The 138,987-nt window shown below is 49.2% G+C and overlaps 9 protein-coding genes and 1 non-coding gene across 13 annotated transcripts; 6 read left to right on the forward strand and 4 right to left on the reverse strand.

Moving 5' to 3' along the window:
- Positions 1–5,968: 5,968 nt before the first annotated feature.
- On the forward strand, positions 5,969–13,895 carry atg9a (ATG9 autophagy related 9 homolog A (S. cerevisiae)). Its single transcript, XM_067243589.1, has 20 exons — positions 5,969–6,092; positions 6,376–6,449; positions 7,126–7,277; positions 7,448–7,491; positions 7,724–7,788; positions 7,936–8,085; positions 8,274–8,415; positions 8,544–8,684; positions 8,779–8,899; positions 9,030–9,205; positions 9,427–9,549; positions 9,787–9,974; positions 10,257–10,410; positions 10,544–10,723; positions 10,930–11,142; positions 11,304–11,518; positions 11,667–11,784; positions 11,935–12,202; positions 12,312–12,457; positions 12,632–13,895. Exons 3-20 carry the CDS (start codon positions 7,175–7,177, stop codon positions 12,638–12,640), a joined length of 2,556 nt encoding a protein of 851 aa, XP_067099690.1. The 5' UTR covers positions 5,969–6,092; positions 6,376–6,449; positions 7,126–7,174; the 3' UTR covers positions 12,641–13,895.
- Positions 13,896–14,341: 446 nt separating this feature from the next.
- trnak-uuu (transfer RNA lysine (anticodon UUU)) lies at positions 14,342–14,414 on the forward strand. Its single transcript has one exon. It is a non-coding gene; the product is annotated as a tRNA-Lys (tRNA).
- A 628-nt stretch (positions 14,415–15,042) lies between these two features.
- zgc:112416 (uncharacterized protein LOC550509 homolog) lies at positions 15,043–16,865 on the reverse strand. The gene is made up of 8 exons (XM_067243868.1): positions 16,831–16,865; positions 16,670–16,727; positions 16,528–16,585; positions 16,377–16,450; positions 15,935–16,135; positions 15,636–15,750; positions 15,357–15,502; positions 15,043–15,282 (listed from the first exon to the last, which is right to left on the reverse strand). Exons 2-8 carry the CDS (start codon positions 16,724–16,726, stop codon positions 15,043–15,045), a joined length of 891 nt encoding a protein of 296 aa, XP_067099969.1. The 5' UTR covers position 16,727; positions 16,831–16,865.
- A 969-nt stretch (positions 16,866–17,834) lies between these two features.
- Positions 17,835–47,495, forward strand: pcnt (pericentrin). Its single transcript, XM_067243317.1, has 60 exons — positions 17,835–17,967; positions 18,957–18,986; positions 21,073–21,249; positions 21,692–21,874; positions 22,587–22,736; positions 22,840–23,621; positions 23,814–24,146; positions 24,383–24,794; positions 24,881–25,276; positions 25,410–25,724; positions 25,857–26,000; positions 26,099–26,354; positions 26,736–26,812; positions 26,922–27,153; positions 27,324–27,424; positions 27,543–27,654; positions 27,860–27,986; positions 28,101–28,220; positions 28,306–28,384; positions 28,586–28,690; positions 28,873–28,984; positions 29,086–29,126; positions 29,268–29,402; positions 29,543–29,765; positions 29,883–30,033; positions 30,209–30,662; positions 30,826–31,023; positions 31,129–31,200; positions 31,329–31,433; positions 31,560–31,712; positions 32,729–32,875; positions 33,563–33,723; positions 34,100–34,299; positions 34,457–34,641; positions 34,911–35,073; positions 35,276–35,569; positions 36,223–36,455; positions 36,602–36,721; positions 37,121–37,141; positions 37,543–37,779; positions 38,058–38,231; positions 38,443–38,595; positions 38,719–38,904; positions 39,274–40,257; positions 40,887–41,057; positions 41,180–41,357; positions 41,478–41,815; positions 41,909–42,011; positions 42,106–42,278; positions 42,375–42,635; positions 42,794–42,933; positions 43,071–43,200; positions 43,320–44,123; positions 44,361–44,600; positions 44,776–44,994; positions 45,125–45,351; positions 45,429–45,511; positions 45,613–45,757; positions 45,982–46,109; positions 47,050–47,495. The coding sequence occupies exons 1-60, from the start codon at positions 17,920–17,922 to the stop codon at positions 47,091–47,093; spliced, it is 12,465 nt and encodes a 4,154-aa protein (XP_067099418.1). The 5' UTR covers positions 17,835–17,919; the 3' UTR covers positions 47,094–47,495.
- A 1,135-nt stretch (positions 47,496–48,630) lies between these two features.
- On the forward strand, positions 48,631–54,314 carry senp2 (SUMO specific peptidase 2). The gene is made up of 16 exons (XM_067243705.1): positions 48,631–49,108; positions 49,749–49,810; positions 49,943–50,055; positions 50,151–50,223; positions 50,377–50,642; positions 50,756–50,862; positions 51,051–51,136; positions 51,281–51,338; positions 51,424–51,493; positions 51,632–51,778; positions 51,878–52,009; positions 52,140–52,376; positions 52,548–52,627; positions 52,755–52,839; positions 52,980–53,075; positions 53,366–54,314. Exons 1-16 carry the CDS (start codon positions 48,936–48,938, stop codon positions 53,426–53,428), a joined length of 1,848 nt encoding a protein of 615 aa, XP_067099806.1. The 5' UTR covers positions 48,631–48,935; the 3' UTR covers positions 53,429–54,314.
- An 867-nt stretch (positions 54,315–55,181) lies between these two features.
- On the reverse strand, positions 55,182–58,703 carry tra2b (transformer 2 beta homolog). Of its 3 annotated transcripts, none has more exons than XM_067243709.1 (8): positions 58,544–58,703; positions 57,277–57,410; positions 56,903–57,062; positions 56,587–56,775; positions 56,369–56,484; positions 56,074–56,280; positions 55,877–55,938; positions 55,182–55,711 (listed from the first exon to the last, which is right to left on the reverse strand). In XM_067243709.1, exons 1-8 carry the CDS (start codon positions 58,574–58,576, stop codon positions 55,701–55,703), a joined length of 912 nt encoding a protein of 303 aa, XP_067099810.1. In that variant the 5' UTR covers positions 58,577–58,703; the 3' UTR covers positions 55,182–55,700. The 3 variants fall into 3 exon arrangements, with proteins under 3 accessions (XP_067099810.1, XP_067099809.1, XP_067099808.1); XM_067243708.1 differs by having other exon boundaries at positions 55,877–55,944; XM_067243707.1 differs by having other exon boundaries at positions 55,877–55,944; positions 56,065–56,280.
- A 272-nt stretch (positions 58,704–58,975) lies between these two features.
- LOC136949422 (obg-like ATPase 1) lies at positions 58,976–62,858 on the forward strand. Its single transcript, XM_067243706.1, has 11 exons — positions 58,976–59,071; positions 59,616–59,713; positions 59,825–59,968; positions 60,057–60,184; positions 60,275–60,450; positions 60,546–60,626; positions 60,793–60,890; positions 61,037–61,177; positions 61,299–61,395; positions 61,754–61,876; positions 61,993–62,858. The coding sequence occupies exons 2-11, from the start codon at positions 59,616–59,618 to the stop codon at positions 62,092–62,094; spliced, it is 1,188 nt and encodes a 395-aa protein (XP_067099807.1). The 5' UTR covers positions 58,976–59,071; the 3' UTR covers positions 62,095–62,858.
- A 577-nt stretch (positions 62,859–63,435) lies between these two features.
- Positions 63,436–69,086, forward strand: LOC136949420 (transcription factor Sp3-like). Of its 2 annotated transcripts, XM_067243704.1 has the most exons (10): positions 63,436–63,564; positions 63,881–63,978; positions 64,811–65,041; positions 65,121–65,690; positions 65,886–66,041; positions 66,131–66,329; positions 66,426–66,615; positions 66,739–66,935; positions 67,310–67,549; positions 68,548–69,086. In XM_067243704.1, the coding sequence occupies exons 2-10, from the start codon at positions 63,910–63,912 to the stop codon at positions 68,553–68,555; spliced, it is 1,860 nt and encodes a 619-aa protein (XP_067099805.1). In that variant the 5' UTR covers positions 63,436–63,564; positions 63,881–63,909; the 3' UTR covers positions 68,556–69,086. The 2 variants fall into 2 exon arrangements, with proteins under 2 accessions (XP_067099805.1, XP_067099804.1); XM_067243703.1 differs by having other exon boundaries at positions 67,310–69,086.
- An 826-nt stretch (positions 69,087–69,912) lies between these two features.
- Positions 69,913–86,624, reverse strand: uggt1 (UDP-glucose glycoprotein glucosyltransferase 1). The gene is made up of 40 exons (XM_067243107.1): positions 86,577–86,624; positions 85,694–85,826; positions 85,285–85,364; positions 84,942–85,072; positions 84,749–84,861; positions 84,423–84,597; positions 84,218–84,314; positions 84,031–84,109; positions 83,762–83,862; positions 83,095–83,194; positions 82,791–82,851; positions 81,561–81,652; positions 81,249–81,399; positions 80,936–81,055; positions 80,512–80,597; positions 80,272–80,407; positions 79,543–79,674; positions 79,237–79,401; positions 78,955–79,075; positions 78,692–78,790; positions 77,741–77,835; positions 77,310–77,516; positions 77,015–77,146; positions 76,716–76,846; positions 76,408–76,503; positions 76,124–76,226; positions 75,885–75,964; positions 75,422–75,611; positions 75,164–75,322; positions 74,950–75,035; positions 74,561–74,645; positions 74,113–74,201; positions 73,241–73,345; positions 73,070–73,154; positions 72,759–72,941; positions 72,430–72,590; positions 72,041–72,155; positions 71,837–71,953; positions 71,417–71,567; positions 69,913–71,197 (listed from the first exon to the last, which is right to left on the reverse strand). Exons 1-40 carry the CDS (start codon positions 86,608–86,610, stop codon positions 71,178–71,180), a joined length of 4,596 nt encoding a protein of 1,531 aa, XP_067099208.1. The 5' UTR covers positions 86,611–86,624; the 3' UTR covers positions 69,913–71,177.
- Positions 86,625–91,831: 5,207 nt separating this feature from the next.
- Positions 91,832–118,112, reverse strand: hs6st1a (heparan sulfate 6-O-sulfotransferase 1a). Its single transcript, XM_067243284.1, has 4 exons — positions 117,362–118,112; positions 92,928–93,150; positions 92,429–92,677; positions 91,832–92,189 (listed from the first exon to the last, which is right to left on the reverse strand). The coding sequence occupies exons 1-4, from the start codon at positions 117,880–117,882 to the stop codon at positions 91,872–91,874; spliced, it is 1,311 nt and encodes a 436-aa protein (XP_067099385.1). The 5' UTR covers positions 117,883–118,112; the 3' UTR covers positions 91,832–91,871.
- Between the last annotated feature and the right edge of the window lie 20,875 nt (positions 118,113–138,987).

The raw sequence follows: 138,987 nt of genomic DNA on the forward strand, positions 1-138,987 counted from the left end.
ATAAAACTGATTTTAATGGATCCGAACACACCAGCTGTTAGCAGTGTGACTTGGTGTGTGTGGTTCTTCTCTCCAGATGCCCAGAACGAGGGGCCAGGTGCTGCAGTCTGTAGCCCAGCAGGGTGAGGCCTCTCTGGGGCAAGGCATTGTGTTGCTCAGCCAGTCCCTTTGGAGCCCTGGAGGAAAATAGGGGCCTCTCTCCTGTGCGTGTGTGTCTCTGTTCTCCATCTTCATCACGCAGACAGCTCGACAACTCCACCCTACACCAGGGCCCCCTTTTGTGCTGGCAGCAATATACCAGCACAGACACGTGCACACACACAGGCACACACACAGACAAACACACACACAGGCACATGCACACAAACATAAACAAACTGTTGTTGGATGCTCGTAACTCTAGAGGTTGAGCAGATATATGACTGTAGGCAGCCATCAGAACAGAGTTTATCAAGGAAATAGAAAGATAGTTGGATGGTGTCCTGATTTCCTTGGCCTATTTTAGAAGATTAAACGATTCAGTGTGAATAAAACAAGACATATTGTCTACCTTAGAGACTACCTTAATAATAACTTGACAAGTACAATCTGTCCTTTTGGAAGAACATACGTGATCTCTTGTGAGACTAACACATATACACACATGCTGAAACAAAGATTCACACTGTACCACACCTTTAAGCAAAAAGGGTATCTGTGATCGCATAAAACTTATTGACCAAATAAAGGATTCGGCTACAGGACACATTCTCAACACTACAAACACCATTAACACACACTAGGATAATTGCCATGCCAACACCAGTAGAGCATTGAGTGACCCACAGTGATGCATTCTGGGAAATACCATACCCTGAGGGTTATTACTCTGCTTACTCATCCCACTCAATATTCCTTAGTATAAGTGTGTGTGTGTGTGTGTGTGTGTGTGTGCGTGTGTGTGTGTGTGTGTGTATGTATGTGTGAGGGCATGGGCACATGCATGTGTGTGTTTGAAAATGCAACTGTGAGCAAATGTGTGCATGTATTAAATCAGGGAGAGTGTGTGCATGTATTAAATCAGGGAGTGTGTTGTGGATAGATCATCAATAAATCTCTGGTTGTCTGGTAGAGAATGTCGACAGATTACCAATGAGCTGAAGGCTGAGTCCTCCATCCACGTCACTAGCCATCAACACACACACACACACACACACACACACACACACACACACACACACACATACAAACACACTTGTGTGTCTGCATGTCCTTTGGAGATCACAGGTTGTCTAGTGAGTCTTGTTCTCATCACTCCCAATTTCACAGCCAATCAGTTTTATGGACCAGAGGCAATACATTTCTCTTTATCACCCCCACCCTCTCTATCTCTTCCGTTTCCTCGGTTTCCATTGTTCTTTTCTCCCTTTCCAGACAGGGAATCGTTTATGACTGTTGAACATTTTTAAACAAGAAACAATGACATAGAAAGCCTCAGAAGGCCTTACTGACAGACATGGACCTCCTTCCAGCCCACATGTTTACTACAGACATGCTGGCACATCCCACACAGAGCACAGACGGCAGCAAATTCAATATGAACCAGATGAGGTTCCTAAACATCCCCAAATGTCATTTGTATTCGATTAGTGACAGATATTAAACTCTATCCACCACTGCTGTCTGAACCAGACGATTCAAACATTAGTCACGCAACACACACACACACCGAAACACAACCACATTCATACAGTCGTTTCATCACTAACACACCACACACAAACAATTTCAATGTAGTATACACATGCGATCACACTTCCACAATCCAGTCCAATGCTTCCCTGTCTTTCTCTTCATCAACAATCAATCAGCCAGTATTGATCAGTAATCTGCCTGTCCAAAGGCCAGATATAGGTAGGATCCCCCGAATCTGGGAGACCAGACTGGTGTTAGTGTGGATTAGGAGTCAGAGGATTTCCGGAAAGAGGAAAGGTCAGGGAAGAAAGCATTATGAAATGGTAGACAGAACAGGGCAAATGATGAAGAGAATATATGTACTGGCCGTGTAGAAAAGGATTGTGTCCCACATCCTGTGACACTATATGTGATATCACTGATCTCTCCTCTGGAAGACACTTAATGATGTGAGAGCACCAAGTCTGCATCCAGCGGGTGTCTGAGATCTTCTGTCCTCCGTTTCCTTCAGGAATGAGGCCGGGAGTTGACGTGTGTATTTGTGTGTGGTCATTGCTCCAGAGAGAAAAGAAAGAAGAGACATTCTGGATGACTTTTACTGACATGATAGTCCCTCGGGGGAACAGTGCATGATGCATGATGATTCATGTGTGTATATGATACTCTGTTCTCTGGTAACACACACATGCAAACAAACGTACACACTCACACACATACACCCAGATAACCATACAACAAACACATGTTGGAGCTGGATGATGTCCTGTGACTTGGGTCAGACGGTGCACGTACTGTAGGGCATTTCCTGTTGAGCGGCTGAGGTGGATCATGGGATATCTCCATGTTTGTTGTATTAATGAGTTCTGTTATTTGAGATGAACAGAAAAGGTTCTCACAGACAGATAGGCGACACACACCACAAGCTCGTCTCACACACACACACACACACACACACTAATTTCCCATTCCATAACTGTAGGCAAAGTCCTGTTTATGCTTTTGTTGATCAAGGTGATATTAACTGACCCACATATGTGCAAATGTTACACATAGTCTCTCTCTCTCACACACACACACACACACACACACAATCACACGCACACACATACCGGTATATAACACAGACCCACACCTTTATCCCCCCTGATCCTCAATAAGGGAAAATGAAAATAGAGCCCTAATCTAGAACTCGACCATCTCTTTTTCTCTCACGCTCTCTTTCTCACGCATGCATGCAGAGTGTGCATAGACACACACCTTCTAATGCAGTAATAGGTTAATATGGCTGCATATGCTAACATGGGCATATTTGTATGTGATGATTGTGGTGGTGGAGAGAGTAAGAAAGAGAGACTAAGAAAGAGTGTCTCACTTTCTCTGCTTTCTTGAGATAGCAATGTGTGTTGTGGTCTGCCAGGGAAAAGGGGGCTGAAGGAGGGCAAAGGGGTAATTGGGGATGCAGAGAAATGCCCCAGGGGTACTAGTGACGTAAGAAGAGGGACCACTAGCAGGGGGGGCAGGAAGAAGAGCGAAAGGGGGTCTGTGTGCATGTCTGCTGGTGTCTGTGTGTACAGGAGAGGGTCTGATCTCATTTAATACCACCAGAGAGATGACTTCATCCTGGCCACCCCACTTCACCCCCCGCCTCCCTGCCCCTCGGAGGTCTGCCCCCCGCTCTCCCCCCGTTTCTCCTTCCTCTATGCCCCTCCCTCCCCCCATGACAGCATGTCTTCTGACTAAATTAGCTACCGTTGCGACCCCCTGGCTTTCGACAGACAGTGGGGTAATTTAATCAGCTACACCCCAACACAGCGGACAGTAAGGACACACACACTCACGCACACACACAGTCCTCACAAAGCAGACAATACAGGAGGCCACTACCTCAACATGGCTGCTCAGTCGGTCCATACATGCTCATATATCATATAATCATATAGTACAATACAAGTCTGGGATTACACTATGTTAGCAGAGAAGATCCCTTAACTCCCACAACATGGCATTCATCTGTTCTCCTAAGAACTCAGGGACAAAGATGCTTCCTGTTCCTGTGTGTGTTCAGACTGAGGTGACAGCAAGAAAGCCTGGGGCTGAGGACTGAAGGATCCTCGATGTCCAAATAAAACATTGAAATATTGAAATATTACACCTCAGGACATCAATGACATCTAGGTGTGTGTGGGAGGGAAGCTGGCACCACAACAGAATAACTGCATACTGCAATAGGTTGGTAAATTGCCACTGTAATGTAGACCTACATCAATTATCTTATTACTCTGACAGACTACCCCAGTAAGATTAAGGCAAATGAAGCATAATCCTAATCAGAGCAGATTAAATTACTCATTGTAATGACAAGATTAAACAGACCTCACAAGATCTCCCAGCAGGCTGTTTCTGTCTCCCACACTCATACACAGTTGTACATTTTAAGAATAGTGTGTGCGTGTGTTTGTGGGTGTGTGTGTGTGTGTGTGTGTGTGTGTGTGTGTGAGAGAGAGACAGAGAGAGAGAGAGAGAGAGAGAGAGACAGAGAGACAGAGAGAGAGAGAGGGGGGGGGAGAGAGAGAGACAGAAACAAGACACAGAGAAAGAAAAGGAGAAAAGTGCACAAAAGGGAGAGGAAGAAAATGGGAAAGGAAGAAAAAGAACAAAGGAGGCATGAGAGACAGAAAGAGAGAGGGGAGCTTGAAAATATAGAGCTGAATATGAGAGATAAAGGCTTTGTCAGGTCTGTAACAGATGGTGGACAAATTAATAGTATTAAACACATACCACGCATGTGTGTGTTAGTGAATATATGACTGTTTGCAAACAAATATTTGCAACTCTAAGCTGAGCACTTGGTAATGCTATCAAGCCTTGTGTGTTTTGGATTGCTCTTTAAAAGCCTTGAGCTCATCATAGGTTCTGGACTGCTCTTAAAAAAGGCCTGAGCTTTTTTTTGTTTTGTTTTGTTTAGTTATATTATATTTTGACATTTATATTGGGAAACCACAAAGACTGTGGCTCGAGATATCGCAACGACTGCGGCTTGTGTGTTCTGGATTACCGCAAAGACTGTGGCCTGTGTTCAGAAGGGTTTTATTACTTTTATTACTTATAATATTGTTTTTATTGATTTTATGTAAAGCACTTTGAGCTGCAATTCTTGTATGAAACGTGATCTATAAATAAAGTCTTATTATTATTATAGAAAAGACTCATTACTGCTCTCTCTCTTATACACACAGATACACATACACACACAACGCTCAAGAACACACAGTGTTAACTAATGCAGTGACACAGTGAACAAAAGAACAGCTGTCACTCCAGAGGCTTACAATTCCCATCAGTGGAGAGGACAGAGGGACCGCCTCCACAGACAGGGTTCCCCTCTGCACAAGGGGTTTCTCTCAACCAGAGGCACTTACTGGAAGGTGCCCTGTCGATTTATAGCTTTAGCCTTATTGCTTGCTTGACTTTATTAACTAGTTGATCGCCAGGCTGAAAAGAGACTCCAACTGAGTTTGGCACAAAACCTACTTTGGGAACAGTAGGGCAGCCATGATAGAAATATGTTCTCATGGATATCGATCCTTGGTTGACTGGGTGACATGGTACCAAGACTGTTGTCTCAGGAAACTTTCGGGATTTTGTGGATACAAATTGATTGTTCCACTACAAGGGTACTTTGGTAAACTCCTTGCTAATCTTCTAGCCTATTAAATATAAATAACTTGTAGATTGAATTATCCCTGGGTATAGCATAATCTAAGGTACATCCCAATACCCCAATTCATTAACGGCTCTGTACAAAACGATACACATAGGCTAGATATTTTACAGTACGATAGTATGGGGATTGGATTGGACGCACTGATATTGTCAGTTTGCAGTAATTTGGGTGTTATTGTTGTACTACCTAATTCTGTCCACATGAGGGAGGCAAACAGCAATGGATAGGCCTACATCCATAATAGGATCCTTTGGTCACACCTCATCTATATTTTTGAAGGATATCTCGGGTTAACATGCACATGTAATCTGTATCACAGTGTGTGTCGTCGCTAGTATAGAATATACGTTTAACTATCGCTGTGTTCATGAATCGAGTTTATCCGCAACGACTAAACGTGCTCTTCTGAAAACAGCGCCCTACTAAATTTCAGGAGGCGTGTCTAACATTGAGAGCACAAAAGCCCGCCTCTCCCTCTCTGAATGGCTGTTGTTTTCCCTGTCTTAAAATGTTTTTCTCTGATTGGATACCTTACCTGTCCTTCTAAGGTGACTGAAATGTGTTTTCAAAAACGAAACTATCTCCTTCTTGTCTGAATGTGTGTGTATCATCCTTATGACAAAACGATAACAAAACTAGACTTGTAACGACAACCCGGGGATTTTCTGTGACAATTACTTGTCATTATCCAAAGGTAAGAATATCGACGTTTAAGTTCTAAAATGTATTTTGTGCAGTTTTGTCCCAAATTATTCTAACTAAATACATATAGTCAATGTTGTTGTTGATCATCCTCAATATGGAGGAGCAGTCTTTTTAGTCTTGCAGTGGCTTGAGGGACAGGGACATGCTACAGTACAGTTTCGTTCCTTATCTCTTAGGAATGGGCCTAGATACAGAATAACCAGTTAAAGGCGTGAATTTAATGCTGATTTTAGCTAAGGAACAACAACCACTTCCTCTCTCCCTCTCTCCAGTGTAGGCAAATCCGCAGAATGTTGGCAAAGAAGCCAAGCCTGAACGTGAGTGGATGACTCAACCTAGAATGGAGGTAAGCGGTCGGGCAACGTCGCATAATTGACATGGACTTGCCAATGTTATCAGGACAGTACTAGAACATGCAATCCATGTTATAACCAATTGTAACGTGTTAGTGCGGGTGAACCTCAGATAAGATTTATAGCAGTGTTCTTGTTGCTGTGTGTCTATATAACACGGTGGCTTAACTCCGGGTTAGGGCCGCCCGATAAAGATTTCGCAACACGTCTAGCAAGGCAAACAGGAGAGCGAGCTCCAGTGACATGTTTACATTGGCAGCGTGAGATACACGCGTTATGTTTCGTTATGATTTATTCCTCTGAGCAAGAGGTCCCGCTAACCCTTTTAGCCGATTTCTTGGTAGGTCGGTTTAGTTTGACGCAGGCTGTGTGCCAAATGATAATATAAACATTCAGTTGGCCTTTCGAAAAGTGATGAACACATTGCACATCTGAAAGTAAAAAAAATATGTATTTCAAGGTTGGTATAATTAAATAGCAAGTGTAACTTACTCAGGCCTTTTGACTTTAACTTTCATATTATGTTGGAAATACCCATAGAGGAGTTAAGGGTCCCAGAATATAGTCTACCCTACACACCAGGGGTTTTCACCAGAATGAACAATTGTTCATGTAATGTCTTGCTCCATCTCTCCGGCTGAACTATGAATCTCTGTATTTCTTGCCCAGCCTTTAGTTGAAGACCTGGTTGCCTGGCAGTACTGAAGCTGTTTGTACCATGGCACACTTTGACACAGAATATCAGCGCTTGGAGGCTTCCTACAGCGATTCTCCACCAGGAGAGGAAAACCTGCTGGTGCATGTACCCGAGGGAGCCAAGTGTAAGATGCACACACGCGCAGTATATCACAATAGCTCACACATGACACACATATCACCTACACCTGTACTCACAAATATGCACACACACATGTTTATTTCCATACACACAGAACCTACCCCGTACACATGACCCGTAAACTAATTGGGATTCTGTTGTTGTTATTTTCAGCCCAATGGCACCACATAGAGAACCTGGACCTTTTCTTTCAGAGGATATCCTTTTCCAACTACTCATGTTTTCACTCTGGGTTTTCACTCCAGTCCTGTCACCCCTGGAGTGAATAGTATTATTCATAGAATATATCATGCCAAATACTAACGTTAGTTTTTCTATTAATTAACTGTGTACGTAGAAATGAATCATTCTTAACCATCTGGACCAGGCTCAATCTCTTATAAATGGATCTAGATTTCAGTTTCTAAATTTGCCCTTGACCTCCTGCACGTCTATAATCTGCACCAGAAGAATGGCTTCACCTGCATGCTTCTGGGAGAGATTTTCGAGCTGGTGTAAGTGCTCCTCTCGCACAGAGAGAATGTCTTCAGAATCGCACGTTTCCAACAGCCCAACAACCCAGTGAATAGGTTGCGTGGAAAGTTAGGGTTTGATCTTTCTCACCTCCTCCCCCTCTCTCTGTGTGCCGTTCCCACCCATAGCCAGCTGCTGTTCGTCGTGGGGTTCACTGTCTTCCTGGCTAACTGCGTGGACTACGATATCCTATTCGCTAACAAGTTCGTCAACCACACAGACTCTTCTAAAGTCACCCTGCCTGACGCCTTCCTACCGGTTGATGTCTGCAGTGCCTGGTAAGACCCAGACACGTGTGACCATCGCCACTTACGACATGCCCCATTTGCATATGGCTTTGGATAAAAGGGTCAGCTCAAGAATTGCAATGTATAAACACTTCCCGAGTGTCCCCAAGGAGTGCTTTGTCAAGCTTATTCAATCGCACAGATCTTAATGGTGACAGTAGACTCTTGGTCTCCCCCAGTATCCGTGACAACGCTCTGGTGATGTTCGTGCTGGTGATTTCCGGCGTGTTCTGGCTGCATCGCCTCGTCAAGTTCATCTACAACGTGTGCTGTTACTGGGAGATCCGCTCCTTCTACACCAGCGCTCTCAAGATGACCATGGTGGGAGAAAACGTCTGGCGGACACACGAAAGCATCATCTATCTGACCCTTTCTCTTCCACCCCCGGCTCCTGTGTTGGTTTTCACCCCCTCCTGTCTGTCGTCCCCCCCCTGCCCCTGGCCCTGTAGGCGGAGCTGCCCTACGTCACCTGGCAGGAGGTGCAGGCCCGCATCGTGGAGATCCAGAAGGAACACCAGATCTGCATTCACAAGAAGGAGCTGAGTGAACTGGACATCTACCACCGCATCCTCCGCTTCAAAAACTACATGGTTTGTGTGTGTGTATGTGAAATTGTGTGTGAGAGAAAGAGAGAGAGATGGAGACCCTAACTCGACCCACCTACTCGTTCCGTATCCCCCCCAGGTTGCCATGGTGAATAAGTCCCTCCTCCCTGTGCGTTTCTGCCCTCCCCTGCTGGGGGACTGTGTGTTCTACACCCGCGGCCTCAAGTACAACTTTGAGCTCATCTTCTTCTGGGGGCCAGGTCTGTGTGTGTGTGTGTGTGTGTCTGTGTCTTTTTCTTTCTTGCTTTCTCTTGTGACAGTGTGCATATTTAGGAAATTAGAAATAATAGAAGTCAACATATTTACCCCCCCCCTCCTCTTCTGTCCCAGGGTCTCTGTTTGAGAATGAGTGGAGTCTGAAGCCAGAGTATAAGAGAGGGGGGAACCGGTTAGAGCTGGCAGACAGACTGGCATCCCGCATACTGTGGATTGGCATCACCAACCTGCTGTTGTGCCCAGTCATACTGGTGTGGCAGATCCTGTATGCCTTCTTCAGTTATACAGAGGTACACTCTCTCCCTCCTAGCTTTCACTCACTCTTTGTCTCTCTCTCATCTCTGTCTCTCTCATCTCTGTCTCTCTCTCTCAACTCTGTCTCTCTCTCATCTCTCTCTCTCTCTCTCTCTCTCTCTCTCTCTCTCTCTCTCTCTCTCTCTCACAGACACACCTGGCGTTACCGTCAGTCCTACTGAATGAAACACCCCTCTCTCTGCTTGTCTGTGTTCAGGTGATCAAGCGTGAGCCTGGCTCCCTGGGGGCCCGGTGCTGGTCCCTGTACGGCCGCTGTTACCTGCGCCACTTCAACGAGCTGGACCACGAGCTCATGTCAAGGCTCAGTAAGGGCTACAAGGTACAGACGCCTTCTCCCCCACGCCCACATGAAGACCTCTCTGTCTCTACAGATACCATTCCATCACCAAGGCCTGACTATTTATTGTTAAATATTATCTTAAAGCTTTTTAGTATTTAGTAAAAAAAAGAAAGTATATTATACTATTATAATTTGTGTAATAAGCTGTAGTTTGAATATAAAGGTCTATCTTCCTCTGTCTCTCTCCCCTCTCTCTCCATCCGGTCTTTGTTCCAGCCCTCCTCTAAGTACATGAACTGCTTCCTGTCTCCACTGCTGACGGTGGTGGCCAAGAACGTGGCGTTCTTCGCCGGTTCCCTCCTGGCGGTCCTCATCGCCCTCACCATCTACGACGAGGACGTCCTCGCTGTGGAACACGTGCTGTCGTCCATCACGCTGCTCGGAGTGTGTATCACAGTCTGCAGGTGTGTGTGACTGTGTGGCTGAGGTTAAATCTGTTTATGTTGGAAGCTCCTCAAATCGTTTTTCTCACATTCACAACAAACCCACCCGCTCTCTTTCCCCGCTCATTTCCCCTCTTGCACTACTGTACGTTGTGTATTTCGTTTGTATATTTGAATTTAGTATATTGCATATTTTGTTGCTGCTACTGTAACAGTGCATCTTTGCCTCAAGGGATCAATAATGTTCTACTCTACAATGTCCTCGCTTCTCCTCCCCCTGTCTTTCTCTCCCTGGTTTCCCAGGTCCTTCATCCCTGACAAGCACCTGGTGTTCTGTCCTGAGCAGCTTCTGAGGGTGATCCTGGCTCACATCCACTACATGCCGGACCACTGGCAGGGCAACGCCCACCGCTACGAGACCCGCGACCAGTTCTCCCAGCTCTTCCAGTACAAGGCGGTGAGTTCCAACTGGGGCAGCAAACTGGCACAGATCTAGAAGATTTTAGAACTGGCTGATTTCATAACACGCTGTCCTTGATAACCTGGACCATGAACCACCCTTGTGTGTGTGTGTGTGTGTGTGCGTGCAGGCGTTCATCCTGGAGGAGCTGATCAGCCCCCTGGTCACCCCCTTCATCCTCATCTTCTCCCTGAGAAGGAAGTCCCTGGAGATCATCGACTTCTTCAGGAACTTCACCGTGGAGGTGGTGGGGGTGGGGGACACCTGCTCCTTCGCCCAGATGGACATCAGGCAGCACGGCCACCCAGCGGTTTGTAACACACACACACACACACACACATGTTCATATATGGAAATCAATTGCAGAATCACGGATGGACCATTTGTATGCACTGACTCCCCATATCACTCACCTCCCTCTCTCCCCTTCTCCATTACCCTCCTACCCATCCCCATCTCCCCCCCTTGCCTGCTCCGATATCCCCCCTCTGTCCCTCTCCCATGGCCCTCCTCCAGTGGATGTCAGCGGGCCAGACCGAGGCGTCCATCTACCAGCAAGCGGAGGACGGGAAGACGGAGCTCTCCCTGATGCACTTTGCCATCACCAACCCCCAGTGGCAGCCCCCCCAGGAGACCACCCACTTCATCAGCCAGCTGAAGGAGAGGGTGCAGAGGGAGGCCACCGCCGCCTCGGACACGCACGCCCTCGCCTCGCTGTCCGAGTCCGAGGTAATGGGCGCACACACCTCCCTGTCGGAAGTATGGAAATACACGCGCGCGCACGCGCACGTGCGGTGAATATACACACACACATCCTCACCTCGCCGTCAGGACCAATCTTGCATTCCAACAACAATCTTTCTCTTTTTCCCTCTCCCTCCTTCTCTTAGCCGAGGAGTCTGGTGGCCAACCTCTTGGCGGGCCCCCCCACGCTGGCCTCTCTTCATTTGGGGCGGGACGGGGCGGTCGGCATGAGCGACGGGGCGTCGGCCTTGCGCTCCCTCTCTCCAATAAGCAGCAGCATTCACTTGAGGGGCAGCTTCAGCTCAGCTCACAGGCCGGCCGGACACGCCTCTACGACGAGCCGGCCAATGACAGGATCCGGGTAGGAGAAGACTCCGCCTCCCACGCTTGACCCACTTGCTGTCTTTTCGCCGTCTCTCTGTCTGTGTTGCTCTCTATCACTGATGACCACTGAGAAATGATTGACTGACTTTCCCCCTCTTCCTTCTCCTCGCTCCCTCTCCTCTCAGGACGGACGCTCGGACTGTCAGCTCCAGCAGCAGTGCGTGGGAAGGTCAGCTGACCAGTCTGGTCCTATCAGAGTACGCCTCCACCGAGATGAGCATCCACGCCCTCTATATGCACGAGGTGAGAGCCAGTGAAGGGGTTCATCCGTACCACAAGTACGACATGTACACAAGTAGCCATGATTGCAGTTGAGCCTCTCTTACTCTGTCAAATCTTCCTCTTTCCCCCATTCTCCTTTTTCTCTCTCTCTATCTCTATCTCTCTCTCCAGATCCACAAGCAGCAGTCTCGGGGCGAGCTGTCTCGTCACACCTGGCACAGAGAGGACAGCGATGACAGCAGTGACCCTGATGAGGGGACAGCGGGGGGGGCCAACCCTAGAGCCTTCCCCCGCTCACACACCTTCCCCTCCTCGGCCCCCAGTCCCAGCCGGATCCCCGGGCCCAACTCGGCGCCGGGCTCAGCCCACGGCAGCACGGACCCCGTCCAGGAGGGGTCCGTGCAGAGCGGCGGACAGCGGAACTACGGAGGAACAACGGGTGAGCCCATCCATCAGACCAGGCTCTGATCTCAGATAAATTGTTTGGAGAGTGGGCAGCACTTGATTTCCACCACAATGCAGATTACTGATAATCCCCCCTCCTACAGAGTCTGTGGGCACGGTGGGCAGGGTGGTGAGGTCAGCACGGGGGGTGCCCATGGGAGGGTGGGCAGAGGAGGGGCAGGCTGCCCGGTTTCACGGCCCGGTACCTGAGGAGGGCTCGGAAGACGACATGCCCCCGCAAATACACAAGGTAGCTCATAACATCACATCTATTCATTTAACAGATGCTTTTATCAAAGGTTTTCTCCAAAACGACACTCAAACACACACACAACCTGATTATGTAAATCTAGGTTATGACTAAGGTTTTGTACTTGTGTGTTTGAGACAGGTGACTTATTCCTGCTTTTTTTTGTCACCACAGGTGGTCTAACTAACTCCAGTTTGTGAAGAGAATCCATACCACAAACAGACACACACACACACACACAGACACACACTTCCCCCACTCCCTGCTGAAATTAGATCCCAGACTCAACATTGACCACTGACAGTCACCAACAGCTCTTTGGTGGAGTAGCATGTTCTGCTACTTCGACACCCCCACATCCAATGGGTCAGTCAGTCTTTAAAAACAAATTTAAAGCATCCACATGTAAATCAAGTTTAGTAAACTAATTCAAAGTTGAAATCAAGACAGATGTAACCTACACTTACTTTTAATTTGTTGAATTTCCCCCTCCTGTTGCTTGTATTTATTGCACATCCAGGTAAAGAGAATGTTCTCATGTAAAGGGATTGACAGAGGAGTAACCTTCACCTGAAGCACGGTTATGTTTGCACTTGTAGATTAGAACTTTTATTTAAGGAATCGGTTTTTGATGCTTCGGCTCTGCCCGCTTCCATGCAGCATGTAAATAAATACTTATAATCTTATGGACACCGCAATCATTCAATCTTGATCTTCATACTGGGATGTTGGAGCATTAGAAATACAATGCCATGTAGACATTGCAGATATACACATCAGCAAGCACATGTGACTGTAACATAGGAGACATTTCAAGGCTTTGTGTGTGTTGATCCAATTTTCCTCTATCAATGAAATTGTGTGTTTTTTTGTTTAGTTTTAGGAGAAAAGACCGTTTGAATATATCGACATCAACCTCAGTGCCATGCAACAATATGCCATTAAGCACAAGATCATGAACCCCTCGCCGTTGATGATTTTGAATATGAACTGTTTGAATTGCAGTGGGAGATCAAACCATCACTGTCACCATCCTATAAAGCAGTCCCAGTTCACAATAAATTGTCAAGTTCACCTCGGCATGCTATCTCTGTCCCACAGGTTTTCTCCAAATCCTATGAAGAAAATGCACTTTAGTTAATGGTATGTTGATTCCAAAGGATGTCTCAGTTTGTAATGTTGGTGTGAGTTTCTCATTATGGGGAGGTGACAGGAGAATAGTTCAAGAAAAGAGTATGTTTCTGTTGTTTTGATTGCTAATAAGAAAAGCACAGATTAGATGTGGCAGACAATGTCCCTGATTAGACTACTACAGAAAGCAGTACCAAGTTTAAGGTGAGGTGAATTAATGCTTGCTGCAGAGGATTTTCTGTTTTATATGTCCTTTAAATGAATTTTGTACAGTTGTAAATTCATCAATAAAATGTATTTAATATGTGATGTGTTTTCTGTTGAATTATCACGTGTAATCCGTTTGCTCAATAGTGACCCTTGAAGGATGGAATCAGTAATGCGTGAAACAAGATTCCAAGAGGCTATTGATGCCTCTGATGTGATCTGAAACACCGACTGTAATATATTCACTGTCAACTGTGCTTCTGTATTGTTTAATTTTATCGAATGGCAAGCATTGAATACATTTTGGTCACAGGCATTGTGACTGCACGTGATGCTATGCTTCGCTAAACTGACTTCGTCTCAGGCAGTATACTCTGATAATCTCGTTCCCATGCTGCCTCGCTGACCAGTTAACCCGATAAATTGTATCAATGGATAACTTACAGTTGACGTTGTAGGATATTAATAGGTAGACTATAAAATAGCTTTTTCCAATTTATGTTCACATCGTATATATATAGTTTAGGTTCCTCGTACGAATTCAGAGCCCGGATAGCTCAGTCGGTAGAGCATCAGACTTTTAATCTGAGGGTCCAGGGTTCAAGTCCCTGTTCGGGCGGTAGTATTTTCTTCAGGCGTGGTGTTTCTGTTGCGAGTATTAATGTATCGTGATAGGCTCAAATGGGTCTGAAAGCCAAAATCTTACCTTTACCAAAAATGAACATCAAATATTTATAAATAACTTTGTAGCAGTCGTGCAGTCAAAAACTTTATTAGGCGTTTATGACGATTAACAGATACAGTAAGCATATTCAGTTTTCTAAACGTATCACAATAAAGTAGTGCAAAGCTCTTACGCCATAGGTTTTTATGGATTGTTATGGATTTGTATACATTATCATTCATTATGAATCATTTGGTCTTTCAACCAGCAATTCAAACACCTTAAAAACCAAAATACAACAAACACAAAAAAAGCTTGAAGCTTTGCAGCTTCAAAGCTATTAGTTATTTTAGTTTCTAGTACAGAAGGGCTGCTCAAAGTTTCTGAATAGATGTTTATCACAGGGAAGTGGAAATAACTTAAATTTTGGTGTGTAACTATTAACACCTCTCCTCAGCACACAATGTGGGTCTCTGGTACTAACGGTATCCCTCCATACCCATCCTGAAAGACAGTAACAAACAGGTAAGAATGAGAAGGAGACAATGCAGATAAAGAGGTGTGTGACACTGCTGTGCCTGTGTTAGACTTGCGTATTCAGTGGTGGTAGTGTGACAGGGCCAGTCACGTGCTGTATGGACGGCAGGTGTGCCCCTCCATACGCTGTTGGGACTGGTGGCATCATGGAGGGCCACATTGGGTAGCCAATCGGAGGCTGCTGTTGTGCAGTAGGGGCGGAGCCGTAGTGGTGGTGGTGGTGGATGGCACTGCCCTTCGACTTGACCTCTGACCTCACAAGGATGGGGTTACTGAGGTAACTGTCCTAAGAGTGAAGAAATAATTAATAATGTGTACATACTGTACATGCTAGTGTGTGTGTGTGCGGGGGGGACAGACCTGTCCTTGGTGGGGAGTATGAGGGACCTGATGACCTGCACCCCCAGGCGAGGACATGGCCAAGGGAGGAATGGCTTTCAACATCATGTTCTGCATGATGATCTGGTGCATCTGAGCATTCTGCATCAGCATCATTTCCACCATGTCTGATGAACACACACATACCCAGTTAGGTTTTGCTTAAGCCGATATGGGCAGAAATACAATATCTATACATTGAAACATAGGACAGGTTCAATTGAACATTCATAGGTATGTGTGCACGTGTGTCTGCCACACCCTCTTTGATGCTGCCAGACCGAGGCGCAGGGTAGGCCTGAGGGGGCGGGATCTGGGCTATAAGTGGCTGTTGCTGTGGTAACTGCTGTATGATGGTGGTGGGCTGCTGGGGAATCTGCAGAGAGAAATAAGTTAATAGCATCCACCTCTCTCTCTTTTGCTTACACAGAGACAAGATCAGACACGAGAAAAGATAACACGTTATCAGAGAGAGAGAGAGAGAGACAGACTGAGAGGTTGGCAGGAAGGAGGAAGAGGAAGAGGTTACATCATTTGTAGAGTGTCCACTGTTTACTTACAGTTTGTTGGATGATGCGGGGGGGCTGGGGTGGAGGGGGTGGGAGGGCCTGGACAGTAGGGGGAGCAGGGGCCGGCTGGTAGATGTGGATGGGGGCCGGAGGTTGGGGTGGGGGGGCTGCCAGGAAAGGATCTGATCTGTAATGTCTGCGTGTCCCTCCCCAGGTGTGAGGCCTGCTTAGATCCTCCAGCATGTGTTGCTCCTGCACGTGTGGACACTCATACATGAACACAAATACACACGCCCAGTTTGTAGTATAGGTTGCAACAAGATATTGTGGTATTCCACCAAAGGTACCGATGATATGGCCAAACATGATGATGATGTGGCAGATCAACAACTAGACATCCAATGTACAGCTTAATAAGAAGACACTCTTAATATTGAGCTAAATAAGATGATCTCAGACCATTCTTTTAGAGATGATGATGTCATTTCCATACCCTCAGTCTTTGCAGAAGGTCCTTCTTCCGCCTCAGTGCACTGTGCATTGCATCAGCCTGTCCGTCAAAGCTCCCTGGCAGACAACGAATAACTGCTGTCACATACTAGAAGAAGATATGTTGGACATACATACATGAACTGGAGTCTTACTTGTTGACAGGGCAGATTCAGCTCTGCCTTCTCTGTTGTCTCTTTCATTCTCCAGTCTCTGAAAAATGAAAATGTTCTGTTCTCAGCCAACCAAACTTAACTCCATATACTGTACACTAATGACTCCTTATGACACACTCACCTTCTCTAGCAGTTTCAGTTTAAGCCTGGTTATCTGGTCAACCATAGGGTCTGCCATGCTGAGAAACAAATGGGAGTTATGACGTGCCAAACGTTCAGTTATTCCTTCAAATAAACAATGGGTGATGGTGGTCACACTTTGTATCACCTGCGCCTGTTTACCTGAGGTTGTTCAGCTTTTCCCTCGCCTCTCCGTCTCCAACTAAACTAAGGTCGCTCACGGTTGTTATGGGACACACCTGTGTTGTGTTTGTTATAGCTAAGGTTGGCCGGTCTTGTTGGTTTCTAGGTTGTTCCCTGCTGTAACCAATGTAACATTTAAATATATATGTATTAGGCCTATATCATATATTTTAGCTTTATATATGGTTACTGTTGTATAATTTTGTGTTTAAGTCTTTTCAATTTGTTGGTGTGATGGTTGCTGTTGTATGTTGTGTTTATTCAGTCTTGTAGAGCTTTGAGTTTAAGAAAAGTGCACTATAAATACAATTTATTATTATTGTTGTAGGTCAGAATGAGGTCTCTACCATGAAAATACATTAAGAACTTTAAAACGTATGTTAGAATGATGGGTGTTGGATGAATGGACTGAAGACGTGAAAGTTTGACTAATGATCACAAGACTTTGTAGTCATAACACTTAAAATAGTGAACTGTGAAACCCTTGTGTGGAGCGCACGTCTGTTGCCAACACACTAGTAGTTGCTTTTTTGACAGTTGGTGCTTATCCACACGAGTCTGCTGTTTAGTTTGTGCATTCACTTATTTTACCCGGGCATTTCGAGCGCCTTTTGCGGCAGGTCTACCTTCGAGCTATTCAACCAGTCACACAAAGGCACTCATTTTCAAAACGTGAGGGAGGGATGGATAATGTTTTGGAAATAAATATATGTCATTGGCTAGAAATGCTGTCAATCAAGTGTTTGCATCAATATCCAATTTCATGATTGGTTGGTAACATGTCGGCGAAAGAGTCCAGGTGCTGTGGGAGGGTGTAGATAGAGTGGCAATACTATTGGCTATGAAATTCGTTTAGAGTACGTTGATTGGGTTTTTTACTGGAGGAAATTCGATAAGGGCGGAGCTGAAAAAGCTTGGCGGCCATGTTGAATATCTATTGACAGTTGTTTCAGAGAACAGAAAGATTGTGTAGCCTAGCCAACTCATAAGAAAGAAGTTTACTGTGGAATGTTGTACTAAATCAGGACGTCCGTCCTAAAGTTTTGATGATTTTCCTATAATCAAGATATGGATGAAGATGAGCGACAGAGGAAACTAGAAGCTGGAAGAGCAAAGGTTTGTACTCATTCAGCTAGATGCTAAATTGGCTAAGGGGCTAACATTAGCCAATAGACTACTTATTAGTCTGTGTTTGTAGCTAGCTAAAATATCAAGTTAGCCAGCAAGTGCAAGCCAGCAGTGACTCCATGAGAATGAACTTTTAGATACTGTCCAATCTCGTCCAAATGTCACCCAGTCATTTGTGTGTGTGTGTATTTTGAATACACTGTCACTAACTGCCATTCTTCTAATACTATAGATATCTATGCGTGCGCACATTGTCTGTTTTCGACGATAGGGCAAACTAGCTTAGTAAGTAATTTACATATTAGTAAATATGCAATTCTGTAGCTAATAGTACAGTATAAAGCAAACCACCTGTCGCCATTCACAGCCACATTTTCCAGCCAACTCATTTTCTTAGTTTGTGTTGAAAACGGAAACTATCCATCAGAATGTGTTCCCATGTTATGAGATGTAGGTCCTGATGGCATCTCTTTGTCATCAACATTTCAATACCCAATGCTTGTTATTCATAGTTGACGTATCCGTCCTCGATCCTTGGGTCGTGTATTTGCAACTTGCAACACAAGTTCTCTTTTTGTTTATTGTTGCAGTTGTCTCATTATACGATGGCCAAGTGCCCAGTTAGTTGGGTCAGATAGATGTAGATTTGACGCACTCCTAGGACATTAGTTTCGTTTTTGTTCATTTGGACTGCGTGTCCGGTGATTTAGGCAACTGTCATGAACCTGCCGTTACGGTAACTGCACTACTAGTGAACGGCTGAACGCGTGGACCTCGTAACCTGTTAGCCTCTTACTGTTAAAGATGCCAGATGACAGGGCTAGCTTGTTGCTAACTAAGTGGCTGGCATTTCACCTGGCCACGAACTCATCTAGCCATTTTACATCTCTAGGACCTCATTAATGAAAGTTTTTTGATGCACACATGTCATCATTATTTTAAGACAGGATAATCCCAAAATGACTCTTTATTAACAGAAACCTACCAACATGCAGCGCAATCAGACGGTAAGTAAATGAACGTGGTGTTTTGACACTGGTTGTGGGTCTATGCTAATTCTGGTGATGGCTGGTGATGGGGGGGGCGGGGCGGTGGAATGAAATTCAGGTCTCTGATCACTGTGTGCTTACCACATTATTTTACATGCATGTTAGCTCATCTGTGGTAGAGGTGTTCTGGGTCTGGTAGATTAAATAAACCTCTGTGATTTAGTTATTTCTGTATATGAAGCAGAGGTGTCATTGCACACTAATGCCTGTAGATGGTGCATTAAGTCTGAGACTGGAGCTGGTTAAATGGTAGCAGATTCCCGGGCCTACACAATCTCTACTGGTGGTACGCTGAGCCTCATAAGATGGGAGTAAGTTAGCATGAGTCCACAAACGTCAGTCTGATCCAGACAGCTTCTATTTCGGTCCACTTTGTCCCAAGTACCAGGGGAAATGTTCTGTCGGCTGCAAATGTTTGCATAGCTACAGTTGCTATGGTGATGCTGTTAACTGTATTCTTCAAGATCTCAAACTCCCATCACAAATCCGTAGACCACACACACATGCGTAAGAGAGAGCGTGTGTTGTGGAGAGCACCATCATTGCAGCACGTCTTCTCATTAGGCAGCAGTAAGCCTGTCTCCCACTCTGGTACAGCGGAGGTGCCGGAGGCCAAGCGCAGCTCCACTGATTGTGTGTGTGTGTGTGTGTGTATGTCTGAGAGGAGTTACGTGTTGTGACAGGAGGCAAAGGGGGGTGAGTGAGATGGGGGGGGGGGGAGGAGAGTTGTAACTGGGAAGGCTGGGAAAGAGATGTGTGGATTGCTGAAGTCAGGTGTAGAATTTGAAAGCGTGCTAAATGGATGGAGGTAAACTGTCGCTGTGGAGTGCGAGAGGAGAGGAGAGGAGAGGGGAGGAGAGGGGAGTGTCAGTAAAGGGGAAAGGTGGTTGTGTGTAGTAGACCATGGGCACAGCGGAGCTGCCCAGTCAAGTGGAACCACCCACATGTGGAGATCCGGCAACACACACAAAAACACACACACACAATTGCATTTCTTCTCGCTCATCAGGGTCAGGAATGCTGCTCAACACAGCAGGACTCCAGGGGCTGGACTAGGCTTGGCATGGGCCGAGCCAGGCTGGAGTAGGCTTGTGGAAGACAGAACACTCAGACTCGTGCTCATCCAAGCCTCGCCTCCTTAGCGTGAAACTCCTCCTCTTTCCATACCATCACCAAGCCAGATCTCGTTCGTCTCCATGCTTGGGAAGCTTGTGGCGGCTAGTGAGCGTCAGTGCAGATCAATGTGCTCGCCAGCATGCTCCTATACTGCCGTCTGATGGTGCTTGATTGACAGCTGTGACTGGACTGCTGTGACAGCCAGAGGGAGAGAGAGGGAGTGATCGTTCAGCGATGGAGCTTTGAACAGAGTATCTTTGTGTGAACCTCCTGTGTAATCTCACTTAAGCTGCTTATAGAACAGAGGCAGACTGAGAGACAGAGGGAGAGTGATGCACAGAGTGATTGAACCCGCTGGAATAATGCTGAATCAGTGAAGCTGGAATTCAATAACCAGTATCTGGGAATTTCTTGAGTTTGTATCATTTCATTGGGAATTTTGTTAGTGATGGATCATGGACAGCATGCGCAATCCCTGGATGAACATTGAGATTATCGGGATACTACAAAGAGCTTTGGGACCTCTTTGCATGGCTGTAACCTCCGACCTTTCTGCATTTCTGGAAAAGTGAATCAGGGCAGAAGGGGATTTTCCGTCTGTTGTGTAGTGAGTGATTAAACTCAGATGGGACTGTCTTGAAGGTTCTGGGTTAGCCTATAGCAGACTCTAGCCTTGTTTGGCTGAATCGGTGACCCTCTCTCTGTACTTCTCAACACAACTTTGTTTCGCTTTGAAACATCAAAAACTTTCCCCCACATCTTTTTTGCAATCTTTCACTGGCACGATGGTCTGCGTGTGTGTGTGTGGGGTGGGGTCACAGGATTTCTCTGATCTTCACCCCTGACCTGTGAGCATGCTGATCGTGTGGTGGTGCTCCGTGTTGCTGACCTACGTGTCCCTGTACCTCTCGCTGTCCTTCCTGCGCAGCTTGCTAGCTACCGACAGCGGCGGGCGAAAGGGAACGGTGCGGGCGCGGCGAAAAAGACGCAGAAGGGGAAGGGCCCGGATGACGCGGCGGATGAGCGCTCAGCGCAAGACCCTGCCTTAGACGCGTCTGTGCCGACTGGGAAGGACACGCGACAGGACACCAGGGCTAAACATGAGGTACGTGTAGCCCCCCTCCCCATTCCCTCCTCCACCCCCCCTCCCCATTCCCGCCCACATCCCCTTACAGAAACACTCGTTAAAGGCAAGCCTATGTGAGAGCAGAGATGTATGGGGTCTATGAGTGGTTTGTGGGTTATTTATTGGGACTAAAACCACTCAAGACCTATAGTGAGGTTTTATTCTATATGCAAGTGCCCCCCTCCATGCCTTCTGTAAATACATTGAAGAAATAGGTCACTAACCACAAAAGTAGCTGGGGGAGGGGGGGGGGCAGGGCCTGTTGTCATAGCAACACATCCAGGATCAACAGTTACCACTATGCACTGCCTTTTAAAAGGGGAGGTTTAAGCTACATCTCAGTTTGTCCTTTTATCCCATTTTCAAATCAGCTCATTACACTAGTCACAGAAAGGCAAATTGTCTGTTTTGAACCCTTTAGGGACCCCAGAGGTCTGGACAGAAATATCAGTGCCAACCTCCAGAGCCCCACCAGAACCATGGCTCCAGTGCCCAAGATCAAAGCCTCTCATTGGGGGAAACGCTGTCCACTGACCAGCCAACCGTGGTGGAGGATCTGGTACAGGTGGATCTGGCAGCACTCACTGGCAAAGAGCAGCTTAAGGTAAACACACGGGCACATGAAAGAGACTCAGTTTGGACATCTGTCCACATCATTAATTAAGGGGTTAAATCATGTTTTTCAAATGACTACAGATGGCTATGACCTGTACTAATCAGCAGAAGGGATCAATTAAGACCTACTGAAATGTTCTTAACTGCCCAAAGCATGTCTCGTTATGACAAGCGGGTGATATGGAGGCATAGAGGTGGATAGATTTAATGAATGCTTGATGCAGATTACGTCATCATTTAAAGTTGCAAATTCACAGAAGGGGAAAAAAGGAGTCTTCCAAACTGGGTTATGTTTTTATTTGTTTATAGACCCTGTAACTACACATCCAGTAACACACACACACACACACACACTCATACACACACACACTCATACTCATACACACACACACAAAATCTTCTGAAATGGGATAGATGTTTGTTTTTTGTGATTAATTTGTGCTCATGCTTTGTTTACTCATAAAGCATAAGGGGCTCCTCCTTCTGAATAGATTTAGAGGTGTGTGTGTGTCTTGTCTTTCTGTCCTTTGTGTTTCTCGTGGTGCACCTGTCATCTCCCGTCTCCTCTCTGTCCTGGGAACATGAGGTAGAGCCAATAGTGCAGAAAACCAACGGGGGTTGAGACCCATGTCTGGCATCAGGCTGGGTGTGTATGACGTCCTGTTTGTCTGTGGTCCTGACCCACTCCTCTCCTCCTGTAGCAGCTGCAGGAGGCCGTGGAGAAACGCAACGAGATCATCTCCAGGCTGAGTTCCAACCTGCAGGAGGCCCTGGCCAGCCGAGACCAGGTCCAACAGGAGGCCCAGACCCTGGCTGGGCAGATCCAGGCCTTACAGGTCCAGCTCCAGCAGGTACACACACATATGCAGCGCACACCTCTAATATCCATGCTTGTTGAGGTTAAACTCTAGAACCTAGAGAGGGTTAACCAGCCCCTCCTGTTCTCCTCTCCAGACAAGCCAGTACCTCCTGCGCTCCAAGACCCAGGCAGGCTCTGAGCTGCCCCATGCCCAGCAGCTGCCCCCTGAGCCGGGCCTCGGCTCCCAGGACCTGGCCCCTGTCCTCAACCACCTGGAGGAGCCTGGGAGCGCGGGCCTCGGGCAGCCCCTGAAAGGCTTTCGCTCCCGGGGCGTGGAATCTGACTCCAACGCTGACACTGAGACGGAAGCCCTGCTGCACAGACTGAGGGCGGAGCTGGAAGAGGAGAAGGGGAACAGCCAACGCGCGCTTCATCTACTGGAGGAGGAGAAGAGGGGGAGGGAGGAGGAGCGGAGGGAGAGGGAGGTGCAGCTGGAGGCCCTTCGGACCCAGCTGGACCGAGCCCAGGACCAGGTGCGGGAGATCCAATGGTTCAAGGAGGAGAAGGAGGCGCTGAACCGGGAGGTGCAGGAGCTGAGGAGGAGGCTGCAGGAGGGGGGGGAGGAGACGGGGCGGGCGGCTGACCGTGCCCAGCACCGCGAGGAGGCGCAGGGAGTCCAACGTCTCCTGGAGGAGAGGGAGAGAGGGATGGAGGACGCGGCGAAAGAGGAGTTGGGGCAGAAGGCTTGTAAAGACGAGCAGAACCAGGCGAGGGCTAGCGTGGGCGAGGAGGGGGAGGACAGTCTGAATGGATCTGGGGAGGCCGACCCCCTGATGGAGCGCTACCTGTCCTCAGCCCTCCCCAAGCGCTCGCCCTACTCCTGGACCGAAGACAGCCTGGAGGAGCACAGCCTGCTGGAGAACTCGGGCAACTACAGGTCAGCGGAATTTGCGTGCTGTGTCCATTGTTCCTGGACGTGTGTCCTCGTGGTGAACGCTGTCAGTGTGTCCCGTGGTCCTCATGGGCATGTCATTATGTCAGCCTGATATAGTATTAATGTGGCGGAATAAAATAAATGGATCGTTTTCTCTCGCGCTCTCCCGTCATCCTTCCGTCTCCCTCCTTCCAGGTTTGAGCTGGACAGCGACGTCCTGGAAGACCAGTCCCAGCTTTCCCTCTCTCGCTACTCCCCCCAGGAGGAGCAGACCGTCGACCTCCACAGCTATTCCCTCCCGAGGAGCTCCGCCGTCGCCACGGGCGACGACCAGGGAGCGGGCGACGGCTCCCCGTTGGGGTGGCTCCGGTCCTCGGCGGGCGAGCTGTCCCAGGGGGAGTTCAGCGAGGGGCCGGACCTGGCGAAGGAGCTGCTCATCCAGCAGTGTGAGGAGCTCCGGAGGGAGCAGGAGGTGCTGACGGAGGAGGTGCAGAAGAGCGCCGAGGATCTGGAGGAGGCCCGGGAGAGGTGAAACGTTTGTGTGTGTGTGTGTGTGTGTGTGTGTGTGTTTTACTTTTTATCCTGGAGATGTGTGTTTGACGTAGGCCTGGTCAAGAAAGCAGTAACAGCCCGTACATATCAGTAGAAAACGGGACAATCCAAACTGTACAAAACACAAAGGTCATCTGGTCTAATGAGAAACGGTGGCGCTGCTTCTGAAGGCAGCTTTTGGGTCCGAGTTTGAAACCCGTGCACATGTGTAGGTGGGCGCAGGTCACAGAGGAGCTACGGGAGGCGCTCTGGGAGCTGGAGGAGGAGAAGGAGAAGGGGAGGAGGTGCCAGGACGAGATGGAGGAAGAGAGGGAGAAGAGGAGGAGGGCCGAGGAGGAGGTCAACGCGAAGAGCCACGAGGAAGACAACCTCAAGAACAAACTCAGCGCCTTGCTGGAGGAGAGGGAGAGCAAGGACTCCCTCCTCCCCCTCAGCCCCCCCGGGAAGGACCGGGAGGGTCTGCAGGGGGAGCTGAAGGAGGCGCAGGAGGAGAAGGCGTCGCTCGTCTCCCGGCTGAAGCAGCAGGAATGCCTGGTGTCCTCCCTGCAGGAGATGAAGCTGGCAGGAGACTCGGTCACCTCCGAGGTCCAGGTGCTCTTTGGCAAGCAGCTGCAAGCCTTACAGGTATGTCAATGAGAGAGTGTGTGTGTGTGTGTATGCAAGTGTGTTGTTCTATATACATTTATATATAGCCCCCTGTCTTGATCCAGGCTCACCGTGACCAGGTATGTGCTGAACTAGAGGAGACCAAAAGCAGACTCAAAACCTCGTCGGCGCTCCTGGGCCAGAAGACCATGGAGCTGGACAAGGCCCTCGCCGAGGCCGAGGAGGTCCGGCGGGAGGCAGCGAGGCTGCGGGAGGAGGCGGGGGAGAGCGCGGGCCGGCTGGAGGGGGTGGAGCGGGAGAGGGCGGAGCTGGAGTCTCAGCTCCTCGGCCTGGAGCAGAACCTGACCGGCCTGGAGGAGGCGCAGAGCCACGGGGCCCAGGAGAAGGAGGAGCAGCGGAGGAGGCAGGAGGAGCGCGACGCCCAGATCCGGAGGATGGAGGAGCTCATCGAGGAGGAGCTGGAGGAGTTCCAGAAGCAACTCGACGCCAAGGACGAAGAGGTGAGGCCCGAGGAGCGTGGCGTTTGCATGCGGTTGTTACATAGGAAGTGCATCAGAAATGGGGATTAGGGAAACCATTAGCAAAAGACAAGGGCGTCTTTGTCTGACCGCAGTCATGACATCCTCACCCCAGGTGGCCGAGGAGAGGGAGAAATGGGAGGAGGAGCGCCAGGAGAAGGAGCAGGAGCTGCGGACCGCGAGGCGCCTCCTGGAGGAGCAGAGGGAGGAGAGGGAGGTGGAGGTGCGCACTCTCCTGGACCGGCAGCTCCTGGCCGCGGAGGAGGCGGCGGCGGCGATGAGGAGGTCTCACCAGGAGGAGGTGCGGGAGCTGCGGGAGGAACATCACAAGGAGGTGCAGGAGCTCAACGCCCGTGTGGGGGCGGAGCTCCGTGAGCAGAGGGCCGCCTTGGAGGAGGAGCAGAGGCGGCAGATCAGCCTCATAAAACAGGTAGACACACACACACATATATAAAACACTTGCTTTAAGAATTGCCTGAAGGAGCCATGGACATTCACGGAGCTCTTCAGACAGACACACCAGGGACTTTAGGAAGCTTCTAACCCTCCCCCATCCCTGAAGGTGAACGAGAGGGAGCACCAGCGGATGATGTCAGAGCTGGGCTCCAGGCAGAGGGAGGAGCTTAGCCGTCTGAAGGCGGAGCTCTCTGTTGACCATCGAGAGAGCATGGAGGCTGCCCACCAGGCTGAGATACAGCAGACACAGGTACACACACACACACCACACACCACACACCACACACACACACACACACACACGTAAACACACACCCTGTAACCCACGCGTCCTCTTCCCTCCCGCAGTCCCACCAGTCCTTAGAGGTGGAGGCCTTGCGCCTGAGCCTGACCAACCTCCACACCGCCCAGCTGGAGCTCTCCCAGACCAACCTGCACCGGGAGCGGGAGGCGGCTCTAAGCGAGCTCCAGGCTTCGCTCAGGGAGAAGTGGGCCCAGGAGAGCGCCGTCCTGCAGGCCCGCCAGCAGTTTGAACTGGACCGGCTGAGAGAGCAGAGCCTGGACAAGGAGGAGAGACAGAGGGAGGTGTACCAGAGGAGCCTAGGTGAGCTGGACAGATAAGGAGGAAGGTATTGGGAATCCTGGCGGTTGATTCAAGAATACGGAGGAAAAATCCCTTCGCTTGGAGCAGACATACTGAGAAAAGACTGTGGCCTTCAATTGGAACGTCCCTATCTGCTTTTGACTTGGCTGCCCATGGCTGTTTGTGCACTGTGACTGTGCTCGACTCCCAGAGCAGAACAAACAGAAGTGTACGTTGCTACACAGCATGTGCTGCGCCCCCGGGGCAGAGCCAACGTTAACCATGCATCTGCAGCAGCTGGGTGAAGAGGTCACCAGGCCTGACATGCTTTAACTAGGGCACGTTGGAACATCATCGTCATGTCTGCATGTAGGTTGACTGCGTGTGTGTGTGTGTGTGTAGATGAGCTGGAGCAGAAGTGTGAGAGCGTCTCCAAGGAGAAGGCGTCCATTGAGGAACAACACGCTACGGAGATGAAGGTAATGCTCTCAAAACTGTCGACGTCTGTCAGTCTCTTCAGAACGTTTTAGAACTCGTCTTTCACTTGAACTTTCACCCTCTCTCTCTCTCCTCCTGCTCTGTTCCCAGGCTCTGAGGCTGCAGTGGCGGGAGGCAGAGAAACATCAGGCGGACCTCCAGACCAGACTGTCAGAGGTCCAGCAGAGCCTCACCGATACCCAGGCCTCCCTCACCCAAACCCGGGCAGATCTGTCCTCTTCCAGGGCCCTGGTGGAGGAGCTCCAGGCCTCCACAGCGAAGGAGATCCAGAGGCTGGAGGAGGAGCTGAGCCAAGCCCAGAGCGACAGGGACACTGCAGGCCGTGAGTTCCCCGCCGTTCTGTCCCCGCCACCCTCACTTAGGATAACACGGGGCTATTTTTAAGCTTGTCAAGGAGTTGGCCCATGAAAGACCTTATTTCCAAATGAGGAGTCCGCCCTTGCATTGGTGTGACCACACTGACTGTCTGGGTGTGTGTTCCCTGCTGCCCAGGCTCTCTAGAAGAGTTGGTATCCAGCTATAAGAAGGTCCTGCTGGATAAAGAGGAGCACATACAGCAGCTCGAGGAGCGAGAGAGTGCCCTGCAGAAAGAAGTGAGAGCCCCTCCCTCTTTCCCTCCACACACACACACACACACATTCTTCAGCAACAAATGGGATTTTTCTTCCAGTAAATAAACCCACTCTTTTCTTGTCCTTCTCTCCCGGTCAGGCCGTGCGTCTGCTAGAGGAGCAGGTGTCTCTCAAACAGAGCTCGGAGCAGGAGGTGGCCCAGTTGTGGGCTCAGCTGGACAGCATGAGGACAAGCCGCCAGGAGCTGGGAGGTGAGGGAGCACACACGCACACCCCACGCACACACACACACACACACACACACTGAGGAGAGGTCATTTGACGGTATCAAATGCTCAAGGACAAGATAGAAAACAAGCCTTTTCATCCCACTACTCTCTGTCTCTGTCTGTCTCTGCCTCTGCCTCTGTCTCTCTCTTGGCCTCTCTCTCTGCCCTTCCCTCCTCCCCCCGACAGAGCTGAAGGAGCAGCTACTGGCTCGCTCGTCGCGCGTTGATGACATAGAGCGACTGAAGGTGGAGTTCAATGAGCAGAGGAGAGAGATTAGTCAGCAGAATGAGGCGGAGCTGGAGAGCCTGAGGAGGTACGCACACACACGTGTACACGTACACACACTTACACACACACGTACACACCTACCTTATTGTGTCCACGTAGGTGAAGGTACACTTTGACACACCCATGGCTCTGTATGCAGGTACTTTGAGCAACGCCTGCGGGCTGCAGAGGAAAGCTACAGGGAGGAGATCGCCCTGCTGCAGCTGAGGCTGGTGGAGGGGGCCCTGGAGGAGTCTGTACTCAAGACTGGGGATGCTAGGTACGCTAGCGGGCCTACTTCCATGATGAGTGACATCCTCTTGGCTCTTTGGGTGGCTCTGATGCTGCGTGTGTTCTCTGTTCAGCTTCATGTCGGAGGGCAAAGGCGAGGAGGAGAGGAATGAAATGCTGGCTGAGATCACCCTCAAACTTGAGAAACACAAGGTAAACACACAAACACACCCTTCAAGCTTAGCTGTGTGTATGAAAGTATTGTTATTGATTCTCTCTCCTGCCACTTCTGACCCCCCCCCCACCCCCCCCCACACACACACACACACATTCTCCCTCTGTTCTCCCTCTGTTCTCCCTCTGTTCTCCCTCTGTTCTCCCTCTGTTCTCCCTCTGTTCTCCTGTCTCTCTCAGGAGGAGCTGGACGCGCTGCGGGGGCAGCTGGAGGAGAGACACACTCAGGAGATGTCTCACCTGCGCTCCTCTTTGGCTCTGGCCAACAGAGAGGACATGCTGCAGGTCACTACACTTCTACGCTCTCTCACTCATTCTCACACACACACACTACGATCCTTCCACCACTCACACACACACACACACCCTTCACAAACCTTCCACCATACACACACATACATACACTCACTCACATATTGTACTTCCTGACCAGTTTTTCAAGTTTATTATGCCACTTCTGTCTGCAGGTGCGCACTGACCTCACCGACCGTTACTATAGCGACTTGCAGGAGCTGAGGACTCGCCACGCTTTGGAGCTGGAGCAACTTCGAGCCAAAATCTCCGACAGCCATGTCAGAGGTACACACACACACGCACGCCCACACTACATAAACACACATAGAGCTCCATTCATTTCAGATACAAAAGTCACCAAAGTCATTCTTCCTTCTCTGTTTCAGAACTGACAAGGATTCGTCTGGAGGCAGCAAGGCAGGTTGAGGTAAGAGACTGATGTCAACACATCATCAATATCTAAAAGCGTGAAGATAACGGCAGTGGTGATGGTGGTGATGGTGGTGATGATGATGATGATGATGGTGGTGTTGGTGATGATGATGATGATGATGATGGCGATGTCCAGGTGGAGGTGGAGCAGCGCATGTGGCGTCACAGTGAGGAGCTCCAGACCAGACTGACCCTGATCCAGACCCTGGAGACACGCCTCTCCAGCCTTACGCTGCATCACGCCGCAGAGCTGCAGAGAAACGCGCAGCAGGTGCAAACACACACTTGCACACACAGGCCCTTTAAACCCATCCACACGGGTGTGTCATCAGACTGCTTTATACACAAGACGTATTCCAGGAAATACTCCCATTTGCTCCCGATCACTCAAATATGGGTCTCCTGTTGCAGCTGAAGCAGGAGTTCGCTGAGGAGCTGACCGTCCGATTGGAGGAGGCGCAGAGCCAGGAGAGGGAGCGCGGGACGGAGGAGCAGGCCCAGAGGAGTCGGGAGGAGGAGCAGGTCTCCTCCCTGAGGCGGGAGGTGGAGGAGGAGAGGAGAAGCCTGGAGAGGGAGCTGGAGGAGGCGAGGGAGCGACTGCAGAGTCTGCAGGACTCGCTGGACCAGGACTCGAGTAAGACGGGGCCACTTCAGTTCACGCTCTCTCTACCCTTTACTTCCCTTCTTTCGGCTTCTCTATCTCCTATTTGACCTCCTATATAACTTTCTCCCCTCCCCCACCTTCTCTCAGACCCCCTGGTGGTGGCAGTGAGACAGAAACTGGACACCCAGTATGACAGCGAGCTGCGCAGGGCGAAGAGCTGCATGGCTGCTGAGGTGAAGGAACTCACCGCCCTCCTCCAGGAACAAGGGGAGGACAGGCTACAGCAAGCCCAGGAGAGGTGAGCCCGGCACGGGGGGACATCTCTTTGGGAGGTTGGGTGGGGATGGTTGGAGGTCTTTTAGTCTCATGATTTTTAGGTCTGATTACTCATTAGTAATGAATCCCCGTAACTCTGCAATGCTTCCTATCGCGTTCTTGGGTGTTTTCATGTGTTTGAACACGGGTCTGTGCAGGTTCCAGGAGGAGAGGGGCCAGTTGGAGAAGCGTCTAGCCCAGCAGAATGAGCTCTCTCTCGGGGAGCTGAGGGACAAACACCAGGCTGACCTGGAGCTCCAGAGGACCAAACTACTCGCCGCTCGCACACAAGAGACAGACACGCTCCGAGCCAATCACAAAGCAGAACTGGATTCTCTGTCTGCCAGTCACAAAGAGCAAATCGCTGTCATGGCGACCGAGCTGGCCTCCAAGCACAAGGCGGAGCTCGTCGCCCTGGAAACGCGCCTCGAGTCCCAGCGGAACGCGGAGCTCGATCGCCTTGAGGCGGTCCTTGAGGAGGCCAATCAGGCGCAGCTGGAGGCCCAGGAGGCAGAGCTGAATCACAGGCACCAGGAAGAACGGGACGAGCTGGAGAGGAGGATGCTGGGTAACATGGACACTTTGGAGGCAACCTACCTGAAGGAGATCCAGGTGAGTGGAGCGTAGCGACGGGTCAGGAAAACCAGCCTAGTTGTTCTTTGACGTTTTGATGATTTCCTTGTTCTTTTGAACGATGGCTCACACCTGTGGAATTCAATGCATTTAGCCCATGCAGTTCACACACAACTCTGCTCTCACCTCCTGTAAATGTTAGACCCTGAGGGAACATATTGAGCAGCTGGAGGACAAGTGCAGACAGGAAGTGGACCAGGGGAAGGCGGCCCTCAGACAGGAAGTGGCGCGCGAGCGGGCGGAGCAGCTGTCCAGCCGAGAGGAGCTGAGGAGGGAACTGGCCCAGGTGCACATGGAGAAGTTCAGCGCCATGGCAACCGAGCTCAGCCACGCACACCAGGTGAGAGGCAGACTGAACGTGCTCAGTTCTGAAAGGGAGTGAAAAAACCTAGCTACAGTAACCAGGGAAGTGACCATTTCCTGAATAGCCTTCTCTTCTCCTCAGACTGAGCTAGCGACCCAGAGGGAAGCCCTGGAGACCGCACACCGCCTGGCCCTGGAAGCCCTCAGGAACCAGGTACCTCTCCATGCCTCCAGCCGTCATTTGACCATGCATCATCTGTTTTATAACATTTTTATTTAAAAGAAATGATGTTTCATTCTCAGTGCTTTGCCCACTCTGATTGGTGTGTGTTGTGCTCACAGGTGTTGGAGTTGGAGCAGCAGCATAGCGCTGCTTTACAGGACCTGGCTCAGACTTTCAACACTGAGAAGCAGAAACTTGACACCCAGCACCAGCTCAAGCTGCAGGTGTGTGTGTGTGTGTGTGTGTGTCGGGGCTGGGGGCTACGTGTCTTTTTAGTCTTGCGCTGTCTTCAGCCCTGTGTTTGGAAGTTCTGGGGATTTGTCAACCCCATGTGTGTGTTTTGCATGCAGGAGGTGAGGAGTGTGTCCACACGTGAACTGGAGGCGTGCCGCAAGGAAATCGAGGAGGAATCGTCACGGCAACGCCTGCACTTCCTTGAAGAGGCGGAACTCTCCAGAGTCCAATCTGAGAGGTGCCTGCAAGACCGGATCAGCCAACTAAAAGTGAGTGAGAAGAGGGGAGGGTGGAGAGGAGGAGCTGGTGGGGTGAGTCAGGGAGGGTGGAGAGGAGGAGCTGGTGGGGTGAGTCAGGGAGGGTGGAGAGGAGGAGCTGGTGGGGTGAGTCAGGGAGGGTGCAGGGGGGAGCTGGTGGGGTGAGTCAGGGAGGGTGCAGGGGAGGAGCTGGTGGGGTGAGTCAGGGAGGGTGGAGAGGAGGAGCTGGTGGGGTGAGTCAGGGAGGGTGGAGAGGAGGAGCTGGTGGGGTGAGTCAGGGAGGGGGGGGTGAGTAAAATGGGTTTGAGGAAGGTAGGAAGTTAAGGCAGGTAGAGTTGTGCAAAGTTGGATGGTGAAGCTGGGAAAGACGACCCCCCCCAAAAAAACGGGCAGCTCTTCATCACTCGTGTTCGTTGGTGGACGGACGGACAGTTTCCGGATAATTATTTGAAGGAAAAGCAGTTTTCTAGATCATCTGTGTGTTATTAAACTTGTGTCTCTGATGAGCCCCCCTTCTTTCACACGTCCTTATGTCATGACTCCGGATTATTGTGTGGTTGCGTGTGTGTCCATCTAACAGCGAGGGCTCTTCCCCTCTAAGCCCCCAACAGTTTGCTCCCTTCCCTGGCGGTAGTTCATGCTTGGCCACTGTCCCAAATGGAGTTTTGCACAAGCCCGCTGCCTGCGTAATCCCTTCATCATATAGGAGTGTGTCTCTGTGTGTGTGATTCACATTTGTGCGTCCACCGTCTGTGCGTGTGTATTAGAGCCACGTGAACGGTGGCTAAATGGGATGGATTTGAGCTTTTTTTATCCTCTGATGCAGAAGGTTTTATTTTGTACTCTTTTGAAATCTTTATCAGTTGAGCTTATGCGGTGAACAAGCTAGCAGTCACCCATTCCTGTCAGTTAGTTCCTCCCAGGCTGGGGGTTTGTTGTCAGGACAGAGAGGTGGCGCGAAAGAGAGGGATTTGACCGAGACATTTTTCGGGACCTCATGCACATCTGTGTGTCAACTTTCTCTGAAGGCGGAGTTTGAGGAGCAGAAGGAGGCGGAGCTAGATGAGCAGAGGCGGGGTTTCAGTTCTGAGTACGAGCAGAAGGAGTGCAGCTACACAGAGAAAATGAGCCAGCTCTCTGCCCAGCTACAGCAGCTTGACACTGTGGTGTCCCAGGTACTACACACACACACACACACACGCGCGCGCGCGCCTTCTTTCACACATGCATACACACAAGCACCTAAACATACAGTTGCCATGTCTGTGGTGTCGTGGGTGTCATTCACTCACACACAACACAGACTGTCTACTACCCATATACACACACACACACACACACATACACACACACACAATGGATGTGTAGTAAAAATCTTGCATGGGGCTCTTTGGGCAAGTTCAGACAGGCCTTGGTGTAGAGGATGGGGGGGGGGGGTTAAGAATTGCTAGTCTGGAAGCGGAGTCTAGTTTGGTTGATCACTTGGGGGAGAACGACAGAAAAGGCAGATCAAAGAGGGATAATCCCTCTTCTTCCTGACTTTTGACCTGGTGTCAGACGAGCAGAGGTAGCCCTACATCCATTATAAGGTCGGACTTTTCTCTTTTGCAACTGCAACACAGATCTCCTAAAGAGATTATCGTACCCATTAATCGCTATGCTAATCCTTTGCGCGTGTGTGTGCGCGTGACGGACAAATACACTTCTGCCGGGGACATTTAATCTCCAATCTAACATAATGGCATTTAATTGACAAACATTCACCCCCTCATTTTATCCATCCATTTACCTGTCCTCTGGCTTCTCTCCTTCCCCTTCCTCTCCTTCCCTCCCTCTACTCCCCCCCCCCCCCCCCCCCCCAGCTGCGTTCGGAGGTGGGCTGCCTGCAGGGGGAGCTGGAGGGGAAACGTGGGGAGATGGAGACCCTGGACACCCTCCTCCAGCGGCGAGACCGGGAGGCCCAGGAGGGAGGGAACCTGCTGGACATGCTCACAGAAGACCTGAAGAACACCAAGCAGGAGAGGTGAGGAGCCGGGGACGGGCACTGGGCTACGACTCTGAGGAGCATCCATCTAAGCAAAAAAGAAAAGCTAAGAAAAATAGAGTTAAAAGGACTCAAATATAACTATTCACATATCCAATATGAATATATCGGAAGAACTGTACAATCGGTAGTGCAAATGTAGTTCCCATTAAGAATGTTATGGCCGAAGGGCGAGTTCCAAGTGTGGTGAGTTGAGTAGCCTGATAGTCCTGGAGGTGTCAGCTGTCAGTGTGTCTGATGGTGCGAGCCCTGAGGATCCTTCATCCTCTTCGCACTTTCGAAATGCTCTGTGTGTATGTTGCTTTGGATGAAATGAAAAAGAGGCTAAACGAAACGTCCCCCCCCACCCCTCCAGGCATGACCTGCTCCTGGCCAATGAGAAGCTGAGGAACGTCCTGCTGGAGGTGGTCCGCAGCACCATGGCAACAGAGGAGCTGATCGGACGGCGGGTCGGCGCCTGTGTCGGGGTCGGCGATCCCCTTCAGGGGGTGGAGTCAGGGCACCAGACAACCAATCAGAGGGCCTCTGGGGGCAGCCGAGACGTACAGCAGATGGGTATGTTTGGAAAAATAATTACTTAAAAAAATATTTGTTGGATTTGGGCTGTCTTTGCTGTTGTATGGTTGACCCCCTTTGGAGGCAGGATGGAGGCTGATTGGATAGCTGCATTGGTTTGGCGGCTGATTGGATAGCTGCTTTGGTTTGTCCCCAGGAAGTGTATCTGTATCGGAGGTCTCAGTGGATGACCTGGAGCTGTCCCAGCGTGTGTGTGAGAGCCTGCTGCTAGCGGACACACACCTCCGGCCCGAGGGAGAGGAGGCGGTGCTGGGGGCCTGCGGTCGACTCCGACACACCGTAGACACGCTGCTGGAGCTGCTCAACCAGGCCAACACACAGGTGACGCACAAACACCTTTCCATGTCTTCTTTTAGCGGACGCTCCATCCAGGAAGTGCATATTCTAGGTGCAGTAGATGACCATGGACCAGCAGTGCAGTGTTCTAACAGTATTACCTCGGATCATGCCAAGGAACGGTCTCTGTTACCAGACGTGGGACAACAACAACATCCCTTCTCAAATACATGATCATGTACATCACACACCCACAGGACACAGTGTGTCTGGGGCTTTGACAGATGCTCTGCTTCCTCTCTGCTCCCGTGCAGCTCCTGCAGACCCACGGCGTCCACCTCTCTCTGAAGGAGAGGTTCTCCCAGGGCCGAGAAGACTCCGCCCAGCTCCTCCAGCAGCACACGCACCTATTGGATCAGCTCAACCAGGAGGCGGGACAGAAGAGCCAATTACAGCTGGATCTCCACAAAGCTGAGGGTAAGAGCCGTCACAGGGGTCCCAACTTTTCATTGGTTGAACCTCGTGCCACTCACACACAGATGGAGCAGATAAGACGATTCTTCTTCTGCAGTGTTGATAATGAAACAGTGTCCTCTACTGTGTGTGTCAAATAAGATGTTTCCACGTTCTCCCCCCCTCCCCCCCCCCCTCCGTCTGCCTGTCCGGGCGGCGTGTCCAGGCCTGCTGGAGGGCTACGTGGCGGAGAAGGCCGTGTTGGAGGAGGCTCTGCAGCAGAAGGAGGCCCAGGAGGAGCGGCTGGCCGAGGAGCTGGAGGGCCTCCGGGTGCAGCTCCACCAGACGGAGGGCCTCAGCGTGGAGCTGGAGAGCCTCCGGGTGCAGCTCCACCGGGCGGAGGGCCTCGGCGTGGAGCTGGAGAGCCTCCGGGTGCAGCTCCAGGAGCTTGAAGAGGAGAACGCCCTGCTGCTGCGCCAGAGGGACCATCTGAGCGCCGGCCTGGGGGAGAGGGAGAGAGGTGAGGGGGGGGATGGAGAGGATGGGTGGGGTGGAGAGGGAGGAGGAGGGGTGTGGATGCATCTCAAGCTGTGCACCTTGGGGGGTCCGAATCTGTCTGGACCCCATCCTGTGTGTGCGTGTGTGTGTGATACTATGTGTCCTCGGGCCTGCTGATCTAAATGTGTCGTGTAATGCCTGTGCTCAGGTGTGTGCTCTTTCCCTAGGCTGCTGTCGACAGATAGAGGGTGGCACAGGTTTGTGGGTCACGCGTGTGTGTGTGTGTGCGCGCAAGGGCGTTGCTTTTGCAGTGCAGTTTTGAGGCCGTCTGGTCCTGACCCTCCCAGCATCGAGGCTGTGGCATGTGGGAGAGTGTGCAACTGCAGTGCTGCTGCTATGCCTGGGTTTGCTGTGTGACCACCAGCGAACGCTGTTCCAGGTGGTGTGTGTGTGTGTGTGTGCACATTGGATACTCCATAAGGATGTGCTAAAAGTGGTATTCAACATACAGTATCTCATTCTACAGTGGCTTGTGTGTGGATTAGATACTCCAGAAGGATCTGCTAAAAGTGTTACTTTTGCGGACGGTCTCTCATTCTCCTGTGGTGTGGGTGTGACTACATGACCTCTCTATGACATGTGTTTAAAGCTTTAAACCCCCCCCCCCGTTGGCAGGTCTCCTGGCGGAGGCCCAGCGGCTGGCCCAGGAGAGGCTGGACGTGCAGCGGCAGGCTGAGAAGGACCACGGCTGCCTGTCCCTCCGCCTCCGGGCCCTGGAGGCCGAGCTGGAGGAACAGGAGACCAAGGGCCTGGAGACGGAGCTGCACCACAGGGCCCAGAGCGAGGACCTCAACCAGCGCGTCCAGGCCCTGGAGAAGCAGCTCAAGCACAACCGGCAGTTTATCGATGTGAGTGTCCGCCCCATCATCCACGCACACTTCCACATACACGCAAGTGCAACACAGCCATGCATGTGTGCACACAAGCACGATCAAAACCAGCACTTCTCATATTTCCCTGTCGTGTGTGTGTGTGTGTGTGTGTGTGTGTTCAGGAGCAAGCGGTGGAGCGTGAGCACGAGAGAGACGAGTTCCAGCAGGAGATCGGCCGTCTGGAGTCCCAGCTCAGACACACGGCCAGAGGACACTCTGCTGGGGACGACAAGGGCCAGAGGGTGAGCCTCGCCAGGCTGGACTTACACACCAGCTCCTCATGGGGCTGCGTGTAGACGCTCCACACCCTAGCTGGAAACACACACACATAATACAGGGAACTGACGAATGATACCTTCCTAACGTGAGATAGTTGTTTTTTTTGTGTGTGAAAAGAATAGTTTTGTGTATCTGCATTGGAAAGGTGCTACTGCTCGCATGTTTTTTGTGTTTTCCTCGTGTGCATTCGGCCCTGAAACGTTTGTTTTGTTGACGACTTGTGTTGATGCTGTGGAAGAATAGGCGACGGCTTTTACAGAGAGTCCGTGCACAACTGGAGCACGGGCACAGTGCTTTTATGGACTTGCTGACGTTTTGCTGTGTGTTTGTCGTTTGTTCTTGCTCTGAACGGAATGCTGTAGATTGAGGACTTGGTTCTGCAGGTATGGAATATTACTGTAGTCCAGTTACTACCTTTCCCATAGCCCCCCCCCCCCCCCTCCGCATGTGTGTGCGTTTAACATTATCATCGTGCAACTGATAACACTTCTAAACTCATCTGGAGAACTTTGTGCCGATTAGAACATCTGTTGTAATCGACAGAAAGTTCTCTAACCTCCTTTCTACCTCTTTTTCTACCCTTTATCCATTCTTACCACTGATTCCTACCCTGGTCTTTTTACCCTGAACTTTGAGCTTGTGTTATGTTGCTTGGCTTTAGTAGTTGTAGTTGGCTGCAGATCCGGAATGGCTTCATTACCTAGTCACATACCTCAATACAAGAACTCTCCCAAAGCAACTGGTGTCTTCGGATCCAAGATGGCCTCCCTGTGTGTCTGCTCAGGTGGAGAGTCTCCAGGCTCTCGTGAGGGACAAAACGGAAGACCACGCCTCTCTGCTGGCGGTCAATCAGCAAGCCCAGCGCGACGTCGTTGAGCGCAACGAGGAGATTGACAAGCTGGCTGGGCGAATCAGAGAGCTGGAGCAGGCGTTGCTAAGCAGCGCGGAGAGCAACCGAGCTCTCAGCCAGCTGGAGCAAGAGCTGCACCGAGCCAAGCAGAGAGAGCTGGAGCTTACACAGGTACACACACACTGATATCCTCAGAGATTCAGAGCCTTCCCAGGCCTCCAGCAACAGGGACAACAGCCCAGCAAGGCTCCCCGGAAGAGTTTTTCCTTGGTTAATTAAGCGCACGTGAGTGCTGCTGTTCACTGTTTTCTCTCTCACATCTCCCGAATAGTTTTTCGTCTCAGGGGCCTCTGTGGTTGTGCACAAGACACACACGAACGTTTTGATTAACTGGCCGCTTACCAGGAGAAGCCCTCACCCCTAACTGTGCGTCTCTGTGTGTGTCTCAGGACAAACAGGCTCTGGAGCAACAGCAGCTGTCCAACAGGCTCCAGATCTCGGCCCTGCAGTCCAAACTGGACGAGACCAGACACCGTTACCATGACAACCAGCCAGACCCCACCCAGCAGCTGCGAGACATGCTGGACACGACCCAGCAGGACCTCCAGGACCGAGAACGGCAGGTGTGTGTTTGTTTGAAAAGCTTTTCTGGTTCAGGTCATTGGCCCGACAACCTGTGACCTGACACGTGTGGTTTTGAAGCTGGTTAATGGGATATTGTCAGGAATTTTGTGCCCCCGTCTGGTCAGAGTGTGTAAGTGCACTCCGTCACTAAAACGGACTATATATCCGTTTTCCTGAACTCCATGAGTGGTGTTTTGTGATTCGCTCCAGGTGGAGAACCTGATTGGCCAAGTGGAGCAGGTCCAGAGAGACTTGACCATCAAAGAGGCAGAGTTAAAACACCTTACGCTACAGCTGGAGGTGTTAACCAATCAGAATGCAGATCATGTCAGCCAGCTACAGGATCAGATTGCTGCTCTGAAGGTTTGTGTGTGTGTGTGTGTGTGTGTGTGTGTCCAAACCCACATGTATTGCTGTGTTGAAATGGACACACTTCAAATCCTAAAAAAACCTCCCAGTGACATTAACGGGTCCTTCTGTTTCTAGGAGAACATGTCCAGTCTCGCTCTTCGCCAGGAAGAGAGGGAGGAGGAGAGGGAGAGGGGGGAGGAGGAGGGGGAGGAAGAGAGCCTCCCCTCTGCTCTCCTGCAGGAGAAGAACCAGGAGATTGACCACCTCAATCAGGAGCTCCAGCGCCTGGAGCAGGAGGTGGAGAACTCCAGGACCCACACGGTCAGTAGTACTGACTCAGTACACACACATCCAGGACCCACACGGTCAGTAGTACTGACTCAGTACACACACATCCAGGACCCACACGGTCAGTAGTACTGACTCAACACACACATCCATTTAGGGGCCAAATTGAGCTCATCTTGCCATCCACAGTAATGCATTTAGCGAGCCAAAGCTGGACCCATGTTGGTGTCCATGAGCAAATTCACTCATGGGTAATGTCATAGTTTGATCTCTCATCCTTCACATATTGATCCTAGCACACACACACACACATATACACACTATTGTACTTTTGTGGCTAGTGTTATTGCAGTTGGAGCAATAACCAATATTGTGACTCTTTCCTTGCCCCCTTCTGTCCAGACCACAGAGGCTGATCTGGAGGACCTGCACTCTCAGGTGGAGCACCTGCACTGTGACCTCATCAGGCTGCGCCAGGACAAGCAGGAAGAGGAGGAGCGACTCCATGAGGTCATCAGCACGCTGCAGGCCGAGCTCAACGCGTCAGGCCCCACCCTGCACGAGGTCAGCGACTCCCAGGACGGGGACAGCGTGAACCCCTCGCCCTCGCCGTCCCCCAGCCCCGAGCCCCCTCACCCCCCGCTCCGAGGGGCGCCGAGGAGAGGGGAAGGCCACAGCCTGAAGCAGGAGCTGCGGCTCCTCCACGCCTCCTCCTCTCGCTCCCTCCGCTCGCGCACCGAGGCCCTCCAGGGCCAGGTGGAGGCGCTGGCGGGGGAGAAGGAGGCGATGGAGAGGCTGCTGCACACCCAGGAGGAGGAGTACCGGGGGCACGGGGCGGAGATGGGGAAGAGGCTGAGGGAGGAGAGGGAGAGGGCGGAGGAGGTTGCCCGCCTGCTGTCTCTGAAGGAGGCCGAGCTGGAAGAGGAGAAGTCCAGGAGAAGGGAGGGGGAGGAGGAGGTGGTGAGTGTCCTCCAGAGGGAGAGAGCTCAGCTCAACTCCCTGGTCCTGGAACTTCAGAGGGCAGAGGAGGAGAAGGAGAAGGAGGTGGCGAGTCTGAAAGAGAGGGATGGGGAGAGGGAGAGAGAAGCCGAGTCGCTCAGGGAGAGCGCACGCACTCTCGAGAGACAGGTCCAGGAGGCGAGGGCAGAGGTCGTCGCCACGGAGAAGCTCGTCGCCGAGGGGAGGGCGGAGGTGGTCGCCATGGAGACGGGCAAGGCCGAGCTCCTCGCGGAGCGAGAGACTCTGAGGAGGAGGGAAGGGCAGCTGCGGGAGGAAAGGGAACGCTTCAGACAGGATGTGACCTCGCTTCAAGCCCGCGTCCAGGAACTGAGTCTCCAGTTGGAGGAGAGAGGAGCCAATCAGGAGGAGTCTCAGAAGGAAGTGCTGGTGAGTGGAAAGAATGGCCTAAAACCCTGTAGAGGAATGCTGTTCAGCCCAGTAAGCTAGCATTACTCTGCCTTAGAGAGAGGCGGTGAGATCATCACCCTACCACAGCTGGATATAGTTAGAACACAGAGGGGTGGGAGGAGCCCGACTTATGAGGGTATGAGAGAAAAAGAGGGCAGTAAAGGGAAGAAAGGGGGAGGGATGCTGAGAATATCTCGGCCGTTGCCCACAAACGACATCATTTTGCTCACAGAGGAAGTGACATTGCAAAGAGGAAGCAAGGAGGAGGTTTCTCATTTGAGCTGAATTGCGAAAAACATAAACAAACAAGTTGGTTTTAAATGTCCTTCACTGTGCCACGTAGAGCAGAGTGCTGGTGAGCTGAGGTAAGGAATAGTTGTGGTTGGAGAGGGGTTACAGCACGGAGTTCTGTTTTGCCTGCTTTACATTCTTCTCAACTCATTTATGAAGTCAGAAAACAACAATTCGAAATGACAGCTGCCGTCTGCAACACAGATGGCTCTCATTAGAAACGTCAAAACGTGTATTCATGATAGAATAGTTAGTTGTTGTATCTATGTTTTTGAATCTGTCATTTGTGATGCTGATCCTCGTGGTGTCTGTTCCAGACTCACGCTGAGGCCACCCTCGCCAAGGCAGACACTGCGCTCCGACAGAGGGAGGCGGAGCTTGCCCGGCTGGGGGCGGAGCATCAGGCCCTGAGGGCGGAGTTAGCCGCCGTGAAGGAGGGGCTAAGCTGCAGTACTGAGAGAGCCGAGAAACTGAAGGAGGAAGGCCAGGTACGTCCTATCCTTCTGTCTCCTTACATAGAAACACCTTCTTACGCGTCACTATCCTGTGCCGACGCCGTAAGACAAGCTCCGTCAAAGGTTGATTAGCTTCCGCTTTGCCCGTCACTCAGACCAAAGACCGCGCCCTCGCCGACCTCGAGACCTACAACCAGCGTCTGAAGGTGGAGCTGCGGGGCCTCCAGGAGGACCTGGCGGTGCAGGAGGAGGAGCTGGCCTATCAGCAGAGAGAGCTGCTCCAGCTCAGGCAGCAGGCCACGCCCCCTCACGGCCAGTCATACTCACAGAAAGGTAAACGTGTGCCGTCACACGCAAACTGGGACATTGGGACAAGTTATGAACAGACTTGCTTTACTGATATAGATGGATTTTGATGACAAGTGTTTTTTGTTGTTGTTTTGTCTCCTCCAGATCTTTCTCGTCCTGGGTTTGAGGAGGTCGTGTGTGGGTCACGGGACGAAGCTTCGCTGAGCTCCCCGGAGGTTCTCCGAAGACTGGAGTGCTCCGAGGACAAGATTAGAGGGGGGTTTCACACCTCGCTTCTCCAGGGTTCCCATCTCTCTGAGCTAAGTGCCCTGAACTGCACGGGGCTGGAGCCCCACCCGAACAAGGCCTCCACCAGGGGCAGGCCAGACCCATCTCGGTCCAGGACCATCACCCCGGAACCGACCACGCGCAGTACCCACTCTCCAGGCTCGGTCTCGGCCTCCGATAACTTCTCCATGCTGGACTCGCTAGATGCTGATAAAGTAACTTTACCCGTTTCAACCTCCCTTGTTGCTGTCAGTTGACTCTTTCAACCTTTGGGGACGGTTCAATATGTGGCCCTGTCTCTCCCTCAGGTGAACGAGTTGGAGAACCTGGACCTGACGGCTCCTTCCTCTCCTCTGGGCTCCACCTCCTCCCTGTCCGCCCCCGAGTGGGCCAGCGACGGATATGGCAGCAGTACGTGTGTCCGTGCGGGCGGCTGAGGTTTTGGAATGCAACGTTTCCTGACGTGTTAAGTAAACCCCCTCCCCCCCCCCGCTTCTCCAAACAGACGTGAGCTCCGAGCTGGGGCTGAGACTGAGGGTGGAGCTGGAGCAGACGGAGCGACTGGACGCCCAGTTCATCGAGTACCTGCGCTGTCGGGGCATGAACCCCGCCGCCAACACGGACAGCGCTGCGGGCAGCATGAGCTACAGCGACGAGCTGCTGTCTCCTGAGCTGCAGGTAGGCGCACTCTGACGCACACGGGCTAGAGACAGAGACAGGCAGCCACGCACAGTGGTATTCTGAGCAGCCGACGTGAACCATGCTCCCCTCCAGGGCCTGCTGAAGAGGGTGTACCAGGAGAGCTGCAGGGTCCTTGCTCTGTCGCAGCGCCCGGCCGCTTCCTCGTCCCAGCCCCGCCTCTCGGACACCAAAACCCTACTGGACCAGACCTTCTGTCCTTCAGAGGGTAAAGGCCTCCCATTGGACCAGGCCTCGGTCCCTCCCCTGGGCTGGCAACAGGAAAAGAGGGCACTTCAGGAAACGGTGATTGCGCTCAGGGAACTTCTCTGCCGCATGGCACAGAGGGAGCCACAGGTCAGTCCTGTTCTGCTGTCTACTGCGTTTAACAGTAGCCATATCGTGGCACCAACATTGTACTGCTAGCTAGGCGGTTCAGTCTCTGTGTTAATGTCGGATGAACTAAAAACGGAGGCATCCCACAAAGGCACTCAAACACTGTGCGTGTGTTCCAGCCTGACGGCAGAGGAGACGGGGCGTGGCCTGGCGGACAGGTTGAGACCCAGCTGAGGGAGGAGCTAGAGCACAGCCGGGAACAGCTGAACTCCGCCCACAACACACTGCAGGAGCTACACAACCAGATTCATCAGCTCAGGTCCTCTCTCTCTCTCTCCACCCCAAACACCCATGAGCATGCCAGCGACGGTCTGTCTGGAGTGTGTGTACCTCCGTGTGTAGAGTAACTCTGTGTGTAGTCGTGTGTGTGATGATGTGTGTGTGTGTGCTCCCCAGGCTGGCTGTGGGGGAGTGCGAGGAGGCTCTGAGGAAGGAACAGAGCCGGGTCCAAGATGTCCAGCTGGAACTGGAGCAGGAGAGAGCACACACACTCCGCCGGGGGACGGAGGAAGAGGAGAGACAACAGGTATATACACACACACTTTGTTACTCTCTTACACACATACACGCATGCACACACACACATACACTACATCGATGTGTTTGTGTAAGACGGGCCATGACCGATGCAGTCTGTCCCCCCAGGCACTGTGTGTTTCTCTGGAGCAGCAAGGGTCAGAGGTCATGTCCCTCAGTAGTCAACTGGAGCAGGAGAAGGTGACCGTCAGCAACCTCAGACGAGAGCTTCAGATCGAGCACTCCCGAGGCCTCCTACTCCAATCGCAGCTCGACAAACGGTTAGCCGACGCCCACAAGGACCTGGAGGAGGAGCGGCAGCGTTCCACCCGTCAACTGGAGGCCCAATCACAGGACAGGGCCCGACAGGAGAATCTGGTCCGAGAGATGGAGTCGAGCTTAGTCGACACCCGTTCTCAGATTGCCGACGCCCACAGGAAGCTGGACGAGGAGCGGGAGCGTTGCTGCCGGCAACTCGAAGAGATCGCTCGCCGGCAGGAAGCCGACGCCACCCGAGACAGGAAGTTCATCTCTGACATGCGCTCCCAGCTGGAGCAGGAGAGGCGGCAAGGGGAGGAGCTCGCCGCAATGACGGACAGGCTGAGGGCGGAGCTGCTGCAGTGCCGCAGGAAGGGCGAGGAGGAGGACCGGAGGAGGAGGGAGGAGTCTCTGAGAGAACAGGAGGCCACGGCCCGCCTCCGCGTCGCCACAGCCGCCCTGAAGGAGCAGAAGCAGGAGGCGGGCGGCGCCCTAGAGGCGGAGCGCGAGCGCGCCGCCTGCCAAGGGGCGGAGCTCCGAGAGCTGAAGGAGAGGCTGCAGCAGCTGAGGGAGAAGGAGCGAGAGAGGGAGGAGCAGAGGGAGAGGGAGAGGCGGAAGGAGAGGCAGGAGCAGGCGGAGAGAGAGCGGCGACACCAGAGGACCAGCGACAAACTGGTGAGACGTCTATTCTGCCAGAACACGCATTCAAACCGGCCTCTACCCCCTTCATTGATAGCTAAGATGATCTCTAAAAGCTTGTGTTGTTAAAGGGCTTGCCGATTTCCCCTCCAGTGTTGATATAGTTGAGGTAAAAGGGCGTCCAGAATACCTCCGATACCTTAAAATAGCTCCGTAAACTGCCTGTTTGGCGCGTGACGCGGTCCACTGTCTCTCCCCCCCCCCCGTGTCCAGAGTGAGTTGGCACTGCTGAGGCAGCAGGACCAGCAGCGCATGCGGGAGCTGCAGCAGACTCTGGCTGAGCTGGAGAGGGAGGAGAGAGAGATGGCCTCCCAGAGACTGGCCGCCGGCTCCCTCGCCACCCTCCCCGCAGGAGCCCCGCGACCACACGGCGGTGCCCTGGCTGGCCCCGCCCTGGCTGGCCCTGCCCTGGCTGGCCCCGCCCAGGCTGGCACCCCTCTGCTCAACCACCAGGTACACACGGGCGTTAGGAAGTCTGGGGTAGATAGGATTTGGTTGAATGTTTGGCATCGCTAGGATGACAGTTGTGGGGAATGCGGTTTTAAGGAGGTTCTTGGTTTTTTGGTCGGACTGGAGGGGGATAATGCAACAATCTCTCTTCTTTTTCTCGCTCCTTCTCTCCCTCCAGTCGTCGTTGTCGTCTTCCTCGGCGTTGGTGGAGAAGCTGCTGAAGGAGAACTCGGAGCTGTCGGGTCGCGTGGCGGAGCTGAGCGGGGAGAGAGCGGCTCTCAAACAGACCCTGGGGGGCCTGGAGCGACAGCTCCGCCGCTCAGAGAGCGAGCTCGCCAAGGTCACTGCGGAAACCCGGAACAGACCCGCCGTGGCTGCTGATATCAACAACAGCAAAGTAATGCGTCCACACACACGCACAGCACTTGGTTACCATGGTTTTAATGTTCTCTCTGTTCTTCTGCTACTCTAACTACTGTTGAGGTTGTCTCTTCATGATAGGCCCTGTGTTTCCCTCCTGCGCGCAGGTGCAGCGCCTGTACGAACGCTACCTGAGGGCAGAGAGTTTCCGGAAGTCTCTGGTGTACCAGAAGCGCTACCTGCTGCTGCTGCTGGGGGGCTTCCAGGACTGTGAACAGGCCACGCTGTGTCTGATCGCCCGCATGGGGGCGCACCCCTCACCCCCGCTATCTGGCCAACGCAGACCCCTCACACGCTTCAGAGCTGCTGTACGAGCAGTTGTCGCCATTTCAAGGTGTGTGTGTGCGTGCGTGCGTACCAGCAGTTGTTGTGAATTCAGTTAGGTAACCCCAGCATATCTCTCTCTTTCAGACTGAGGTTCTTGACCAGGAAGTGGCAGAAAGCTATCAGGAGGAGCGTAACCACATCTAGCACTGTCAACGGACACGCACAAGGTCAGCTTTTGCCTTTTTGGCTCAAAGAGAAAATGGCCCCGCTAAGTGTTTCATTAAAAAGCCTTTGGCTCAATATAACTGGCTGTGTGTCTTTCTGACAGGATCCAGGACAGAGGTTTTGAGACAGCAACATCCTGGAGCCATACACAACTCTTCCCCGCCCACGAGAGATGGTAGCCCCACCCATATGGGTGTGGTCTCAACTCTAGTTCCACCAATGAAATCGCCCTTCCGTCTACACAACAGGTACAGCATGCTTGCGTTTATCCATCTCCATTTGGAAACATCATGGAAGAATTGAATTCCATTTAGGACAGCTGTCTTGTAATTCTTGATGTACTACTTATTTGTGTAAATATGTGATCTCTTGAACAGGTCTCTTCTGGGAATAACTTGTGTAAATTAAGGTAAAACTATAAAAGAAGAAAAAGATTGCGACCGTTTAATTGTGTTCGTACTTTGCTCCTAAGGGGATACTCCAACTCCACCGTGGTCTCCGAGCGCTCTGTAGGGACATCCCAGGATGCCGAGCGGTCACTGACTGAGTATATCAACCACCTAGAGAAGGTCCAGCAACGGCTGGGGGGAGGACACCCAGGTGAGGGAGGGAGGGAAGCCGAAGGGGGTTGGGGGTGAGTCATCCGGGGTGTGTGATTGAGGCTACACCATCTGCAAGAATGCACCATTGGTGGAGGAGTATGAAGAATCTATGTCACATATCACTGGATAAAGGATGAGGAGGGTTATTGAATTAGTTGGGGCCAAACACAGTCACTACCCACAATCCCCAGGGTGAAGAGGGCACTGATGGAGACAATGCCTGTGTAATCAGGACACTCTTCAGTGATCATGAAGTGACAGAAATGAATGCAGCCCTACTGAATTATAATCAATGACTACTCAAGTTATTCGGGCCTGTAGCCTTAGACTGATCGTGACTGATTACACAAGACTGTGTTGGTTCGTTTGGAGGGAGGCTCATGGGCCAAATCATGATGATTTGAAAGCCAACCTTAGAGATGGGCACCCTTCAAACATGAGTGGAGAATTGCTATTGCATATTCATGGGTAACTGTATTCATTCACAATATCTCCCAACCCAGTTAGCAAGGATTATTTATCCTTGCCTCCCAGTGGGGACAGGAGGAGGCATGGTCAGGCCACCTGCTCCCCTGATATGATTGGCTATCGGCAGCGGTGGCTGCAAGAGAATAGGACTTGGCTGTACCTGAGCTGCCTGTCCCCCCTCTACCTGAACGGCCGAGGTGAGTGGGAGTGGAACACACCCACTCACTCTACCTATCCAGCCCAGAGGAACCACAAAGGCTTGTGTTTTCAGTCACTGGGGGAAGCATCCTTTCTGTATTCATCAGTTGACTTTGATGGAAGTGGTTAGGAGATTGTTTAACTCCTGGGGTGTTTGTCCGATACTGTTAGAACTGACTGAGGATGGGGATGTGTGTAGGATGAGCAGGTATGGAAAGGTGTGCTTGTTCTCTGAACTGGTTGTAATATTATTATTGTCTGTCTCCTTTAAGATTCTGCGACTCTCCATTCCAACCCTAAGAAGTCTGACCACTGAACAAATGTCTCAATATCCTGAAAGTGGCCCTGGATCATATCCAACTGTGTTCATCAATAAACAAGAGAATTGTTCATGGTAAATGTTTTGTTTGATTATAATGGTGTTGTTTTTTTAAATAAATTATTTTCTATGTTTTATATGCTGATTTTTCTATGGTCCGCCAAAGCTGCAAAGATGACTCCTAAGGATCCTCACAAGATGAATGTTGTTGTTTTTTAAAGATGGTATTAACTGTTTTTCTACTCATGTTTTATACTGTTTATCAATATGTATGAATGTGTAAAGTATTTGCACTGGAATTCCAACATCAATATTAGTCACGGTGTTCACGCACAATGGTAGTCTTTTTTTAACATTTTATAATACTGGCATTTCTATCAAAAAAAGTCAATAAATATTTTGTCTGATTATCAAAGTGTTGTTATTTACTTGAAGGTAGCATAGGTTGCCATAGGGCCCTAGTCAGAGTCCCCCAAGTTTTGAAGGGAAATAAATGCTTTCTCCAAGCAGTTTTACAAGATGAAACGTTAATGCTGCAACTACATTGTTTAATGATATGCGCTCTTTTATGAGCGCGTTGCATTTATTATAATAACTTTGTCGTCTTTTGTGATAAAAAGGAACGGAAAAAAACCTGTGCTTGTGCTAACCCGGTTCTTCAGGATGCACACGAGTACTTAAACATTCAGTCTCATGACAAATAGCCATTGCAAGTATAATATACAAGTATACAAGTATTTTATTGTCAGTAGTATAGTTTGTGTTCCATGGAAGTGCAAGGCCTGTGATGTGGCTCTCTGTGCCGTTTTGGACAGAAACTGTTTTGAGAAGTGGCACAAATAGGGTTAGGGTTAGAATAGAAGAAAAACTCCAGTGGCTATACCTACTTTTTATTGTAGATAGTTGTTTATTGCTTGTATACATCACAAGAATACTTTTATATGTTCATATTTGCACCTTGTGGTTCAATTTGAAGCTTTTTGAATGCTTGGTTGAGCATGTTTGAGGGTTTTACAATAAAAAAAACATAATTTTTTCTAAACGGACTTTGTGTTTTCTGTGTGTGTTTGGGTCCAGTGTGTTGAAATAGTATGTCAACGTGAAAAACTTACTAACAGATCATATAGGTGAGGTTGCGCTGAAAAAAAAGATACCCAACATTGGTCTGGTAAACATTTCTTTATGTAGTATATCAGGGCAAAATTGAAGGTACCCAAAAACGGCCAAAAAAGCTCCAGACTCCAAAGATACAAATACAATTTGATGTAAATTGATAACATGTATTTGGTTCATCAAAGGACTTGGTTTACATGATCAAACTGTGCGGTTCTGCTAGGTAACTAAAGTGTATACTGAATTGGTAAGACCTGTTGAGAAAAACCTGTTTGCTGCAAGATTTAGTCAGCTATATAATTGCATGGATGTAAATGAGAACGTCAGTTCACATCAGGTTCAATCTGCAATCATATTATGTAAGCCTTAAGGGGGATCAAAAATGGCGTTGAAAGTCCCACTTAAAGAATACAACTATGAAAGGGGATTTAAAATGCATTACAGAAAAAAAGAATATTGACCATTGAGGCTCTCCGTATCTCAATCAGCAGACGTTTATTGAAGGCCACATGAACAGGCGGCCAGGAGGAGACGCTTGTTTGGCTAGCTGATTTAGCGAATGACGCTCTTCTCGAACCTGCGAATTAGACAAGCTAGCTGGACGGCTACACCACGTTAGCTTTCTTGTGTCGTAGATGAAATACCATCACTAGCTTGACTTTTAAACAACAAATAGACCTGGCCCCTTTAGAGGACCGTGTTTCCATTTTATGGTATTTGTCTGGGATGTACGGATGGATAGTTGACGGAATAACATCGCTCTTTGAGCCCGTTGAAGGGCAGAAACCCACGGGGTGGCCTGCTAACGTTACCAGGGAGATACACACGCCAGCGGCAGCAACCGCGAAAGTGCAGCGGCAGGAAAGTCACGCCAGACCGGCTAAGAGGAACTATCAGAGGTAGGATTGAGGCATTGTCTCCCAACTCGGCAAGTTAGCTAGCCTAGCAGCATACCTTCCTGGGTTAGTACTCAAATGAAACGTCAATGCTATATCGAGCTAGTAACTGTCTTATTTAATATTTAATCTAGCTAGCACTAACTATAAATTACCTTATTACGTTAGACCAACAAAATGAAATGAAACATGGGAGAGTTGTTCTTTATGAATCGAAACTAGCTCGATAAGCTAACGTTACGTTGACTTCTAATCTATGGGAATATCGTGTTAATGCACTTATTCCAATGTCCTGTCACGGTGGGAAAATACAGTTTATTCATTTGAGCAGACTTATCCAAATCGACATGCAAAAAGTACATAAATCAGATATCAAAAGTGCGAAAATCTAACAGTAGTTAGCTGGATCCAAGCAACGGTATGTTATAGCCATCTCAGCTAGTACTATATTACATAGTAGGCTAAGCAAGAAAGATCACAGCATCAATCAAGTGCAGCATCATGAACAGTTCAGTTTCCTGTTAGATAATGCCAAAGGAATTGTAATGTCAGCTCTCTGAGTTTGAATCAGAGCCAAGTCTAATGGTAAGTGACTGTAAGTACCTGAAGTTTGTGTGTGTAAGATAATGTTGTTTTGTCCCAGTGTTCATGCCGCAGATAATGTTGCCCAGATCGACCAAGTGGAGATCAAAAGGCAGAAAAGAGGTAGATGATCAGTATTAAGATCCCCGTCAACAGAAAAGTATGCCTTATCACACCTCAAACAGAAGTAAATGCCTTTCCCTTTAATAATATGTGCAGATTCATGAAACCAATCAAGAAATATTTTATCTCCAGATGTAGTTCTCAGCTTTGTGAAGAAAACAGTGGCTGGGGTAGCTAGATTGTTCAGACTGCATCGTCCTCCATCCCCCACTGGAAAGAAGCACAGTCACTATGCAGATATTCAGGTATGTGGGATATGTTTCCACTTTCTTTCTGAAACATTCAACATTCAGGTACTTTTGACTGGTACTGTACATAATTGCTGTTTTGTCTTCTCTAGATTGGCCCTGTCGCCCTGATGGGGATAGATGAACTCAACACCTCATGGACGAGTAGCTCTGATTGGATGATGGGTAAATAAAGAAGGCTTTGATTGAAATACTCATTTATAGTTAAAGTGAATCAGTCTACATCTCTATACCTTCCTCTCTTCTCGATCACCCTCCTCACCCCTCTCGCTCCATTCTCATCTCTCCTTTCTTTCTGCCCCACCACCACCCCTGCAGATAAGCAGCCAGCCAGTGGACTGTGCGAGAGGGAAAAGGGAGGGGTGAACATGTTCCCGAGCTCTACCCCGCCTCTGCTGAGGAAACAGGCCTCGTCCGCAGTCCCCGAGAGAGGGAAGGAGAGGGAGAACCCCCGCCGGCGCTCCGTTCAGCTGCTTCCCTCCTGGTCCTCCCTGGGGGCCGGTACCGGGCCCTCCAACCCCGACCCGGTGGGCCTGGGCTCTGGAGCCCACCGCGGCCACAGAACCTGCCTGGCGGTGGAGCAGGTGAGTCACATTTAACTGGTCTGGAGGAGTCAGATAGAAATGGCTATTTTTATAGCAGTTATTTATAGCATTAACCTTGTGTTATTGTTTTGGTCTTCCTTTCCTGTGCCCAGGCTTTGAAGGAGAGTGACCGGGAACACTACAGACGGTTGGTGGAGATGGTGTCTGAGAAGTACAGCAAGAGTCAACCGTTACCCTTCAATCGCACCAAGCCACAGGGGTGAGTAGAAGCCTGCTACATCCCACGCCATTTTGATGTCAATTCACAGGTGTGGTTAATCTAAATGGTACTGTATGCATTGTTTCCAGGTGTGTGTTATATAACAAAATCAATACAAGAAAAATGACTAATAACTTTTCAGAAACAAAAAGATGTATGCAGAGGTCTGATCTTGTTCTCTTCCCCAGTGGGCCACTTTCACAGGACGCACACAGACCTGCTTTGCTCGGAAGAACTAGTGAGTCTGCAGCCATGAAGCCCGGGCCCCTGAGAGGTAAAGCCCCCTGTGACACCTCCGTTTCTATCCCTCCATCTGCCTTGTCCTTGCCCCTCCCCCCCCCCCCCACTTCTCCTAAACACGACTGATGCTGGTGATGTTTTGTCTCTCCCAATCTTCTTTTCCCCACTCTCTTCCCAGCCCCCTCCAGTGTGATCATGTGGAGGGACGTGTCCACAGCCAAGCAGACTAAAGACAGGTGAGTTTAGTCTGTGTGGGTTTGGGACTCTTGTCTGATGTCGTGCGGTTGTAACCCGTATCTCTGCGTTTTCCACTGTGCCTAGGAGAGGGGAGATGTGGATCAATAAAACGCTGACTGGATCTGTGGACACGCAGACCACCGGCGGGGCTACCGTAAGTCTCACACACACACTAAACTGATCGCAGTGACAGCTTTTCACGTGCCAAACTGTGGCAGTCCATTGAATGTTCCAATTCGACGACGGCCCACAAAGGTGTTCTCAACCTTTCCTTCCCCTCCGACACGAGCAGCAAGCGGAGGTGGACCTGTCTGCTGAGGTCGCTGCTCGGCTCAGTCTGCAGGACAGGGAGACCCCGGCGCTTGCACAGACTGACGCACACGCTACACATCCCACACACACACGCCACAGCGACGAGGACCTCCCTAGACTGACCAAGGTGAGATCAGCATGTGTGTTTGCAGACGACATGTAAACACGGCGTGTGTGGAATAGGAAGTCACATGTCCTCCTTGTCCTATATATATGTGTGTGCCAGGAAATGGCGGTGGAGGTGAGCCGCGCTCTGGCTCAGAGAGATCCTAATCTGGTGTTAAGCTCTGCCTTCAAACTCCGCATCACACAGCGAGACCTGGCGACGCTGCCAGAGACGAGCTGGCTCAACGACGAGGTGCGTGTCACTAGCAGAGGAGGAAACAGGAACACTGTTCCAAGAGCAGTAATGCAGGTCTTTGAGTCATTGGTATGTAAGAACTCTTGTGAACCCCCCCACCTGGCTCTCTCCTGTTGCCTCTCCTCAGGTGATCAACTTCTACCTGTCCCTGGTGGCGGCGCGGAGCTCTGCCCAGGGGTCGGGGGGGCTCCGGGTCTACGCCTTCAGCACCTTCTTCTTCCCCAAGCTGCGGGGTGGGGGGGCGGGGGGAGGGGGGCAGCCGGGAGGGCACTCTGCCGTGAGGCGCTGGACCAAAGCCGTGGACCTCTTCCAGTACGAAGTCCTGCTGGTCCCCCTGCACCTGGGAGTCCACTGGTCTCTGGCGGTGAGAACTAAAACGCTCTACAGCTGCTCTCCACTAGAGGGCGGTAGGCTAGGGTTGTTGTCATTGGCCTGTATGTTAAAACACACAACGAGGTGAACTTCAATGGAATCATGTTAAGGAGTCACTAGTCCGGATAAGAAATGTGAGTATGAAATGTCTCTCTTTCTCCAGGTGGTGGATTTCAAGTCCAGGTCAGTGAGGTCTTATGACTCTATGGGGCAGAGACACGATGACATCTGCAGCATGTTACTGTGAGTCCTCAATGTACTGTTTGAAGTTTCAGTAACCTTTTATACTTCATTTCGTTTTCATTCATTTGGCAAAAATTGTTATCCAAAGTGACGTACAGCACATGGAGAATTTGTGTGTGTGTGTCAGGCTCTACCTGAAGGAGGAGCACAAGGCCAAGAAGGAGCGAGAGATGGACATCTCCAAGTGGTTCATAGGCAGCATGAGGGCCAGTGTAAGTTGGGACCTTTGTGTGGTTTGATGCACCTAACAAACACAAACACCAGGTTGGGGGTTGTACAAAATGTCTACCTCCTGGTGTACAATACTGTGTACGGTGTGCAGCCTGTCATTCTATTTTTGGTGTCCATGCAGGAGATTCCCCAGCAGAAGAATGGTAGTGACTGTGGAGTGTTTGCCTGTAAATATGCTGACTACATCTCCCAGGGACGCCCCCTCACCTTCAGACAGGTACCCACTCACCCCAAACCTGCCAATCACAAGTCTAGCAAGCAGGCGGCCATTTTAAAGTGAAATTCCACCACTTGGATGACCGATTTGTTTTCACACCTATCAAATTAGATTAGGCAAACTGGAAAGTCCTTGTCTGTCTTCCAGAAATAGCTGCATCCTATTAATAGGGTTGTGATCTAAGACTGCGTACATGCACATGGCTATGCATTGGCCCTAACTCATGTCATTCGTGTTAATGTTAACCCATCTAAACACTGATCTTTTTTCTTTTTTTCCCTATCCTTTAGTGTCACATGCCCCTTTTCAGGAAGTTGATGATTTGGGAGATTCTAAACCAGAGGCTGCTGTAGACATCTCTATTATCTCAATACGACAAACACTTTTGGGAGACGACGATATAAACTGTAAGAATGGACAGCCAATGTAGATAAAACAACAAGATGCCAAAAAGGGCAATAGCAATGAACAGGAGCGATGCTTCTGAAGAAAGGGATTGGATGAGAAATGCTGTTGGGGAGTTCCAGCACAGCCAAGTCTACAGCCTGCTTGACTGAGAGAAAGGAGTTGTCTGGGCGTAGAAAAAAAATAGTCTTAATGCTGAAATGTCTATAGAAATGAAGTCATTCCCAGCCTAGAACCATCTTTAATTTAGTTGAGATTGATGGCCTGGACTAGCATTAGCACTGACCAAATGGCTAATTTATGTTCTCATGTAGATCGATTGTATTTTGTTTGTGAATTTGCCCTAACACTGCCTTAAGTGCCTTGAGTAGGTCTATATTAGCTCTCCAAGCATGAGCATTGACATATTCTGCAGTGTTATTGTAGGTCATTATAAAACTTCAGCTTTGTGTGAAACAGGAGTTAAGTATAAGTTATTATTCCATAGGCCCTTTATTTTTGTAAGTTATACGTGGAGTCAGATGAGGAATGCATTTGTTTGGAGTGTTGCAGATTGCTACTCTGTAAAAGAGAATATGGCATATGAAGTGTTTGTGTTTGAATATTTCTTAAACAGCTTGACTGAGTTTGGCAGTTTATCCATGGACTGGAAGAGGGGTGTGTGAGCGTGTGCAGAGCTTTAGCTGTTGTGTGCTTGTATGTAGTGATGCATGACCATCTCTGAAACCCCTGTCACAGGCTGTGGAACTTTTGCAATGTGGAAGTATTTATTTGGGTTTTGCTGGTGCATCTTTAATTCTTACAATCTTTATTAAACAGAATTGCCTTTTTTCACACTATTTACAGTCATTAGAATGAATGAGCCGAATATGTGCATATTCCTGGAGTGTGCTGTACAGATGTTTGTCATCCATTAAACTACAAAGCAATGATAAGAAAAATATTTATGTAATAAAAGGACAGCTAGAAATACATATAGTTCTACTGGTTGTGAAAGCATTTATCCATGGGAAATACTAATTTCCTATGTTTTAAGTATAAAACATGCGGTTATGTGAACCACACCCAGGTTGAAAAAGGTTTTGGGCCAAGCAAGGTGGGTGCAAGTTCTACCCACTTTGTTTTGCCTAATTCCCAGCTCCCTTAAATCAAATGAGTCCCATCATCCAATTTAGTCCAGTGGAATGATTCTGCCCATGCATATATACAGGTCTGGGGAATGGTCTTTAGAAAGAACAAACTCAGATCTTATATTGAAAGAAAAATGTCAGGTAGTATTTCTAGTTCAAGGCCCTGAACACTGTTGCCTCCAACAGGAAAGTCAAGTGACCCTCCAGAATCAGAAAGGGTTTTAATCGGCATGAAAGTTTGCACAAACTGCACAACTGTCTTTCAAATCTGCAGAACTCGTTCAGGTCGTTGGCCAGACGAGTCGTTAGTGGTGTGGGGGGCTGTGGGCTCGTAGTAATCTGCCTGAGCCCTCACCAGACAGAAGCAGTCGTTAGCAGAGAACGGATGTTTTAGTCTCTGAGTACAGTCGTTTAGCCTCTCTCACCGCCTTGCTAAACCTGTTCTTCGACTCCTTGAATCTGACTATTCCCACTCCAGGGACAAAACATTGAGCACTGACCGACCAAGGCTGCCATCATCGGCAGAGAAGGCTGTCATCATTTATAGACAACAATACAAGGAAGCACAATAGACAAAGATTATGTAAAGTTTTATTGCTTGGATATATCAGACTTAAAACACAGTATGCAAATACACACAAAGCACTAATTGATAAAGGACTTCCGTACACTATCCAATTTTATACTGTCAACGGAAACACCAACATAAAAAAGGTCTAAACTGGGTGTAGGAGACGGCTCATCTACATAAAATGGAGCAAAGAAACACAGAAAGGATGCTTACCATAGAAATCCACCCGCCACAACATCAACTTAACGCAGAATCTGACTACTCTCATAAAAATTAAAATATAACCAGACCTGTGTCCAATAGATTTGAAGTCCGTAAACCGTTATAAAACAGTATGGCCTTCCTAGAGTGCCAGATAGACAGGAAAAACATTTAGTTGGATATTCTATTTGTCGCGTCATGAAAGGATTCCAAACATTATTCACTATACACAAGCCCCGTGACCCCTCCCCCCCACCCAGTGTTGTGTCCATTCCCCAGGTTTATATTTCGGTCAGGCCAGGGCTCCTGTGCTGCACCTTAGTAGTGACCTGTTAAGACCAGACAGACAGGCACCCGGATTACAACCACTGTTGAGCTCATTAAAACAGTTCTATGACCATTTAGCGTACATTGCATTTCCCCCCCCTCCCCCATCAGATTCACAGATGGATCATTCAGTGTCTCCTCCGAACCATGCAGTGTGGTTGACTTACGTGGGGAGTGTGACCGTGAGCGTGACCTGTAGGCCCCTCGACTGTAGTAGGGGGACGGAGACCTGCGCCTGCAGAGAACAACAAATCAACACGGTCAGGATCAACACGAGAGTGCGGCCAGCAACGACTCTGAACCTCCTGGAGACTGGTGAGTCTCAAGTCTCAGACGATTAAAAAGTGTGATTCACCCGTATGACCTGTAGTAGTCCCGGTCGTCGTAGCGATCATAGCCACGGTCGCCACGGTCACCCCGGTCCCCCCGGTCGCCGCGGTCGTAACCGCGGTCGTAGCCTCTGTTGTAGCCTCGGTCCTCTCTGCTGCTGCGCCTGGATGTGCTGGGTCCCCCGCTGCTGCTGCCTCCACTGCCTCCTCCGCCGCCACCTCCGCCGCCTCCACCTCCACCGCTGGACGTCACATGCGCAGGTTACAACAGGAAGCTCCACTCGATAGCATTGAACAGGCTGACAAGATTTCATCCGAGAAGTCACTCACTAGGTGGGCCGGCCCATGTAGATCCCAGGGGTGGGGGTGTGTGGTCGTTTAGTGATGGAGAAATCCACTCTGATCCGGCGCCCGTCCAGTTCCATCCCGTTGGCACGCTCCTTAGCCTGAGTGGGGAAGAAACAGAGTTAGTCTTTTCCGGTCACAGATGTGAGAAAGTAACATAAGTCTATAGGCAAACCCCCCCCCTTCACCACACACACACACACCTCCTTGGAGTCCTCCCTGTTTTCAAAGTAAACAAACGCAAAGCCCCTGGAGCGCCTGGACTGCTGATCACAGACGATGCTGACGTCGGCCAGAGGGCCGTACTTGGAGAACACCTCTCTCAAGTCTCTCTCCGTGGTGTACAGGCTCAGCCCGAACACGCCCAGACACGAGTTAGGGTCAGGGTCGGCCTAAACAAAAGGAGAGAAGACGAGAGGGGAATAAGCTGTTTGAGATAGCTGGACGAGGATGGGGGGGGGGGGGGGTTTAAACGAGAGGATGATATGGTCGGTGAGCGTCTGGGTGAGGGCGGCGTACCCTGTTGCCAATGTGCCTGCGGCGGTTGGACATGGGGGAGTGGCTGTGGCTGCGGTGGCGGCGGTATTCCCCGCTGTGAGAGCGGCTCCTGGAGCGCCTGCGGTGGGAGCGGGAGCGAGAGCGGGAGTACTGCCTCCTGGAGCTCCGGTGGGATCTGGACCTGAGGAGAAGGAGGGGAGTTAGTGGCATGGACAGGGGTGTGTCTTCCAAGGTGAGGGTGTGTGGGTACACCAACACTAAGAAAAGAAAAAATGCTATCCTATCCCTTCCTCCATCCATCTCAATATTGATCAAAATAATCGTGACTATGATTTTGGTCAATCCAGTAGCCCTATCAACACAGACACTGAATACAATATGCACCATTAGCCTACCTGGACTTGGAGTGAGACCGGGAACGGGATTTGGATCTTGAGTGGCGGGACCGGGCCGGGGACTGGGCAGGGGAGCGGCTGGCGGACTTCCCTGAGCCCTGAGGGGTCACACTCCTGGAACCGGACCGGGATTCCTGAACAGGTCACACACACAGAGGTCAGGAAAAGAGCACTACTGATAGGCAGACAGTCTGACAGACAGACAGGAGAGAAGGAGACAGGCCGAGGACCTCAGTCTCACCTACTACAGCCCCCACTTACAGAATGAGGACCGCAGCAGACAAAAAGACTGGGTAGACACGCCTGTTAAAAGGCATGAAAATTGTAAAGCTTTACAGTCAGAAAACGGACTCTACTTTGTAAGTTACTTTTCAAGTTAAAACGATGAACCGATTTCACTTGAGAAACCATGTGTTGTGGACTAACATTAACTGAACAATTTGCATGCATGTTTAAGAAAGAGAAAATAGGAATTGTAGTACAGTTATAACATAGCAGGCCATATGAAATTACTCATACCCCCGTATACTTCTGATAATAACTTCATAACTTCTTTAACTTCATAACTTCAAAATAACCATTCTTTTCTTCTTTCTTCAGTTTACTTTCTCCTCCTCTTCCCCCATTGCCTGCCATTACTCCCTCTACCAGTGGGGGTAATGTTGTTCGCTTCTGCCAGCTTGCCAAAGCCATTACATGCAACCATCAGCTTCATCAAATATGACCATTAACAACTTCACATCTGAATACTTCTTCCGCATTTTCATTCTTCCAAACTCAACCTTAACGAAAAACAGACAAGGGTGATGAAGCATGGCCCTTCCTGTACAAGGCATGTTTGTATAAATGTAAATAAGTTGATAATGTAAGACCCAAAGTACATGATTAGAGCAAAAAACCTGAGACTTATTAGAAAGATGCAGTGTGATCACTGACATGAACATGATGGCACAAGAGCCATTTTGAACAAGCTAGGCTAGCAACAACAAAAAAATTAGGAATTAACGTTAGTTAAGTATACATGGCTTTTTCAAATCTATTGAATAAATGAGTACCAGGGAAAACTTGAAAAAACGAGATTGAATAATCTTACGTAATTATCAACTACTCTACAATCCTAACATAAAAACGGCAAAACTGCTCAATTATTATTCTGCTGCACTCGCTAGCCACCATTAGCTCATGTGCACGGGGCACGGTGAAATGCGGTCCTGGATAGACATTCTTCGAAATGATTAGCGACTTCGTGGAGATCCTTAATACTTACCCTCTCGATAAAGTCTTTCTCGTTGTCGCTCATTTTTCTCAATAGGTGTGCTTATTATCGGATAAAACAATACGATAAGTATGTAATATCGACGGTTTACTGCAGACTTCCTACGAGGCCAACATGGAATTTGGAGCCTTCTTGTTCTTCGTCGTCGTCTTCTTCTTCCTTTGATTTCCGGTAGGCAGGGCGCAGTTTGACGCATTGCTGCCTCCCATAGGTCCGTCTTGAAAAAGCGCGCCAGAGACGCCCCACAAAATAAAATGCATGGAATTAAATACTAAGTTAACAACAATCAGGTATGGCATTATCAAAAATGCATAATAGGATAAAACGTGTCATATGTGGACATTTTACAAAGTTTTTATAGTAGGGAAGTGACGATTTATCTTTGTTTTACGTTCTGGCGTATGGACCAATGGCAATGCTACACTGTAACAACACTTCCGACTTGCTGTCTCTCTCTTGCTGTCCGAGCCCTGAAACTAGCAAGCTTTTGGACGACCAGTGTTAACTGTAATTTTAACAGTAAGTCCTTTCGTGAGTTATCGGCAAAAGGCAGGCAAACATCAATGTGATTTGTGCTTTGAGGTTTTGTTTAAACATAAGGATTTTGTTATTGTCTCTTTATGCCAAAAACCAACAGATACCGCAGAGTCGCAATATCTTGTCTACTCTTGGCATTTCTTGCTACCACGGCTAGTTAGCATGCCGTATGGGTTCATGGCTAAATGAATGGGAATGCAGGACCACATGTGTTGCACCTAGCGGCCTTGTTATTGCCAATGACCCATTTCCCATTATATGTAGGCCTATTTGTCATAAACGTCAGTGTCTAGTTATGTTAAATTAATTAATGAGGACGGTAGGAGCGTACCAGTTAATGGCTGGCTAGCTGACAACCTGTACCTAGCTAGATCACTGATGTTACACACCAATACCAAGTTACATTTACATCAAGAGCTATAAAAACTGTAAGCAACTGCAGATTTAGGACATTTTAGTACATGTAATAACGGAGTGTTGAATCGGGTCAATTGAGCCTGCATTTATTGAGACCTCACCTTTCTAGATGCCTCCAAAGAAGTCAGACGCACCCAAACAGCCCCCTTTGATCGGACGTTTTGGGACTTCACTAAAAATCGGAATCGTAGGAATACCAAATGTTGGGTACGTTTAAACATTTAGTAGTCCTACAACACTAGAGGCTGTACACTAGCATCAAGAAAGAAAATACCACCACACATGAGAGGTCTATGGTCTTCTCCTTCATCACTACAGGAAGTCAACGTTCTTCAACGTGCTGACCAAAAGCCAGGCAGCTGCTGAAAACTTTCCTTTCTGCACCATCGACCCCAATGAGAGCAGAGTGCCCATTCCTGATGAACGTTATGATTACCTTTGTCAGTTCCACAAACCACTCAGGTTGGTGCTTACTCATCGGTTCAATGTAAAGGTAGGCTTTACTGCAGTCTGTATTTTATTTTTGACATCTCACTGTTTCTTTTTGTAGTAAGGTACCAGCATTTCTAAATGTGGTGGATATTGCTGGCCTGGTGAAAGGAGCGCACGCAGGGCAGGGCTTGGGCAATGCCTTCCTGTCTCACATCAGCGCTTGTGACGGCATCTTCCACATGACCCGTGAGTCACCAATCAGACCTGCACAAAAAAAAGTCCCTTCCGCCCTGAATATCTGCGTGTCTAACCTGTGCATGGGCTTTTGTGCGTCAGGTGCATTCGATGACGACGATATCATACACGTGGAAGGCAGCATTGATCCAGTGAGAGACATCGAGATCATCCATGAGGAGCTGAGGCTGAAGGACGAGGAGATGATTGGTCCGGCCCTAGACAAACTGGAGAAGACGGCTGTCCGGGGAGGGGACAAAAAACTCAAACCAGAATACGTGAGCAGAGGGCATATTTTCTAAGTGGTGAGAAGAAATGCCATAGAACTCTTCTGTATGTGAACGTTTATTGCATTCTCCAACATTTTTCTCAGGACATCATGATCAAGGTGAGGCAGTGGGTGTCGGAGGAGAAGAAACACGTCCGATTCTACGGCGAATGGAATGAAAAGGAGGTATGGCAGTTTGTGTGTGTGTGAGACAGCGAGTGCGCTTTAAATGAGTCCATTTACTTTTGCCATCGTATTTCATAACAAAATCATTTGCAATACATGACTGGGCTTTTTTTTCTGCAAGACATAGATATCACTGACTCCCTCACACTTTCTGTTTGCGTTTCAGATTGATGTGCTGAATAAATACCTGTTCCTGACATCCAAGCCTATGATCTACCTGGTTAATCTTTCAGAGAAAGACTACATTAGGAAAAAGAACAAGTGGTAGGTTTGATTGTCCCATTGTTTATGTATGTATATATATACACGCAGTTTATTTATATATACATATATGTGTGTGTGTGTGTGTGTGTTGGAAAACAAATTCTTCCCTGTCTGTATCCGAGTTCCACAATTTCTCTTTGCTTAAGGCTGGCAAAGATCAAGGAATGGGTAGATGCCCATGACCCAGGCGCCCTGGTCATCCCTGTGAGTGGAGCGCTGGAGAGCAAGCTGCAAGAAATGAGTGACGAGGAGAAGGAGAAATACTGCCAGGAGCAGAAGACCCAGAGGTGAGGAGGAATCCTTCATCTGTGCCGCAGTCTGGGAATCCATTCCACAGACAAATGATAAACGAAGATTATTAGGATTATCACCGAATCAAAATGACGACTGTAAACTGTTTGTGTCCAGTGTGATGACCAAGATCATCAAGGCTGGCTATGCAGCGCTGCAGCTGGAGTACTTCTTCACCGCAGGACCTGACGAGGTGCGAGCCTGGACCGTCAGGGTAAGACCTCCTTTCTTCATCTCCCTTCTGACCGTTATATTGCTGCCTGTTAGAATCCTGGTCATCTTCATTTATCCTGACACCTCAGTGTTTCCCCTACCATTATATTCTGGGGGCGCCCCGCCTCTCCAACGGCACCCCCCGCCCCCCCCCCCCCTGGAAGGTCAAGTTAATAATTAAAAACTGCACCTCGTTGCTGCTTTTGTGTGTACTCAGCTGTTTTTTTGTTGGTAAGGTACACACAGTGCTATGCGTGTAAAAAGGGCTATACAAATAAATTTTTATTTGAGTGCTACCTTGATGCTTGACTTGCCTTAAGGGTCAATGTTGAATTTTTGTTCCTTTTGTGTTCCAACAGAAAGGCACCAGGGCACCTCAGGCAGCGGGGAAGATCCACACAGACTTTGAGAAAGGCTTCATCATGGCCGAGGTCATGAAGTATGACGACTTCAAGGAGGAGGGCACTGAGAACGCTGTCAAGGTGTGTGTCTCGTAATGCATGCTTTTGTTATTTGATGGGACTGACTTCTTGTAGGCTGAACCTACATATCAGTCACGAAATGTGTTTTTCATTTGTTTTCCCTCCCTCTGCCACAGTCTGCTGGCAAATACAGGCAGCTGGGCAGGAACTACGTTGTGGAGGATGGAGACATTATCTTTTTCAAATTTAACACACCCAACGCACCCAAGAAGAAGTGATGAGACCAGACGGTTGTTCCAGCAGGTTCAGCCCAGTCCTGCTCTGGAGGGTCGCAGTGTCTGCTGATTTTTCTTCCTTCCTTCTCTCTCTTGTATGGGTCAAATCAACTGTTTCAGCCCAGGGACTCATTTAGTCAAGCTGTTCAAGTGTTCATAGCACAAATGACAGAGAAGTAACAGAACAGAGTACATACGATTGTTTGCGGTGATGTGCATGTCAAACATTCTACTCTAAAAGCATTCTCAATATGTACATTTTGATCTGACATCTTCTGTGCATTTCTGCCATCTATGAATGTTGCAAGAATGAAATGAATCACACACTATGACCCTAAAGACCTGGACTGGAAGTTTTATTTTTTATTTTTAGACATTTCTCATGATGCCTGAGAAACCAGAATTCTGACTGCTTCATATTTTTGGGGGTGTGTGGCTTTGGGACGTATTGGAACCCCTTCTTCTTTAGTTGTCTTGTCAGCTTATCATCCATGCACACAACCTAAATACAAGACATAACATAATTGTGAATAAGCACATTTATATCCAGATTCTCTGACCAGGACCTGTAGTTCTGGATGCTTCCTTTTCCTTGTGCGTCATCCTCACTGACTTTTCCAAGGTATTAATATAAAAGCAAACTGACCAGTGGCCATTGTAACAACCAGAATTATCAATTCATATGTGTCATGTTCTTAAATAAGTAGGCACTTCTTTGAGAATGCATGCACTGCAGCTGTGTCCACAATAAATCAAGACAAACCAGATACTTGGTTTTTGTTTTACAATGTTGGGAGTAAACTTTTAATAGTGGCAGCAAACAAGTTTACAGTTACGGGAATTCAATTAATAGGCTACTATAAAATATCCGTACACAGAACACGCATCACAAACTGCGTGATTGGACATTTAAAGTCATACTGCCTGACTGGGAAGTGTAGCCCCAGGAGAGTTCAGGATTACATTGAAATACGGACCGTTTTTAAAATGCTGAAATTACTATAATCTTCTAGAAAATATATCAGATTTGCCTGTAGCTTGGTATTGAGTACCGAATGAGTACTTTTCTTTCTACGGCTAGCTCACATCACGTCATATTTCCAAATATTTGTGGGCTCGTGTCCCGACAACAAACAGGAAACGTTTAAACTATTAAATACATTGACGTTTTAGCTGGCCACAGACGACGCAAATGTGCCAGTAGCTAACCAATCGCTTTAGAGAAGAACGGCGGGACTTCCTGTAATGTGATGCAAATTTGACGATCGAGCTTGTTAGCCCCACCTTTTTGTGTTTCCCGCACCGTCAATCAAAATAGAAAAAAACTCGACCCGAATTCACCGATCAACACTAGCCCGCCTTTGATAAAATAATCATGTTCGGAGTTTAGTTGATCACATAATCTTCCGATTATTACCATTCACGCTATGACTCGTACGTAACATTTAGCCCATCGAAGCATACAACCTACCGGTGAGTTTGAGCAACCGTTAGCAAAGCAAGCTACGTCTTTTTAATCTTTTACTGGAGCTATGTGCTAGCTAGCCAGCTAGCTACCATTAGCTAGCTTGTTGGGTTAGCTAGCTACTAGTACTAGCAAGCCAACTAGCAAGAGCTGACAAAGTAAACATTAAATTTGAGTCGAAATCCTCGTTGAATCTCCATTGCAAAGTTACGTTTTGCAGTCATCTCATCGAGGGCTGAAGTTTTTTGATAGTTTTTAGTCTTTTCTGGCCGTTAAGTGTTAGAATTTTCAGAGTTTTGATCAGTTTCCCCTTCTCTCTGCTAGCGCCAGAGCAGCCTTTGAAACAAGGAGAAATGGCGTCCGCGGACGTGGACAGCAGTCAAAGCGAGTTTCTGCAACACGGCGGCGGAGCGGAAAATCAGGTATCCGACATATTTGCACGTCCTTCGTTGTTTTCTACCCACGATTGCAGAATGTTTTTGCTAGCATGAAGTTCACACGTTTTAAATTTTGATGCATGTGGGAAAAGCAGTACACTTCCTGTGTTCCCCGTAATAACGGCCACCCACTTTACCCCTCTAAAACCCGCCCATAGTGGGTAGGACACTAGCTTCAGTCAGTCACTTAGGTCGGCTTTGGTAGCCAGTATACCTTGGTCTGGGGGATGCTTTTTACATTCTAAAGATATACTGAATTTTTACCGAATTCTAATCTCTTAGTTGTCGATTGCTAGTGCCCCCTCCCCCCGCTTGAATGAGTGCTGGTTGAGATCTGGAAGTCATATAATCATGGCGACCCTAGCTTATACACATAATGCTAAATAACTAGTAAAACAATGTCTTAATTACCTAAACATTTAATTGTCAGTTGCATATACTTTAAATATACTTGTCATGGGATCAAGTGACAGCTTGGCGGGCTTGTAGCCAGGCAGTGACAGGCAGACGCTGATATGGCTTTTACTCAGCAATATAGTCTATCCGGTTTAACTTGTTTACATAATCTCATTTTGTTAGACTAGGGGACCATAAAGCTATGGGTAGCAACATCTCAAGAGAACAGGGAATTGAGCTTTATAAACACTGCCCATTGTACATATCTTTATACAGATATGTATTGTAGTCAAGTGAGAAATATGGTCATTTAGTAGTCATAAATGTGAATCTATTGTTTCCAATACGGCCTAGTGTGCTATGCTATATTTGCTAGACTGCTGTCCCTTGACACTCATCCCTCCTTTGATGTGTCTCTCAGACCACAGACATGTCAGCCATCCAGCTAACGGGTTCAGACCAGTGGGAGGTTCTCACTCCAGTCTCTACAATAAAGGAGGACCAGGGAATTGTCCACATTTCAAACTCGGGAATTGTCACGTCCAACGGCCAGTATGTGCTACCCCTTGGGAATATGTCCAACCAACCCATCTACGTCACTGCATCCGGGAACGAGGCCTCGGCCAACGGCTTGTCCGGCATCCAGTATCAGGTATGGAAACACACACACGCACACACAGATGTTTACACTCAAAAATTGGTACTGATCTGAACTTTCCTCCCCCCACCAGGTCATCCCACAGATCCAGAATGCTGATGGAACATTGGCAGGATTCTCTACACAGGGATTGGACGACGGCACGGGACAGATTCAGCTCATTTCTGACGGTAGTCAAGGCAACCTCGGAATCAGCGTTGCCACAACAACGACCACAGACCTATTAACACAGGCGGGCCACGTGCAGTCCATCCAGGGCTATAGTGGAGGGGTCCCCGTCGGTTTGCCCAGCAACATAACATTTGTTCCCATAAACAGTGTGGACCTTGAGTCACTAGGTCTGACCGGCGCTCAGACGGTTCCCATAGCCACGGGTGTCACCGGGGTGACGGCTGATGGACAGCTGATCATGGGTGGCCAATCGCTAGACAGCCATGGACAAGACGGCGGGACCAAACAATCACTGGTCTCAGTTAGTGACGCTCACCAAGAGCTCTACGTGCCAACAACCTCCTCCTCGCAGCTCCCAGAGACCATCGACGGGACGGGGGTCCTGACTCAGGCGACAGCTGTGTCGGCCGGAGTGTCAGACCCCTCGTCTTCAGAGAACTACAACTCCCACAACCACCTGCAACACGTCCAGGTCAGCCAAGTCAACAGCACAGTAGTAGGCCATCTTGTGGTTTCAGGTGGTTCTGTCAGTACACGTAGCCCAACATTAACACGAGTACAGTGGCATCCTATTAGTGACATTTCAAATGCATGCATCGTGTTTTGTATCATGACATTTCTGGATTTAAACCAGGTCTCCACCTCCAATCCCTCACCCTTTTCCCAGTCCATCCTCCAGCTCTCGGGGGACAGCCAGGGGCAGGACTTATCACAGGCAGGCGGGCAAACTATGCAGAGCGTACAGCTGGTCAACCCCGGAACCTTCCTTATCCAGGCCCAAACAGTCACCGCCTCAGGCCAGATACAGTGGCAGACTTTCCAGGTAAGAGTGTGTGTGTCCTCCTGCGTAGGACTCCAGTGTTTTTGGTGCCTTTTAAATCTGTAACGGTCTAACCTCCGTCTCTGGTCCAGGTCCAAGGGGTTCAGAGCCTCCAGGGTCTCCAGCTGCCCCAAGGCCAGGGGCAACAGCTGACCCTAGCCCCCGTCCAGACCCTCCCCATGGGCCAGGGGGGGCAGGTCAGTCTGCCTAACCTTCAGACGGTGACCGTCAACTCTGTGGGGCAGGCGGGGGTGCAGTACACGCAGGGAGATGAGGCGGGCAGTCCGGCCGGTAAGGAACCAACAAACACCCCCCCCACACACCCTTCCCCTTCTTTAGTACTCGAGTGGGACCCGCGTGAACGGTTTTTCTTCTCCGTTTTCTCAGACATCCAGATCAAGGAGGAGCCCGACTCGGAGGAGTGGCAGCTAAGCGGAGACTCCACCCTCAATCCCAACGACCTGTCTAACCTGCGCGTCCAAATGGGCGACGAAGACATGGACATGCCCAGCGGGGAGGGGAAGAGGCTGAGGAGAGTGGCGTGCACTTGCCCGAACTGCAAAGAAGCCGGAGGGAGGTGGGTGTCTCCCAAAACACGCTCACGCATGCTAAAATATCCCCAAGTCTTAATGAATTATTAAGGCCCCATGCCTTAATAATTAAAAGAAGGAAAAACCAATGTTCTCCGTCTCTTTCTCAGGGGTTCGAGTCTGGGGAAGAAAAAGCAGCACATCTGCCACATCCTGGGCTGTGGGAAGGTGTACGGCAAGACGTCCCACCTGCGCGCCCACCTGCGCTGGCACAGCGGGGAGAGGCCCTTCGTCTGCAACTGGATGTTCTGCGGCAAGAGGTTCACCAGGAGCGACGAGCTGCAGAGACACCGGAGAACGCACACGGGTAGGAACCTCTCCTCGGTCTCTCACTCTCTCAAACATGCCTTTAGAACAGTGGTTCTCAACCCTGGTCCTCAGGTACCCCATGTCCTGCATGTTTTAGATGTTTCCCTGCTCCAACACACCTGATTCAAATGAAGGGGTCGTTATCTAGTTATGCAGAAGCCTGGTAACGACCATTCATTTGAATCAGGTGTGTTGACGACCAGGGTTGAGAACCACTGCTTTACAACATGCCTTTTAGAACATGCCTTTTAGAACATGCCTTTAAAACATGCCCTTTAGAACGTGGACAGGGGGAAATGCTACTAGTCTGTCTAGTTTCTTTCTTTCCGTACGCTCTCCCTCATTCTTCCTGTGTGCTGTTCCCACCACCAGGTGAGAAGAAGTTTGTGTGCACCGAGTGCTCCAAGAGGTTCATGCGGAGCGATCACCTGGCCAAGCACATAAAGACTCACCAGAACAAAAAGGGCGGCGTGTCCGCCTCCTCGTCCCCGCCCCCCAGCGACACCATCATCACCGCCGACGGAACGACGCTCATCCTCCAATCGGGCGCCACCACTCACGAGCTCCTCGGCAACCAGGAGATACCTTTGCAGCTGGTCACTGTGGCCCCTGGTGAGGTCATGGAATGAGGGTGTGGTTTATAAACTGGCCTATCACAGGAACCTCTGGGCTTTTTTCCCTCTCCCCTCAGTTTTTTTTTACATATGAATATATACGTAAATATATATGACAAATATATATATTTTAAGAGTTATCATGATGACTTTGTTTGTTTTGCCTGTCTTTTTATAGACGGAGCAAAAATGTGGTTGCGATATACACGCGCGAAATTATACACGTACGCACGCATAGACAGAAACACACCAGGACATGAATACTCAACACAAAGAAATGCCTTATTTTGTATCATACTCTGTTGTATAAAATGCTGGAGATGCATGTGTGTGTTTTTAAGCTTTGCGGATAATTGGTATGGGATAGAAAACATCGGAGAAAGATGACTATGGTGGGGGTTGGAAACGGAAGAAAGCAAGCGGCCCACAAGCCCTGTAGAGGGGGCCCATGTAATGAAAGTAGAAAAGGCATTGATTTTAGGGGTGATCGATTCGCCAACCCTTCCAGCCGAATTGGCACGGCACGGCACCCAACCTAACGCACCCAGACTCCAATAACAGGTGTGCCATGGGCCTGTTCTAGCCTGTCATGACAGGACGTGACCTCTATCTGCCTAGTGTCATATGTGTGTGATGTCAGGCCACTTCAGGTAAAGGATCTTGTTCAGGCAGCGGTGCCTGAAGTTGCCCCCCCAGAGACTGATCCACAGTCAGTTGTTGGTGTTCCTCCAGTATAGGGTCCCATGGAGAAACAAGCTGGTCCCAGCTCTAGGGCTGCTAGCACAGCAGCTGTTAGCTGGGTTAGCTGAGCAGAATGTCTGGTCTTCTGTCCATACGAGCACACGGTGATGCTTGACCATGTTAAACGTGTCTTCATTGAATTATTATACTTTTGTTTCTTTTTTCTTCTTCTCTCTGTTTCCACATGTTCATGTATTCCCTGTATATTCATTCACATTGCATTGACTTCTCTGTCTCGACTTGTCATGTCTGAAGGCCTGTAGCAGACTCAAAAGAGGGTGTGCCTCTGAGATTCAGAGGTTCTCTACGGCCGAACGGTCGGATCGACCACGGCCGCTACAAGAAGAACAAGGGAGACGTGCACAGGAACCCGATAGAACGTGCGATGAGAATCGGAACATTCCAAATGGCTTAACACCTTGAAGATGGCTGCCTTGCCCGTCGCTGTGGGTGGGGGGTGGGGGGTACTGACACTTGTATAAGATTCCTGCTTGCTAGTCACTATTCAGTCGAAAGGAAACAATCATGCCATTATTTTTTTCCTGTTGAATTTTTTTTTTTTTTTATTATCGTAAACTTCTTTCTCGTCTGTCTGTGTATGTAGCATCCATGTTCATGTATATTATCTTATTTTCACATTGTCTATAGAAGCCATCTTCTTAGTTAACTGATTCTGTTGTATCAAAAACCTTTATTGTAATTGATTTTTTTTTAACGAATTTGTGTAAAATTTGAATGTTACTTTTTGTAAAACCTTTTTTCAAATGGATCACAATAAAATTCTGAATCCTTCCAACGAGAAGGCATGTCTTTGAGTGCGATCACTTGGCGACGCATTAGTCTCAGCCGAGGTGCGAGGCAACTTTTTTGTGTTCGTGTTCCAGCGGTGTCATACATGTGTCGCTCTACAGAATAGCCAGTCTCTTCGGCCTGTACCTTGGGGTGTTGAGTAGACAGGGGAGAAAGGAACATGATCTCGTTTCCTTACCGGACTCAACACATTTGGTAGGGAAGAGTATGACATGACATATATTACTTAACTGATATCAGTTAAATGAATTAACAATTGGTTTGAACGAGATTTGAACTAGGGATATCGGGTTTGGCAGTAGACTCAATGGTACACATGCTTACCCACTGAGCCACAGACGTTTCCTGCAAAGTTACTTTCTACAAGATGGTGTAATTGCCCTTATGACACTACTAAATGCCAAAGGACAATGCATGTTTTGTTTCTGCTAATGCCAAGTTATAAAACAGAATACTCTGACCTATAATCATACTTACAAAACAAGTGAAAGTTTGAAGGATTTCTAAGAATTGCGATTCAATATATGCTTACATAAAAATAATAATTGTGAATCGATGTGAATCGCTTTATCTGTATTCGTGGAATTTACTGAATTCATGGAAGAAAAGAAGTTTTCAGAATTTCTTTGATTTTAATATTTTTGGTAATGTGTCGTGTAGGTCTTAAATTTCAATCTTTATGGTCTTAAAAAGGTCTTACATTTGACTTACTGAAACCTGCAGGAACCCTGTATAGACGCATAGCTTCAGACTTCTTTTTGTACTTTACTTGGGATAAAAGAGTGAAGAGAAGACCACAAAACCATGTAATTACTAAACTACCCGTGCCTGGTATTTGTTTTATTAAAAAGTATTGATTTCCAACAATGAACATCTAACCGAAACAGAGAAACAGAAACAGCAGTGCTTGGTGATGAGAAAGTTTGACACTGGAGCCCCTCCCACCCACGGCAGTGAACATAACCTGACCCTGGGTAAAGGGAGAACATTCTAGCAAAGGTTTCACATAAGGATCTACAGATTATTGAACAAGCCAATAAACTCAACAAATAAAGTATTCAATCAATTCCAATTTACCAGTGAACAGAGTAAGGCCATACAAATTAACAGTTTACTACAAATCATTTTGTTTCTGAAAAAGAATTGGGTATTGGGAACCCCTTTAAAATGCCTGGAGGGATGTCAGCAGCCTTACTTATGACATGCACGTCATAATCGACATCAATCTTTCCACAAAACATGAATTCATACATGAGATACAGTAGCTATCCTAAAGATAATGTGGTCAGTCTGGCTAAATAAAGCTGTAATTGGGCATTTCCCCCACCATGGCCCTAGAAAATCTATCCCTGAGTTGTTGCACTGTGCAGTGAGAGCTTGTCTCATGGAACAGACTGCCCTCGTCTGACACTTGAGCTAACACATGCGGGCCCCATTCTCAGTACAACTACGGCAGAAACCTTGTACCACTGACTTCATATGTGCTCAGGTCCACCTGGATCTACTCAGCTGAAAGTTGGAAGCCAAAAACGGTCAAAAAGGTATTGTTTATTTTCAGTCATGACACAGTATAGGATGTGCTGAATCTAAATGGAATGGGCTCTGGCCCCGCTCCCCACAAACATTGGTTTTGAACCAGGGGGTTCATGGAGACATCTCTCTGGTGTTCCCTTTTGACTGCACAGCCTGACACAGTTTCCAATCAGTGCAAACATGATTTGAGGGGGGCTGATATCGGCGAGGAAAATATCCCTTAATCGTGATTTATTACACAAACTGACTGCAACATCAATACACACACACACTCTTTCATCCACACACCCGTGGAAAGACACGTGCACACGCACACACACACACTAAACCAACCGCCTCTCTCTCGTTAGCCCGGCCCCTACCTAACCACACCAAGTAAGAAGAACAGAATAAAGAGAAACAGGAAGAGGGGGGGGGGGGATGTTTTTGCGAGCGTCGCTGGGCGGCCGGTGAGTCTTCGGGTCCAGGGGGAGAGGAGTCTCTTCGCAGAGCGGACTCTTTAAACAGAGTCTCTTCCTCCCTCCTCACTGCTGCGGGCAGCCTCACAGCTCAGTATGAGGGTCTGAGGAGGACAGGGAGGGAGGGGGAGAGAGAGGGGCCAAGACAGAGGGGGGAGGTAGAGAGAGCGATGATTATCGTAATGTATGAATATATATATACATACACAGTCTAATTAATTGGTTAGATTATGGTATTGGGGTGTACCTGGAACATTCTGCCCTCAAAGGATGATTAAATGGTGTGTGTGTGTACCTGTGTGTGTAACTGTGTGTGTGTGTACCTGTGTTGTCCTGCGGTGCTGTGGGGCTGCTTGCTGCTCTCTCCTGTAGTCTGGTCTGCAGTCGTTTGATCTCCTGGTCCAGGTCGCTCCACTCTGCAACGATGCGCACTGCTGCCTGCAGCTTAGGCTCCTTGGTCCTGGGGTTGTTACACTGCAGAGGACAGGGGCCATCAACACACACACACGCGCGCGCACACACACACACACACTCCCTGGACACAATATCCCTCTCTCATCAATTTTTCTCTCTACTGGACACAAATGACTAGCTACAGGCTAAAAACACTGTCAGCAAAGACTTTGTCGACAAATCACGAATCTCCAAAGATACACACACAGAGATACACCCACACACGCACGCACCCACACACACACAGAAATACACCCACACACACAGATACACCCACACACACAGCCTACCAGGTCTATAGTCTTGGCCTTCTTCTTGGAGGAGTCGTCACACCAGGTCTCACACCACAGCCACTCCTGAGGGAGAGACTTGATGGGCACCTGGTGGATCATGTTGTTGGGCAGATCCTGAACACATATGGGGGGGGGGGGTTAGCAGCATGTGCAAAGCTTACAGAATGAGCATAGCACATTCATACACACACACACACAGACCTGGTCGAGGTTGGACAGGCTGTTGGGGTCCTGGCTGAGCCCCTGATACTGCCCTCGGAGACGGTCTCCTGCTGCTATCTTACGGAACTTCTTCAAGTCCACCACATACAGAGCACTGTGGGGGGGGGGGGAGGAGAGGTCGAGGATGTCAGCAAATGATGTTTGGATTATGGAACTTGACAACCATGCAGGACAACGCACACACAGTCTTTACCAGTCCTGTTCTGTACTAGTATTCTACTGGTCCTAATTAGCTCTGTTCTTCACTAATGTTCTAATTGTCCTAACAAGTCCGGTTCTGTACTAATGCTCTAATTGTCCTAACCAGTCTTGTACTACTGTTCTAATTGTCCGGTTCTGCAGTAATGTGCTCCCAGTCGGGTCCGTACCTGATGTGGTACTTGCGTCCGGCCAGGTGGCTGGCCCAGTAGCCCGACTTCCAGAAGCGGTAGCCGTCCATCTCTCTCCTGCTCTCACAGAAGGGGGTGTAGCCGTAGGGCGCCCCCTCCAGGTCAAAGTCCCTCAGCTCCTTCAGGTCTGTACGCACAATCTGGTGAGGGGAGGGGAGGGGAGTGTCAGTAGAGCCTTCAGACAAGCAAGCAGACAGGAGGGTCTGCTTGTCGGTACAGACAAGATACGAGCCGGCTGAAAGAAGAGGTGTTTGGGTATGTCTCTATATGTGTGTGTCTGTGTGTGTGCGTGGCAGAGAGAGAGAGACCTGGTCGGCATCCACGAACAAGAACTTGTCCACGGCGAGGGGGAAGAGCACATCCAGGAAGAGGATCTTGTAGCCCCAGATGATCCTCTGCTTCTCCGTCTGCTGGTGGAGCCAGCGCGGCCACTTGTACTGGACCAGCTCATACTGGAAGCCATACTGCTCCGCCATGTGAGGGATGAACTCCTGCACGGGACCAGGACACACACACACACAGAGGTATAGAATGAGAACATACTGTATGTGGACCATCTTCCGGTAATGACAGTTATGAAAAGGGAGGTTGGGGAGTGTGTGTGTGTGTGTGTGTGTACCTTAAATGCAGGGGACAGATAGTTCTTGAGGAACCAGAACTTGACAGGAGTTTTGGTGTTCTTCAACACAGACAGCATCATGATCCTGAGAAGGGGACATGATGTTAGCCTCTGATGTCAGCAAATCTTCATGAACAAAACACGCACGCACACACACACACACACGCTTACCTCAGGAACCGCTCGTACAGGTGTCCCGACGCCAACGAGAAGATGTTGATGACATCGTCCTTCTCTGGCTTTGACTCTTCCGTCTTCACCCCGCCTGTGAACCCCCTGAGATGGCAGAGAGACAGGAGGGAGAAAGGAAGAGAGACAGGTAGAGAGACAGGAGGGAGAAAGAGAAGGGGGGGAAAAAACCCTACGGTTAGAGATGGGGATGACAGACTTTGATGTTACTGTCAGAGTGTGATGTCATTTCTCAGACTACAATCCCGCTGGCATAGTCAACAGGCACGATGTTCTTTGTATTTCACTTCATGCCCAGAGGCATAAACTGTGGCTGCTGGTGAGTGCTCCAGTCCCACTTCACTACATCTACTGTCCTTGTACTCATCCAGGCCCGGCAGCCAGCCAAACAGCCAGCCTGACACACACACACACACACTGTCTTCCACAACCCTCACTGTTGACACCTTCCCGTCTCGAGTTGAAACACAGATTTCAACACACAAACAAAACATAACCGATTCGACGCGCCAAAGAGAAAAGCTGGCAGACAGAGAGACAAGGAAGATGGACGGGAAAAGAGAGAGCGACGGGAGAAAAGATGAAGACAACGGAGAGAGAGAGGGAGAGAGATGGAGAGACCAGTACAGCCATCCACAAAGACAATATTTTGAGGAAGCTTTGGAAACAGAAAGCAGGTGCAGAGGAGGGCCAGATGGATAAACAGACGAGCAGATGGAGGGAGGACTGGATGGATGGGACGGAAGACAAACAAACAAACAAAAAGGATAGGAGAGAGAGAGATAGGAGAGAGAGAGAGGTGGGAGGCAGATGGCCAGATGGAGAGCTGATGAGGAGTGGAGCTGCAGGCCTACCTGGTGAGGGACTCCCAGAAGCCTGAGTCGTTCTCCTGGGACCCGTCGCTCAGAAGCTCCTCGTTCAGCATCTCTGGCTTCTTCTGGACCTGGACACACACACACACACACACACACACACAGACACACGTCTGTCTATCTGCCCATCAATCAGTTCATCATTGACGGCTCTGAAAAGGATGTCTGAACTTCACCAGAGGACAAAGGCAACAGCTGCTCTCGCTCTCTCGCTCTCTCTCGCTCTCTCTCGCTCTCTCTCGCGCTCTCTCTCGCGCTCTCTCTCGCGCTCTCTCTGTGTCTCCCCCCTCTCTGTCTTCCTCTCTCTCTGTCTCTCCCACGCTGGTTGACTTCAAGGAGGACGTTGTCAGCTTTATTCTCCAGACACCATCATCCCTTACTCGTCCATCTCATTTACGGAGCTATATCTCTCCAGCCAATCACAGCTTACCTTCACTTTGATGATCCTGCTCTTGAAGTTGTTCAGCACCACGATCAGGTCGTCCGAGTCGGCCTGGGAGTCTGTGCCTTCGTGACTGTGTGTGTGTGTGTGTGTGTGTGTGTGTGTGGGGGGGGGGGGTTGTGTGTGAATGAGGCAGAAAGAGAGAGAGAAAGTGTGACAGAGAAAGAGAAAGTGTGAGAGAAATAAAGGGGAGGGTAAAAAAAATAAAAAAATAAAAGATTAATTATAGATTTGAGGAATCAACACACAGTGTACACATTTCAAAGCTCCATTGCTGATGAGATGGATGGATAGAGGGAGGGATAAATGGGACGGAGGAATGGAGGAAGGAGTGGATGGATGGGAGAGGGAGGGACGGACGGTAGGGAGCGTCTCACCTGTAGATCTTGTAGATTTCATCGGAGCGCCCTTTCCTCAACTTGAGGACCCAGGCTCCAGGGTTGGCCTTCAGCTGGAAGTAGCCCTGCACAGAGAGAGAGAGAGAGTTCCCATTCACACCTGCTCAGGTCCCCGCAACAGCCTCACTTTCAGGCCTGAGCAGGGGTCAAAGGTCATTGGTCAGGCGGTCAGCGGAAGGGGGCTGTCACCGACCAGGTTGGCCATGACGATGGTGTCCATGATGACGGGATTGGAGGCGGTCCCCAGGGTGAACTGCAGGCCTCGCGGGGGCTGGCCCGTGCTCACGTCGAAACAGTGCCCCTCCAGGAGCAGGTGCTCCAACTCGTACTCTGCCGCCACCATGTTCTCCACCTGCAACACACACACACACAGGGTTTAGACACACGTCCTTACAAACCTGCACACACACACACACACACACACCAACCACAGCAGGTAGGGCACACACACCTCCTCCAGGTAGATGTTGTCCAGGTCGTAGCGTGTCCTGACGGACTCCACCATCCAGCTCTCGGGGGTGTTGATGTTGAGGGTGAAGAGGGGGTCGTGGGGCATGTCCAGGAACCTGGCCATGGGGCCTGGAGACATGCTGCCGTCCGCCTGGAACCCCACCTCAGGCTCCAGCACGTAGCGGTAGAAACTAGAGAAGAAGAAGCACTTCTCCATATCAGACAGGTCTCCAATTTGAAAATTGTAGCATTTATAATGATTAAAACGAATCTATAATGCTAATTTATGGTGTTAAATAATGACAAGCTAATGCAACGTTCGACATCATTTACTGTAATGCGCCTGAAGGCAACATTCATATAAATAATGGTTATATTGTGAATAACACAATATTGAATGTTAAATGGATGGATGGACACGGGTTTAATGGATGAGAAGATGTAGTGGTGGCAGGTGTGTTCACCTTTTGAGTGGCAGGTCTGACAGCTTGGACTGACAGTTCATGAAGACACGCAGGTTGACGTTCACCAGCTGCGTCAACACCTGGGAGTCAGGAACAGAGAGGAGGGACGGTCAAGCAAGACAAGAGGATCCTTCACTCAGGAAAAGCTTCTTGTTGCCCGGCGGTACTGAGAGAACGCTTCATTGACCTTGATTGAATGTGCCCCAACCAACCCAAAAATAAGGTAGCTTTCAACTCACCAATAGGAGAGGAGCAAGTTTCTGGGCCTCCCGGGTAACTGGGTCAACCACGGCTACGATGTCAAAGTACACCTCCCCTTCCTTGGGCCGGATCTTCACAGCACTGCAGGGAAACAACCAATCACCAAGCGGATTGATGCATAACAAACAGGAAGTGATGAGGAATATGATGAGGCTCCTGATTTGCTGCTAATGGTCCAGCTCAACCTCAGGTCTATGTGTAATTGAGGCCCCAGGGTTTCAGGTTTGAAAGGTAAAGCATCATGGGTAGTTTGGTGTTGTACCTGTAGCGGTCGTCTGAGAAGGAATGATCCATCCTGGCTTCTCCTTTGGGCTGGGATGACAGCAGGGAATCCACCTTCATCACCAAGTCACTGGCCCTAACACACACACAAACACACACACACACAAGCAAGCACATAAACACCCATTTGTAAACTGAGGGAACTTGCAAAACAGCTTTAACACATTTAAAGAAAATCTTACTAAAACATGACTTTCCTAAACAGGAAATGTGTTGTATGGACCCTGTTTATTTATTTGAATATTAAGACATTCAAATAATTGACAGGTAAAAAAAACAAAACATTACCTGTCTTCCTCCACCCCAAACTGCTCGACTTTGTCTTTGATTCGCTCTCCGGATGTCTTAAGAATGATGCTCTCCAATAGGAGGAAGTCATCCTGGTTAAAAACCTCCTCGTCATCCAGTGGACCAATGATCTGCAAGCAAGGTGAGAGGTGGAGTTTAGGATTTACCAAAAGGCTGAAGGTGTGTGTGTGTGAGAGTGTGTGAGAAAGAGAGAGAGAGAGAGAGAGAGAGAGAGAGAGAGAGAGAGAGAGAGAGAGAGAGAGAGAGAGAGAGAGAAAGAAAGAGAGAGAGAGACTCACCCTTCCGTTGCTGATGACCGCCCTCTGGCCCTTCTTCAGTTTGAGTACATCTCGACAGTAGGCAGCGTGGGATAGCAGGAAGTCCACGTTCGGGCCCTCATACGCACTTTTAAACAACGGCACATCCATACCCTAGACATAGGAGAGAGCCATGAAAGACAGCCATGAAAACTCCAGTCAAACGGACGAGCTGGACTCGACCAAGTAATAACGCCACACTAAGATCCAACGGACGGTCGTCGCGGCGATCATCTGGGACTAGGCCCGAGGGGCGTGTCGGGCTGCGCTCGCTCACCCCCACGGCGAAGTCCGTCACGTCGGCGCCGCTCTCCAGCGCCGCAGCCGTGTCCTCCTTGGTCAGCTTGGTGATGAAGTTCTTGGCGTTGTTGGCGGTCTGCGTCTGCATGGTGGCCCACATGGCCCGCGCCACGCGGCTGCCCTCGCTGGACGGGCCGGCCGACGGGTTGTTGATCATGCCCAGGCGGACACTGTTACTGGTTTTCTGACGGAGGAGTGGGTGTGGGGGGGGGGGGGGGGAGATTAGGGAAGGTTGTCATGGTTTAGATTCATGATTAGAGGTTTTCTATGTTCATTTCAACTAAGATATCTAGAAGTATAGTAAAGAAAATGTAAATACAAATCTAATCTGAGGCAATCTAACAATCTGTTTTGTATGTTATTGTATTCAATAGAAGGCCTTGACCAATGCGAGTGCTCGGGGAGTACCATGTGTCGGATGGCGTCGTACAGGAGCAGGCGTCCAGACGGCTGGTCAAAGTCTCCCACCACCCAGAACGTGACTGGACGGATGTAGCCATCATCTAACCCAACCAGAGAGAGAGGGGGAGGAGATGGGCTCAGAAGACTGGAAAACTCTCAACACTATCAAGAACCGTAAAAACTCTGAATCAAGTGACAAGTGAGGAACGACGGGAGGGAGAGAAGAAGAGTCTCCTTCCTGTCTTGCGTCGGAGAAGCCAACCAATCAACACCTCTGAACGTGACAGGGCTTTGTTAGGTGGACACGTTGAACGTAAACTGCACCAGAGCCAAACAAACCTTCACTAGGACTGTAAGTAGGGAATGTAGCTAGCTGGACATGATGGCCTTGCGATGAGAGCTCGTTTATGTAATGCTACACGTATAAGCAGAATACAGTCAGCTACTTCCACTCAGATGGAGGAGAGAGAGACATACACAGAGAGAGGGAACAAATGACATGCACAGAAAGAAAACAACACCAAGAAAAGAAAGCAGGACAGGGGTAGAAATCAGAATAACCATCAGAATAATCGAATAAAAACTGTGTGTAGAGAGAGAGAGAGCGAGAGAGAGCGCGAGAGACAGAGAGAGAGAGAGAGAAGGAAGGAAGGAAGGAAGGAAGGAAGGAAGGAAGGAAGGAAAGAAGGAAGAAAGGAGGGATTACCATGTCCAGTGGTATGCGCCATCCCTGACACACGGGAACAAAAGGGAGGAAGAGACCGAGAGAAGGAAAGAAAGAGAGGGAAGGATTCAGAGGGAAGGAGAACCGGTATTAAAACGTAATCCTCCCCCCCCCTCCACCCCCCACGTAACATCTCCCAGAGTCTCAGAGATCAGACGCACTCGGCTGCCAGAAACCCCTCTGATCACGAGACGGGCCCGGAATGCCCCTAATCCTGCCGTCTCTCTGTCTACCTTTCTTGGTCATGTAGTTCATGCTGTTAGCCACGGCCGTGCTCTTCTCTTTGGTGTCCAGGAACAGGAAACGGGCGTAGGCGTCCACAAAGTGGTTATCTATGCAGAGAGAGAGAGAGAGAGAGAGACACCAGGGCGTGTGACTGTGTGTCGGCGTTGTCTGTAAAGCTGGTAGACATGTTCGAAAGATGACACAGGGGAGCCAAATGTGTGCGTGTGTCTGTGTTGTGTGTGTGAAAGAGACTGTGTGTGTGTGAGCTCACTGGTGTCAGACAGGTCCAGGTATGTCCTGCTGGTGGAGAGGACTCTGGAGTTGATGCGGGGGACCACGTTGGCCTGGTTCATGATGAAGTCCACCACGTCATGGTCACTGGCCAGCTCACCCTGGGAACAGGCATGGACACAGGGGATCTGTTTGTACCTACCTGCAAAGAACTCTCTAGAAGAAAGAGGTGTGTATGTATGTGTGTGTGTGTACAAGCTACCAGGTAGACAAGCTCTCTGAAAGAGGGAGGTGTGTGTGTTCGTATGTGTGTAGAACTCACCAGGTAGACAGCTCTCTGGTAGAAAGAGGTGGTCTCCAAGATCTTGTGCATGGTAACCGTCTCCAGCTCATCGGGGTCCAGCTGTTCCCGTTGGTAGGGCATCCCGTTGTACATCACCACGGGCAACGGCCCCACCCCCGTCTGCTGGTAGTAACCACGCGCCTCCTGGGGAGAAAAAAACACACACCTCCGCCATGCTAGCTCTTCCTCCACAGCGGCAACACAGGGACCTCGGTGCGAGTCGGATCACGTGACTCCGACGGGGCGGCGCGCGGCAGGAAGTGTCGTCGTGGCGCCGTGTCTCACCTTCCTGTTGGTGTCGTAGCTGGAGTCGGCTCCCAGGATGCTGCTGACCTCCACGTAGGGGAACCTCTTCTCCAGCACCTTCACCACGTCCCCCACAGCCAGGCTGCCCCCGCTGGACACGCGGTTAAACATCTACAGCAGGAGCACGGCTTCAAGTTAGAACATGACACATACATATCACTATATCTACAGCAGGAGCACGGCTTCAAGTTAGAACATGACACATACATATCACTATATCTACAGCAGGAGCAACGGCTTCAAGTTAGAACATGACACATACATATCACTATATCTACAGCAGGAGCACGGCTTCAAGTTAGAACATGACACAAACATATCACTATATCTACAGCAGGAGCAACGGCTTCAAGTTAGAACATGACACATACATATCACTATATCTACAGCAGGAGCAACGGCTTCAAGTTAGAACATGACACAAACATATCACTATATCTACAGCAGGAGCAACGGCTTCAAGTTAGAACATGACACATACATATCACTATATCTACAGCAGGAACACAGCTTCAAGTTAGAACATGACACAAACATATCACTACAGTAAACATTAATACAACACAGGGACAACCAACTCATTTCAACAATATTGCACATTCATATCACTATAGAAGAGATACTAACAGAGACATGTTCAGTGTGTCTATGGAGTTAGTGCCTGTAAGGAGTCAGTAGCAAATAGGTGGTTCTGATTGGTGGACTTACAGATATGATGGCGTCGAAGGCGCTCTGGTTGTCCACCTCGTCAGAGATGTAGTTGAAGGCTCGGAGCACGGCCACGCCCGCGTCCTGCATGCCGTCGATGTCGTCCCCGTCAGACACCACAAACACCAGGCCTATCCTGCAACACACACACACACGCGCGTGGTGAGGTTACACACACAAACACCTACACACAAAGGTCCTCCATACAGGCGTACCAGCGCACAGCGCGCACACACACACCTGAGAGGGATGTTGTTGCTGTAGAACATTTCGGCAACACTCAAGAGTTCCGCCGAGTTCTCGTGGGTTGGGTCCAAGATGATAACCTAAAACACACACACACATTAAGGACTGTCCTTTGCCGTTTGGGTGTTTCCGAGCAGGGCGACAGGAGAGAGAGGCAGGGCACCAGGAGAGAGAGGCAGGGCACCAGGAGAGAGAGGCAGGGCACCAGGAGAGAGAGGCAGGGCACCAGGAGAGAGAGGCAGGGCACCAGGAGAGAGAGGCAGGGCACCAGGAGAGAGAGGCAGGGCACCAGGAGAGAGAAGCAGGGCACCAGGAGAGAGAGACAGGGTACCAGGAGAGAGAAGCAGGGCACCAGGAGAGAGAAGCAGGGCACCAGGAGAGAGAGGCAGGGCAACAGGAGAGAGAAGCAGAAGCTCACCAGGTTGTGGAAGTTCTTGCGGATCTGCCTGATGACTCCAGGGAAGGTGGGTCTGAGAAGCTCTTGGACGTTGTACGGCCATGAGCTGTATCTGCCATCTATCTCCAGATTATTAATCCACTGAGGATTAGAGTGAGAAATGGAGAGAGAGAGAGAGAGACAGAGAGAGAGGGCGATGGAGACAGGACAACCAAGTCATTTGCTGAGGGCATGGATGTGTCCGCCATAGAGTCAGCTGAGATTGTGTGTCTGTGTTGTACACTGATGGCAGCATCACTGTCTGAGCGTGTGTGTGTGTGTGTGTGTGCCTTACGTTGATGGCAGGGCTGCGGATGTCCACGGCGTAGTCGGAGTCCGAGGGCTGGACGTTGAGCCGGAGGATGTCGTGGATGTAGGGCGTGTCTATGTGCAGCGAGCGCAGCCCCTCCATCACCCGGGCCTCGCTACGCAGCACCTCAAACACACTGCGGGGACCAGACAACACCACATCCTGAGTGAGCGTGTGAGCGTGTGCCTGAGGACGTGTTTCCTCTCCAGGTCAACGAGTGGGAATGTGAGTATTGATCGGCGAGTTATTTATGTGCGAGGCCGGCTGTTGTGTGTGTGTGTGTGTGTTCGAGCATACCTGAAGATGTCCTGCGTGTCCAGGTCGATGTGGAGGCCGTTGATGAAGAAGGCCGATTCTCCAGGCTGCAGTCCCAAAGTCCCTTTAAAGAACTAAGAGACAGAGCGCCCACATTCAGCAGGGGCAGCATCAGCACACAGAGCACACCCCCCAATCTGCCGTTTCACTAAAGGATTGTGGACAAAGTCAAACAACGCCACGATGGGGTAATGTTTAACAACAAGCCTCGCTCTGCTAGTCTGTCTAAACAAATCATCAAACTCCCAGTAAGCAAATCTCATTATAACGTGCGCGTGTGTGTGTGTTTTCAAAGTCATTTGGCGCAGTCAAATCTCATTACAGAAAGACAAAGTCATCAGATTAATCATACTTCAGACCCTGCAATTACACACAGACATGATTAACACAAATATTGTGCCTCCGACTTAAAGTGGGCCTGTCGGGCTGTGTGGGTGTGTGTGTGTGTGTTTTGCGTCTCAATCAATAATCAGCTCCTAGTGCTGAAACAACTAAACACCGCCTGATTCTATAACTCTGTAATTAGAACATTTTCGCTGGTCGTTCCCGCCTGTACGCCAAGATAACGCGTGCTCTGACGACTCCGATCGGAGAGAGAGGGAGGAGAGACGGGGGAGAGGGGGAGGGAGGGAAAGAGCGTCAACAAAAGAGTGATTGCTCATTCCATTAGCAGAGCGGGGCCAGAGAGAAAATATTGAAACAAGATTTCTTTTCATTCCAGGTGTTGTTTACAATTCATCACAAAAGGATGAGGGAGGAAAGAACATTTTCAAAAAGAAAAAAGAAAATGTGTGTGGGGGGGGGGGGAGGGAAAATGATTCTGGCGTATCGTTATTTCTCAGAGGCAGCAGCAGAGAGACAAGCGACGTGGTCGTAGGACATAATTACACAATCTATTCTCCGTTGTGTGTGTGCGGTTATATTGGATTTGGTCTGAGCGTCACACTGTGGGGGCTGCTGTTAGCCTCGGCTTCCCTCTCACGCTCCAGTCTCAACACGCTCCTAAAGCTGCTCCAAAACAACTACCTTCTCTGATAAAACCCCCAGACAGACGGACGAGAGAAATGAAGAGAGGGAATTTAAAAGAGGGAGATAACAGGAAAAAACAAGGGAACTTGGTCTAGAGAGAGAGAGAGGTTTTTGTGAAATGTTCCCCCCCCCCCCCCCTCCGTGTGACAGCAGGCTGGGTGGATGAGAAGGCTGGACTCCTACCTTCTGGTTTTCCCCTATCTCTCTGCGAATCTCAGAGTTAACCACTGTATGGGTGATGGACCTGAGGGGAATGGGACAGACATCACCATTAGTTTGTGTGTGTGTGTACATATGTGTGTGTGTGTGTGTACGTGTGTGTGTGTGTGTGTGTATGTACATATGCGTGTGTGTGTGTATGTACATATGTGTGTGTGTGTGTGTGTATGTACATATGTGTGTGTGTGTTTGTACATATGTGTGTGTGTGTTTGTACATATGTGTGTGTGTGTTTGTACATATGTGTGTGTGTGTGTATCCTCGGTACCTGGCTTTAGTGGGAAAATTCTGACTCAGGTCTCTCATGACATGAAGAGCGTCAGAGGAGGGAGCTGCCAGGATACGAGCTGCTGTCTGGAAACTGAGATCTGAGATGGAGGGAGGAGATGGGGGGCGGGGGTGGGGTAGAAAGAAGAGGGGCGATGGAGAGATAGAGGGGGGGGGGGGGCAGAGAGAAAAATTGAGAGTGTGAGAGAGCGAGGGTGGGAGAAAGCGAGAGGGAACAAGAGGGAGGGGGGAGACATAAATAAATCTTTGTTTGGTCTGGGCGTGCTGCGTCTTCAGTGTGGGGGGCTGCAGCGACGCTCCTCGGCCCCTAGGGGTCTCCCTCCGTGTCAACAACACACGGCTAATGAGACCCCGAGGAGTTCCAGTCCGACAGACAGACTCCCACTGGCCAGCCTGCCACTGCTCTTCCTCACGCTGCATCTCTCGCTCTCCAGTCCAGCTGGAGCCCAGCCCGGCACTCTCCACTTACAGAATCTCCAAGAGACAGCGCTAATATTCTCCCATTTGAGCTTACATTTACATTTAGTATATATATATTTTTTTTAAATGCTTAAATGATGGAGGTTGCCGAAACGCCGCGTCGGCGTTTACGGAACACTGGGGAGCTGGCCGGGGGCCAGGGGGAGGGGCATGGAGGCGGCGCCCACCTTGCATCTGCCAGACCTTGAGCGGAGCCATCTCATTGGTGCTCTCCACCAGGTGCTTCCTCAGCTCCTTCAGCTGTTCCTTCAGCTCTGGGTACAGGGTCCTGGAAGGGGAGAGAGGGGGGGGGGGGGGGGGTGTACGGAAGGAGGGAGGGAAAAACAGAAGAGGAGAGGACCAAAGACAAAATAAGGCGTTATTGGTCTTGGTATTTATTTGGATCGTTTTTTCCTCCAGAGCGCATCTACAGAGGGGAGGGTACCAGGTCGCTCACTTGAGTTTGCCAAACAGAAACCCCTGGACCTCGTCCACGGGGTCGTTCTCTCCAAACACTGTGGCGTTCACCTCGGCTCCTGGAAACACAGCAGCCAGTCAGACATCACGACTATACTTACTCTAGACTTGCATAGAAGTGTGGCTATCAATTTACAGTATATGTCCTTCTCTGTGTGTGTGTGTACCTTGGACCTGGGTGTCGTCCTTGGCTTTGTATTCCTGGTTTTTGATGGCCAGCTCCACACCATACCCTGACAGATAAACTCTGCTGTTGCTAGGAGACTGGGAGGGAGCGAGAGAGGGGGACACAGTGTGTGAACATGCAGTTGAAATGTCTGTATCGATACTAATGGGCAAAGTGTGTGTGTTTCTGTGTGTTTCTGTTCTCACCGCCAGGTAGTGGCGGAGGACGTATGTCACCAGGCCTTTGTTGGCCTTGGACAGCATCAGCTGATGAAAGCCTGGGAACTCTCGCTTCCCGATCTCGGCGTACAGGATGACCACCGGAGCTTCGGGGTTCGACCCGGGGAACTTGTGGTCGCCTTTGAAGAGGTAGGGCTTGGGACTGAAGGAAAGACGAGACGGAAGAAGAGGAGGGAAGAAGAGGATGTTGGTCGGACTTTCGCATGAAAGCAGGCAGCTCCTTCACGGGCAAACGGAGGCCTTGGTCTGTGAGAGTGTGCGTGGGATGGAGAGCGAGGGGCGTGGGCGGGTACCGTGCCGGTGCAGTCTCCAGCAGAGCGGCCAGGCCCGCCGCGTCACACGCCTTCTCTCCGTGGACGCTGAAGAACGCCGAGCAGCCGCCGGGCGGAGGCTCGTTGGACGCTATCTAGGGGAGCACGCAGGAGACAGGCGGGTTACACACACACACACACACACTGACACATACACACACCAGAGTCCTCGTACCTGTTGGAAGGAGTGCACTGTGGAGGAGTAGGCTCGTAGGGAGAGGGCAAACTTCAGCATGTTGACCTGGACGGGGCTGAGCACAGCGCTGGCTCTCTTCACAATAAGATCATAGTAGGCCTGTTCCGTATCTGCTCACAGGGAGAGACCGCCATCTTAGATCAACCGTCCGCGACTCTGTCCTAAAGTGGTGAACTGAGACCGAGGGACTCTTTCGTGTCCCGGCTTGCATGGGCATCCTGACACTGGGTGGCTATGGTTACGCGGCAATAGAACCGAGTTCTGTCTACTTGGGTTACTCTTCAACCTGAAAGTGGTGACAGTTATGGAACGCTGGTGTTACCGTCATGTTCCCCTTCAATGTCCTGGTTGGCCTCCACGAAATCCCAGAACTTTTCTTGGCTCTCTTCAGCCAAGAACTCACTGAGAGAGAGATAGAGAGAGAGAGGGGGGGGGGGATGCAGAGTGAGAGGAGAGTTGGAAGTACAGGGAAATGAGGGGATAGGGGGTCAAGAGTAGGTGACAAGGGAGGGCACAACATTGTTACACCTGACCCCACATTGAACCCTAAGTGGGTTCACATAAACAGGTGACGGGGATGCAGATGAACCCTGCATGGCTGTATTCTAGAATATTACACTTGACTTCATTCAGGAACATAAGACCATCCACAAGCAGCTGGTTGCCAGGCTGGACCAGGACAGAGGGTTGCCTGTGCCTCAGCAGGGCTTCATTAAAACAGCTTCAGGTACCTGGCCTCCAGCAGCAGTGGTGTGGAGGTCCATTTGGTGGTGAGGGTGGTGGTGACAGCCTTAGAGTCTCCTCCTGCAGTCACTGCGGACACAAGTGACAGCAGCAGGGCTGCCTGCAGCCCCATCCTCAGCACTACACCCACAGCAGAAAGAAGAGGGAGGAAAAGGAGAAAAGAGAAGGGAATGATCCGTAGTTATTTACAACAGAGCGTTGGTGATGATGGTGAAACCACGGGCGATGCAATGCGGAAGGGAAAAGAGCAGGGCAATAGTATAGTTTACCATACTAAGGCTGCACTCTCGCTTTGAGATTACATGTGAGAAAGGTGGTCGGACTACTTTGTTACGTGCGTCACGAACAGCAAAACGTCTAAAGTCCCGTTTGTCGTTCTCGTTCAAATCCTGCACCTGCGCTGACCCTACTACTAAAGTTAGCCTCACAAATTTTAGCCAATTAGAGCGTTTTGCGTGGCAAAAAGGGGATGACTATCCAATGAGCACAGGGACACAACATCCGGATTGTTTCAATGACAAGCCGTGAACAAAATGTCAATACATTGAATGCGTCTATATGACAAGCTAGAAGGCTATCAAAATATTTTGCTTGAAAAAACATGGGTATGAGGCCATTATCTGCGCTTGAGCCAATTATCACAGAGCGATTTCCTTTAGCTGTGTTCTGCTGTACAGCTGAGCTAGCTAGCTGACAAGCTAAAACAGCTAACTAACGAATAGGCTAATCTAAGCAATCTAAGCAAGCACCAGAGTGCTTGGAGGGATGTGCATTTGCTTACAGATCACTCACGATCCAGGCTTTTGAAAGATAGCTTTGAACACATGATAGAAGGTTTTCAAACATGTGAATTAATATAATTTTACTTACTGAAACCGGCTTCGTTACTTCCTACAGCAACCATGGTCTGAGGGAGTGGGTGGGTCCTTCAGGGAGTAGTAGATAGACTGCAATGTTGCCAGTTCAAAATAATTCAAATGCGTAGTTGTGTTAGACACATGCTTATCGCATTCGACTAGGCTTCTCAGTCCCTAATCGAATGCAAGATTAACAGTAAATCCAGTACACAAGAGATTAAGGCAAATTACATTAAACACCTATGTTGTGGTCATCCTTGCTCGTAAGGTTCCAATTTTGAGCCAAAATGGCGTCTATTGCATGACGTGAGCAGGATCTCCATTTAATTTATGCTACTGCAAATTATGGCATTTATTCGGTGACTGCTGGTGAATGCAGTTTGATATTTGCATCAGATTTTCTAATAGTTACACTACTAAATGATGTTTAACTTCAGCAAAGAGACTACTGCTCAGGAGAATATATAAATATGATTTATGCCAAGCAGGTTAAAGCAGACCAAGACTGCACTGCACCTCCTTCGTGTAATTATGTTTGAGGACAGGCCACAGGAGAATTGAGTGATAACTGTTTAACTACACTCAGTCATGTAGGAATAGATTAGAAGCAAAACTCTCTTGACGAGTATTGGACATCGGACCCACTTTTTTCATTTTCCCCACATTGTGTAGAAATTAAACTAGGCAACATATCTTAATGGATAGGTAGACTCCCACAGTTCAGTGGCCTGATTGAATTTGATCAAAAAAGAGCTGCTCCATTAATTATCCTGTTGGGTCTGACCTTCACGCTGACGCACACACGCATACGTTGGCACACACACACACACACACAGCCCACAGGGCCCGTTTGTCTGTCAGGAAGGTGACATCCCCAGATGAATTATGGGAGGTGGCTGTCATCTCTGGGGTCAAATACAGAATGGCATACCTGGGGTGTGATCGTCTTCTCACCCACTGTTGCACGTCAGCCATTTTAGAGGTTGAAAGCCTCAATGGGGACCAAACCGACCTCGATTAAACCTTCATTAATATTAATATACTTTGTCGTTTCACGTGAGCCACAGCTAATTAACAGCTTCAGTCTGCATAATGGGGGTGAGAAGAGGTATTGGACAGGAAGCTAGTTCACCACAAACAGAACGGAGAACACTCAGTATACAAGAACACACTAGTTTTGGCATAATCATTAACTAGGAAGGTTTTTCATTAAGATACTGCAGGATCACATGTTTACGCTAATTTGTACTGCTATTTTTCTTTTTTATTCAAACAGGCAATTAGACGGAGAGCCTGTTATCTGTAATGGAATGTTATTTGGTTATTTCTGTAGTCGAGTCTCTGACTAACAAGATGATTTTGTGTGTCTGTCCGAAAGAGCTCGGCAGTCCATCATGTGTGTCTTGGCATCATCCCAACCCATGATCACTGGGCCCAGTGCCTCCATGGACGTGTGTTCATATGAGTGTGTGTGCACGTTAAAGTGTGTCCAACTGCATATAAAAGGAATATACTGCCACTCTAACACACTAAGATTTAGTGTTTGGCCATGACCCGGGTTTGGCCCTCATGGCCCATGTGGGGATGACCATGAATCAGACCTTCATGAAGGGCTTGATAAGTCTACTGTAGACAAGCTGTTTACGAGCATCCAGACATTCCCAAGTTCCCTTTAAACACACGCACACGCAGGCATGCGCGTGAACACATTCATGTGTGTGTATTCATGTGCACACCCACACAAACTCACAGAGTGTTGCTCAGATCTTAATGGGATTGTCAGATTCCTCAGATTGGATCCCTGCTGGCGTCTGTCAGTGTTCCACAACCCAGCAGGGAGGATCCAGTTCTTTATTGTGCCCTCTATATTTCTCGGAAACTCAATATCATGGGGATGTGATTTGCTCTTGACCTAGAAGATTGGTTGAACCCTTCCAGGGCGGTAGGTCAAAAGGTTGATCTCGGTAAAAAATGAAAAATAAAAAGCGCTGACGTTCCCGTTCCTCTAAGTGACTGTGTACAGTCACATGCTGCCCATCTGGACAGACTAGTTAGGAGGTAGAGGGAGTGATTCTCTACACACACATTTCAGCATTGTTTTATTCATACCGTCACCCCCCTCCCCCAGAAGACAGTGAATCCAGACTTTGGCTACTTGAATGCTACATAGCGATGTGTTCATTTGACTGGGGTCACATCAAAGCGTGTCTGAAGTGTTTTTAATGGAGGTCTGACAGAACCAAAACAATCACTCCAGAGCTGGGTTCCATTGTCCTGGAGAGAAGGACACACATCTATTGCAAAGGCGCACAGTGCACTTCTGCTTGCCTTGTTTGGTTGGTCTGTTTGAGGACAGCGATCCCGGGCCGAGCGGAGGGGGGTTGGGACAAGGGGATTAGGGGAGCAGGTCGCAGGCCTCGCACAGTACACAGTGTGCCAGCTGCCAGAGACAAGAGGATGGACTTCTTGTACTCTTCCCGCATTGCTATCTCTCTTTCCTCTCGGAGCTCGGTTCATTTCTCCCACATACACAAGTGCAGCCCCCCCCCCCCCCCCCCCCCCACACTCCACCCCCTTGCCTGATTGTCTGCCTCGATCTTTAAGAGTTCACACAGTGCTGCAGGGAAGCAACGTCGAAAGATCCCTCTGGTGTTTATGATGCAAAGTGAAGGCCTGTGTTCCCTCTCCTCCACTGGTTTCACCAAGGGCACAGACTTTTATGTACATCCCTACCCCACACACAGACACATGCAGCTCCCTAGTGCAGGTCAGTGTGTGTGAGAGTGTGTGTGTGTGTGTGTGTGGGGGAGATAGGCATGGTGTGTCTGGAGATTGAATTAGGCCTTAGATCAGCCAGTGACAGGGCCAAGGCAGTCGTTAGGAGAGAAACAGGCTGCTTTATGGGGTCACGGTCCTGTGGTTCTAGTGTATGTGTGTGTGTGTGTGTGTGGGTGGAGAGGTCCGCCAGCTATAGACCATCTCTATAGAAGGAATCAGGGGAAAAGTGGAGGAAAGTCACCTGAGCTATATAAAACGGTGTGCCTTGTGTGTGTGCATGTACATGCCGTGGTCCACACAGGGGATATAGCAGGTTAGGACACACACTATCCAGGTTAAATAATTGCATAAAAAAAAGTCATTACAAACAGTCATTAAAAAGTACATTTCTTTTATTGGTGGCTTGATGATCCATTTTTGCAATGATTAGAAACATGTCAAGAATGCTGCTTTGAAGAGAGAGCCATGATGGCGTCCGTACACCACAAACATGAATCTGTTTCACTTTTTTGTTCAGAGACACACAGTGTAGAAAACTTCAACGATGTGAGAGGGGAGGGGCAATAAAGTTCATTTTCATGAAGCAAATGTTTAAGACATCAGTTTTAAGATATGAAAATCCTCAACAATACAGTTTACAGTATACAGTATGAAATGGAATCATTTGAAAGGAAAGGACTTAAATTGTAGCTTTTGCAGTTGCATCGGGCATAGCTGGGTTGAACTGGCACCAGTTATCCCTCACCATTGGTCCAGAACCAGCATTTGCTGACTCTATCCAGTTAAGAGTTGGACTGGGTAGCAGAATGAACCGGTTCTGGGAGAAGGGTTCAGGTTAATCTACCTAAAACCTTTGTTGTGTATCCTTCTCTCCACCTTCACCTCAAGAATAAATTGAAGGGGCCAAATTGCACAAGAAGTGATTATTCCTCCTGGAGTATGAACTGTATTCAGCTACATGAACAGCCCCATTAGACGCTAGTTATATTATTCACTATGTGACATCACTGGGAGCTGTGGGGTCAACATTCGGCTCCAATCAGCTTCACCTCCGCCCCTCTAATGGCAGGCTATTGGTCATGGAACCTGTCAGTCCCTCAAAAATAAAATAAAAAAATAATCGCCTCTCAGACACGCTTATTTACAGTCATACACACATGCCTAACAGACGCATTCTGTACATACTATGGTATATACACATTAGCGCTAACACATGCCCACACACACGCATACACACAAACTTGCACACAAGTAGTCTACCGGGAAATGGTGGTATAATCTAAGGTCTTAGGCACTACTAGCCTGTCCCCAGACATCCATGCTATCTGTTCCTTAAGAGTCAGGTGACTCCCCCACTCCCTCTCACACTTGGGGCACAGAGCTACTTTTAAAAGACATATCAAGGGACAGCTCCAGATCCTAGCCATGACTGTGGGACCCCCCTCCCCCCCCTCCCTGACTGTTGAACCCTGTGACTTGAGGAGGACCATCTGACCGGCCATCCAAAGGAGCCAATCAGCTCCACGGCAACCGCCTAGCTCTAGAATTCACAGCTCTAACATTCGTCTAATCAGTGGGATGGGCCGTGGAACAGCCTGGTCTCTTCTTTGTTCTAATGCAGCCATGTTGCCAGATTAGGCTACGTTGGAGAGAACCCCCCCTGCCTGTGTCACAGTTGGAGGGTCCGCTGTGAAAACAGATGCAGAACTGGGGAACAGGTGTGTTTCCATATTAGAAGGCTTCGGTAATGGCTATGGTCCATTGTACGTCCATTCGTCGATTATAATTGATTTATAAACAGAAAAACACAATGGCGAAAAAAAAAGAAAGAAAAGGAATTATTCTTTTCTTTTAGGCAGCAATATTGGTCTCAGTGTTATAACAATTCTGCTTTAAAAAAAGCATTAAAACTAAATAAAACATCATTGTCCTAAAATGAGGATGCTAATCACCCTTCGTGACAGAAGCAGATTCATAGTTGAAATGTAGGTGGACCTTTATAAGCAAAAAGGCTTTTTTACAGAATGTCGTTCAACACTCCCTTAAAAGGTAAAGTCTGTGTTCTATAGCATCTTATTTTAAAACTCAGCGAGTCAGTGAGTCAGCTTCGCCCATACAGGACCTTCTTACTGTCTGAGAGTCCCAAGCTTCTCTCTGGTTGGTGTGTTACGTCCAAGGAAATTGCCCTCACGAGGGACTGAGTGGTCCCAAACCTTAACTCGGGCTGTATATCAGGCCGCTGACAGAAAGAGACTAGGGAGAGGGGGATGCAGACACAAGGACAGAGGGATGACAGTTGGTCGTCAGCACTTCTCCAAGTCCCCTCTTCTTCCTGTCTGGCGAGGTAGGGGTGTGGGTGAATGTCAACATAGGTCAACCTCCAAACGAGAGCAGAACATGGGGGGGGGGGGGGAAATCCAGGGGCATTCAGTCCCCGCCCCGTCCCCACGTCTAACCCCCCCCCCTTCTCCCTCAAAAACGTCCGTCCGTCCATCCAGTCAGTCAGAGTCTGTGTGTGTGTGTTCTCCTGCTACCAGCGGTTGAGGATCTGGTTCATGTAGTCCTCCGTGGGCAGCCTGGGCCCCGTCTCCTCCGTCCTCCCCCCGTCCTCCAGCTCGTCCCTGTCCCCCTCGCCCTCCCCCAGGCCGGGCCCGGCGGAGGTCTGGCGGGCGCGGGAGGAGGGCCACAGGCCCACGGCCAGGCCCTGGCGGTGGTTCTGGTTGTGGTTGCGGAGGCGCTGCAGGCGGCGCTCCTGCTGCCGGGTGTACTGGTAGCGCTGCTGGAACAGGTCCCGGGCGTAGTCGTACAGCTCCATGTCCAGCTCGTTCAGCTCCTCGATGCGCTGGACCTAAAGGTGTGTGTGTGTGAGGGGGGGGGGGGGGTCATGTAGATTAATATACTGAACTTGTTGATACAATGTTTTTTTAACATCCAAATCAACATGACCACCACATGCAGAGGGTACCCCACCACACCCCAACCCCCGCCACGTTTAAGACACTCAATGGTGCGTCAGTCTTCTGACTATTAACCGCCCTCCGTTCCCCTCCTGTTTGCGACCAGGACCAGGACCAGGCAGCGACCTACCGTGGTGTTGTCCAGGTCCACGCCGGCCGCCCTCGTGCTGTTGTACTGCATGAAGGGCCGGATGAAGCGCAGGCGGAAGGTCCGCTCGAACAGGAACTGGGTCTTCCTCTGGTACTCCGTCAGGCCGAAGAAGGCCATGTCCCTCAGGTTCTTCTTGGCCGAGTCCAGGAGCAGCTGAGCCCTCTTCTTCTCTGGTACCGTGGACATGTTGTAGCAGCCCACCAGGCTCAGGTCTGCCAGCATGCGGACCTGGGGGGGGGGGGGGTCGATAGACGGTCAGAGAAGGGAGGGCTGTGGTCCGGGGTGTTTGTGTGTGTGTGTGTGTCATATCATCCAAACCTAGCAGACACGGGCTACCTGTTGAAGTAGCTTTATATGTGTATTTGTGATCACAGTGTGTGTGTGTCAAAACTTCCCCTCCCCTGAGTGTCGTCGTTACTTGTGTGTGTGTGCATTTGTGATCCATCGTGTGTGTTTTAGTGAGTGTTTGTTTGTGTACCTGTCTGTTGTTGGCCAGATTGTACGGGCAGTCCATGAACTGCTGCAAGGTACATCCTGACCAATCAGAGCCCTCGTAGCAGGCGGGAAGTTCCTCTGGAGTGGGCGTCCGCCCGTCGCACATGTGCAGTGAGGTCTTCCATGTGGCGCCCCTCTGCACGTGTCGCCACTCGCTGAGATATCGCGACACGGGGTCTCTTAGCAACGTGATGTAATAGAATTTCCTGTAAGACGGAGGGACAGGGAGAGATTAAGTAAACAGTTTAATGACGGATTCAGGCATGTACAGTGAAGTTCCAGAAATGGCCATGTGGGGGCAGTGTTTGCATGGCCCACTACGGCAACTGCCTGAGAGCCATAGATGACAGTGGGAGTTTGGTTGGTGTATCTGATCTTGTTCGGTCTAGAGATGACCTTCTCATGCTAAATATGTGGAAATCTAAAGAGAGAGAGAGAGACCGAAAGAAAGAGAGAGCGGGTGGGGATTGCCCGGAAGCACTCGTGCAGGTCAGAGTTTGGGCCACTGTGCAGGAAAGGAAACTGCTGGCACAAGCACATCCCAGCACAAACATCCTCACCCCCACCAAAAAACACACACACACGCAAACCCAAGCACAGTTGCAGTGTGACTCATATCTCAGCTGCAGAGCTAATACACTCGGTGTAAGTGTGTGTGTGTGTGCGGTGCGTGTGTGTAATGGCGCAGAGCTCAGTTCTGTCCTACCCCAGAGGGGGCACTCCTGCAAGAAGGAGAGACCTTTACAGGCCTTTGCACTCTAGCTAATTACTGCAGCTTAATCAATCAGCATATCCTCATTACCATGTGCGTGTGTGTGTGCGTAAGAGAGAGGGGAAAAAAAGAGTGGATGTGTTACTGAAACTCCATTCTACTGTCCTTCCTGATTCTGAACCTACCTACCGACTTACTGACCATCACTCACACACACGCGCGCACACACACACAAACACACACACCCCGAGAGACATCACCCCTCATCACACACATCCCCCATCAGAGATCCCAGACTGACAGACATCTCTTTGTTCTGTGGACACACGGGAAGCCCTCTGTGACATGTCTTGTACAAAGGGCTACACAAATCAAATGAGATTTGATTTGTAGAGCAGGAAAAACATTGGAGGGAGGGAAAGCGGGAGTGAGAGAGAGAGAGAGACGAAGAGCGAGAGAGAGGGAAAAGGAGAGGACCAACATTTCAATTTGTTTTATAATACCGCGAAAGCAGCAATGCCAAAGTGATTCATCAAAGTTCCAGCGTCTGCACTCTGCAATGAGAAGACTGGCATTTCATCATTTAAATTAAGAAATGACGAAGCACATACAGGGATCAACATGTATACCAAGCTGCTACTGATAAGAGATGAGGACAGAACTAACCATCCCATAATGATCTCAGGGTCAGCATACACTCGTAATTCTCAATCTCAGTTATTTAGTTGATTGTCATAGGTGAATGCACGTATAACACATTATTAGGATATCAAACTACATCATAAATATATTATATTATATGTGAATGAATATCCATTTGAAGGTAATGCAACACAAGAACATCCCAGAGAAACAGAAATGTGCCACTCTCATCCTGGTCACAAACTGTTTCAGACACTCTCCCCAGAGCAGGAGGCTGCGATCCATCAGGACCAACACTTCACGCCACCAAAACAGCGTCTTCCCATCCGCAGCTGGCCTCATCCACAAGGTCCACAAGGTCTCCCCCCCCCCCACCTCCCCCACTGACTCATTAACGTGAAATCAACAGACATATCTAAAGTGTTACATTAATGCTTTTTTCTAGATGACTGTTTTGCACATTGTGCACATTCTTTTAACCTCATAGCCTTTTTGTACATCCCTGCACGAACAGGCTCTTCAATTATGTAAGTAATGGACACATTGTACATTTGTATTCTTGGTTAGATTTTTTTTCTTATTATTATAATTTCAATTTTCCATTTATGTATTTTACATATACAGTACTTGTTTCATCTTACATTTACATTCATATATCTTCTTATCTTATCTTCATATATTCCTACTACTATGTTTATGTTCTGCACCGACCTACCAAAGCAAATTCCTTCTATGTATAAACTTACTTGTCAAAAAACTGATTCTGATTCCCTCCACACACACACCAACTATTGATTCAGAAGACAGACAACCATTGGAAGTCTGTCTGGGTGTTTCTAAGGCTTTTCCCTGACCCTCTCTGCCCAGACCCAACACTCAACTGTCTCTGTGTGTGCTGTACTTACACACAACAAGGACATCTCGCTTTCTCTCCTCCTCGCCCATCAACATCTCCCTCATCCTCACAAAGAGCCCTCAGACGGACCGACCCACGGCTGAGAGAAAGGGATGGAGAGACTGAGTCATCCCCCCTCCACCTCTCCCGTCCCCCTCCACCTCTCCCGTCCCCCTCCACCTCTCCCGTCCCCCTCCACCTCTCCCGTCCCCCTCCACCTCTCCCGTCCCCCTCCACATCTCCTGTCTCCCTCCACCTCTCGTCCCCCTCCACACACCTCTACTCTTTTTATTCTGCCTATTCCACCTCTCTGTCCTCCTCCTCCTTTGGTCTTTGTGGAGAAATTCCGGAAAGCGACAGGGGAGGGGCTTCCCATTTCATAACCCATGCACATACACATAAACAAACACTGTGGGCCTAAGATTGGTTTTCTTTTTCTTATTTTCTCTCTCTGTGACAGATAATGAAAGTCTTGCAGGTGTGTGGTATGAGAGAGAGAGAGAGAGAGTGTATGTGTGCTCTTTCAGCGTTATCAGGAGGAAACACACACTGCTCCAGTCTCTTTTACAACCAAACTGCAGGAAAATACGATTTTTCTGCTTTCTGTGAGGCAGATATGCTGTTACGTATACAGCTTCAGGGTCTCTGTCTCTCTCTCTCTCTCTCTCTCTCTCTCCACACACGCCAAGTAACAGGCTAAGTTGCGTGAATCTTGACAAGCATGTTTCACAATAATCACATACTTTGTTTTCGACTTTATGTCATCATGTTAAAAAATAACAGCCTCATTTCAAGAGAAACAGGATATGACTCCAACAGAGAAGTGTTTCTCCGCAACTATCACCCAGCTCACGCACGCACGCACACACACACACACACGCAGCGCAGCGCACGCACACACAGCGCACGCACACACAGCGCGCACACACACGCAGGTGCTGTATTAAGCTGCTTACCCGTTTGGCAGCACTGATAAGTAAATCCAAACTAGTATTCTAACATGAGGGGGGAAGAAACAGGGGGAAGAAGATAGAAAACGTAAAGGGAGAGGGGAGGAAATGGAGAGAGTGAGAGGAGGTGTAGAAATCATCTGGGAAACAACATGTTCTTGCATTCCATTGTAAAACCCCATCTTCCACCTGGAAGTATGCACGCATGTGCCAAAGAACTTCCAGGGAAATCCTTCAGCTTGTTCACCCAACACACCCCTCTCTGTGCTGCATGGGAGTGACAACCAATGGAATCCACTGGCTGTAAATTGAGATCATGTCAATGGACTCTCTGTGTGTGTGCGCGTGCGAGTTGCTGTTTGTCCTTACTTCATCCCCAAAACACAAACAAAAACAGCATCACACTTTGTTGAAGCTTCTAGTGCAGAGCTGAAAGTGATTCAACTCACACAACGGGTTGCGCAAGGTAAACAGCAGGCTAGATACAGCTCATGGCATCCTCCATCGATTACAGCCTCACTCTACATGGATAAACAATCCAAATTGTTATTTCATATTGACCTTAAGAATTGATTTATACGTAATCTATCTCCCCTCGCATCCCTCTGGTTTCACTGTATTTATTTCTCTCCGTTTGTTTCACTTTCTCTCCCTCTCCTACCCAATAACAAGACACTCAGACATACCAGAATAGATCTGCTGGTTCAGACAAGCTCCTTCACTACACAAGCTTCTCTCCCCCCCCCACCCTCCCCCCCCCCCCCCCCCCCCCTCTCCATCTTTCCATCACTCCCTGCCAGTCGATCAATAACAGCCTGCGGACTCAGACAGACTGGGTTAGCAGTCGGGAGTTTAAATAAAGAAGAGGAGGAGAGAGGGGACCGGTGACGGACCCGGGGGTGGTGAGAGAGAGAGGGGGGGGGGGGGGGTAGAGCAGGGCCCACAATCCCCCATCACCTGGACACAGACATACAGTTGCCATTCGAAACATACAGAAGAGACTGGAGTTTGGATAAAACAAACAAACATTCTCCTTCTCCATTCTTCTCCTCTCACAGACACAATCAATGGATATTCCATTTATGTTGAAGGCAGCAGGCGTTTCAATATTTGGGGGGGCGGGGGGGAATTTCTGGAATAATATAATAAGTGACAGTTTAGTGTTGCAATGTGTTGCTATGATGAGAGGAGCAGGTAGGCTGCCAGTGCACTGCCAGAAAGAAAATCCTCTGCTCTTGTTTGAATAATTGCTGTTGTATCAACACACACACACACCTGAGCGCCGAGGAATGTTCTCAGGCCTGTTCACTCATGTTCCATCTCAGCCGTCTGACAGAGACATCGAAAGGGCGGCCAGAAATAGATAGATGAGGAGAGGCAGAGAAAACAGATGGATGAGGAGACAGAAAGAGAGAGAGAGAGAGACAGTGATGGCGAGAGAGAGAAATACAGAAGGAGGAAGAAAGGATCTGTAAGTGAGATTCATGGCCTGTCTACCTTCCTCACTCCCGCGTGCGCACGCACGCACACACTTGCAGTCACCCTAGAAGTCAGTCCCCAGTGCTTCTCCACTTGGACAGTAGATGAACTCCCCGCCCAATTATGGCGGAACGGAGTGAGAGGAGGAGAAAAAGGGCGCGGCTGGGAAGAGGGCAAAGAATGAGGAAGAGGAGAGCACGGAAGGAAGGAAGAAAGAGGGATGTTCCTGACTTTGAGGTGATTAAGGGCCGGTTAACGAGTCTAACAAGGAGACAGATGGTCCAGTTAGAGGAGACGTTACACACACACACACACACACACTACTCTCCTCAGGCAGAGATTAGTGTGTGTGTGACCCCTGTTTCCCTGTTAATCACTTGTCACACATGTCCCTGGAACCGGCATTGGAATAGGTGTGTGTGTACATGCACAGACACAGAGTCAGGGGTGTGAAATTGGAATGATAAGGTGGTTAATCATTCCCACCTGCTCAACCCATCCTCACCCCAATCATTACACTTGGTCTCTCTCTCACTCCCTTTGCTCCAATTCTTGGAGTCTGTGAGTATGAGCGTGTGTGTGTGTGTGTGTGTGTGTCCCATGCTGATGACTCTCCATACCCCAGTCAGTGTCTCAACACACAGCCTACATTCATACAAAAGCACGGGATCCAGAACACTAGTGTGTGTGTGTGTGTGTGTTCCTTAAGAGACTGTCTTAAGCGGATGATCCCCGAAAACAATCCAATAATGACCCTCCCATCCGCCCCATGCATCCACTCTCTTAATCACACATGCCCCTAATGGGATGCGGACCTGACCCCAAGTGGCAGACGCCGTCTTCACTCCTCCATCACGACACACAGCTCAGGGTCTTACAGAGAGAGGGTCACACACAGGTCGGATTTCTTTTTTTCATCCTAGTGGGGCCTTACCATTCGCTCCCATTCAAACTGGTGTAGTTTCCAACCACTAACCTTTGACCCCAACCCTAACCCTTAATGTCAATCTAACCCTAACCCAAACACCCCTAATACCCCTTGGAAAAAAGCATTTGAGGTTATGGGGCCCAGCCAAAGGGCCACACGGGATCAAGATTTTCATATTTCACTCTACTTTCAAGGACATTTGGTCTCCACAAGGGTATTTCAACAAGACCACCCCGACTAGACATTCAAGCACACCGACACGACGAAGTAACAGCTGGCAGAGGAGCAGTCGTCGTCTCGCAGCGCACTCGACGTCTGCAGAGACAGACGGAGAGACGTGGGATCGCACAGGCAGGATGGCAACAAGGCCGGGTGAGGAGCCTGGGGCTGCATTGCATCCCTTGGTTCAGGATGAGAGCTTGTCCCTGGGGAAGATGAGGGGCGTCTGGGGGGCGGGGGGACAGATGAGTGATGGGTGTGTGTGTGTGCATGCAAGGAGTCCTCCAAGCCCAATTAAGCCCAACTGTGTCGGGGACTGTGCCAAACACGCCCCACCTGCTTAAAGAGGGCCAAGGGGCTAATGAGCACAGCCTGGGGGGAAATGTGTGTGTGTGTGTGTGTGTGTAGGGCAGATGATGGGTAGCTGGCATAATTCCTGGGAAATTACAAAAATCATATGTCTGACTTTTGTTTACTTTAAGTCTCTAGTCGGGCTGAAATAGTGACAGTAGGGTGTGCAAGCACACACACACACACACACAACTTCCTGAGGCAGTTTCTACCTCCCACGGATTCCAATTCAGCCACACAGAGAATGGGATGCAAAACAAAAAAGGAAAAGGGAGGAGACGATGGAGGGAGCGAGAAAGATCGAGAGATGGAGGGAGAGCGAGAGAGAGGGAGAAAGGACGGGACAGAAAGGGTGGAGTGGGGGGTTAATAAAATGAGAGGAGCCAAATATTGTGCAACAACAGTAACAACAGTCTCTCTGAGCTGTGTGTGTGTGTGTGTGCGTGTGCGTGTGCCCCCACACAGAGAGCGCTGGGTGAAAGAGACCCTTTGTCTGGGAGTGTAACGAGAGCTCAGAGGGAGCAGGGACTCAACAGCACCGCATTGCAATGGCATCCTTCCTTCCCTCCCTCTCCCTCCCTCTCTCTCCCTCTCTCTCTCCCTCTCTCCCTCTCTCTCTCCCTATCTCCCTCTCCCCCCTTCTTCTCTTGGGGGACTGACAAACCCTGAAATAACAATGGTTGTTCACCCAGGTGACCAGGTCCCTGACTGAGGTCTGAAGTCATACTCATTTCAGAACGACACACACACACTATTTCTTTGCATCAGCAGCTGCTAACCCAGAGATTAAGGACAGTGTGACGAACGCGCTTTGGGCTACTTTGTGAGTGTGTGTGTGTGTGTGGGAGCGAGAACATGCTCCACACCATGCGTTATTAGTGGAAACATGCCTCATGCAGCGGCAACGGTTGACTGAAGAGATGATCAAATGTAATAAATCTCTCCCGTCATGACGGGATCTGAGAGAGAAGTTGTAATGAAAAGGACTCCTCCGCAGAGGGAAAATAAACCAACAAGAGAAGAATAAAACGATAACAAGAAGGATGAGCTGTCTGCTCCATTTGCACATAATGCGGAGGCTCCGGTCTGTAGTCTGACGGAATAAGAGGCTCTTCTATCCATCCATGTGGACGACTCAAGCGGTCCCCGTTCCTCTGCCACGCATGCCCTCCTCCTTCGCCCCCGCTCACTCTGCGCGTCGCCCCTCTTCTTCCCTCCCTCCCAATCTCCATCTCCGTTCGTCTCCCTCTTTCTCTCCTCCCACCTTCTCTCCTGAGGCCATCAGGGCTGAAGGAGTGAAGCCTAAGAAGCCAGTGTACTACCGGCCTTCAATGCCCCCCCCCCCCCCCCCGCCCCATCCCACTCCCACTCCCTCTCCCCAAGCCTGCTCTTAAATCAGATAAAAAACGAGGGAGAGAAAGAGAAAAAGGAGGGAACCGAAAGAGAGGGCAAGAGATTGTCTTTGTGCCGACAGCTCATTGATATGACAGTTTGATTTTCCCTGCTCGCATGGGAGGCATCTCAAAAGGGGGCATCCCCCCATTCTCTCGCTAAGCTCTGTGACATCTCCCCCCCCCCTCCACCCGTTCACCAACTCCACCTCCTCTTCTTCAAAACCCCCTCGCCCTCTCTTCATCCAATTCAACCCCCCTCCCCCCTCCCTCCTCTGTGCCTGCTTCCCAGCCCCCTGTACCCCTACTGCATGTGTGTGTGTGTGTGTGTCTGGGCAGACACTCCCCTGTATGTCCAATCCTGGATCAGATACATCGGAATTCCGAGGCAGAGCAGCTGTTGACCTGGCAACGCTCCCTGCCAACCCGGCCCCCCGAAAAAAAAAAGAGAAAAAAAAGAAGGTTGAATACTGGAATGACCACGAAGGCCGAGAGAAAGAGGAGAGACGGAGGGAGAGAAGGAAAGAGGAAAGGTTGGGTGGAGGACAAGACAGATGATGCCGAGCTAGAGTTGAGATTTGCTTTGCTCAAGTTTGCGGCCTTGGCTAATCCAACATTATTGCATACTGTGTGTGTGTGTGTGCGTGGTGTGTGTGTGACCATGATGTGCATCCGACAGAGAGAGGATCACATGGGGACTTCAACGTCTGCAGGGATATTAGTCTCTTCAGAGTGTGTGTGGGTGTGCGCACGTATAGCTGTTCAATAAAGCTGACGGCAAAAAAACATGCGGGACAGACTGGCCCACGATGACCAGTCGGCTTAGAGCGGAGAAAAAAGACTGCATAAAGGGATTGGGAACACACACAATCAGACAGAATCCTAGAGAATCCCAAACAAATCCCAGGATCAGATCCTGGAGAGAGAAGAGGAGGGAGGGGGGGGGGGGGCAGAGGAGGATAGAGCGGGTGGGCAGGAAGAGAGGGGGCGAGGTATTCTCTAAATTGGATGGAAAAAAGAAAAAAAATATTGAAAAAAAACGTTAAAAGGTGGATGTCTGCGTCTGTATAGTTTGCTACAGCTAGAGTCTTATGGCGGAATCCCATCACAGGGTTTGCCGGGGGAACAATGTATTTATGCAAATGACGCTTCGGCATATGGGGAGTCAGTGGTGCATGTATTTACACACGCACACACACACACACACGCTCGCGTACATACGTACGTTTGGAAAGTCACAAGTTTGCCCATTCACATGATAATCTGCTTAGCCATGTAAACAACCATCTATCTGGCTGAGGAACATAAGAGAGACACCCAGCTCAGGAGGAGAGAGCGAGAGGACACGGACAGAGAGATATTCCTGGCCTTATTAGCATTCAGCAGGAGAGAGAAAGAGAACATTTAGCTGTCTGGCCCTTATCACAGTCTCGCTGGAAACCACCCACAGTGTGTCACCATGTTAAAATTGCGTCTGCATGTGCGTGTGTCCTATCTCTACCATACTGTGTCTGGAATACTCCCACGCAAGTTCATCTAAACATTAGAGGCGAAAGAACAACCCTCTGAATTGCACATTGAGAGGCTGTATGTGAGGACAGAGCTGCTGGCTGCTCCGAGTCCTGCACACCTCGCTCCTGGTCCAGGCTAGCCACGAGGAGAAGGAGAGGGGGATGGAGCAGGCTGAAGGGGAACAGAGGGAGGAGAGACAGGCAGGGGAAAGTGAGACATCTCCTTGAAAGAGGCCTGGAGGTCCTGGGTTAGTGTTGAATTTCCCCTCTTCCTCCCTTTCCCCTGACAGTCGTTCACTCTGGAATGTTCCAGAGGGGGGCTGTGGAATGTGTGTCTCTGCGTCCGAAAAACACATAGCTTGCAGTTGAATGTGTGTGTGTTTGGGAGGGGGGTGAGTGTGGATCTAGGCTGAAGAAGACACGGGGAGGAGCAGTTGGGAATGCGTGCGTGCAGGTGAGCAGCAATGGAATGTACGTGTTATGACGTACGACGGGCCTTGGATTCCCTGGAGGGCACATCTGCCTCCATTTAACAGTCATCTCATTTCCATCCAACATTCCACAAATAGAACCCCCCCCCCCCCATTACATCAACGTTTCCATAAACATTCCAATGATCAATTCCCCAAAACATGCGCCCAGCCAACTCTGGAGATCTTCCCACTGTTCAGGAAAGTCGGCCGTAGAGCCAGATCTTCCTCCCGGCCACTGTCAGAGGACTCCTCTGCTCCTCTCTCCAGCCCTCATCCTTCTTTCCCCTTCTCCTCCTCCTCAACCCTCTTTCCCCCTCTCCTCCTCCTCCCTCATCTCTCCAGCCCTCCACTGGGAGCCTCAGCTCACTAATAGAGACAAGGAGCTGGGACAGTCCTGTCCAACAGCTGCAGCTGCCACATGTATGTGTGTGTGTGTGTGTGTGTGAGTGTGTGTACTCATATACAGTAACAGCTGCTGTTGTGGGTACAATGGGGTAATGAATAATGCTGTAAGTGGTGATCAGTCATTTTGTCTGCACCCTCTGCTACCCGTCTGTGCCCTCTACTTCCTGTCTGTCTGTGTCCTCTACTTCCTGTCTGGCTGTGTCCTCTACTTCCTGTCTGGCTGTGCCCTCTACTTCCTGTCTGGCTGCGCCCTCTACTTCCTGTCTGGCTGTGCCCTCCACTTCCTGTCTGGCTGTGTCCTCTACTTTCTGTCTGACTGTGTCCTCTACTTCCTGTCTGGCTGTGTCCTCCATAACCAGTCTGTCTCCTTCACCCTCCACAGGTGTGTTTAAAAGGTTCTCTACTGTTACCATGGGTTACTGATTAATCTTTGTTAAGGTAGCAGACAGCAGTACAGATTTAGCTCCTGTCAGAGATGGTGAGCCGTGCTCATGCTGAAGGTGAGTGTGTTCAGGCCTGTACTCTGACCCCACTCTCCATGTTAACATACAGGTCCAGGTCACCTGGTCCGTCTTCAGCAGTGTGTCTAACAGCAGGACATATCCAGTTGGTCTGGTCTGGTTCAGAATCCCAGTTCAAACCGAGCTCGATTAGGACAACAACAATGGGATCGATATCCCACCACAACCAATTGATCCCTGCCATTATAGACCACAGGTGCAGGGCATGGTGATAAGCCTTTATGTACCTGACCACACACTGACCCCCCCCCCCCAAGCAATATACAGCTACAAGACAGTACGGCCCACTGAGAGTGATCTAGGCTGTATAGATCTATGCAGCAATGGGCTAGCACCTACACCCAAACCTAAGTTGATAAGCTTTATTTATGAAGCTGGATGTGCAACTGGACATGCGTCCAATCTGTGTAGATCGCCATAAAGCTGGATCTATAACTGGAGACAAATCTAGGCTGTGGATATCTACGTCGGGCTCAACGTGTTGGCTGGACACCGATCTAGGCTGTGTGGATCTCCGTGCGCGGAGCCGGGTGTGCAGCTGGATAGAGATCTCCAGCCACAGCAGCGTGGCGTCCCAGAGGGGAGAAGCTTGATGGGAACTAGATAGACATGATGGCTAAAGCACTGACTAGCAGCTGAGATGATGATTGCATGCGCAGAGCTGGCCTCTTGAACTCCAACGCACAATCGATCCGTCCGCTGTGGGACCGCGATAGGTGCCCGGTTAGTGTTTCGCAACACAGGGCACAGAAGGGCGTTTGTGTGTGCGTGTACACTCGTTATTGTGACACCACCAATAAAAGGCTGTAAAGCGTACTAAAAGCCAAGGGGGGGGGGGGGGGTAAGGTGATAAGGGGACAACGATAAGTCACAGGGAGGAGCACACCGACCCGGTTGAGACAACAGGAGTGGAGCAACACTAGCCTTGTATGTTTGTTTGTGTGTGTGTGTGTGTGGTTCCAGACCAAGCCAATCCTCGACTCCTACACCATCGGGGAGGGGAGAGAGGACTACAGAAGTCTGTTCACCTCTGGGTTGGAAGGACACCACATTGAGGTCGGTCCCTAATACCCAACCCGTCCTTGGAAGACTTGCAAAAGGTCACAAGGGGAGGGGGAGGGGAGGGCCAGTTTGGAATGCGACCTGAGCCATTAGCTCAATTCCAAACTGACCCCTCGCCCCCAGGCTCAATCCAAGGTGGACTTGGGAGGTTAGAAAGGTCAGCAGTGAAGGTCAGTGTTGGTCAGCTGAGATAGGGAGTCTTGCTGACTGACAGTCCTCTCTACCAGAGAGATGGAGAGAGAGTCTGGTCTGATCTGGTCCAACTCTATGCGAGTGGGTCAAGGAGCCCCTGCTGGAACCTTAACCCCCGTCAGCATTGCTCCACAGGGGAAGGATTACAGTGCGACACGGGGGGAAGGATTAAAGCGTGACATACAGAGAGCAGGAGCTGAAATCTGCCAAGTGGCAGGAATCTTCTGGTTCGAGTCTTAGCGGCTGAGAGCTGATCAGTCTGGCGGACACACACATACACTTCCTGACACACACACACACACACACACACACACACACACACTCAACAGATGCCAGGGTTTAACCTCCTCTCAACAGTCATCCATCTGGAGGAAGAAGAGAGTTTGAAACGTCACTGTGACGCTGTCCACAGATGCAGACGGCTGCGCTATCCTCCCCCGGCGGGCCGACCCGGCCAGCACCGCTCTCCGGGTGGAACCTTCCGGAACTTTTGGCACTGCAGCCCTGCCTCCGGGCTCACGGCCTATGTCATGGAAAGCACGACCACTCAAATCGCCACTTGGGATGGGGGGGAGGGGGTTGCCCTTGGATACCAGCTGTCACACACACGCGGACACACAAATAGCGTTGACGGCACTCCGCGTGAGAGATATAGGGAGGGGGGGAAAAGCGGGAAAAACATGTCGTGAGCCGCAATTCATGATGGAGGAAGACAGCGACGAGGAGGAAGTGAAAGAGTGACAGAGGGAGTGACAGACAGAGCGAGAGAGAGCGCGCGAGAGAGAATGCCCTGCGCCCTTACTGCTGATGAGGTCCAGCTGTCAACAAGCCCTCATATTCTCCCTCCTTCACTGCCGGCTCCATCAGTGCTGCTTGTTCCTCTTTCCAGTCCCGTCTACCAGAGGCGGCTCTGGAGTAGCCAGGACCTGCTGGAAATAGGACAGCTGTCCTACATAGTCTATGCTGGACAGTAAACATACTACAAAGCTACATACACACCCAAAATGCGTGCACACATGTACATACAAACACTCTCTTCACATTCGAGACAAAGTCCAGTGGGACTGGTGTTCTGAAAAATAAAAACATACTCTTGCCCAGAAAACAGGTCCCACCAGCTTTAAGGCTCCACTTGCGTTCCGCTACTGACTGTGTGTGTGTGTGTGTGTGTGTGTGAACCCTGGGTCTTCCTATTGTCCTTTTTTTTCCTCGAACAAAAAGGAGACGGGGTCTTTGTTAAATTAGCAGGTTTCATTCCATCAATGTTCATCATTATTTCATGACCTGCTGAATATTTCATGGGTTTGGTGAGCGCGCGTGCCTGCGTGATAAAGAGGAGGGTGTTTGTGTGTGTGTGACAGGACATTAAGTATTAACTGAGCTGTGGGGCTCAAAGATGAACGTCGCGGTCATCCAGTATCCCAGCATGCTCTAGTGCTCTCTGTCTCGCCTTTCCAGGAAAGGAGCCCGGGGAGCTGTCAGACGCGCTGTTAAATGCGCATACAAGTGTGTGTGTGTGTGTGGAGGGGTCTGGGGGGTAGGACGGGGGCGTAGGAGATGCAAAACCCAGTAGAGTAGTAAATAATGCTGTTTGAGAAGCACTCCTTAGGCACACGGAAGCCCATGCGCACACACAAGCTCACGATAGGGACTCTGTGTCTTTGTGTTTCATGTCCAAGACTGCCCCCCCCTCCCTCCCCCTCCCACGACGCTTCTTCAAGAACAAAGACGTGAAAAAGGGACACAAAAGAAAAAAAAACATAGAAAAAAAAGGGGAAATTTGCACCAAGGATATTTTTTTTTTCTTCCACTTTCTGTTCTTCGTCTGCCTACTTTACTCTCTCTATCTGGGTCACATCTTCTAGCAGTCTCAGTAAAGGGCAGAGAGACAGACAGTTATCTGAGGTGAAGACTTCCCCCTCCCTACCTCTCTCTTTCCATCATTCACAATATATATTCTCCTTCCTTTCGGCGTCTCCAAGGACACAAGTCGCCACCACTACTGCCAGCTCCGCTGCCCTCCCTTGGGTCTAGGCCTGGGACTGTGCACCCCCACACACACACACACACTATGAAGATGGAGCATACGCATGAGAAAGAGGGAAGGTGGTGAGCTGGACAAGGGAAGACAGTAAAACAGGAGACCACTCAGGGGGGAACAGAGAGAGATGGGATGAAGAAGCAAAACAGATTTGGAGAAAGAAGACGGTTGGGAGATGGCACGTCGACACACACACACACACACACACACACACACACACAACAAGGGGCTTGTACAGGTGCTGCTTCTCAGCCCTGCCACACTGCAAGCCAGAGATAAGGGATGGCAGAGAGGAAACAAAAGAACAAGGAAGGAGGTGATGGAAAGAAGCGCTTTGTAGGCAGGAGAGATCACAGGAGACCGCTCTGGGACGACAACATCCTGCCGTCGACACACACACACACGATTCTGTGTGCACGGAAGGAAGGAAGACCAACACCAAATCCCTTCTGAGGTACCACAAATATCCCAATGAGGAAACTACTCACAGGATGTGTTAAGCTCACACACACAAATAAACAATAGGCAAACACGCTACACCATGTGCACACACACACACCGAGGACAATAAGCAAGCAGGCAAACACACACTACGGCTTGCACACACACAAATACCTAGAGACCTTCAAAGGTGAGTTAACGTTTAACTTGTTAAGTGGGTAAACAAGGGCTGAGATTGTGTGTGTGTGTGTGAGTGAGAGACAGAGACAGAGAGAATGTGTCTAGTTGGTTGAGTGTGTGTGTCAGAGAGAGAAAAGCGTGGGGGTTGGCACGACCAAGCAAAGGTTAGACTGTGGAGAAGACGAGCTGCTCTAGGCACTCAGTGACCAGGCCTCAAGGACACCACATGTTTGATCAACACTGCTAAAAAGCCCTGTGCCAACACACACACACACAAACACACACAGCATGAATGCGACAGGTCAACCCTCAAGGTCTTACCTGTTCCAGAGACGCACGGAGGATTCCACGAAGAGAGGAGACAAAGAGAAGACACAGTAATGAGTACAGTGCAGAACATAGTCACACAGAAAACATGAAATAACTTAACGAGATGGCCCAGTCCTGAAAGCTCTGAGGGCCTTCTGAGGAGGACATGTGTAAATGTGACACACGCGCACACACACACACAGCTAGGTTTCGGCGAGGCAGAAGTAGGGGAGTTATTCTGAGCTCCTTTTGTCTTCTTCCAGATCCGTCTCCCCTGGTGGAGCCCAATCTTCAGAACACACGCCAATACACACACAGACATGCCCGCTCGCACGCACACACACACGCTCGCGCGCATATATGCTCACTCGCACACGCACAGCAGATGGAGAGTGAGTGAGGGAGAAGGAGAGAGAGGAAGAATGGGACCCGAGACAAAGAGAGTGTGAGAACAGAGAGAGAGAGAGAGAGAGCGAGCAAGAAAGGGTGCATAAGAGAAAGCGGGGCTATCGGTGTTAAGAGATATCCATCTCACGGAGGAGAGAGAGAGAGAGAGAGAGAGAGAGAGAGAGAGAGAGAGAGAGAGAGAGAGAGGGGGGGGGGGGGGGGGGAGCGATACCATCTCATTCCACTGGGACAACATCCCATTCCAGCTATCCTTACCAGCCAGCTTTGTATGTCTGTTGTGCGTTGGCCTGCATGTGTGTGCCTGTAACAGTGCACGTGTGTGTGCGTGCCTGGGTGTGACTCAATCAAGAGGACACACAAAGAGAGCGCCATATCTTGTGTGTGCGTGTCTGTGCGTGAAAGACATGAGAAACAAATTAGATGATTCAATCAAAGCACATGCACACACACACACCTTTGTATGAATAACAAGTCCCCAGACAGACCAGGGATACATCTTCCTCATTCCATCCAAATGAGACAGCTGGGGGGTTTGTGTATGTGTGTGTGAAGGGGGGGGGGTTAAATAATCATTGTAGGAAAGTTGTAATGGACTCAAAACAGCCACTCACTCAGCCTGCTACGCCTCACCAGGGAAGAGCGTCAGTGACCTTTTCACCCTGAGACACACACACACGTCCAAAAGGGTTGACCTCTTTACGCCGATTAAAATTCCATTGGGGGTGGGGGACAAGATGACAAGACATTCCTCTCCAAGGAATCTCTCTCTCTCTCTCTCTCTAGAGAGACCCTAGTCTATCACTCCTTCCTCTCCTGCTGTTCTTCCGACCCGACTTTCACTGTTTTCGTCCCACTCCCCCTATCCCTCTCTTCCATGGTGAGTGTTTCTCTGCGGTGTGGAGACAGGGGTCAGGGCATGCTCCAACACGCGGGGAGCTCAAATGGCCTGCCATTAGCATCAGTGACTCAACACAAACGGATTGGGGAGACGACACACATTCCCTCATCCCGTCTTCCAGCAATCTCACAAACTCATAATTACATACACGGGCAGCTGCTTTGTTTTCGGTTTCTGTGCTTCTAGGAAAGGTTCAGGAACGAACCTGGGAACTGGAAGGAACACGGCCTGGAGGAGCATCCTGCCAGCCAGTAGCAAGTCTCACGGGAGCAGCTGGATTTCCGACAGACTCCACGCTAAACCATGTTTTAATATTTCGGGAAAAGGTGCTCCATTAATCTCTCAACACCTCAACTCTGTGAAAAGGATGTGTGAAAGGGGAGGGCTTGAGCACCTGCTACCTTACCCAGAAAGTTCCGAACAAGAAAAGAAAAAAAAAAAGGAGGTAGGTGAGTATGTGAGTTTGTGTGAGAGTGTGTGTGTACCGCCAGCTTCTACAGGTATGAATCCAAAACTTTTCTCGTCATGATTGACAGCAGCAGACTGGAGACCTCCGACCAACATGTACACAGGAATGCATGTGCACAAAAGACATTACAAAATGCACAATCACACCCTAAGCCAAACTGCACACGGGCATGTTCGGGCTTTGTCGGGAGTTCCAGTTGGTACCGGTCTCGAGGCTGAACAAAAGGGGGAGGACAGTGAAGGGAGAGTTGACGGAGGACAAGAAAGAAAGACGACAGGAGGAGAGGAGGGTGAGGGGGGGGTCAGGTGACACGCACGCTGCCGGGGGGGGGGGGGGGGGGATGTCATCAGAAGACACACACTGCAGACGCAAATCATCAAATGACAGACTGTGTATAACTGCTGATGTTGTGTGCGTTGGGAGGGGGGGGGGGCAATACTTATTGACCGTAAAGCTAGCTTCCAAACCACAACAGGAATGGAAGGGGGGAAGGAAGGGGGGGAGGGGGATGACCATGAGTGAAGGAGATGTCAGAAAGATAGCGATCAAGGACTGGGAATCGGAGGACGAACACACACACACACGCACGCACACACACACACGGATTCAGACACACAAAAGCACACCAGCACAGATGCAGAAAATGCACACACACACAGAAACAGACACACACGCCAGGTGCAGTGAAGGATTATTCTGAAAGAACAGGCCTCAACCCCCCTTTGTGCCCTTCTGATGAAGAAAGACGACAGAGGGGTGGGGAAGGGAAGGAGAGGAGAAAAGGGAAAGTCAGAGGAAGAGAAATAAGGGAGAAGGAGAGGACAGAGAGGAGAGGATTGCACGCAACTCCCCACGCTGAACACGGTAAACAGGAATGTGTCAGTCTGTGTATGTGTGCGCACAGTAGGAGTGTGTCCGCCCTGCTTTGTCACTCTCAGAGGTCCCCCGCGGTCAAGAGCGGATCCTCTTTCTCTCGAACCCTCCCTCTTTTCATGCACTCTTCCCCTCTTTCTTTACACACTCTCCTCCTTTTCTCCTCCCTCTCTTTTAGCGGAGGGCTGAATAGGCCCTCTCTGATGACTGACTGATGAATGAAGTGGCTCTTTGAAGCCAAGAGTCAGAGCAGGGTTGGTCGAGCATGAAGAGACTTGGGGACAAAAAAGTGAGAGAGAAAAGATGGGGGGGGGGTGGTGGAAATGTCAGTGAGAGAGAGCCAGTCGGCGAGAGAAATGGAGATAGAGAAAAAGATGGAAATTGAGAAAGAGAATAGGAGAAAGAGAGAGAGATATATAATGCCACACAGCAGCCAGGCATGGGCCATACAATAAAATATCAAGTTGACAGCCTTCACACACAAACACACCCACACCGTGCCGCGCTCGGCCGACTGCATTTGCATCGGGAGCAAATTCGTGAAAAGAAGCGACGCCAAGGCAGAGGAAGTCCTGGAGGGCGCGACACAGTGACATCAGCAGAGTGCAGTCAGGGCTAGACAGGGTCATGCCGCGCTGTCGTGCTTTCCATCTCGTCTCATCTGAAGTGACGTGACAGGGGAACAACAGGACCGTTACCTGGTGGGTCGCAACTGCGCTAAGATGTTGGATGCCATTTGGCCGAGGCGCCGGGCGATGCGACAAGAGTGCCCTTATTCCTGCTACTGAATAGGAAGCGGCCATTGAGGATGCGAGTGTGTGCCCTAGCTGTCTGTCTGTCTGTGCGTGTGTGTGTGCCCTACCTGTCTGTCTGTGTGTGTGTGTGTGCCCTGCCTGTCTGTCTGTCTGTGCGTGTGTGTGTGCCATGCCTGTCTGTCTGTGCGTGTGTGTGTGCCCTACCTGTCTGTCTGTGCGTGTGCCCTACTTGTCTGTCTGTCTGTGCGTGTGTGTGTGCCCTGGCTGTCTGTCTGTGCGTGTGTGTGCGCGATTATCTCTAGCCCAGATCAGATCGCTAGCAGATAGAAGCACTTCCTCCGGAGGCATCACTTCCCCCATTTACAGGAAGCTGGAAAGTGAAAAAGCCTAGAATAAATATGAAACTTCTAAAGAGTGACAGTGGATAACACAGTCATTGGAATAAAAAAAAAAGAGGAAGAGGGAGAGAGAGAGATTGTGACAGAGTGGGCGGGGTGCTGAATGGAGTCAGAGGAAGCAAACGCTATAGAAGGAATCAGGAAGCAGTGCCTGAGGGGGGGGGGGGGGGGAGAGGAGAGAGAGAGAGATGAATAGGGAGATAGAACGAGGGGTCGAGAAAACCGGGATTGTTGACCATCCTCTGTTCATCAAAGTTTTATAGAAATCAATACTGCAATGGGATATGTACAGATATAGAGAACAGACAGAGGTGTGTGTGTGCGTGCGTGCCTGTGTGTGTACGTGCGTGCGTGTGTACGTGCGTGCGTAGGCCTAACCTCTAGTGACAGAAGTCTTCTGGAGTGTGTAATAGTGGTAACAGAGAACAGCAGCAACCTAGTGGGATATAGCTATACACACACCCTCCAGACATGTTTGTCCTGATCGCAATGGACAGGCGTGCCCACACACACACACACGTTAAGAGTGTGTGTAATATGTCATTCTAACCTTTATAGTAACACAACATTGTCCTGCAGCATCCAGCAACCAGACCTGGAGAGGAAAACTCTCTTCACAGATTTCCTGTTCTTTGTTTTTCACTTTACTGGAATTCCCACTGTGGAAGTCTACTGTTGAAACACCCTCTCTCACATACACACACATCCCTGACTGAGCACAAACAAATACAGAGACAGTGTGAGGGGAGTCTTAGGGAGGGTATGAGAGATAGCGAGAGAGAGAGAGAGAGAGAGAGAGAGAGAGAGAGAGAGAGAGAGAGAGAGAGAGAGAGAGAGAGAGAGAGAGAGAGAGAGAGAGAGAGAGAGAGAGAGAGAGAGAGAGAGAGTGATAAAGGGAAACAGAGATTGGGGGGGGGGGGGGGGGGGGGGACGACAGAACAACTACACTCTTTTGTTCCTCCCTCTTTGGGGTTCAGTAAAAAGCACACACAAAAAAAACTTTTTGTGCGAAGCAGACAGTCCCAATCAGTGAAAGTCCTCCCCTTGATTCAAAAGGAGCCGTCTGGGATTAGCATTTTTCCCACAATTCAATTAGCACGCCTGTCAGAAACTCTGCTGAGTTCACATGCCTCTCTCAGCATCAGCATCCTACCCACGCACACACTCCCAATAACTCTCATTGAATATGATTGATTATTCATAAAAACAAATCCAAAAGAGACCATTTTGGCATGCCAGACCACAGGAAGCTACAAGGGCACATCCTGTCTGCAGATGACAGACAGCACACTGCGCTTAATGGAAAGAGAAAAATAAGATTCCCCAGGGAGCGAGCTGTCTCTTTTTCTCTCTGTCCTCAATAGCTTACATCCCTCCATCAGAAGGAAGGAGGGGGAGAGACGGACAGAGGCATAGATGTATAGACAGAGGCTGTAGAAAAGAACCAGCGTCAGAATGGTCGAGGGGGAAAGGAGAACTATTGCTAACGCAACACTAATTAATGGCCTGTAATCCTGTTCTCATGGCTAGCATAGCGTAGCATTCCGCAGCGCCGCTCATTAACAACCATAGAAATGCTCGCTAATCAGTCACTGCGGGGGTAATGGTAAGCTAATGCTAACGCTAACGCTGGGTCAATCAATAGGCAGTAATCTTGTCTGCAGAGCCGTTCTAGCGTAGCCGTAGCGCAGCTCATTACCATCTATTGCAATGCACGCTAATCATTTATTGCACGGCAATCGGTCCTCCAGGCAGTGAAATTATTTTGAACAGGATGATGTTTGACAGCTAACAAAGAAGGTTAGCGCAGGACATGGATAAAGAAACAGTCTGACTCGCTTTTATTTCCAGTCAAATGTTTTGGACTTCCCACTGTGGTCTCATTTCACTTCAAGGAAGAACTACAATTGATCCAATGTATTCATTTATGTTCTACCTTCCTGTTCCCCTCCTTTCTTCTTTTGAAATGAGCATGGTTTCCGTCCAATTACACCTGAGCTGTTGATGTCATATAATGGTTATCCGGCCATCAACCGCCCCAGCTCATCCACAATCAATTATCATTAAGCATGTCTGGACCACCATGCATCTCATATCTCTGCAGTGGTCTCTACCCTTGAACCCTTTCCTGTCGCTTACTCTACACTGACAATATGATGGGCTGTATGAGGCAGTTCTGTTCACCTTTGTCAAGGTTTCAGCTGGGTAAAAGAGCGGTAGCGTTGATGACCAAGACTAGGATGACTTCTCACAGTATCGATATGCCCCACCCCCCACCCCTAGCTAAGTCCTTTTGGTCTGTGTATGGAGTGAAGGGCTGTGTGAGAGCTGTCAGGACCCTCGTCAAGCTGTCGTCATCTGACTGGGTCAGACACCCTTACGCCTGACCTCTTCAACTTCAAGCATGCGTGTGGGTGTGTGTGTCAGGACTAGCAACATTCTCACTTCCAAACTACGAACAGAGGGAGTGCGAGCATAAGAGCCAGAGAAAGAGACAGAATGAGAGAGAGACAGAGAGACCTATGCTTTCCAGTTCTGGTCCATCTGTGGAAGGGATTGAAAGAGGCATAAAGTAGAGGAATGTGGAATGTCCTGATTGGGAATGCTGGAATCTGGTGCGGGGGTGGGGTGGGGGGGAGACAGGTTCCAGGATGAGGACATAACCGGCTTTGGAGAGCCAAGCCGCCAGCGTTTAATTCCAGCTAATCTGATTGGATTAACACACGACGACCTGGCCGGCTACACACTATGCAGGCGCGCACACGGACACGCCGACTCTCTCTGACGCACACACACACACACACAGAGTAACACTTGCAGCAATGACTGGAAAAGTTGCAGTCTCTATAGTGTCCCTGGCTGATGGCGCCACACGTACAAGCTCTTGCCTACACACACACACACACAATGTAGATGCGAATTGTGATGTGAATCTGAAACAGCCCTATTGAAAGAAGAGTAATGCCCTGACCCTGACAACCGCGCTAATTGTGGACTCCCCTTCCCCAGCTATGAAACTAAACGTTTCACCCCACCGTCCCTTCAATCATGTCCTTCTCCCCCCTACGTCTCCTCCACATCCCAACATCCTCGCCCTCCCTTTCACCCCCGCCCCACTCATCCTCCCTCCTCCCCTTCACTCATCCTCCCTCCTCATCCCCATCCTCCTCCCCACAGTTATCCTTGGCCCTGCCTCTCCTCTTCTCTCCCCCACCCAACCCTCATCTCCCAGCCTCGTCTTTGCCCTCATCCTCCATCCCCTCCTCCCTTCCGTCCCCTCACTCATATATGTAATCATTCATTAGAACGAAGGCAGTTGTCCATTAGGCAAAGCAGCCATTTTGGAAATTGCAGCAAATCTTCCATGAAAAGACATTTCCTCTAATGCAGTAGTCACGCTCGGAGGGAGAGAGAGAGATGGAGAGAGGGAAAGGGAGAGAGCGGGTTGGGGGGGGGGGGGGTCCCGCCTGTGGCCATAACGCCACCAAGTGGAAAGCAAGCCTGCTGTTTGATTAGAGAACAACACCATCACAGAGGGAAGCAGAGGGAGGGGGGGGGGGTGAGGGAGAGTTTAGAGATGGGAGGAGGCGGGGGAGACCGGGGGAAGAGACAGAGATGAGAGAGGGCTGAGATCCAGGCGTTAAAATTAGCCCCACCACTGCACTCAGCTCTTACCAAGATGACATAGACACACAGGGATTAAATACATGAACACGCACAACAGATGGTTTCCCCTTCTGAAAGCTAATAGGAGGAAAGTGATATGCATCTTCTTAACCAATTAGAGGCTCGTATCAATGGCCTGGCGTTTGTGTGCGAGCCTCCCTCTCAGGCGAGAAGCATTTCAACTGATCTGAGAATTGTAGTCCCAGAAGATGACAGCGGTGCATGAGAACCCTGGGCCGTGCGTGTACTAAAAGAAGCATCAATACTCGTGCTGTCGACATGTCACTGCTCACCATCTCTCTCTCCTCGCTCACATTTAACGCACGGCCCTGGGTTCTGACGGCTCTTTAAACCCAGCAAAACCGTCCCTTTCATCGTCTTCTCTTACATATTCCCACCCTCACTCTCTCTCGCTTCCTTTTAAGATATTACTTTTTCCCTACCAGAGCAGTGACTAATGTCTCCCTGCTAGCCCTGCCACTCAGCAAGGGAGAGATCTCTTACGACTATTCTCTCTCCTCCTCCCTCTAGACAGATCTCCTCCCTCACTTGAAACCATCCATAACTCGGGATCAAACCGCTTGCCACTGCGTCGCTCCGTGATGTCACGCCTCTCCAAATCCCATCTCCTCTTCTCTACCAGTTCTCTCTCCCCATTTCCCTTTCTCTCCCCCCCCTCCCTCTCTCTCTCTCTCTCTCCCCCCCCCCTCAGCCATGACAGATGCGCACCACTAGACCATCACAACCACGCCTGCACTCAGCGATGAGATCTCCCTCCTCGCCGCCGTGTAAACACAGCACATCCTTCTTCTCCTCCTCCTCCTTCTTCTCCTTCTCCCACACAAGCACTTCTCTCCGCCGCGAGACCAGTGTCTGACCGCCTCGCCGCAACAACACCCCCGCCGCTCCCCCCTGCGTCGCTCCCCCCCCCCCCCGCCCTCATTCACACCTCGAGGCGTCAAGCCCGTGGTCCGTACTGCTCCCGAGGCAGGATGTGCCGGGTGATGAAGCCTTCCCTGCTTGCGTCAGACTTCAGTGATAACACACCCAAGTGCGTGTAGATTTGAGATTGTACGTGGGATTCAGTTCTTCTGTAGTTCTCTGTCGTTTTTTTCTCTCTCAGTATTTCGCCGTGTGCTGCTGTCAATACAATTTCCCCCCTCAGGGATCAATTAAGTTCTTCTTTATAGGTTGTAGTTTTTCCTGTGTGTCTCTAATGTAAACACACACACACACTGTGTGTGTGTGTGTGTAAACGGCTGCAAGCCCATCCTTCCAGTCTCCCCAGTGTGATTAGGTTAGACCCCTCTGACCAGACTGACCACGGGGGGGCTAACACCAGTACTGAACAGACTGCTGCTGCTCAGGCTGTCTGTGACTGTGTATGTTTTAGCGAGAACGTGTATGTGTGTGAGAGAATATCTGTGTCTGAGAGAACGCGTGTGTGAGAGAATGTGTGTGAGAGAGAGGGAATGCGAGAGAAAAGTGTGTGTGTGTGTGTCTTTGCCCGTGTGTGTGTGTGTCTGTGTATGTGCATCTCAGCGGTAATAATCACCCGGATTAAAGCGGAGCCAAACCCCTGCGGGGTCTCTCTTCCCCCGGCCTGGGCCAGACCTCTGCCCCCCAGCCCACCCCCCTCCCCAATCCTCTCTGGAGAAGGGCAGCTCTCGGCTCTTCCAGGGGGGTGGGGAGGTCTTCTCTGGCTGACTGGCTGGCAAGCTGGGAACCTGACCTGCTGTCTTTCCACTGTGGCAGTTTCAATTCAGGCCCAGCAATCAGCACCTTCCCTGGGACAAGAGGAGGGGGGGCTGACGACTCTACTCTGTGTTGGGAGGTTAGCTACATCTACCGGGCCTTCATTTCCCTAAAGTTATCATGGGCCAGTAAATCAACAATTGTCGGCTGTCTGTTAAGTGCTGTGTTGTTTTAATGAGAATAGAAGAGACCCCTTCCAAGAGTGAGCCATCAAGGGCTGAATATGAGACAGCCTTTCTTAAGAATCCATTTTCAAGTAAAACTATTGTTCCATTTAGCCACAAGTCCCTCCCCAGTCTTCACAAATATGCATCAACTTCAACCCTCTCTGAATAAAAAGCAACAATCTAGGCACCCCACAAAGTGTATACTAAAATTAATCTATACGTGTTAAGTGAGTCTGATTGGGGGAGTTTTTTTTATAACCTTTACAAAGTAAAGTAGGCAACTGGGCAAGATTAAGCCCCTGGCCGCATGAAAGATGTCCAGTTACCTTAGATTTTTTAGCTTGTTTTCCTTCTTGTTGAGAACCCCTGGTACACAGTTTGTTAGCTCTGTCCAGTCCGCGTGCAAGCCACAACTCCAGCCCGTGGAGAACCGAGAGAAGAGCCAGGTCTCTTTACGGTTGGGCCGGTAACAGGTACACTTTTTCTGACCCGGTCTGCAGTCGCAGGGAACCTCAAGACGAACATTCTGGACTAGGTGCCTTCCAAATGTGGTTCCCCCAGTTTTCTGTATGTGTAAAAACACTATCACGTCCTCCCCTTTGATTTCGAAATCAACCGTTCGCTCCAAGTCCCGAACGGGAAAATAGTATTTCTTTACGTAGTGAGGGTCCGGGGTCGGGAAGATGTCCCCCTCGTCTTCCTCCGTGAAATAACCGTGCGGGGAGCCAAAATTAATCACCCCCGGAGCAACGTACTGATAAAGAATCAGCATAAAACATACAGAGCCTACAACGATCAACAAAAATTTGCTGCTCCTCTCAACCATGGTCCTTCCAGTGCGGTTCATACGCTACCATTTCCCTGTGAAGCGAATAGAGGGGTGTAGAACGCTACGCTTCATTCTCGTTCTCCCTACGCGAGCGAAACAAAACGCGATCATAGCATTGCGCAAGTAAATCAACGATATCGACACATCGTAACTGTAATCGTTCTACAGGACAAGATACATTGTAACTACTGAAATCCACAGCACTACTCTACATTTACTTTCGCTCCCGTATTCTCGCGTGTCTGTTAGTCTCCGCTGCATTACCATGGGGCTATGTACCCAGGATGCAGAGCGAAACCTACCTTTTTCTGCACAACACACATTCCCATCTCTCTCTCTCTCTCTCTCTCTCTCTCTCTCTCTCTCTCTCTCTCTCTCTCTCTCTCTCTCTCTCTCTCTCTCTCTCTCTCTCTCTCTCTCTCTCTCTCTCTCGCTCTCGCTCGCTCTCTCTCTCTCTCTCTTGCGCGCGCTCTCTCTCTCTCTCTCTCTCTCTCTATACACGCACCCACGACCTTACTTAATTAAAATCTTGTGGATTGTTAACTGACAAGTATGAATTATGAATCATATCACAAGTTGGATATAACACTGATATTTTGACTTACTAACATCAGAATGTCAAGATGAAATTGCAAAGTACCCCTAAACTAAAAAGGACAAATGTGGACGACCATACATGACTAGGCCGACGTTTTTTTTTTGCTAAGGAACAGCAGTTATTTTCCTACTTTTAGTCTACAAGACAACTTGACCAGCCTTTATTTTCATATTATTGAAAACAACTATGTAGAAGTTAGGTCATCTCTGTTTTGCAACCCCAAATATTTGGTACAGATGAATTTATGTTACAAAGAATCCCAAAACAACAATAAAGGTCTACTTAACAGAATCAACACCATGTTTAAGTTGGCGTCTCCACAACCTTTATTTTCGCGTTTCTACCGCTAGAAGGCGGCAGTGAGAATCACTATCCCACCGACAAGACAGACTAACAAGTTGTCAGACGCTGAATATTTATGTTTCTCCCACAGGCGTTTACTGTCGAACATGTTTTGACTAATCTGATCAAATATGGGTGGAGAGACAAGTTTTCAAACCCTGTATTTGGAGATAAGATTGTCTTTTGTATTAAATTGACAATGTAGCCTTCTATAGGCTCCCTTGTGTTATTTCAAGGTGAGGCTACGTGCAGAATTTGCAAACATTCAGGAAATGAGTATGAAAAGGCAAAGTGAATGTTTACGTTTTAAAAACAGCAATCAAACACATTTACATTACATTTACATTTAGTCATTTAGCAGACGCTCTTATTCAGAGCGACTTACAGTAAGTAGGGGGAAGTTCCTTGCCCAAGCACATAACGTAATGTCGCACGGCCGGGAATTGAACCGGCAACGTTATGATTAATAGCCCAATTCTCTAACCGCTCAGCCTTCAGACAGGCCTAAACATGCAATCCCTTACAAAAAAAAATAGATTAAAGTATACTATAAGTATACTAAAATATGGATAGTACACTTTTAGTTCACTTTTGATATACTTTTAAGAAGTATGCTTAGAAAATAGTTCAGTTTTGATATACTTTTAAGTATGCTTTGAAAATAGTTCACGTTTGTAAGAAGTATAGTTGAAAAATAGTTAACTTTTGATGTACTTTTAAGTATGCTTTGAAAATAGTTCACTTTTGATATACTTTTAAGAAGTATGCTTATAAACAGAAAATTGTATACATTTCTTCTGGAGTAGGATGTACGTTTTCTATTAGTATACAGCAAAAACTGTCAAAATAATTTTAAAGTACATTACAGGTAAAATTTTGTAGATCCATTTCATTCTAATTAATCATGTCTATGAAAATCTATTATGCATTGCACATTGAATCTTTTTTGGTACTGAAGCTGTAACCTTAATTAATGCCAAAACATTCTGAAGCCTATACTGTTATACTAATAATTATCAATTGGAGTATTAATCATGAAAATGAAAAAGCTACTTGAGAAAGAAGCAGACAGAAGGGTTGCATTATGCATTTTAAGGTTAAACTGTCAAACTGAAGAACGCAATAAAATAACGACGTGAAAAAATGAAGATAGCGTGGCTCATTGGCTGGTCAATTCCCATGATGCAAGGCGGTAAATAGTGTTAAAATTTGCTGATAAGTTTGCCGTTTGTTATGAATACAAATGTAACTTCATGAATTTCGTTTTTTAAATTTGTCTGCTTAGAATGTATTTTTTTTTCTTGCGTGGTCGTTGTTGTGGTGGTTTACCATTGTAACCATGAGTTAAATTACTGTTACGTTTCATAAAAATAGCTGGATTCTACAATAGTTTATGTGTGCATCGTGAACAGCTTCTTATCGCCAAACAACTGTAGTGTAACTTTGCAAGGGCCCCTTTCTTACTAAGAACTTTATATTATGAGGCTTTTGAGGGGCCCCTAAGCATTATAATATATTAGTAAGTCATAGTAAAATTTAGTTCATTAATTTACTTCAAGAAAAACTTACACTAAATGGAAGTGCAATTAAAGTATTGGAAAGTATACTTTGAGGCTCTTAAGGAAGTATACTTCATGCACTGACAGTGCCCTACACAGGTTACTTTAGACTATTCCAAGGTATACTTCTAAGTACTTTGGGAAGTATACTTGATGAACTGAAAGTGCACTACACAGGCTACTTTACAGTATTAAAAAGTAAACATTGAAATACACTATAAGTGTACTTTAAAGTGTACTAAGTGACCTAAAAAGTGGGCCAATTCAGTTTACTTAGTACAAAAATAGTATATAAATAAGTACACTGCTAGTATACTTTAGGTAACATGATAATAGTATACTTTTTATACTAAGTATACTTACAAAATAAACTTGAACTATACTTATTTTTTTGTAAGGGATTTCAATTTGACCGGAGCTGAGGTGCAAAGGAGATTGCTGTCAAATATTTGTAGATAATATCTTGACCCCCTAATAAAGACTGCATGATGGTCTGGGTGTCTGACTACAAAGAGCAGCGCTTCAGATCAGATTCAGTGGCCTGTCGGGAAAACGTGTTTCTGTACCCACCCCCAAATAAGATTATCTCTGCATGACTTGAATCAAGCAGGGATATCTAAACAACATGTGTGAGGGAGTTGGGTGTCAGGCTTAAATAATTCAGAGTTCGAATTTACATGGCCTTTATTTGCAGGGAGGCAGTCTTTGCCTGCCACACTGTTCTTACTCAATCGTATGATTATGACTTGTGCTTCCCTCAGGAATTATGTGGCGTTATGGGTGTGTGTGTGCATTCTTCATTCATTTGTGTTCATGTTGTTGTTGTTGGTGTCTGTCTGTGTGTGTGTGTGCGTGCATGGATATGTTCCATCCCAGTGTGCATGATCACCATTACTTAAACAAGATGGATGCCATAGCGTGTCATGCCCTCTGGCTCTGTTATAGAGATATGACAGTCTCTTTATCACCCCAACCAGCTTAGTGGTGGCTTTTGCATAATGATCATGTTCAGATGGATATTTGCCTCCTTTCCCAGAGGCTAGAATATTAGCTTCTGCTTTGACGTCTTGTACAGCCAGTGCATTCATTGTTTTGAGAGCAGCAACAAACCAGAGAGGAAAATTGTCCAACAGTGAACGGTACTGTGAGCGAAAATTCTATCGCACCATCTCATGATGTGAAAGTTGAAGGAGACCACAGTCCTTAGTTATGTCCTGTACACAGTGTCTTGATTTGAGCTGGCTCACAGTCACAGCCCCAGTCTGGTCTGGTCTGGTCTGGCCGGGTCAGTATATCTGTTCATGGTATGCTCAGAATCACCGTCTGTTTGCACTTTAAATTTCATTTAGCCAGAGGCCAGGACAGAATTCCTCAAAACAAAAGAATCAGTGTATTGAATGACATAAACAAGCAGTAGAAAAAAAATACCCAGAGGAGATGAATTGAAATGCTCATAAAACAACCGCGGCTGACAACGTATGCTCATTTGATAATTGATATGAGACCAAATTATATCCCAACCAATCCCACGCTGTTTTTTGTTATTAATGTCCGAGATGAACTATCCTCTGACCCTTCAGAGCGTTTCAGACGCAAATATTTTCTTTGGACATGCCCAGAGTGGGGAAGTGCTCACTGTAGAAGGAAAACAAAACTGGGCGCCGTTTATTTCCGACATTCCTGAGTGTTTGTGTTTGTGTGTGTGTGTCTATGTGTGTGTTCAACACCAGATCTGTGTGTGTCTGTCTGTGTGTGTTCTCTAATACCAGAGTTCTGTGTGTCCCACCTTATATTCACAGGGAACTACCTAGAGCTTTTCTGGTGCCCAAGCCAAGTAAACATGATAGTTTGCAGCCAGCAGAGTTTGAAAAACATGAACCTTACAGAGCCAGCCACCCCCCACCCCCCTTCCACAACACTGCTCAGCCATCCTGGGCTAAACATGTAACCACATGGTTACATTCTCAAGGGTGTTTTCTCAAGGGAAACCTAACCTTCACACCTTTTTGTTTCCGAGGTCATCTAGTTGTCAGACCTGAAAGTCATCAGGTGTAGAGAGAAGGTTAGCATGTGAAGGTTTGTTCACATCATGGCGTTGTTGGGTTGACTTATAATTCTGAAACTGCAAGTAACATGTTTATCAAAAGATTCCAACCCTTTCTCTTCCCTGCCTTGCTGTGCGTGTTACACACAAACACACACACACACTGCTCGGGGACACACAGCACAGTTGACATGAGCAGATAGTGAGGCTGAGGGTGTGAAGTGTGTAATCTTCGAGGCAGCATGGCAAGGCAGACGGTTTAGAGCTTGGCTCAGCTACAGCAGCGTACGCACCCGCAGGCACCTACCTGTCTCCTCGCTGTCTGTCAATCTGCTCTTTTTTTCTCTCTATCTCTCTGTTTTTCTGTCTCCATTTCTGTTTCTCTCTCGTCTTTATCTTTCCATCCATCTATCTCGGTCTCAATTTCTATCTCTTTCATTCTCTCTTCCTCTCTATCGCTTCCTCTGTCTTTCCCCTCTCTCTCTCTCTCTCTCTCTCTCTCTCTCTCTCTCTCTCTCTCTCTCTCTCTCTCTCTCTCTCTCACACACACACACACACTCTTTCTCTCTCTACCTTCCTCTCTGCCTCTTTTTGTCAGGGTGTTTTTCGTGTTTGTCAGCGTGACCTGGTTAAATCTTCGACACTGTAGGTGTAATGCTGATGCTTGAGTTCAGGGGGCTACCAGAGTCTTGCTTAGCACTGGAAACTTGGCTTCAATACTGTACCTGTTAGTTATTTCCTATTTAACCATTACATTGAGAGTCAGCCAGATATACCTGGCCGCATTGTTCGGGAGATTGTGAGTTTTATGAGAGGAATGAGTCATGACGGAAGAAAGAAAAACATTGCATTTGATATCAATTGTCTTTGTCCATGTTTGCCTTGGGAAATGTGCTTGGTACAATGGCAGACAGCTCGAGTGGCCACAGCTCTGTGTGAATGGAGTGTAACCTGATCCGTCCTCTGCTTGGCTTTGCAGAACACAAGGACAGCCTAATGGAACTCGTGTTTCCACCTATTGTCTCTCTGTAACACCACACCACACCCCACTCCCTCTCTCCTCTTCCTCGCCCTTCTCATCCCCCTCCCCGTTCACTAGCTTCCTCTTGCTCAGCTTTCTACATATCTCTTTCTCTCTCTCATCTCTCCCCTCTCCCCTCTCTCTCTCTGTCTCTCTCGCTCTCACACACACACACCCTCTCTCTATCTCTTTGTTTTTCTCATTCTCAAACTCTGTAACCTCACACCCAGTCAAACACAGACAAAAGGACTCAAACCTATGCAATTGGCGATGTGTTGTGTGTGACCTAAACCTCAGTAATTGGAAGCGTGTGGGCGGATGAATTCTGCCACCTCTGAAACGACTCTCTTCTCCCTCATTTTCAAGTTCCTTAGACATCGTTCCCTTACTTTCTGGTTTTAAACTAGTGTAAACATATTTGGCTCAACTCAATGTCAGCTCAGGCTAGCGAGAGACTGACAGATGTCAAAGTGATCAGCTGATCCTGTCTATCATATCTCCCTCTCTCTCTCTCTCTCTCTCTCTCTCTCTCTCTCTCTCTCTCTCTCTCTCTCTCTCTCTCTCTCTCTCTCTCTCTCTCTCTCTCTCTCTCTCTCTTGTTCTCTGTCTTCCTATCTGTTATGGAAGCACATCTACACAGTAGACTGTGAACTATTCAGCCACCACTACACCACTACAAAACACTGTTGCAGTATTTTGTACAGTTTGTTGCCTACATATAATTGAAAATAATGTATTACCAGGGCTCTCAAGTCTCATGCATTCGGCGTTAGACTCTCATGTACATTTCCCTTCTAATCAAATAGCCTAATTCGCTGAATAACCTGATCAGAAATTCACTCAATATGAAAGGCCCACTCTAGGAATGGCCGAGACAACGTTCTTTTGGTAGCTTACAGTATAGGCACATGAACACATGTTAAATTGTGATTCAAAAGTAGCGAAACTAACGCATGAATATTCACTTTCTTTCAGCCTGCTAGCTAGCAAGTTAGTCAAGTGCCGTGTCATCTGCTCCACTTACTACGCACGGCGTTGCTTTTATTATCTGCTCCACCTCAGATAAATCCTCTTAATTTTCCTCCATCGACTTTCAATTCAAAACTCCAATATACCTTTATTGTTTTTGAGGCTTCCAAACAACTTCCCCCGCTTGCTGCGCGTCCTTGGTTCCTGATTCTTACACCTGCCAAATCTTAACTCCATACAGTGCCTTGTTCATTATATAATTGAGCCACAGACACACAGAGATGTCTGGTGTTATAGTATAATGATGCATCTTGAGTCAGATATTGTAAAAGCAGTTTTTCTTTCTGGGATGAAGAGGAGACACAAAACAACATAACTTCTGGTGGATACAAACAGATGCCGGAGTTCACTGGCCATCACCAACCTAAACCATAAGAGATAAGCTGATTACATTCAGTTGCCTTAAGTGAATTAGATATGTAATCATCTTAGCATTAAGAGGTTATTCCAGTATCTTACTTGGATTTGAAATCACTGTGACTGTGCCCGGCCAACCAGGTCTGTTTCATGGCAAACATATGAATAGCATAGAACACCTTACACTTGCACACTTTGCTAACAGAGGGCTTCAAGGTAGCTTTGCATCTACTCAGTCAACCTGCAGGGTGTCCCACAAGTCATAGAGAAGCAGCCACATCAGTAGCTGCTGGCTAGGATGACAGTTGTGAGAACGAGCTGAAACCTTCACAAGAATTGTCAGATGTTTTTATTCCAGGGAAGTCAAAGGACATTAAAGCAGTCTTCTCAAAAAATAGAAACATCTATCTTTTTATTTCCAAATCCCTGGAACGCCTTTCATTCTTTCTCTCCTTTTCACTCGCTCTCTCTCTTTTCTTCCTGCTGGCTCTTTCTCCATCTCTCCCCCTTCCTTTGAACATTTTTACAGTGTGAGGTGTCACGTGTGTGACTTCCCACTCTCACCAGAGCCCTGGCCCTGGCCCTGGCCTTCGCCTTCTTTCTCTTTTCAATTAGTCTTTGGCAGCGTGATTCTATGCTAAGGGGGAGAATGGGGGGGGGGGGGTCTCATGCTAGCAGATGCACTGCACACACAAGGTCTGAATAAACACATCCCACCCCCCTGTCCTCATGCAACACCTACACACACAGACCAGAGGACTGGGGGGGTGGGGGGCGGAGAGGAGTGAAGCCAAAAGCGACACCACCGTACTGTACATATCGACGTACAAGCGTGACAGGGGGCGGCACGTACCGCGCCTGTACGCACGGCAGCGTACAGGCGCGGCCCTCGGTACCTGAAGCGGGACAGGGAATGATGCGCCTCGGGGCGGCTGAGCGCCGCAGACGGCCGAGTCTCCTGCCCGACCGAGCGGCGCAAAACGGTTTGAGCAATCGAGCCATCGACAAGGAGGAAAGCGAAGAGAGGGGGGAAGAGAAAAAAAAGGATGGATAGAGAAAAATGGGATAGAACAAAGAGAGAGAGAGTGAGAGTTGGTCTGGCTGGGGCTCAGGTGTACTTATCCAGACAAACTGGACAACGGCAACTTCTGACTTTGGAACAGACTGCAACACACTGACATCTAAAGTGCAGCTAGTTATCCCAACTCCAAGCCTGATGTGTGTGTGTTTGTTTGTTTGTGTCTGTCTGTTTCTACCAGAACAACGTGTCCTCTCACAGTGAGACAGACTGCACACTGCATTTTAAACCAAGCTTTCTCTCTCTGATGCTGATTCTTTCTCTGTTTGATACATACACACCACACACACACACACACACACACACACACACACACACAGACAGACACACACACACACACATACACACGGAGGGCTGTAGCAGCATCCCACAGGCATGCTTCTGAATTTGTTTAAATGTCAGATGATGAAGGCAGCAGATTCTCTGGAACACAATTAGATGAAAGAGAAGGGAAAGGTTAGGATGAAGAAATGGAGGAAAGGTTTTTTTCTCATTTTAGTTGTTGTCTTACAGGTGTTAACCAAGACATAACATGATATGACACATACAACTAACAATAACTATATAATTCATATGAATATGAAATGTATAATATATATTAATTACAATGATAGACGTACCTAGTATTAAATGTAAATGCCTGTAATTCAACACACCTGTAATTGATACAAGCTCGAGTGCTAAATGTAACAGTGGCACTTTCACTGCTTCTCCCCCTCATCTCCTATTCAGTCTGTGACTGCCCCCCCCTCTCCGCCCCCTCCACCCCCTCCACCCCCTCCGCCCCCTCCAACCCCCAGTAAGGATGAGTAGTTGTATCATTAGTATGCCATTAGCTCTGATCATTGATCCCCGCTGACCATCTCTCCTGTTCGCTGACGCGGGATTCTGAAAAGATCCGTGAACTTCATCACCTTCTGCCTTTCCGTTCCCTCCTCAGAATTCCCACCAGATCAGCAAATCCCCCCCTCTGGACCTGGTCTAATCACACTGCTACCGCCTTCCAATAAATAATTACAATAAAGGTCATCAATCAAAAATGGAAACATGGATAACGGAGGACAAGAGTCCGATATCTCCCCGGGAACGGCAGCGTGCTGTCATAAATACGATGAGGGGAAGTGTGTGTGGGTGCTCGCGCGCGTGTCTACTGGGGTGTGTCTTCGCTTGTGTGTGTACATTTGTGTGTGTGCGTGTCTTCCAGAGTTAATGTGTGTTTATGCATGTGTGTGGTTGTGTTGTCCACGTCTTGGTATGTGTGCCTGTACCTGCACAGGGGGGGATAATACATGAATCAAGCTAGCAGACAAACGAAAAAGGTTACTCCGTACATATGGGCTGTTAGTGCAGATGTGTGTGTGATATCTATTCAGAGAGCTCTCTGGCCAATGACTCAAACTTTAGGTGCACACACACACACACACACACACAAATAACAAATGTGTGCCTGCAGCAGGAGCCCAAGGGGAGCCACTTTGGAGATGATGATTGGTTGCTATCTGCCTTGCCTGGAGGAATGGGCCAGTACACCCAGGCCTCCCGGCAGGCTCAGCCCAGAGAGAAGCTCTGATATCAGTGAGAATAAGTCAGAGCTCCCTTTCTCTAGCCTGGAGGAATCTCTGCCCCGGGCATTCTTCTCAAGCTCGAGCCTAAATGAGTTTCTGTGCCTCATGGCTGTGTAATACTCAACACCTTAACACATCGCACTCACTACACTCACACACACACACACACACACACACACACACACACACACACACAGTGAGACGAGCGTTAGAGGTCAGCACGAGAAAGGCGGGGGATAATGAGGGTGGAATTTAGAAGAATCAGGGATCTTGGTTTGTTGAAGCATCAGTAAACATACAGTAGGAAAACTGAATCAGCAACTGGCTACACACACACACAGACACAGAGAGAAAGATGAGAAGATTGAGTGGTGGTGACTCTGCATAATTAGCAGATGAAAGTGGAGATTGCGTGACTAAGCAGATCCTTATCTAACCAGGGTTAGTTGTTCATCACTGTTAGAAATATTTCTAAGTACGTATTATGCAGGCTGAAAAGAATACTGCTGTGCTACATATCCTTGCGCGCAGACAGAGGAACCACTCATAGTTGCAACCGTAAGCTTACTTAAACATGCTGACCGCTACCTTTACGCAGCATGTCAAGATAAACAGTGTCAAACTCCATATTGTGTTGGAACCGGTTCCAAACTGATCATGTAGTTTTCCCCTCCATATAATGAAAACCACTTGCGCAAGAACTCGAGGATGAAAAGAAAATTTCTACTTCCAAAGATTCAGACAACTCTGGACCGCCAGAGACTTGTCTCCTTGCTTCAAGAATAAACTTTCTTGACTCCATCAACTTCCTAAATTCATCCAATCGCTGCAAAGCTCTTCTTTAAACAGTGATTTTTGCATTTATCTTACAAAATATCTTGTCATTATTTCTTAACCGATGGAATACAGCTTGTCAGTCTATGTCTGTATCACAGGTCTGTAAATATTCCTTACATTGAGTATGTTACAGTTGTAGTGAACCCCTTACTAAAATCATGCAGGGTTTGAATCCCAGCAGAATACCACACAGAAAATCAGGAAGGGTCCAAACACAAAATACTTTATCAGACAAATTCATGAGTGTGTCTCCAGTCTTTTCCCCACAGGGTTTGCACCACTGAACAATCCACGACACCGTTGTCCGGTGCTGTCACAAACTACAACATCCTAATCACCAACTGCATCACAGGTAGACCGGTAGGCAGGATCAGAAGGGAAAACATTTATTTGACCAAAAATCAAGAACAGAAGGGACTACGCACATGTACTGAACCAAAACGGACAAACAAGGGCACGGTGATCGAAATACACAACACCTCGCTCTGATTAGAATGCGACACAGGTGTGTAGGGGAACCAGCAACCACGGGAGAGACACCAAACAAGGAGCGGAATCCTCAAACACTGGGGCTGATGTTGCTATGCCTTCCATGAAAAGAATCCGTCTCACCCACATTTGAAATCATATCTACGCCCCAGAAGTTGAGTTGTGTTTCAATTCTGTAGTTCTCCTTCCCAACATGGAGGAGGGGAGGTGCCGCGGAGAGAGGAGGTGGGGACTGACTGCTAACTGCTTTCAGGCATTATTAATGGATGCTGTGTGTGTGTGTGTGTGGCAGTCTCATTTGCGAGCCAAGGACCTTCTCGCTGTTTACTGATTGTATTCAGACATCAGCTCTGATTGGAATAGAACGATAATTGGTTTAAAACAATTCTCTGGGACACGTGCAGCTGCCCACCGCACTGTCTCACTCTCTCACTCTCTCACTCTCTCACTCTCTCACTCTCTCACTATCTCTCTCTCACTCTCTCACTCTCTCACTCTCTCATTCTCTCACTCTCTCTCTCTCACTCTCTCACTCTCTCACTCTCTCACTCTCTCACTCACACAGACACGGACGGACACACACACACACACGTGTGTTATGTTACTTTGACAGTCACATTCATTTGCATCCGTCTGTCCTTACATCTCTACCCCTTTCTCTCTCTCTCTCTCTCTCTCTCTCTCTCTCTCTCTCTCTCTCTCTCTCTCTCTCTCTCTCTCTCTTGCTCTCTCTCTCTCTCTCTCTCTCTCTCTCTCTCTCTCTTCCTCTCTCTCTCTCTCTCTCTCTCTCTCTTGCTCTCTCTCTCTTTCTCTCTCTCTCCCTTTCTCTCACTACCTCTTTCTCCCCCTCTCTCTCCCCCTCTTGCTCTCTCTCTCTCTTGCTCCCACAATCCTAATCCAGGAAATGACTAAACACCTGTCACAACCTCTCCAAGCACTGCAAGATAATTAATCAGACATTGCTGAAATGTCATACACCTACACACACACACACACTTGGGAGTTTTGTACAACCAGTATATGTCAACCGTGAAGCTAGTATCATTTAATGTGTATGATGTTAGAAACATCAGCAGTTAAGGGGGTGTCTGTCAGTGCTGTGCTGCGTGGGAGCCTGTATATTAGCAGCACTCCATTGTAAACTCATGAATTACATTCCCATAATGCTCTCTGTCTGCTTGACAGTTTGACCTTGGCAACGAAGCACCCATAAAGAAGCCCATAACGCCAGACCTGACACACACACACACACACACCATCACACACACACAATCACACACCCACCATCACATACACACAATCACAGACACACCATCACACACACACACCTCACACACACACCATCACACACACACATTCACACACCCACACACACACACACACACACACACACACCATCACATACACACACAATTACACACACGCACTCTCTCTTTCTCGCATACACAGCAAAAAAGAACACACACACACACTCCTGCCTTTTTTTGACCGCCTGACAATTGTAGTTCCATGTCAGAAAGAGTAGAGTAGATGCAGGGGGAGAAAAGGTAGACAGAAGAGGAGACAGAATGTGAAATATTATGATTGAGACAATCCTTCTGTTGCACAGTTTTGTGTCACTACCCTCTGTAGCCGTGTTCAAACTGCATCTGTAGAGTCCCCAAATATCTGCTGCAAGTACTATATTACTCTTCCTCTCCACCCCACCCCATCCCACCCACCCCACCCCTCCCCTCTCTTCTCCACCCCTCTCCACCCCACCCCACCCCTCCCCTCTCTTCTCCACCCCTCTCCACCCCACCCCACCCCTCCCCTCTCTTCTCCACCCCTCTCCACCCCACCCCACCCCTCTTCTCTCCACCCACCCCACCCCACACCACCCCCCCCTCACTACCCCACCCCCCCCCCACCCCCACCCACACCACTCTCCCTCTCCCCTCCTCTCCTCCACCCCTCCCCACCCACTCACACCACCTCCATTCTCTCACCCCACTCCACCCCTCTCCCCTCAACCCCGCAACCCCTCCCCACCCCACCCCTCCTCCACCCTCTCCTCTCCACTCCTCTCCACCCCTCTCCACCCCACCCCTCCCCTCTCCTCTCCACCCCTCTCCACCCCACCCCATCCCTCCCCTCTCCACCCCTCTCCACCTCACCCCACCCCTCCCCTTTCCTCTCCACCCCTTTCCTCTCCACCCCTCCCCTCTCCTCTCCACCCCTCTCCACCCCACCCCTCCCCTCTCCTCTCCACCCCTCTCCACCCCACCCCACCCCTCCCCTCTCCACCCCTCACCACCTCACCCCACCCCACCCCTCCCCTCTCGTCTCCACCCCTCTCCACCTCACCCCACCCCTCCCCTCTCCTCTCCACCCCTCTCCACCTCACCCCACCCCACCCCTCCCCTCTCCTCTCCACCCCTCTCCTCTCCACCCCTCCCCTCCCCTCTCCTCTCCACCCCTCTCCACCTCACCCCACCCCACACCTCTCCTCTCCACCCCTCTCCACCCCACCCCTCTCCTCTCAACTCTTTCCTCCTCGCCTTTCTCCTCCTCCTGCATGTTTTTACCTGCTTCCTAAGTTGTGTTTCTGATTAATATTGATTTAGCTGTTATAGTTAGACAGAGTTGGCAGATTTCAACAACATCTAATTACACACACACACACAATATCCCTAATTGCGGGTTCCAATCATACAGGCCTTTCAATCCCAGACCCAGTGTTGCAAACGAAAGATGAAGAAGGAATATATCTTTCTTTCTTTCTTTCTTCCTTTCTTTCATTTGTTCTTTCTTTCTTTTTCTGAAGTATACATGCATCGAGAATCAATCCATCAGATCTCCTTTGTCAGACCCCTGTGTAACAAGTCACTCACCTCCCCTTGGAGTGTTGGTTAGACCCGGTGCATTAGATGTGTGATAAGGTGAAAACAAAGGCATGGTAAAGTTCATAAAGCAGACTGTTGCTGTTTGAAGTGACACAGATCAAAAACAACAGAGGGGCCTTTGTGAGAACAAAGGGAGTGTCGTCCCCCTCCATCCATCATCCCTCCTGCTCCTGCACTCTTTTGTCTCTTTTAACCAAACCAGTCTGTGATTCTGGTAACTGTCACACATCACACAGACACATGGTCACCAACCGCAGGGAATTTAAAGGGCTCGTGTCCGTAATACATAAAGGGAATGTGTGCGTGTGTGGGTGCTTGAATTTGTGTGCGCGTGCATGTGAATGCACGTGTGTGCATTTCTACCTGTGTCTGTGTACAGCATGTATTTGTGTATATTTATTAGTATTCAATCAAAAAATACTATTTTCTTGTGTTCAATTTCCATATCCAGTTTGTTGTTTCTTTCTTCCATTTCCTGTTAAATTCATAGTGGTTAAGTCATTTTTCTCTATAATGATTCTCCAGGCCCCCGGCTATTACTTTCGGTCTCAGCAGAAGGTATGGGGACATCTTTGGTCCCAGTTAAAACATTTCAAGCCTCACTAATTGAAGGTTCCGTGACACCTGCAGTGGTTGCAGTGAGTGGAGGCTAAAGTGAAATTCCTCCCATACCCAAGTAGACGATAAACAAACCAATGTTCTTACATATTCTCATTCCTCTTAGTCCATCTTCCACATTCAAATGATTAAAATACTTTGGGGGGACTTTTTCGGGGAAGAAAATCAACCAGAAATGAGATGTCTTCTTGTTGCTTTCTCCTGCTCCACCCTTAAAAAAGCAGGGCTGTTTTGGACAATTGGACAATTCATGGTTTCCTTGGTGGTCTTCAAAATCCGGAGACATCAATGTCTCCAGATTCATCCACACTCACACAAACATACACACACATCCATCCACACAGACACGCGCGCTCCCCCTCTATGTTCTGAGCATGAGAGCCATTTGTCTTGTGCACGTCTGGAGTGATGATGTGCGATAATGTCGAGGGGCAGCCAGGCAGACAGGGGAATATTGGAATATCGATTCTCCTCTCCTCCTGCTGTTGGAGTTTTTCCCGCTTATCTGTCAGTGGTTCTACTGATGAGTTCTTGTTCCATACACTTGTTTCATGGATGGCTGTGTGTGTTTTTGTGTGTGTGTGTTTTATGTCTACCCTTGCTTGGACCGTGTGTACCGGTATGTGTATCTGTGTGTGTGTGTGTCGGTGTGTGTGTGTCTCTGTGTAGAGCTACATACTGTACATACTGTGAATGCACCATAATGATCTTTACACCAGCATGGAAAAATATTCAGTCAGGTTTGATTAGCTCAACAGAATAAACACATGCCTGCAAGAGATGAGTGCAGACACATGCGTGCACACGTTCAGATTGAAAAAGATGCAGGTGAACAGAGGTTGATAGCACCAAACACATAAACCCAGAAACCCACAAAAACAGCTTAGGTCACACCAGTCATCTTCCTCTCATGCCATGTTACCTGCCAGTGAGCTTAAGAGCAGCAGTAGTAGAATGGTGTAAATCAAATGGTGTAAAGTCAAAATGGACTTTCTTTGTTTGTTTTTAGGCAATGTATTGTGATGTGCCCATTGAGGAGTTTATTTAAAATATTCCAAAGGGAAATATGTTGGCTTGGAAAAGCTAATAAGGGCTTTTAGTGCTAGTGCTGGAGCTAGTGCTGGAGCTAGTGCTAGTGCTGGAGCTAGTGCTGGAGCTAGTACTATTGCTAGTGCTGGAGCTAGTGCTGCAGCTAGTGCTAGTGCTAGTGCTGGAGCTAGTGCTGTAGCTAGTACTAGTGGTAGTGCTAGTGGTAGTGCTGGAGCTAGTGCTGGAGCTAGTACTAGTGCTAGTGCTGGAGCTAGTGATAGTGCTGGAGCTAGTGCTAGTGCTAGTGCTGGAGCTAGTACTAGTGCTGGAGCTAGTGCTAGTGCTAGTGCTGGAGCTAGTGCTGGAGCTAGTGATAGTGCTGGAGCTAGTGCTAGTGCTAGTGCTGGAGCTAGTGCTGGAGCTAGTGCTAGTGCTAGTGCTGGAGCTAGTGCTGGAGCTAGTACTAGTGCTGGAGCTAGTGCTAGTGCTGGAGCTAGTGCTGGTGCTAGTGCTGGAGCTAGTGCTAGTGCTGGAGCTAGTGCTAGTGCTAGTGCTGGAGCTAGTGCTGGAGCTAGTACTAGTGCTGGAGCTAGTGCTAGTGCTAGTGCTGGAGCTAGTGCTAGTGCTGGAGCTAGTGCTGGTGCTAGTCCTGGAGCTAGTGCTAGTGCTAGTGCTGGAGCTAGTGCTAGTGCTAGTGCTGGAGCTAGTGCTGGAGCTAGTGCTAGTGCTAGTGCTGGAGCTAGTGCTAATGCTAGTGCTAGTGCTGGAGCTAGTGCTAGGCAAGCAACTGTGTTTAGGGAGAGGGATTAAACACACAATTTGGACAGTGGTTTGGGTCGGGGTAAGCCTTGAGGAACAAAAGCATAACGTCCTAGTACCAAGCAGGTACTATGCAAAGTACAAAGCACAAAACACTCACTCACTAAACCCCCACATAGGAATGCACACCGCACACACATACACACACATGCATGCAAACAGACACACACAAATCATTTAGTTTCCTGCCCAGCATTGCAGGTTCAAGATGCTGCATATCATTTTGTAAACACTGTGCTGTACCCCCCTCCCCTCCCAGCCCCCCACTAACAGCCCACACTCCAAACCAATCTTCACTTCAAAACACAACCTAGAGTCATTTGTCATGTTCATGATGAATTATACCTTCAGAGCTGGGCCTATACACAGTGTGTGCACGTGCGTGCGTGTGCGTGACAGAGAGAGAGAGAGAGAGAGAGTGCTCTTGGCCATTTATTAGTTGTCAATTCCACTTCCCAGAGACAAGTGACAAGGATGAAGAGAGATGAAGAGATAAAGTGGTATCAACATCACCGCGCATCATTATCATTTATCATTACAAAGTAACACCATTAAACTCTCACCTAATCCTCTGTGCTGTACTGTGTCTCACATTCTGCCAACTCTTCTGATATAGCAGGCTATGAACTACAGAGCAAACCTCCTTCCAGTGCCATACACTATGTGTGTGTGTGCAGATACTGTAACATTTGTCATGGCCACAGGCCGGGCTGGGACAGAGAAGGTCTCTGCAGTGTCTCCGGGTCTCTTAGCTGTGCCAATATTCATGATATACCATGACTGCCCCCCCCCCCCCCGCCTGTTTTACGGCTTTTCTGCCGTGTGTGTGTGTTTGTTGGTGTGTGTGCAAGCGGGGAGAAAGTGAGTGACTGCTTCGTACTCCCCTTCCTACATATTTACAGCAAACCTGCTTGGTATTCATGTTCGTTTGCACAACAGGGAAAATGCTTGTAACTCCTTGACACAAGGTCAGGCATTATCTACCAAGTCAAGTATTATACCGTATGAAACGCACTACAAAATACACACGTACACCCTCGCAAGCACACACAAGCACACACAGCCACACACACACACATGCTCTCAACCCCCCCACCCCCCCCCCCACACACACAGGCTAACACAGTTATGTAAACTGCTCTGTCTCATCTCCATAACTTTATAATCACCAGAGGGTTTTTTACAGTCGAGGTCACTGACACGATTATCCTATTACTGCCACAAGAGAGGGAGAGAGGGACTGGGGAGAGAGATAGATAAAGAGAGAGTGGTAGATAAAGCGAGAGAGACTGGGAGAGAGACTGGTCTTGTATCAAATTTCGATCCTAATCGACTCAGTGAATTCTACAGGGGTCTCCAATGGAGACCATATGAACCGGTCCGGACCGAAAATGTGCGGCACACACCGGGATATGTGCAAGTTACCAAAGAAACAGCTGCTTCCCTGCGTTTACCGGCTGACTTAAAAACCCCTAGGATGGCGTTAGGGGGGGCCGGCTGACATTCGCCAAGGGCAGAGGGAGAGGAAGTGGATCTCTCCGGTTTGGAACTGAGCCTCAGTCAGCTGGTGTGGTGGGGCTCAGTGTGCCAGTGTGCTTCATAATCAGTGCAGCCGTCACTCAGACAGCACCCCCCCACACACACACACACACACTGCTCCCAGGTTTAATCCGATCAAACAGGCTTTTTCTGATCACACACAGCCCCCGGAGAGATGCCCCCTAGCATAGGCAACACGTCAGCCTGATGTCTGCCTCTGCACTCTGAGCTTAGAGATGAGAGGGGGAGGTGGGGGAGGGAGGGGGGGAAGGGAAGAGGGAGAGCGAGGAAGAGAGAGAGAGACCGTTAGAGAGCGGAGAGGAGGGAAGAGTTGCTGTGTCAGAACTCCTGCCATTGATCAATGCTAACGAGGCCTGTTTAAGATCACATGACGAGCAGCCGAGGCGAAGAGAGCGGGGAGGGAGAGAGAGAGGGAGCGGATGGACGTGGAGACAAGGAAAGGGTGGGAGGCGAAAGAGAGGCACGGAGGGGGTGGAGGAGGGAGAAAATAGAGTGCGCACAGAGTGCAGGGGGTGGCGTGAGGAGGAGGAGAAGTGGGGTGGAGAAACAGGGAGAGGAACAGCAGTTTACTGAAAAAGCCCAGGCCATCTGGTGAGCCGGAAATTACATTAGCATTGCACATACAGGCCTCGTGCACCGGTCTCATCAATGTATGTCACTGTGAGTATGTGTGTGTGTGTGTCTGAGTATGCCCTGCAGAAGATTCCTTTCGTTCATGCATTATTTCTCAGCTCAGAAACATTAACCCCGGTGATTTGCATGGAAAACAGCGAACGTATCAAGTGTTTACAGCCGACCGCTTTAGAAGAAGGCATCTGTGCACGTCGGCTTGGGAACACGACCTGGAGTAGAGGAGGAGAGCGCTTGGAGAGGATAAAAAGACCCTGGGTGGGTTCTGTTTCCCGCCATTAACACATGTAAGAGCTCTCCTGCTCTTTCCATTTACCGTTTACACAATGTGCCATGCATAAATAATCAAATACGACCTAATGTGAGCAAAAGTGCCATTTCTCCAGTGGGACCAGACCAGCATTAACGGAGGGGCTGCACGCCATCCCTGGGGCAACTGCTCTTCTCCAGGAACAGAGAGAGAAAATAATCAGACACAAAACACATCTTTTTTATCTCCAGCCCACTCCTAACAAGCACATAATTGGTAATATCTTTGCTGTGTCGGCGAGAGCGCTCTGCCTCCCCCCCCCCCCCCCCCCCACACACACACCCACCCCCTCGCACTGGGGGACGGTCTCATGATGGAGAGATGAGGACTGGAGTTACCGTGGTAACAGGGAGGAAGCTGTAATGCACCCTGAGTGAGAGGGTGGGAGAGAGAGAGAGAGCGAGAGGGAGAGTAGAGAGTGGAGAGAGACGAGAAAGGCAGGGAGGGATTCTGAAAGTGAAAGAAAATAACAAAGTTCCAGCAGAGCTAGAGACGGGGTTGCAGAAAGGGCACGTATGACTTGAGGAGGTTGGGCGCACGACGTGGACATGTCACCTGCAGTGTCCTGCCACTCTCCCTTAACTCACATCTACTGGAGCACTCAGAACACCTCTTCTTAGCATCCTATACAGACTCGCTCATACACTCGCCAAATTACCATCGGCCGGCATGTCACGTCAGCCTGGTGTCAGCTCTCACACTTAGACACCAGACAGGCCGAGACACCAGACTGATCTAGACACCAGACACACAGGCTCCGACTAGACACAGCTGTGATACTGATGCTCCACATTTACAGGCATTATGGCCGTACAGTATGAAAGTGATCAATGAGTATATGACACGATATAAGGGTTTGGGTTTGGCTGTGTCAGGGGCTTCAGACAGGCCGTGTCCGTTCTGACTGGCTGTTCTCCAAAGTCATCACCGTCAGATTGGCTTTCTGGGATTGCTCGTTCTGCTGGGTCCTCAAGTCGAAGCAGTCTGTGTGTGTGTGTCTGTGCGTGCGTTTGCTCGTCCATGCGTGTGTGTTTGTGTTGTGCGTGCGTCTTCGCGAGAGAGCTACCCCCAGCCAAAGCTAAAGTCATCTCCATAGAGGGCTGAAAACAAACATCTTGAAACTGGCTGCTGGGTTTTGTTCCTTTAAAAAGCCTAATTAATCAGGTGTTTGTGGGGCTGAGGGGTGGTGTTGGTGATGGGGGGTGGGGGGGGAGGGGGGACGACATCACTGGAGTAGGAGTCAGGGGCCCCGGAGCGTGAAATTACCTTTCTCCCCAGTTCAGCTCACACCTCCATGAGCAGGGGGACGCTTGCCAGTCGACCCCCCTGTACACCCATCTTCTCTCCCGCGTTATCTGTCCGTGTACCTGGCCTGGCAAGGAGGGCTGGGGTGGAGGTGGGAGGGACTGTATGGGGAACAGACAAAGCCCAGAGATTCAAAAAAACCCGGAGGAGGCCATGTCTGCAGTACGTGTGACAGTGGTACGCCACAGCTGAATGGGCGCTGATTGGAGAGGGTGCTTTAGTACAATACCGGGACAGGGAGATAATGTAACGAGCTACAAGGGCTCATTATACCTGGGTGGTGCGAGTGAGGAGGAGGGGGGGGGCTGCAGTTTCGGTATTCTTCAGGTCAGTCGTTCATCCAGTATCTCCGACTCACCCCCCCCCCCCCCCCCGGCAGCAGATTTTCCAAGTCCACCATCTGAACCTGCAGGCTGACAGGAAGGCAGGCTGGAAAGGAAGGAAGTGAGCAAGGAGGAAGGAAGGAAGGAAGGAAGGAAGGGAGGGAGGGAGGGAGGGAGGGAGGGAGGGAGGGAGGGAGAGAGAGAGAGAGAGAGAGAGAGAGAGAGAGAGAGAGAGAGAGAGAGAGAGAGAGAGAGAGAGAGAGAGAGAGAGAGAGAGAGAGAGAGAGAGAGAGAGAGAGAGAGAGAGAGAGAGAGAGAGAGAGAGGAAGGGAGGGAGGGAGGGAGGGGAGAAAGGACGGAGGTTTCTTCCTCCATCTCTTCTACATGGCATTCCTACCTTGAGTTCCACAGTTCCATGGCACCATTTCTAGGGGTTCTATGAGTCAGAGGAACTGGTCTGGACACTCCCTCCTGTTCCTCCTCTGACTCCCATGCACACTGCAGTTCATCCAACCGACCTTCCAGGGTGTGAGATACGGAGTCTGGTCCGAAGCTGACAAAGAATAGAGAGTTGAGCTATTGTTGGTAAATCTGATATTTGTGTAACAATTTATAAACGCCACAGATGTCCCAGATGATGATGATGATGAGGGTGGTGACAGTGAAGGATAAATTATTCCTGTCCTTCTGAAGCAGATAGTGTTCTAAGAACTTATCTTTGCAGG

Source organism: Osmerus mordax, chromosome 9, assembly GCF_038355195.1.
Source record: "Osmerus mordax isolate fOsmMor3 chromosome 9, fOsmMor3.pri, whole genome shotgun sequence".
NCBI lineage: Eukaryota > Metazoa > Chordata > Actinopteri > Osmeriformes > Osmeridae > Osmerus > Osmerus mordax.

Bases quoted from the DNA above. Each gene is read 5' to 3' on its own strand.
- atg9a (XM_067243589.1), top strand. From the start codon at position 7,175: ATGGCACACTTTGACACAGAATATCAGCGCTTGGAGGCTTCCTACAGC. The intron at 8,900-9,029 runs GTCTGTGTGTGT...CTTCTGTCCCAG, and splicing joins CATCTTCTTCTGGGGGCCAG to GGTCTCTGTTTGAGAATGAG. The intron at 11,519-11,666 runs GTAGGAGAAGAC...CTCTCCTCTCAG, and splicing joins CGGCCAATGACAGGATCCGG to GACGGACGCTCGGACTGTCA.
- zgc:112416 (XM_067243868.1), bottom strand. From the start codon at position 16,726: ATGGCAGACCCTATGGTTGACCAGATAACCAGGCTTAAACTGAAACTG. The intron at 16,586-16,669 runs GTGAGTGTGTCA...TTCATTTTTCAG, and splicing joins AACTGAAACTGCTAGAGAAG to AGACTGGAGAATGAAAGAGA. The intron at 15,503-15,635 runs GTGTGGCAGACA...TGTGTTCATCAG, and splicing joins GTCTGGCAGCATCAAAGAGG to ACATGGTGGAAATGATGCTG.
- pcnt (XM_067243317.1), top strand. From the start codon at position 17,920: ATGGATGAAGATGAGCGACAGAGGAAACTAGAAGCTGGAAGAGCAAAG. The intron at 21,250-21,691 runs GTACGTGTAGCC...TGAACCCTTTAG, and splicing joins ACACCAGGGCTAAACATGAG to GGACCCCAGAGGTCTGGACA. The intron at 22,737-22,839 runs GTACACACACAT...TCTCCTCTCCAG, and splicing joins TACAGGTCCAGCTCCAGCAG to ACAAGCCAGTACCTCCTGCG.
- senp2 (XM_067243705.1), top strand. From the start codon at position 48,936: ATGTACGGATGGATAGTTGACGGAATAACATCGCTCTTTGAGCCCGTT. The intron at 51,779-51,877 runs GTGAGATCAGCA...TGTGTGTGCCAG, and splicing joins ACCTCCCTAGACTGACCAAG to GAAATGGCGGTGGAGGTGAG. The intron at 52,628-52,754 runs GTGAGTCCTCAA...TGTGTGTGTCAG, and splicing joins GACATCTGCAGCATGTTACT to GCTCTACCTGAAGGAGGAGC.
- tra2b (XM_067243707.1), bottom strand. From the start codon at position 58,576: ATGAGCGACAACGAGAAAGACTTTATCGAGAGG. The intron at 56,776-56,902 runs GTACGCCGCCCT...CCTTTTGTTTAG, and splicing joins GCAGGCACATTGGCAACAGG to GCCGACCCTGACCCTAACTC. The intron at 56,485-56,586 runs GTGTGTGTGTGT...TTCCCCACTCAG, and splicing joins ACAGGGAGGACTCCAAGGAG to GCTAAGGAGCGTGCCAACGG.
- LOC136949422 (XM_067243706.1), top strand. From the start codon at position 59,616: ATGCCTCCAAAGAAGTCAGACGCACCCAAACAGCCCCCTTTGATCGGA. The intron at 60,185-60,274 runs GTGAGTCACCAA...TTTGTGCGTCAG, and splicing joins CGGCATCTTCCACATGACCC to GTGCATTCGATGACGACGAT. The intron at 61,396-61,753 runs GTAAGACCTCCT...GTGTTCCAACAG, and splicing joins TGCGAGCCTGGACCGTCAGG to AAAGGCACCAGGGCACCTCA.
- LOC136949420 (XM_067243703.1), top strand. From the start codon at position 63,910: ATGGCGTCCGCGGACGTGGACAGCAGTCAAAGCGAGTTTCTGCAACAC. The intron at 66,042-66,130 runs GTAAGAGTGTGT...TCTCTGGTCCAG, and splicing joins TACAGTGGCAGACTTTCCAG to GTCCAAGGGGTTCAGAGCCT. The intron at 66,936-67,309 runs GTAGGAACCTCT...TCCCACCACCAG, and splicing joins ACACCGGAGAACGCACACGG to GTGAGAAGAAGTTTGTGTGC.
- uggt1 (XM_067243107.1), bottom strand. From the start codon at position 86,610: ATGGTTGCTGTAGGAAGTAACGAAGCCGGTTTCA. The intron at 81,653-82,790 runs GTAGGAGTCCAG...TCTGTCTCTTAG, and splicing joins AGATAGGGGAAAACCAGAAG to TTCTTTAAAGGGACTTTGGG. The intron at 74,646-74,949 runs GTGAGACGCTCC...ACACACACACAG, and splicing joins GAAATCTACAAGATCTACAG to TCACGAAGGCACAGACTCCC.
- hs6st1a (XM_067243284.1), bottom strand. From the start codon at position 117,882: ATGAACCGCACTGGAAGGACCATGGTTGAGAGGAGCAGCAAATTTTTG. The intron at 92,678-92,927 runs GTACACAAACAA...CCCCCCCCCCAG, and splicing joins ATCTGGCCAACAACAGACAG to GTCCGCATGCTGGCAGACCT. The intron at 92,190-92,428 runs GTAGGTCGCTGC...ACACACCTTTAG, and splicing joins TGGACCTGGACAACACCACG to GTCCAGCGCATCGAGGAGCT.